General features: G+C 50.7%; 50 protein-coding genes and 1 non-coding gene across 51 annotated transcripts in view; 24 read left to right on the forward strand and 27 right to left on the reverse strand.

Annotated features, from left to right (window-relative positions):
• Positions 1-799: 799 nt before the first annotated feature.
• ASPSYDRAFT_886379 (uncharacterized protein) lies at positions 800-2,256 on the reverse strand. Its single transcript, XM_040852037.1, has one exon. The coding sequence runs from the start codon at positions 2,158-2,160 to the stop codon at positions 1,108-1,110; it is 1,053 nt and encodes a 350-aa protein (XP_040703453.1). The 5' UTR covers positions 2,161-2,256; the 3' UTR covers positions 800-1,107.
• Positions 2,257-3,253: 997 nt separating this feature from the next.
• On the reverse strand, positions 3,254-3,373 carry ASPSYDRAFT_t81. The gene has a single exon. It is a non-coding gene; the product is annotated as a tRNA-Leu (tRNA).
• A 2,097-nt stretch (positions 3,374-5,470) lies between these two features.
• Positions 5,471-8,352, forward strand: ASPSYDRAFT_67762 (uncharacterized protein). Its single transcript, XM_040850415.1, has 2 exons — positions 5,471-7,667; positions 7,730-8,352. Exons 1-2 carry the CDS (start codon positions 5,715-5,717, stop codon positions 8,255-8,257), a joined length of 2,481 nt encoding a protein of 826 aa, XP_040703454.1. The 5' UTR covers positions 5,471-5,714; the 3' UTR covers positions 8,258-8,352.
• ASPSYDRAFT_886591 (uncharacterized protein) lies at positions 8,201-10,616 on the reverse strand. Its single transcript, XM_040852038.1, has 2 exons — positions 10,006-10,616; positions 8,201-9,943 (listed from the first exon to the last, which is right to left on the reverse strand). The coding sequence occupies exons 1-2, from the start codon at positions 10,244-10,246 to the stop codon at positions 8,673-8,675; spliced, it is 1,512 nt and encodes a 503-aa protein (XP_040703455.1). The 5' UTR covers positions 10,247-10,616; the 3' UTR covers positions 8,201-8,672.
• A 370-nt stretch (positions 10,617-10,986) lies between these two features.
• Positions 10,987-12,414, reverse strand: ASPSYDRAFT_88562 (cytochrome and DOMON domain-containing protein; the record flags this gene model as incomplete). The annotated part of the gene is made up of 1 exon (XM_040852024.1): positions 10,987-12,414. The coding sequence occupies one exon, from the start codon at positions 12,412-12,414 to the stop codon at positions 10,987-10,989; it is 1,428 nt and encodes a 475-aa protein (XP_040703456.1).
• Positions 12,415-12,729: 315 nt separating this feature from the next.
• Positions 12,730-13,664, forward strand: ASPSYDRAFT_148408 (carbon-nitrogen hydrolase family protein; the record flags this gene model as incomplete). The annotated part of the gene is made up of 2 exons (XM_040841814.1): positions 12,730-12,784; positions 12,844-13,664. The coding sequence occupies 2 exons, from the start codon at positions 12,730-12,732 to the stop codon at positions 13,662-13,664; spliced, it is 876 nt and encodes a 291-aa protein (XP_040703457.1).
• Positions 13,665-14,591: 927 nt separating this feature from the next.
• On the forward strand, positions 14,592-15,549 carry ASPSYDRAFT_88564 (60S ribosomal protein eL31; the record flags this gene model as incomplete). The annotated part of the gene is made up of 3 exons (XM_040852025.1): positions 14,592-14,681; positions 15,168-15,242; positions 15,343-15,549. 3 exons carry the CDS (start codon positions 14,592-14,594, stop codon positions 15,547-15,549), a joined length of 372 nt encoding a protein of 123 aa, XP_040703458.1.
• Positions 15,550-16,328: 779 nt separating this feature from the next.
• Positions 16,329-20,628, reverse strand: ASPSYDRAFT_150499 (RanBP1 domain protein; the record flags this gene model as incomplete). Its single annotated transcript, XM_040842006.1, has 2 exons — positions 16,329-20,310; positions 20,567-20,628. The coding sequence occupies 2 exons, from the start codon at positions 20,626-20,628 to the stop codon at positions 16,329-16,331; spliced, it is 4,044 nt and encodes a 1,347-aa protein (XP_040703459.1).
• Positions 20,629-21,844: 1,216 nt separating this feature from the next.
• ASPSYDRAFT_44036 (SCP2 sterol-binding domain-containing protein) lies at positions 21,845-22,984 on the reverse strand. The gene is made up of 3 exons (XM_040846775.1): positions 22,694-22,984; positions 22,424-22,633; positions 21,845-22,353 (listed from the first exon to the last, which is right to left on the reverse strand). The coding sequence occupies exons 1-3, from the start codon at positions 22,707-22,709 to the stop codon at positions 22,190-22,192; spliced, it is 390 nt and encodes a 129-aa protein (XP_040703460.1). The 5' UTR covers positions 22,710-22,984; the 3' UTR covers positions 21,845-22,189.
• Positions 22,985-23,289: 305 nt separating this feature from the next.
• ASPSYDRAFT_57211 (uncharacterized protein) lies at positions 23,290-24,406 on the reverse strand (the record flags this gene model as incomplete). The annotated part of the gene is made up of 4 exons (XM_040849334.1): positions 23,290-23,493; positions 23,525-23,894; positions 23,997-24,104; positions 24,222-24,406. 4 exons carry the CDS (start codon positions 24,404-24,406, stop codon positions 23,290-23,292), a joined length of 867 nt encoding a protein of 288 aa, XP_040703461.1.
• Positions 24,407-25,094: 688 nt separating this feature from the next.
• Positions 25,095-29,449, forward strand: ASPSYDRAFT_44040 (uncharacterized protein). Its single transcript, XM_040846776.1, has 4 exons — positions 25,095-26,644; positions 26,715-27,492; positions 27,550-29,031; positions 29,090-29,449. The coding sequence occupies exons 1-4, from the start codon at positions 25,344-25,346 to the stop codon at positions 29,102-29,104; spliced, it is 3,576 nt and encodes a 1,191-aa protein (XP_040703462.1). The 5' UTR covers positions 25,095-25,343; the 3' UTR covers positions 29,105-29,449.
• Positions 29,450-30,306: 857 nt separating this feature from the next.
• Positions 30,307-31,764, reverse strand: ASPSYDRAFT_44042 (Ran family GTP-binding nuclear protein). The gene is made up of 5 exons (XM_040846777.1): positions 31,569-31,764; positions 31,267-31,359; positions 31,037-31,190; positions 30,773-30,978; positions 30,307-30,713 (listed from the first exon to the last, which is right to left on the reverse strand). The coding sequence occupies exons 1-5, from the start codon at positions 31,632-31,634 to the stop codon at positions 30,582-30,584; spliced, it is 651 nt and encodes a 216-aa protein (XP_040703463.1). The 5' UTR covers positions 31,635-31,764; the 3' UTR covers positions 30,307-30,581.
• Positions 31,765-31,930: 166 nt separating this feature from the next.
• ASPSYDRAFT_44044 (putative 26S proteasome non-ATPase regulatory subunit Nas2) lies at positions 31,931-33,232 on the reverse strand. Its single transcript, XM_040846778.1, has 4 exons — positions 32,968-33,232; positions 32,820-32,892; positions 32,418-32,770; positions 31,931-32,344 (listed from the first exon to the last, which is right to left on the reverse strand). Exons 1-4 carry the CDS (start codon positions 33,130-33,132, stop codon positions 32,213-32,215), a joined length of 723 nt encoding a protein of 240 aa, XP_040703464.1. The 5' UTR covers positions 33,133-33,232; the 3' UTR covers positions 31,931-32,212.
• Positions 33,233-33,774: 542 nt separating this feature from the next.
• Positions 33,775-36,573, forward strand: ASPSYDRAFT_57219 (putative Rho guanyl nucleotide exchange factor; the record flags this gene model as incomplete). Its single annotated transcript, XM_040849336.1, has 6 exons — positions 33,775-34,377; positions 34,441-34,731; positions 34,785-34,985; positions 35,111-35,283; positions 35,319-35,551; positions 35,609-36,573. 6 exons carry the CDS (start codon positions 33,775-33,777, stop codon positions 36,571-36,573), a joined length of 2,466 nt encoding a protein of 821 aa, XP_040703465.1.
• Positions 36,574-37,346: 773 nt separating this feature from the next.
• Positions 37,347-38,135, forward strand: ASPSYDRAFT_57216 (SBDS family protein; the record flags this gene model as incomplete). The annotated part of the gene is made up of 4 exons (XM_040849335.1): positions 37,347-37,507; positions 37,606-37,729; positions 37,852-37,905; positions 38,115-38,135. 4 exons carry the CDS (start codon positions 37,347-37,349, stop codon positions 38,133-38,135), a joined length of 360 nt encoding a protein of 119 aa, XP_040703466.1.
• Positions 38,063-39,522, reverse strand: ASPSYDRAFT_44050 (mismatch-specific DNA-glycosylase). The gene has a single exon (XM_040846779.1). It carries the CDS (start codon positions 39,223-39,225, stop codon positions 38,149-38,151), a length of 1,077 nt encoding a protein of 358 aa, XP_040703467.1. The 5' UTR covers positions 39,226-39,522; the 3' UTR covers positions 38,063-38,148.
• An 865-nt stretch (positions 39,523-40,387) lies between these two features.
• On the forward strand, positions 40,388-40,809 carry ASPSYDRAFT_44054 (uncharacterized protein). The gene is made up of 2 exons (XM_040846780.1): positions 40,388-40,599; positions 40,685-40,809. Exons 1-2 carry the CDS (start codon positions 40,413-40,415, stop codon positions 40,717-40,719), a joined length of 222 nt encoding a protein of 73 aa, XP_040703468.1. The 5' UTR covers positions 40,388-40,412; the 3' UTR covers positions 40,720-40,809.
• Positions 40,578-42,215, forward strand: ASPSYDRAFT_44056 (uncharacterized protein). The gene is made up of 2 exons (XM_040846781.1): positions 40,578-40,606; positions 40,685-42,215. Exon 2 carries the CDS (start codon positions 40,735-40,737, stop codon positions 41,776-41,778), a length of 1,044 nt encoding a protein of 347 aa, XP_040703469.1. The 5' UTR covers positions 40,578-40,606; positions 40,685-40,734; the 3' UTR covers positions 41,779-42,215.
• On the reverse strand, positions 42,117-42,676 carry ASPSYDRAFT_57220 (uncharacterized protein; the record flags this gene model as incomplete). The annotated part of the gene is made up of 3 exons (XM_040849337.1): positions 42,117-42,170; positions 42,233-42,549; positions 42,619-42,676. 3 exons carry the CDS (start codon positions 42,674-42,676, stop codon positions 42,117-42,119), a joined length of 429 nt encoding a protein of 142 aa, XP_040703470.1.
• A 2,735-nt stretch (positions 42,677-45,411) lies between these two features.
• ASPSYDRAFT_149507 (putative NADPH oxidase (NoxA)) lies at positions 45,412-47,214 on the forward strand (the record flags this gene model as incomplete). Its single annotated transcript, XM_040841913.1, has 4 exons — positions 45,412-45,509; positions 45,558-45,812; positions 45,862-46,271; positions 46,325-47,214. The coding sequence occupies 4 exons, from the start codon at positions 45,412-45,414 to the stop codon at positions 47,212-47,214; spliced, it is 1,653 nt and encodes a 550-aa protein (XP_040703471.1).
• A 360-nt stretch (positions 47,215-47,574) lies between these two features.
• On the reverse strand, positions 47,575-51,169 carry ASPSYDRAFT_88576 (uncharacterized protein; the record flags this gene model as incomplete). Its single annotated transcript, XM_040852026.1, has 3 exons — positions 47,575-48,570; positions 48,617-51,082; positions 51,137-51,169. 3 exons carry the CDS (start codon positions 51,167-51,169, stop codon positions 47,575-47,577), a joined length of 3,495 nt encoding a protein of 1,164 aa, XP_040703472.1.
• Positions 51,170-51,297: 128 nt separating this feature from the next.
• On the forward strand, positions 51,298-57,179 carry utp10 (snoRNA-binding rRNA-processing protein UTP10). Its single transcript, XM_040843781.1, has 4 exons — positions 51,298-51,788; positions 51,840-56,265; positions 56,326-56,470; positions 56,542-57,179. Exons 1-4 carry the CDS (start codon positions 51,412-51,414, stop codon positions 57,012-57,014), a joined length of 5,421 nt encoding a protein of 1,806 aa, XP_040703473.1. The 5' UTR covers positions 51,298-51,411; the 3' UTR covers positions 57,015-57,179.
• A 98-nt stretch (positions 57,180-57,277) lies between these two features.
• ASPSYDRAFT_175696 (glycoside hydrolase family 18 protein) lies at positions 57,278-59,062 on the reverse strand. The gene is made up of 6 exons (XM_040843459.1): positions 59,009-59,062; positions 58,539-58,919; positions 58,390-58,449; positions 58,236-58,305; positions 57,627-58,171; positions 57,278-57,505 (listed from the first exon to the last, which is right to left on the reverse strand). Exons 1-6 carry the CDS (start codon positions 59,027-59,029, stop codon positions 57,404-57,406), a joined length of 1,179 nt encoding a protein of 392 aa, XP_040703474.1. The 5' UTR covers positions 59,030-59,062; the 3' UTR covers positions 57,278-57,403.
• A 508-nt stretch (positions 59,063-59,570) lies between these two features.
• Positions 59,571-61,693, reverse strand: ASPSYDRAFT_44061 (arrestin (or S-antigen), N-terminal domain protein). The gene is made up of 2 exons (XM_040846782.1): positions 61,147-61,693; positions 59,571-61,094 (listed from the first exon to the last, which is right to left on the reverse strand). Exons 1-2 carry the CDS (start codon positions 61,346-61,348, stop codon positions 59,815-59,817), a joined length of 1,482 nt encoding a protein of 493 aa, XP_040703475.1. The 5' UTR covers positions 61,349-61,693; the 3' UTR covers positions 59,571-59,814.
• On the forward strand, positions 61,609-62,381 carry ASPSYDRAFT_888841 (uncharacterized protein). The gene is made up of 2 exons (XM_040852077.1): positions 61,609-62,014; positions 62,184-62,381. The coding sequence occupies exons 1-2, from the start codon at positions 61,781-61,783 to the stop codon at positions 62,259-62,261; spliced, it is 312 nt and encodes a 103-aa protein (XP_040703476.1). The 5' UTR covers positions 61,609-61,780; the 3' UTR covers positions 62,262-62,381.
• A 1,941-nt stretch (positions 62,382-64,322) lies between these two features.
• On the reverse strand, positions 64,323-68,366 carry ASPSYDRAFT_149175 (DDB1/RSE1 family protein; the record flags this gene model as incomplete). The annotated part of the gene is made up of 4 exons (XM_040841877.1): positions 64,323-64,349; positions 64,400-65,684; positions 65,875-67,948; positions 68,123-68,366. The coding sequence occupies 4 exons, from the start codon at positions 68,364-68,366 to the stop codon at positions 64,323-64,325; spliced, it is 3,630 nt and encodes a 1,209-aa protein (XP_040703477.1).
• A 430-nt stretch (positions 68,367-68,796) lies between these two features.
• On the forward strand, positions 68,797-70,704 carry ASPSYDRAFT_44065 (ubiquitin domain-containing protein DSK2). Its single transcript, XM_040846783.1, has 2 exons — positions 68,797-69,486; positions 69,552-70,704. The coding sequence occupies exons 1-2, from the start codon at positions 69,019-69,021 to the stop codon at positions 70,473-70,475; spliced, it is 1,392 nt and encodes a 463-aa protein (XP_040703478.1). The 5' UTR covers positions 68,797-69,018; the 3' UTR covers positions 70,476-70,704.
• A 745-nt stretch (positions 70,705-71,449) lies between these two features.
• On the forward strand, positions 71,450-73,755 carry ASPSYDRAFT_150548 (transmembrane 9 family protein; the record flags this gene model as incomplete). The annotated part of the gene is made up of 4 exons (XM_040842013.1): positions 71,450-71,534; positions 71,597-72,921; positions 72,974-73,426; positions 73,531-73,755. The coding sequence occupies 4 exons, from the start codon at positions 71,450-71,452 to the stop codon at positions 73,753-73,755; spliced, it is 2,088 nt and encodes a 695-aa protein (XP_040703479.1).
• A 754-nt stretch (positions 73,756-74,509) lies between these two features.
• On the forward strand, positions 74,510-75,214 carry ASPSYDRAFT_30526 (uncharacterized protein; the record flags this gene model as incomplete). The annotated part of the gene is made up of 5 exons (XM_040844787.1): positions 74,510-74,527; positions 74,586-74,591; positions 74,673-74,778; positions 74,853-74,943; positions 74,965-75,214. 5 exons carry the CDS (start codon positions 74,510-74,512, stop codon positions 75,212-75,214), a joined length of 471 nt encoding a protein of 156 aa, XP_040703480.1.
• Positions 75,215-75,631: 417 nt separating this feature from the next.
• Positions 75,632-76,834, reverse strand: ASPSYDRAFT_889522 (uncharacterized protein). Its single transcript, XM_040852090.1, has 2 exons — positions 76,465-76,834; positions 75,632-76,374 (listed from the first exon to the last, which is right to left on the reverse strand). Exons 1-2 carry the CDS (start codon positions 76,550-76,552, stop codon positions 75,818-75,820), a joined length of 645 nt encoding a protein of 214 aa, XP_040703481.1. The 5' UTR covers positions 76,553-76,834; the 3' UTR covers positions 75,632-75,817.
• On the forward strand, positions 76,612-78,442 carry ASPSYDRAFT_30527 (putative choline sulfatase; the record flags this gene model as incomplete). Its single annotated transcript, XM_040844788.1, has 2 exons — positions 76,612-77,022; positions 77,090-78,442. 2 exons carry the CDS (start codon positions 76,612-76,614, stop codon positions 78,440-78,442), a joined length of 1,764 nt encoding a protein of 587 aa, XP_040703482.1.
• A 1,242-nt stretch (positions 78,443-79,684) lies between these two features.
• Positions 79,685-81,072, reverse strand: ASPSYDRAFT_888993 (uncharacterized protein). The gene is made up of 2 exons (XM_040852079.1): positions 81,068-81,072; positions 79,685-81,015 (listed from the first exon to the last, which is right to left on the reverse strand). Exon 2 carries the CDS (start codon positions 80,733-80,735, stop codon positions 79,791-79,793), a length of 945 nt encoding a protein of 314 aa, XP_040703483.1. The 5' UTR covers positions 80,736-81,015; positions 81,068-81,072; the 3' UTR covers positions 79,685-79,790.
• ASPSYDRAFT_88584 (uncharacterized protein) lies at positions 80,983-81,379 on the reverse strand (the record flags this gene model as incomplete). Its single annotated transcript, XM_040852028.1, has 3 exons — positions 80,983-81,015; positions 81,068-81,143; positions 81,210-81,379. The coding sequence occupies 3 exons, from the start codon at positions 81,377-81,379 to the stop codon at positions 80,983-80,985; spliced, it is 279 nt and encodes a 92-aa protein (XP_040703484.1).
• Positions 81,380-82,072: 693 nt separating this feature from the next.
• ASPSYDRAFT_88585 (uncharacterized protein) lies at positions 82,073-84,575 on the reverse strand (the record flags this gene model as incomplete). The annotated part of the gene is made up of 2 exons (XM_040852029.1): positions 82,073-83,250; positions 83,306-84,575. The coding sequence occupies 2 exons, from the start codon at positions 84,573-84,575 to the stop codon at positions 82,073-82,075; spliced, it is 2,448 nt and encodes an 815-aa protein (XP_040703485.1).
• A 531-nt stretch (positions 84,576-85,106) lies between these two features.
• ASPSYDRAFT_149159 (glutamate decarboxylase) lies at positions 85,107-86,858 on the reverse strand (the record flags this gene model as incomplete). Its single annotated transcript, XM_040841875.1, has 4 exons — positions 85,107-85,221; positions 85,293-86,458; positions 86,529-86,556; positions 86,626-86,858. The coding sequence occupies 4 exons, from the start codon at positions 86,856-86,858 to the stop codon at positions 85,107-85,109; spliced, it is 1,542 nt and encodes a 513-aa protein (XP_040703486.1).
• Positions 86,859-87,772: 914 nt separating this feature from the next.
• Positions 87,773-90,288, reverse strand: ASPSYDRAFT_890228 (uncharacterized protein). Its single transcript, XM_040852101.1, has 5 exons — positions 90,069-90,288; positions 89,891-90,003; positions 89,530-89,768; positions 88,357-89,462; positions 87,773-88,251 (listed from the first exon to the last, which is right to left on the reverse strand). The coding sequence occupies exons 2-5, from the start codon at positions 89,983-89,985 to the stop codon at positions 87,973-87,975; spliced, it is 1,719 nt and encodes a 572-aa protein (XP_040703487.1). The 5' UTR covers positions 89,986-90,003; positions 90,069-90,288; the 3' UTR covers positions 87,773-87,972.
• Positions 90,289-93,200: 2,912 nt separating this feature from the next.
• On the forward strand, positions 93,201-93,892 carry ASPSYDRAFT_57232 (uncharacterized protein; the record flags this gene model as incomplete). The annotated part of the gene is made up of 2 exons (XM_040849338.1): positions 93,201-93,516; positions 93,603-93,892. 2 exons carry the CDS (start codon positions 93,201-93,203, stop codon positions 93,890-93,892), a joined length of 606 nt encoding a protein of 201 aa, XP_040703488.1.
• A 944-nt stretch (positions 93,893-94,836) lies between these two features.
• ASPSYDRAFT_57233 (uncharacterized protein) lies at positions 94,837-96,780 on the forward strand (the record flags this gene model as incomplete). The annotated part of the gene is made up of 8 exons (XM_040849339.1): positions 94,837-94,980; positions 95,039-95,152; positions 95,257-95,464; positions 95,500-95,597; positions 95,717-95,890; positions 96,008-96,163; positions 96,226-96,325; positions 96,770-96,780. 8 exons carry the CDS (start codon positions 94,837-94,839, stop codon positions 96,778-96,780), a joined length of 1,005 nt encoding a protein of 334 aa, XP_040703489.1.
• Positions 96,781-98,012: 1,232 nt separating this feature from the next.
• Positions 98,013-99,353, forward strand: ASPSYDRAFT_78048 (tryptophan synthase; the record flags this gene model as incomplete). The annotated part of the gene is made up of 1 exon (XM_040850924.1): positions 98,013-99,353. One exon carries the CDS (start codon positions 98,013-98,015, stop codon positions 99,351-99,353), a length of 1,341 nt encoding a protein of 446 aa, XP_040703490.1.
• A 251-nt stretch (positions 99,354-99,604) lies between these two features.
• ASPSYDRAFT_30532 (guanine nucleotide exchange factor SDO1) lies at positions 99,605-100,716 on the reverse strand (the record flags this gene model as incomplete). Its single annotated transcript, XM_040844789.1, has 2 exons — positions 99,605-100,572; positions 100,650-100,716. The coding sequence occupies 2 exons, from the start codon at positions 100,714-100,716 to the stop codon at positions 99,605-99,607; spliced, it is 1,035 nt and encodes a 344-aa protein (XP_040703491.1).
• Positions 100,717-101,023: 307 nt separating this feature from the next.
• On the forward strand, positions 101,024-103,163 carry cp3 (carboxypeptidase C PRC1). The gene is made up of 3 exons (XM_040846784.1): positions 101,024-101,134; positions 101,218-101,817; positions 101,873-103,163. Exons 2-3 carry the CDS (start codon positions 101,313-101,315, stop codon positions 103,036-103,038), a joined length of 1,671 nt encoding a protein of 556 aa, XP_040703492.1. The 5' UTR covers positions 101,024-101,134; positions 101,218-101,312; the 3' UTR covers positions 103,039-103,163.
• Positions 103,164-103,762: 599 nt separating this feature from the next.
• Positions 103,763-104,780, reverse strand: ASPSYDRAFT_175730 (40S ribosomal protein uS13). Its single transcript, XM_040843460.1, has 3 exons — positions 104,665-104,780; positions 104,277-104,442; positions 103,763-104,133 (listed from the first exon to the last, which is right to left on the reverse strand). The coding sequence occupies exons 1-3, from the start codon at positions 104,666-104,668 to the stop codon at positions 103,836-103,838; spliced, it is 468 nt and encodes a 155-aa protein (XP_040703493.1). The 5' UTR covers positions 104,669-104,780; the 3' UTR covers positions 103,763-103,835.
• Positions 104,781-105,978: 1,198 nt separating this feature from the next.
• Positions 105,979-107,387, reverse strand: ASPSYDRAFT_44076 (peroxidase). The gene is made up of 2 exons (XM_040846785.1): positions 107,020-107,387; positions 105,979-106,940 (listed from the first exon to the last, which is right to left on the reverse strand). The coding sequence occupies exons 1-2, from the start codon at positions 107,127-107,129 to the stop codon at positions 106,115-106,117; spliced, it is 936 nt and encodes a 311-aa protein (XP_040703494.1). The 5' UTR covers positions 107,130-107,387; the 3' UTR covers positions 105,979-106,114.
• Positions 107,388-107,776: 389 nt separating this feature from the next.
• On the reverse strand, positions 107,777-108,085 carry ASPSYDRAFT_103874 (uncharacterized protein; the record flags this gene model as incomplete). The annotated part of the gene is made up of 1 exon (XM_040839788.1): positions 107,777-108,085. A coding segment is annotated over one exon (309 nt), but the record flags the coding sequence as incomplete, so codon positions are not given.
• Positions 108,086-108,535: 450 nt separating this feature from the next.
• Positions 108,536-109,982, forward strand: ASPSYDRAFT_30537 (HSP70/90 family co-chaperone CNS1; the record flags this gene model as incomplete). Its single annotated transcript, XM_040844790.1, has 3 exons — positions 108,536-108,821; positions 108,918-109,166; positions 109,267-109,982. 3 exons carry the CDS (start codon positions 108,536-108,538, stop codon positions 109,980-109,982), a joined length of 1,251 nt encoding a protein of 416 aa, XP_040703496.1.
• Positions 109,983-110,894: 912 nt separating this feature from the next.
• ASPSYDRAFT_67795 (uncharacterized protein) lies at positions 110,895-111,820 on the forward strand (the record flags this gene model as incomplete). Its single annotated transcript, XM_040850417.1, has 3 exons — positions 110,895-110,951; positions 111,016-111,426; positions 111,557-111,820. The coding sequence occupies 3 exons, from the start codon at positions 110,895-110,897 to the stop codon at positions 111,752-111,754; spliced, it is 666 nt and encodes a 221-aa protein (XP_040703497.1). The 3' UTR covers positions 111,755-111,820.
• A 135-nt stretch (positions 111,821-111,955) lies between these two features.
• On the reverse strand, positions 111,956-113,977 carry ASPSYDRAFT_1174888 (DUF2841 domain-containing protein; the record flags this gene model as incomplete). The annotated part of the gene is made up of 6 exons (XM_040840295.1): positions 111,956-112,886; positions 112,939-113,124; positions 113,175-113,518; positions 113,572-113,665; positions 113,715-113,919; positions 113,975-113,977. 6 exons carry the CDS (start codon positions 113,975-113,977, stop codon positions 112,282-112,284), a joined length of 1,437 nt encoding a protein of 478 aa, XP_040703498.1. The 3' UTR covers positions 111,956-112,281.
• Positions 113,978-116,997: 3,020 nt separating this feature from the next.
• Positions 116,998-118,089, forward strand: ASPSYDRAFT_30540 (uncharacterized protein; the record flags this gene model as incomplete). Its single annotated transcript, XM_040844791.1, has 2 exons — positions 116,998-117,202; positions 117,416-118,089. 2 exons carry the CDS (start codon positions 116,998-117,000, stop codon positions 118,087-118,089), a joined length of 879 nt encoding a protein of 292 aa, XP_040703499.1.
• Positions 118,090-119,266: 1,177 nt separating this feature from the next.
• ASPSYDRAFT_88600 (putative nuclear serine protease HtrA2/Nma111) lies at positions 119,267-122,526 on the forward strand (the record flags this gene model as incomplete). Its single annotated transcript, XM_040852031.1, has 4 exons — positions 119,267-119,674; positions 119,739-122,039; positions 122,107-122,304; positions 122,356-122,526. The coding sequence occupies 4 exons, from the start codon at positions 119,267-119,269 to the stop codon at positions 122,524-122,526; spliced, it is 3,078 nt and encodes a 1,025-aa protein (XP_040703500.1).
• Positions 122,527-123,289: 763 nt separating this feature from the next.
• ASPSYDRAFT_890928 (uncharacterized protein) lies at positions 123,290-124,642 on the forward strand. The gene is made up of 2 exons (XM_040852107.1): positions 123,290-123,795; positions 123,865-124,642. The coding sequence occupies exons 1-2, from the start codon at positions 123,507-123,509 to the stop codon at positions 124,428-124,430; spliced, it is 855 nt and encodes a 284-aa protein (XP_040703501.1). The 5' UTR covers positions 123,290-123,506; the 3' UTR covers positions 124,431-124,642.
• ASPSYDRAFT_149375 (NAD(P)-dependent alcohol dehydrogenase) overlaps positions 124,556-125,988 on the reverse strand; it is a gene marked incomplete at both ends in the record, with an annotated part of 1,462 nt that continues 29 nt past the window's right edge. Inside the window, 6 exons of the mRNA XM_040841901.1 lie at positions 124,556-124,636; positions 124,706-124,777; positions 124,829-124,879; positions 124,928-125,227; positions 125,284-125,741; positions 125,807-125,988. The exon at positions 125,807-125,988 is cut by the window's right edge and continues 29 nt beyond it. Coding sequence (XP_040703502.1) covers positions 124,556-124,636; positions 124,706-124,777; positions 124,829-124,879; positions 124,928-125,227; positions 125,284-125,741; positions 125,807-125,988 — 1,144 coding nt within the window. The remainder of the gene's footprint in view (positions 124,637-124,705; positions 124,778-124,828; positions 124,880-124,927; positions 125,228-125,283; positions 125,742-125,806) is intronic.

Consider the following 125,988-nt stretch of genomic DNA (forward strand, 5'->3'; position numbering starts at 1 on the left):
GACAAGGACTACTGCGCCCCATCACAATACGAAATACACACACATCATTTCACCTTCACTCACCGCTACACCACCATACCCCAGATCCTAAATTCTATCCCATAAATAGTTTCCTTCAGTTTCCATGGGGAGCCCGTTCGTCGAAGCCTGCTTAGCTTCGCGCCCACTCACTCACCTCTAACTTCCGTCTTTTTACCTAGCAACACCCGATTAATCAAGGCAAGCACAGTAAGTAAGTAAATAACCTCAAAGTACGTAAGTAGCCTCGTCCACGTCAGCATAACATTGGCGATACTATGCATCCTATCCCTGCAATGTACGGTGTACGTTGTACGCTGTACGCTGTACAGTTATGGAGATACCACCACTAAGGTTATGTACCTCCTTACTTGTCTGGCTCTTCGGATCGTAGATCCAGCACGATCGTAATTACCTACCTACACTCGGCAGGAATGCAGAATGTAAGGGATGGAGGGCGAAGTTGGAAATGGGAAATGGGACTGGGAAGTGGGTGAAGGACGACTAAATGAAGGTTGGTTATTCGGTCGGGTAATGCTCAACGTTCGACTTGCCACTGCCAGCGTAGTCGCGTTGAGGTGCAGATGGCGGCTGGTGACGGGCCGTGCCATGCGTTGGTGTATGTATGTATGTATGTACGGTGCCAACGGTGTGTCCATATTCTATGGTGACTTTTTATGCGGAGGTCGGCCATAGTCACTGGGTTGAGGAATAACTATAATATACTATAAAACCAATGTCGTCGAATACGATTGTCTTGGAATGCATGGCAAATTGATTCCTTTTGCTTTTTTTTCGTTCAGACTCAACTCTAGACGAGACAAGTAGTGTATATACTGGTTTTTATATGTCGATTTCATATCTACCTAAGTATATACTATTTTCAATCAAGTAACCAACCCGGCCAGCCCGACCGAAACGATTCTATATACAACAGGGCCAGCCGGGACGGTACTCATTTCCCCTCGCAGGATAAGATTTATATATACAAGAATGCAACGGGAAGAAAACCTCAAAAGAAAAAACTCCCCCGTATCCAAATGCAATGCAAACAATAAACAAAGATAAGCGAGTCAAGATCACCCGGCTTTACTCCTCGTTCTCAATCATCGACGCCAAAGCCGCACTAACCAGGCTCTTCCGCCTCAACCCTGCCTCACTCTTCTTCCGCCCGCGATCTCGATCGCTCGAAGACTGATAGTTCTTCTCGATCCGGCTAGTCGAGCTGGGGAGTAAAGATCCTGCTCCGCTTCCTGGCCCGGCTCCACTTCCTGGTATACACATGCTCTTCCTGCGCAACAGGTGGGCATCCCCGACCCCGGACCCTGACACGGGTTCTGGGCTAACAGGGGACCGCACGCGAGAGCGGTGAAGGCTACCTGTTCTTCGCCGTCGGGGACTCTGGGTAGGTGGGAGTGAGGACGGGTGGCACGCTTCCGTTAGGAGCGGGTTGTGTCTGCGGACTTCGTCGTCGGCGGAGGCGAGGAGGGAGCGGCGGATGGCGTCGAGGTCTGTTGGGGTGTATTGGCCTTGGAGCCGGGAGATGTGTTGGCGGCGGGAGCGGACGGAGGTATGGGGGTCTGATGGCGAGACTGAGGCCGATGCTGATGAGAAGGTCGGAAGGTCGGGATCGAAAGGGTCAAGCGGGGCGGAGGTAGGCTGCGGCATGAGCGATGGGGATTGCGGTGTTGGTGAGAGGCTTTGAGAAGGGGATATCGGGGATCCGTAGCCCTCGTCGTCGTGGTCGGTGTCTGGCGGGGTAAGGACGTAGCCTGGGAAGCGGGAATAGGATGATAGAGACGGGGATGTTGGCGACGGGCATTCACGGTGCGAGGGTTTCTCAGCGCTAGACGGGTTCTGAATTGTGTGCTCGTGGAGTTTCTTGGTGAGGGTGCCGATGGAGAGACGGCGGTGGTGGTCGTAGGGGACGGAGGTGGGTGGCGGTTGTTGCTGTTGGGGCGAGCGGAAGTACAGCGATCGCGAGCGAGGGAAACGCGATGCAGAGAATGACCGAGGCGAGGGACATCGCGAGGACATCGGCGAGATCATGGAGTCGCAGTCCGTCATGAGTCTGTCGTCGTCCGGGGCGAGGCGGGGTGCCCTGGCCGACGAGGGGGACGAGAACGAGAAGTCTTCAAACATGGTGGCTCTCTCGACTCTCGCGATTTCCTTGCAAGGCGACCGTTCAGATAACTCTCCAAGCGTAGCTGCCTGGGATTGTGTAGGAACAGGAAGCCGAGAAGTTGAGAACTGGCGAGGTCGCTAGTCGGCGAAGTCGTTCCCAAAGCGGTTATATTGGATTTCTTGCACGATGCAGGCGAGAGGTCACCAAAGTCAAAAAAGACACGTCCACCGGGGAGAAAACCCCTTCCTGTTCCTTAGAGCCGCAGTTCTTTTAAATGAGAGGGGCGAAACCAGGGGTCCGTGGCGAGAGAGAGAAAAAAAAGAGTTTTCCAGAGCCAAACAGTGAGCGAAGAGGCGACAGGAGGGACTGCAACTGTGGCTCTGGATTCTGGAACCCGCTGGCCGGTCGAACAACGGACGTGGGGAGTAAATCCGCAAACCACTATGCAGGGAAACTTCAAGGATACTAATATCGTCTTCGGAATAAATGAGAAATATCGCCGGGTTATAATTACGACAATGACGGCCCCTTTTCATCTCCGGTTTCGTTTCTTTTGCCAGAACAAGCCAGGAAGCAAACCGTGCGCTCTGCCATCATTTCCCAGGGCTCAGGGGCTCTAGACTCAGCCTCGGCAGTGCAGAAAGGTTGCAGTTGCAGTGTTCTTTGACTTTCAAAACTGTCTCGCGGGGTCTTCCTTTCCTTCAATCAATAGCCAACATGGTTGGATCCTTGTGTCTGGGATAGACTCGCGGAGAAACCCGTTGGGAGCGAAGAGGCGCCCCAGTGGCGATGTCAATGGACCACGACCGATGAGGCTTTCTGGACTAAACCGTGAAGGATTTGGCGGCGGCTAATGGAACCGAAAATTAAGACCGTAGTCAAGGGTGTATAAACTTATGCAGTCTATGGTTTGAGGGCGAAAGGGTCGAGAACGGACGATCGGACAGGGATTGTGTATACCTGAGGCAGTCCCATGACCACGTGCATAATATAAATTAATAACAGTGTACATAAAGTTTATCATGACACTACTGCATACAAATGCTAAATTTACTGTGGGACAAGAACACGGGCCGGACGGTAAAAGAGGCAAAAAGGAAATGAAAAAATTGACAAGGGTGGGATTCGAACCCACGCCAAATTAATGACGCGGAAACTTGATGAGATCAAGAGAGGGATCCGAGTTAGGAAGCCTTAACCGCGCGCCTTAGACCGCTCGGCCACCTTGCCTATTTGATGAGAATATGGTCATTTTAGTGTTACATACGCCTAATCGATATCAGCATCCCACCGTAAACACCGATACTCACCATATGATGAGAACATGCGCTTTCGATATTAACTACGTCAATGGTGGTTTTAAGAAGCATATTAAGTTTTGCATCCTCTGTTAGTGTATGACCGTTTATTCGACCCAAATTGTTAAATTAGTACTGGAGTTCAATCTTCATTTTGTGGTAGTGCTGCCTCTTATATATAGTTGCACATTCCCGCGCAGCCGATGCATGGCCCACGAGTCCAACAAGGCATCGACAAACCGTGCGACAATTCTACTCTGCATATCCGAAAGCCATCGATCGCATCTTGCATGAAAAGCCAAATCCAGGAGCCAATCCTCGACACTCTGCTACACCCAATACCAAGCCACATCATCGCACCGCATCATGCAGCACAGTCATGATGCGCAGGAATGCCTACCCAAAACTGCAAAGTGACATAATACCGACCCCAGGCAGCAGCTGTGGCTGGTAGGGGAGATTAAGCAATGAATCGATTGGGATCGCGATCTGATGAGACTGGCGCCTGATGCCCTAAAAGATTCAAGGACTGACGTCAGACTCGGCCGATGCTGGTGGAACAGGATTATGATTCTGTGGATGGAGCCAGTAATTTGTCCTGACAATGGGTCGGCTGCATTGTTTTGTGATTGGCGGTAAATTCTCCGTGAGATTAATCAGGGACCGTCAGACAACGTCTTTCCTTTCCAGCTTTCCACCCTGCTGCCGAGGCTAGACTCCATGCCCGACACCGTATACTACTACAGTATAGATCGAGCAATCGAAGCTAACGCAGCCCACCACTAGTATACTGTATATTCAGGGAATTTACAACAAACATAGAATCAATTAAACAAATATTATATAAATATATGTACCAGCACTCACAAGAATACGTATACCTCGAACTCTCATAATCCCATGGTTGAGACATTGCAAATCTCCGCCGGTACGTCATCCCCAGGCACTCTTTTGTCCCCTTCACTCCAACACACCGAGTCAGGTCTGGAATCTGGGCCATTCACCTCCAAGAACCCAGACACACCTCAATACTGGCACTGATGTGAACAGACTAAGCTCTTACCCCTTATGTGCTAGCCCAACCCTGGAGACGACTGGAGACGAGGGTGCAGTGGCGGGGATGATCTCATTCTAGGCGATCAAGTCCCACCCTTTTACACCGAGCAGCGGAAGCACAGCCCCTAGAAAAGAAACATGCAACTTAATATGTGTGGAGGGTGGAGCTGAAAACCGTTATGGTGTCAATCGATCGAAATCTTGGACAGACCTAGTAGTAGATACGTACACTTAGTCGCTCTTCCGACTGCCGAGTCTCCATGATGGATCCATCTTTCGGCTCGATGCGACTAATTGGCAACTGCACAGTAGTGCACGATATTAGTATACGATGGCTTGTGCATGTGGAGTCCTTCTAATATATTTCCATGGGTTTAATTAATTTGCTATGCTCCAACCCAGACAACCGACAACCAACCCCCTGCACATTGACGCAATGTCCGCCCATGATCCCTGATTTCTGACTTTCGCTGGCTACGTACCTCGCGGCCTCGCGCCATGGTTAGGTATAGGCTGGGGCCTATCTATTTCTATTTCCAGCTGAGCTGACTGGATCTGGATTGAAAATTGGGCGTGGGTATTGCGCTCTCCCCTCCCTCCCCATCTCCCTGAGGTACTGATTGGGTGAGCGTTGATGCTTAGATACTTAGACAGTAGGTGATTGCTCCACCTATACATACGGCTGATGCAACCGAGCTGGAGCCCAGTCGTCGTCTGTGGCTTGCAACGTGCAGGGATGCGAGGAAGATCTGATGCTGATGGGTCCCTGGCCAGGACTAGCTGGGGAAGATCTGAGCTGGATGTGATGTCGTTGTGACATAACCGGGCTTGCTTTTTTTCTTTTCTTCTTTTTTCAATACTATCTGGTTCTTTTCTTCTATGATGTTGTATAGACTGGTTGGTGGTGTAGATTGTGGTATATATAGGGTGGTCGATTCTGTCTAGCTTCTGGGATTTAGATTTCCTTTCATACTTTTCTACTTCACTCTACTATACTCTTAACTATATCACTACCATCTTAGTATTATTGTATCATATTTTATTCTACATTACGAATACCTGATACCCTACACTACTTTACGCTTACTTGACGAAGGCGACGACGAACGAACGAACGAACAAGCAAACAAACATCCTTATCTATCAACGACTTCTAAACAAACCACTTGTAATTAACATTGGATTTAATCGACAAACTCCTGTACGCACTATCTAAAATGTGGTCCCCTCTCGCCAAGTCAGATCAGAGATCCAACGCCTCCGAGCGCAGGGTGTCTGGATCCAGCGGAGCCCCCAACCAGGAACAGAACACCGACTTCAACCCTAAGGAAGCCACTTCAAACCTGCAGGAACAGGCACCAGAGGCCCTCAACCAGAACCAGGACCAAGACCAGGACCAGGAGGAGCAACCTTCTACTCCCACCCCTGACCAGAAGGTCCCTGATACATCAGAGCAGCGCGATGAGGTCGGGTCCCAGGCGTCCGGCGCCGCTGGAAGCAGTGGTAGCGGTGTTTTTGGGAAGTTGAAGTCTCTTGGCGGTGGTCTTGGGCAGCAAGTTACTCAGACTGTCAAGAGTGTTCCTGGGCTTGCGAGCAAGCCGCTTGGGATGCTGAAGGGACTTACGGTCAGCGAGGGTGGTGAGATTCCTGGCCCTGAGGGTAACATTGTCGGCCGGGTTGTTGAAGGTGGTGAGGAGGCTGTTGGTGGAATGGTGCAGGAGGGAGGAAAGATCGTGAACGAGGCAGGCGAGACTATTGGTCAGGCTGAACTTACCGATGAGGTAAAGGGTACTGTTGACGAAGTGAAAGGTGACGCACCTGAAGAAGTACAAGAGGGTGTTGATGATACCTCCGAAGCCGCTGAGAAGGCAGCCGAAGACCCTGAAAAGGCAGTTGAAGACACAGCCGACAATGCCGAGCAGACGGCCGAAGACGCAGGTGAAGACGTCGAAAAGACAGCCCAAGAGGCAGAAGAGAACCTGCCACCAATCTCCTCCCTCGAAGGCCTGACATGCAACAAGGCCGGTAAGATCATCGACTCCTCGTCGGGAAAGCCCATCGGCGAGTTGGTGGAGGGCGACCCCAAGAAGCTCTCCAGGCTTGGAAGCAAGCTCGACGACAAGGGTCAATTCTGGGACAGCCGCGGCAACGTTATCGGGAAAGCCCAGACGATCAAGGCCGAGGATTACGGAGACGAGCCTCCCTTCACGGGTCTTGAAGGCCTTCACGTTGTCAAGGACGGTTTTGTTGAGGATGAGGGCGGCAACCGGGTTGGGAAGCTCACCGAAGGCGATGCTAAGAAACTCATCGGTCGTCCTGTCGATGAGGACGGCGACGTCACCGACCAGCACGGCAGCGTTAAGGGACACGCAGAGCCCTACGAAGAGCCTGACGAGGAGGAGCCTGAAGAAGAGGATCTGTCAACCCTAGAGGGCAAGACAGTCAACAAGGCCGGCAATGTTGTCGATGAGCAAGGCAAGGTTTATGGTCGCATCACCTCTGGCGACGGTAAGCGTCTTGCGGGGCGAAAAGTCGACGGCAAAGGTCAGATCTGGGGCGATGATGGCAAGGTCATCGGTAAGGCCGAGCTCATCCCAGGTGCCGAGCAGGAGAAGCCTGAAGGTGCATTCTATGGATTTGAGAACCTCAGCGTCGGCAAGGATGGCGTGGTCCAGGATGGATCCGGCCGCATTGTTGGCCGCGTCGTTGAGGGAGACGCCATGAAGCTTTCTGGCCGCCAAGTCGATGAAGATGGTGACATCCTTGACAAGAATGGCAACACTATTGGTCGTGCCGAGCGCTGGGAGCCGGAGGAGAAGAAGCGTAATGTCAGCCCCATGGCAGGCCGCAAGGTTACGCGTGACGGCGAAGTGCGCGACACGGATGGAAACCTCATCGGCAAGCTGACCTCCGGTAACCTGAGTAGCCTTGTCGGAAAGGAGATCGACGACAATGGATACGTCGTCGACAATGATGGGAACAAGATTGGCGAGTGTACCTTGCTAGAAAACATCCCCGAACCCGAGCCCGAGGAGCCCGAGGGCCCATCCCCCGAAGAGCTCGAGACCCAGAAGAAGGAACAGGAGGACAAGGAGCTGGCCAAGAAGATGTCAAGCATTGTCTCAGGAACTCTGGACCGTGTCCTGCCCATCTGCAAAATGATCACTGATGTGAGTTTCCATTCTACTCAGACCAATTAAGCTTCTAGGACAATTTACTGACCCTTATATAGCATGTCGACAAAGCAGAGAAAACACCAAAGGAGGAGCTCGACGAGGAGCAAGTGGTTAAGAACGTGAAGCCATTGCTCGAGGAGGCCGGCAGCATTATGCAAGAATGCAACGGCGCAATTCGTGCTCTTGATCCTGATGGACGTATTGCCGCCAACGCGAAGGCCAGAGCTGCCTCCCATGAGGCATCGCCCGAAGAACACACGCTGGCCGAGAAGCTGAAGGAGCTTACGGATTCGGTTCTCAGGACCATTGAAAACGGAAAGAAGAAGATCGAGGGCATGCCGCATGCAAAGAAGGCACTAAACCCTCTCTGGGGTCTGCTCAGCGAACCGCTCTTCCAAATCATCGCTGCCGTGGGTCTCCTCTTGACTGGTGTGCTCGGCCTAGTCGGGCGATTGCTTGACGGCCTTGGGCTGGGTCCCTTGGTAAACGGCTTGCTCGGTGGCCTGGGACTTGACAAGCTGCTTGGGAATCTGGGGCTGACATCCTTGACGGACTCCCTTGGCTTGACCAACAACAAGAAATAGGAGGATGATCGAAAGAATTTCATTGTGTTCTCACTTGAATAATAAAGTCAACATATTAGGTAGTTTAATAATCCGATTCTAATTCAAAAGCAAAGACACGCAGCGTAAGCATTGGCTAATTTCCTAAGCGCCTCTGGGAATGCTGCAACATGCAACGGAAATACCATGTTCACTGTAGCAAGTTGACGCAATTTGATATGATTCATGAATAGTTAGCTTGCTTCAACTAAGCGAATGACTATCAGGAAGCCACAAGAGACGGGAATCGTACAGCAAGCTGTAGAGACCAACAAAATACAATATCTGGAAGAACAGCAATACCAATAACCGGAAGCGACGCAAGGTAAGCTTGTAACATTCACTAGCAGTTTCTCCTAATGTCTTTGATGGTGATTTATGTCGCAGCAAATATGTGCTACACCAAGGTGTAGCCACGGTCAATGAGATGGTCGGCCGCAAAAGTCAGACACCAATCTTGAAAGCGCCCGGATTGAGGTGCATATCGAAAGAAACCATGGACCTTATTGTTGTCGCCCCATATAACAGACCCGCATGCACCAGCAGGCAGCTGCGAGCTGGATCCTTGACCCATATAATTCCAGTGGCACCGAGTCCAGGCTTGCCCAGGTTCATCTAGGTCGTTATTCGGGACACGCATAAGTGCATGGATGCCTATAGTGCCTTCCGCGAACCCTGAAAATGGGCTGTCCATATAAACGTTGCTACCAATGCGCGTTTCGCCAGCTCTGGCAAACTGTCTCAGCGTAAATGGCCCCCCAGGGATGATAGTGTTCTCAAATGGCTCGTTAACGAAAGTGACATTCTCGTTCAGCTTCACGAGAGCGACATCGCTATGGCTTAACTCGAAGCCAACTTCACCGATTTCCTTACCGCGAGAGTTGGGGTGATACACCTTATTTGTGAACGGATAACCGGGGAAGCCATGAGCTGCAACAGTCATGTATGTCTGCCCTAGGGCGTCTCTCACCATAACCCCTGATGATGTCGTGAAATTATACCCTTCAGCGGGGTGCTCTCCGGAGTTGATCATCACTCCTGGGCGCAATGGCTTATACTCACTGGTGTCAAATGCGTCCCCGTCTGGCTGTGAAGCTGGAAGGGCAGGCAATTCGGCCGGCCGGCCCATATCCGATTCTTCTAGGTAAAAGCAGGGACAGCCCCCTACAGACTTGGGTACATTTTCTAGAACTTCATGCTCCGCAGATACCAGGACAATGATTATGACACTGCGCCAATATTGGATTTCAGTGACCTGGACCAGAGACTGATCGAAAAATTTTCGGAGGATGTCAAACACTTGATCCACTAGATACTCGGCGTCTCGAAGATATAGGCCATCGCCCAAGGTAATACGAGAGCGGCTTCTATGCACAAGGGGTATCATAGGACCACTGTCTTTGCGGTCTGTGGTGATATAGCAGGGGACGTTGGCGACCTTGAGAGGCCAGGGTTTCGGCGGCAATTTTTCCAGAACAAAGACAAGTGCCCATTCATCGAAGTCTACTCTTAGAGTAGATGGAAATACTTGTTTGAGCAGGTCTAAATTACCTCTTTCGAAAAAGCCTTTTGGGTCTTGATGAAGGTCGAAAGGCAGGACGATGTGCTTGGCGGATGGGAGGGTTTGACCATGTCCGGGGTGAGGAATTTGGAATTTTTCCCGTGATTCTAAAGCCCATTAGGATCCCTGAACTTATAGTCACTTTTTTTGGGAAATGCAGTTTGCTTACCGATGCGCAGCTCAGAGCCGGGGAAAGTGCCCTGCGGGAAAAGAGGTGGTGAGGGTTCATTAAAGACGATTTGTGGAGGGATGGAACCGGCTGGAGAAATGATGACCTTACATTTGGGGGTAAAAAGTTCGTGAGATGGGGTGATCTTTCTCTTATTGGGGGTCTGTCCGTCGGTGAGCGCCTTGGGTTGTGGTGACACAACAACGACCTCACCCTGAAAAGGGCTTTTTGGTGCAGCCATGTGGTGTAGTTATCGCAGAAGATATGACAGAGAGTGACAAAGATGTGAGAAAGTAGGTGAGTGTTGGGGATATCAAATGGTACTGAGGTGGAGAATGGGATGGAGTAGGTAGTGTTATGATGGAGGCGTAGATGAGCATATAAGAGGTGCGTCAGGTGACATTGACTCAAAAACTGAGCCTCAGCTAAGTTTTTTCTGAAATTGTCAGGAAGGTCATGACACCGGTTGCCTTTAAATGCGTGGAATTTAAGTTAGGCACAGGAACTCGGCTTCGCAGGGCTGCTGGCTCGCGCGATTATCAATATAGTGCGGACATGGTCTAACTTATAAGGTTATATCCCGGTTTGTCATTTTTTAGACAGAGAGTAGCTATCGACAACAAAACCCATTGGCGAGGCCTTTCAACAGCCGTTGGCAAGCCTGGTGTTGCTCGGAAACCAGGATGTTTTGATAACGACTGCAACTTAGCCTGCCAAGTAATCACCCAATACTTATACGTAATGGAGAACGACCGACCCTAGGCTCGTCGGGATTTCCAAAAAAAGGCCTCGTTGGTTTAGATCCTGTTGCTTTTTGGTTGGTGAACGCCGTTGCCTGATTTGAGGATACCGGTTCAGGACTAGAGGGTTATACCGTGGACCCATCTCCAAGATTCTGTGATTCTCCCGAATCATATTATAGAGTGCAAACACAACGGAGTACGCTGCCGAATGGGATAATCCGTATACGACGAATGATGTTCACTCCACATCAGACTTGCGTACCTTAACGGTTTCCGAATCTTCGCCACTAGTTTGCGACTCGTTATCATCGTCATCATCCATAGCCACAGCAAAGTAGTCGTCCCTTGTTGCCTGTAGAGGGTGCAGAGGGTTTTCCTCTTCCCAATCCGGTTGGCGCTCACGCTGCTTATGCTGGCGTGTAACAAACCAGACCCAACCTACCAAGGCCAAAGCAACAACAGAAATAAAACTAGCAGCAAGAGAAACCAACGACCATCCATGGCCAGTTAGAAGCAATCCGATAATGATGTTTGCCCAGCCTAGCAATAGGAACAGACGTCCCAGCCATATATGACCGTGCGAGGCCCACTGGCGTGTTTGTATACGAACGAAAACAATGTGATGACGCCAGCCTAGTCCTATTTGGACAATACTGCAGAATGCCACAATAATCCCAATATAATGATGGACCGAGTCGATCTTATGCGCTCGAATAAGCCCTATAGCTGTGCCGATCAAGACGAAGATTGAGGCGAGGAGCTGCAGGATCCAATGATACCGGAATGATTTAGGCGACCCTGACCGCATCGCAATTACACCGGCCGGGAAGAAAATCATAAAGGCAGCACTCATGAGAAATCCGTGAATGTAAACAGCCGGATTCATCCAATTCCATCCACCGGGGATATCCGAGGCGCCGAGTGCAGTGACACCAGGCCGAATTGGAGGCGACGATGGTGTGGATGTGTCATTGTTGATAGAGCGCGCCATGTCAACGTAGAAACGACCCCAGCCGCCACTTGATGCATGGTGCCCGTGCACCTTTAGATGTACGTCGTCTGAGTAGTCGTCAAATTCCTGCTTATCATTCCACGCCCAAATCCAGGGTTGGGCGCTAGCATCTGCAGTTATTGGAGCACCAGGCCACTTTCCGCATGAATAGCATACAAGAGCTACCTTCGCAGTAGAGACCGAGGCTATGTCTGAAGAAGTGGTATGCGAATCATCAACGTCTGAGACATTAACAGGAACCCAATCGGTCTGTAGGAGACGGATACTCGCCCCTCCAGTATCGGCTTGAGTGAGGACTCGGGGTTGATGATGACCGTCAATTGTTCGGATGCTCACTGTCGGGGCCTCGTGGCCAGTAGAAAAGGGATCGCCGTAGACAATAAACATTAGCGAACCTGCCATCATGGACCCTGTCCCGAGTGCAGTCCATCCCAGCGCCGAGCTTCTAGTAACATGCATACTCATGTACATGTCATAGTCGTTTGAAGAGACATTGTTGTATGTGGTAATTCCCACGCAAAAGTCGACGGAAGCATCGGGGCCATTCTCATGGCCGAATCGGCAGTACTGCACGGGCTCACTCACTGCCCGAGCGACGAGTACGAGGACCGCAATCAATGTACTCAGACATGGTATAGATAATGGTCGTTTCATGGCAATTAGCCTGTAATCTGGAGGTATTATGAGAGGAAAATATGCGAAAAGACGAAAAAAAGAAGCGTGATAGAAGTCAATAAGCACAGCATGCATGCACGTGATCTTCATATCGTACAGTATTGGTTGTTGTGTCAGCAAGGGGGCCGTCAATCTGATTGGATATGACACAGCAGATCCAAAGAATACCAATCAGGTGACCTTTTAATTGATATAGGTAATGATCGGCGGTGGCATCTTCTCCAACTCCGACTTCATCCCCGCATTCCTCCAACAACAACGTCCATAGACTCCCGCTTTTACAAACCAGTCGATATGACCGCATTGCTGAAAAAGCCCCTGAAACTCGCCTTGGTGCAGTTGGCGTCAGGTTAGCCTTTCCCCCGTAAACATACCTATTGTACCGAGCTAATCGATATGAGAGTATAGGCGCGGATAAGGCTGCTAACCTTGCCCACGCCCGTACTAAAGTCCTCGAAGCTGCAAAGGCTGGCGCTTCACTCATCGTACTTCCAGAATGTTTCAACTCTCCATATGGGACGTCGTATTTCCCTAAATATGCTGAAACCCTTCTTCCGTCTCCTCCAACAAAAGAGCAGTCTCCGTCTTATCACGCTCTATCAGCCATCGCCGCCGAGGCAAAGGCATATCTCGTAGGGGGCAGCATTCCTGAACTCGAGACAACATCGAACAAATATTATAATACATCGCTCGTATTTGCACCATCGGGCGCGCTTATCGGAACACACCGCAAGACGCACCTATTTGACATTGATATCCCAGGAAAGATCAAATTCAAAGAGAGTGAGGTCTTGTCGCCCGGTAATCAATTGACGATTGTCGATCTGCCCGATTACGGTAAAATCGGCCTTGCTATCTGCTACGATATCCGTTTCCCCGAGCCAGGTATGATGGCAGCGCGCAAGGGTGCATTTGCACTTATCTACCCTGGTGCTTTCAATACGACTACTGGGCCCCTACACTGGCAATTACTCGCTCGTGCTCGAGCCGTCGACAACCAGACATATGTGGCCTTGTGCAGCCCTGCACGGGACATGAATGCCACCTACCATGCGTACGGTCATAGTCTGGTGGCGGATCCTAGCGCGACGATTCTGTCAGAGGCAGAAGAATCTGAGAACATCGTTTACGCCGATCTGGACAACGAGACGATTGAAAGCACACGAAAGGGCATTCCGATTTATACACAACGGCGGTTTGACCTGTACTCGGACGTGAGCAAGAATTAACGGTTGTCATTGAACGCCAGAGTAAACGCGACCACTAGATACATATTGTATTGAATGTCGCCCGAACTGGCTATCAAGACGCGGTGATCTCACGCCTAGCCCCACGGCTTCATAAGCTGTAAAAGGTGCCACTTAGAGCAACAATTTGTGCAACCTTCAGTTCTAGTATAGTAAATAATAATGACTTGTGTCTGTCCGTGAGAAGATCACTAGCTGTCCAACCAAGATCCAAAGGGTTGTAAAGCGAAGCCGATTGTCGTAGTTCAGCTGAATTAGGGTAGCCCAACTAGATGTGGCTCGTGCGTCCGCCGTCGTCTCAAATGTGCCCTAACCTATCCGTATGCAGTCTGCACTGGACGCATGATTGAGCTCTTGGCATAGAGTAATGAAGTTCTGTCGGGCCGTTCAAGTTGTGGTGTATTTCCCTGATACCGTATCCGTACATAGAACGAGCCGCTTTATTGGTGAAGCTACTGTAGGGCAAATCACAAGGCGGTCATGCGACACGATATTATTGAAGCTCCGCCCCTAATTGAGCCTTTAAATTCCTTCAAAGTAGAAATTCGGATAACATACGACTACAATAAATAAATAAAAATTAAATTCGAGTCTCATTTTCTTCTCGGTTGTTAATGAAGTTCAAATTCTACAGGGCTGATGGATATCGCCCTGGTCGGGTAATAATCACATGACTTTAAATTGGCCAATCAGCGTGACCCCACAACAAGCGAGCCGGCACTTGGAATTTCGACCACCACGAAAAAAAGGCCATCTCGAAATCCTCATTCTCTCGACAGTCGACACTTTCAGCCAACCACAGCCGAACACCCTTCAGTGAGTTTGTTGCGCCCATTCCCAGCTTTTCATCGAGAATCTTCCTCCGCGACGAATTTTAATTCTAACAATTTGCCTTTTCTCTCCACAGAAATGTCCAACGTCCAGCAGACCGGCAAGAAGCAGCGTTCGGCCATCGCCGACGTGGTGACCCGCGAGTACACCATCAACCTGCACAAGAGGGTATGTTGAAGCGCAAAATCCGTTGTTACCTCTCCTTTATCTTCATTCTTGCGGTCGACACTCAATCGACCGAAACCTGCGAAATGTTGCGGAAGATAAGGATGAAATACACCTTCTCTTTTGGTAAAAACCGTGAGGCATGGACGGAGAACACATAACACAGTCGACATGAAGCAAACAACTTCCCTTCACATGAGAAAGGTGGAACAACCTATTACCTTGCCGGGGGGAAGTAAAAGCAAAGTCGCACAACAGCCCATACATATGACCAGCGCTGGAGCATCTCAATCTAAGAAATTGGAGCGAGATGCAACGGCACAGCTCGGCAAATTGGGTACACACCATGAACGAAAAAAAGAAAATGAATTAGTTTTATGAAGTCCACCTCATGGCCGCAAACGCAGCAAGAAAAAAAAAAAAAATTCCTCTTCTCAAGATGGCATTCGGGCGGAAGACTGATTCTTACTTTTTTTTGTTATTCAATAGACGCACGGTGTTTCCTTCAAGAAGCGTGCTCCTCGCGCTATCAAGGAGATCCGCGCCTTCGCTACCCACTCCATGGTAGGTCAAGTCTAAACTCCCCTCCCACTCACCTTGGATGGATGAGGTGGGAAAATAGAGAAGAACACAACTAACCATTCTTTTTCTCCCACCGCAACAGGGTACCACCGATGTCCGCCTCGACCCCCAGCTGAACAAGAAGGTCTGGGAATCCGGTATCAAGGGCGTTCCTTTCCGCCTCCGTGTCCGCATCTCCCGCAAGCGTAACGACGAGGAGGGTGCCAAGGAGAAGCTCTACTCCTACGTCCAGGCCGTCAACGTCAAGGAGCCCAAGGGTCTCCACACCACCGTTGTCGATGAGGAGTAAACGGGTGTCTTTTCTACCGGTTGAGTTGGTTGATACAAAAATGAATTCAAAAATACCTCTTCTGTGATGGCAACTTGTTTTCGTCGTTGCTCCTGATTTTGTTTTTGTACTCCCGTAGAAACTCGCTCTTGTGATCCATTGTACTTTGTCCAGGGGATTGCGTAGATGGATTTTGTAACGGAAGCTTTCAGGACGCCCGTTCGTTGGCATCTAGTAATATGGAAGTGGTTCAAGTAATTCCGTGTTTTACGTCAGTAACAGCGAGAACTACTGCATGAAATATCACACCCTCAGTAGATGCAAGTGGTCAATTAACTACAGCCCTTATGTATGACCACTACATACAAAAAGCAATTAAAGCTTGCTGAGCTTCATGCTCTAAGAACAGGGTGAGAAACTAGAACATGTGTGTATTTAAAAAGCAGAACTCCCAACGTATGCATATGGGCCATGGCCTGGGTCACAGAAGACAAGGGGGAAGAAGAGAAAATGAGACGAAAACATGCAATTTTAGATCAAGCAGCAAAGCGGTAAGGCGAAATGGTGACAGATAATACATCACAAGTTTTCGAAATTCGAAGCTTGCGAGTTCCCATTAAACCCGGAATGAAGGGACAATCCGGGGGTCGGGATGGGAAGGGTAGGGGGTTAAGTAGGGGTAGTGTAGTAGGTAAGAAGCTGTTGAAATTCACATAATGCAACGTTGCAATGTCCGTGTCTGTTCGTTCGATTTTAATAAAACAATCTTCCAACTCTCAGATGAGGTGGCAGTCAATCGGTTATGATTTGTTCTCTTCCATTGCGGTTCCAAGTTTGGATGCATCCTCCTTCTTGCAACGGATAGCCCACATTGCGGCAGCCCCGTCGGGTTGAGGAACGACAAACTGGATGTTTGTCCCGTTAATGCTGTATTTGATTTCCTTCATCAATCTTGCGTTCAAGACCACGTTCCCACTGGGTTGAGCTCTGAGCAGAACACGGCAGCGGGATGTGGTTCGATTCTTCAATATGCGGACGGAACCCACGCCTTGACTAGCCCAGGCGCCGTTGACCATTTTCAGACCACGTGCTCGGACCTCAACAACAACGTCTTCGTCCTCTTCGCCAGCGCCACTTCGAGAAAGATCAACCTGGGGCAAAGTCTCTGCAGCATCGCCATCGCCAGACTCAGCTCCAGTGTCGGAAGTCATCCCAGGTGTCGATGCACGGCTTGGAGTTTCGGAGGTGAGCGCTGACGGAGCCAGAAAGGACGAACCGGTCTGCGACGGGCCACCGAACGAGAAGCCGGGAGTTCCTTGAGCACCGTTGGAACCAGATTTAGATCCCGCAGAAGAAGCTCCAAAGAGCGTCGAGAAGGGGTTTGCAGGTCCAGACGCTGAACCTGCCGGTTTTTCAGAATCGGACTTTTCTGCTGAGGCCGGAGCCGTTGTTGTAGAGTCGGACGCGAACTTTATGGGCGTGTTGAGTTTCCACGTGTTATCACTGCCAGGCTTTGTCGGGCTGGTTCCGGTAGCGAAGACTGAAGGAGTGCTTGTGCCCGACGCTGCTACCGAACCTCCGAAGATATTTGTCGAGGCAGGCTTAGGCGTGCTTTCACCAGGCTTCTCCGTCTGGGGCTGAGATGGGGCACCGAATGGGTTTGGAGTGGATACCGAGCTATTGAAGGACGACGCATACTTAGAGGAGCCGAGAAGTGAAGAGACCTTATCATCCTCACCCTGGCGCTTCGGCTTTCCTTCTTGGTCATACTCAACACGATCGAACAAGCTGCGACCACCCGAGCTTTGTTCTTTCGAGGCTGGCTCATCAGAACTGTCCGCCGGCTTCGACTTCTTCAGGGCCTTTGTGAAATCACCTTCGTCACTGCTTTCAAGGGCAGAGGAGTCACGGGTGCCATTAATCTTCGAATTAGGTTTGTCTGCCTCGAGGTCCTCAGTTGGCGCGAAGGACGATTCTCTGGCGGCATCATCACCTGAAGCGGAGGCTTCCTCGGTGTCATCGGCGTCGTCATCATTCTCATTCTCTCCGCTTTCAGATGGAGTTGCTGATAAATGACCGAAAATGTTGCTAGGCTTTCCTAAGGAGCTCGGCTTGATATCCAGGATCGACGAGGCCGGGCTCGCATCCGACTTCTCCTCTTCCGTAGCGCTGCTCTCTTCATCGAAAGAGAAGCCTTGACCGGGAATGAATCTAGCACGTTTGTTCTTTTGCTCTTCGATTTCCTCACGCTTCTTGCGCTGATTTTCTGCATCTTTTCGTTCCCATTCTGCCTCATCATCTTCGTCGGAGTCAAAATCTTCGGCTTTGCGCTTTGCCTTCTCCTTCTCAGCCTCCTTATCAGACTTAGACTTGAACTGGGCGAAAAAGTTGGTGTTGCCGCCAGAGCCAAATTTAGGAATGGCCACAGGAGCCGCCGAAGAGCTAGCACCAGCATCGCCCGATGGTTTCAAAACAAACGGGTTTGCTGGTGGGGTGGCACTTGCGGGTGCAGTGGACGCAGAGAACATCGGCTTAGGAGGTGATGCCGTTGGTGTTGTGGAGAACAGAGCAGGCTTGGTAGACTCCGGGGTGGACGGCTTGAAAGACGGAGCATCAATTTTCTTGGGCGAAGGGGCACCCGCGGGCTCGTTGGTTTCAGAGGTCTTAGACCGTGAAAAGGAGTTTGCAAAGATGCTCGCCGTCGTGGAGTCTCCACCGGTACGTTTGGCAGGGTGTGGTGAGGATACGTCATTATTGCCGTCCTCAGTTGCTTTTCGTTTGTTACTTGTTGCAGGAGTAGATTGGCTGGCGCCGAAAAGTTGGGGTGAGGTGGTCTTGCTTGGAGACGCTGTGGCAGCAGTAGAATCTTCAACATCGCCGAATTGTCCTTTAGAAGGCTGGACAGCAGTTGTTCCATCGCGGTCGTTAGAGGCTTTACGCTTGGTACTCGCGCCTTCAACCGGGGCACCAATCGTCTCACGAGTGCGCAGGAAAAACTGAACAATGGCGTCGAAACTATCAGTGGCCGGGTTCAACTTCGCAACTTCGCGCTGGAAAGATTCATTCAGTAGGCGAACGCGGTAGGCCATTTGCACATCCTCCTTTGTGCTCTTGTCTAGACCAGCCGGCATCTTGGCAGGTTGCAATTTGCCAAATCCTGGCGCCTGCGCGGTAAAAGTAGATGATGAGGACGGCAATTCTGCTGCTGGTTTAGTGTCATTGGTCTTGAACGGAGTTTGAGGAGTCGTCAGGGGAGCAAATGCCGAAGCCGGAGATGCAGCCTGCGGTTTTGAGATCGAGAATGCAGGAGACTGAGGTGCAGGTGCTGAAGGCTGGCTAAGGGTTGAAGCGGAGAAAGGTGAAGCCGCAGTAGATGCTTTTGAGAGCTCACTCGTCTTTGTTTCTTCTTTGGACACTGGCTTCGGAGCAAATAAATTTGGTGGTGTTGATGGTTTCTGCTCGGACTTGGGCGCTTCTGCAGCTGCTGGATTTGGAACAAATAGGCTGCTGAACGGGTTGCCTCCGGTAGGCTGGGGCTTCTCTTGTTCCGAAGAAGCAGTCTTCGGCGCAAACAAACTTCCCGTTGATGGAGGTTGCGATGGGCCACTAAACGGGGTGGGGACTGCTGTTGTACTTTGAGAGAATGACGGTGCTCCAGTTGAACCAGAGAAGCTGAATGATGGTTGAGATGGTGTAGGTTGGCTGGCTTTTGTTTCTTCCTTAGCTTTCTCCTCGGAGGGCTTCTGCGACGTCGAGGGAGGAGCACCGAAAATATTCGTAGACTGGAACGGACTTTGTGCTGTTGTTGCAGGTTTAGGTGTTGATGTGCTGAAGAGCGAAGGCGTTGCAGTACCAGTCGTAGATGCGGCACCACTAAAGGATGGCGCTGCAGGGGCTGATGATGTAGGTTGAGTTGTAGCGCCGAAGAGAGACGGCGACGAAGTCGCGGGCTGCTCTGTTGACTTAGCTCCAAACAGTGGCTTTGATGGCGACGCCGGAGTAGTGCCGCCGAAAAGATTTCCACCTCCAGAACCACCAAAGTTTGTCGAAACCCCGAATCCACCACTTCCACTTCCAAACGCTGGTTTCTGAGCGGCAGACTTCGCATCAGGGGAAGTTTGCATCGAGTCATTTCCGAATGCTGTAGACTGCCCGAAGGCGTTCGGTTTGTCTTGCCCAGATTGGGCGAAAACACCTGTTGAGGGAGCAGCAGTAGTAGACTGGCCGAAGATGTTTCCACTCGTGGGAGCAGCAGTACTCGGTTGAAATGAAGGTCCACTGCTGGCAGTGTTGCCGAACAGGGCCCCCGTGGAACCACTTTGTTGAGATCCAGCTCCGAACAGTCCTCCGGAAGGAAGAGGTTGTTGGGCAGATTGGCTTGGAGTGGAAGGAATGTTGAACATACTTCCCTTGAATCCAGAGAAACTGCCTCCGGCCGGCTGTTGACTAGAACCGCCAGTGTTTATAGAGGCGAAAGGATTGTTCGCAGGTGTCGACGATGACCCACCAAACGAGGTAGAGAAATTGAAATCTGATGATCCACCTCCAGAGCCGAAGGCAAATTGTGAGCCCCCGTTCTGTGCTGGAGGCTTGGGGGCTGGGCTAGCCGGAGGAAAGCTTTGTGACTGTCCAAAACTAAAGCCATTCGACATTGGCTGCTGGCCTGCCGATGGAGAAGAGACTGTGTTAGGGTCGATAGAACTGAACGGTCCGCCAAACGACGCACTCGGGGTAGCAGCAGGTGTGCCAGGAGCACGCGGCCGCCTTCGGACATCCTTGATTCTAGGTATGCTGTTAGTCAATGCACATACTATGATATGATATGTCATGAAGAGGTATATGTAGGGCTAATGGACGCAAGGGAAGAAGGGCAAGAGTAGCACCAAAATTGAATAACACCAAAATTAAAAATATACACAAGGGCAGAAACCAAGACAAGCATGCGTTCGACATGCTGCTAAAATTCTAGCTGCTGCAGGGTGGATGTGCAGGAAAAGGAAATAGAGTTGTTCGCAAAGGTCGGTCAGGTAACACTCACCTTCTTGCCGCCATTTGCGCAGCTGTGGCCCGCTGGGGCTTGTCATCTGGCGTACTCGACATGTTGAATTGGAATAGATCGCTGTCCTTGTCCCCCTGAGGGCCTTGGGCTGCTCTCTTAGACATTTACCAACACAAAAGTGCAGCGCCCGCAGCGTTCACCCCTTCTTAAAATGCAATTCAAGTGGCCCAGGGCGCGGTTGTCATTCACAGTTCTGCGCAGTTTCCAACGCCCAGAAATTATATTCCACTCTCAGGAGACTTTCAGGTCGTTGGCGACTCGTTACCACGACAACTACCAAGGAGCTTCGCGGTGCAAGTCGGAGAGCCGGGAAAAAAAAATTATGTGCGGACAAGTTCACGAACGGCGCACGACGGGGAAACCACGATATTAGCGTTTGGAAACGATGTCAATGATAAAAGACAAAACTGAAAATCTCCGGTTTTCGGTTGCCGCGAATCGTGGATCGAAATGCGCACGCGCTGGATCCGTTCTTCGGGGTGGATAGGTTCGCGATTCGCGAAGCAACACAAGGAGTAAGGAGGATGCGGCGGGAAGATGAAAGGAAAAAGAGAAAGGACAGAGCTAGAAAAGAAATTTGTTCATCGAAACCAGAGGAGAGGGCGCCTCTTTCCGATGTGCTCTGCCTGGGAGTGATGGGATAATGCTGGCTGGAGCTACTCTTTTTTAGCCGTTGCTCGTTCCGCTCGCGATTTTGGCTGGGGAGGAGGGACTGGAGCCAGCTGAGGTAAAAAAAAAAATAGTCACGTGAGACCTGCAAGGCCGGGTCTTGGCATGTGAGCAGACAATGCAACCCACCTCTGCCATTCTACATTCTGTTGAGAGTATTGACAGTCAAGCGAAATTTAATCCCAGTCTAACACATCTATTATGTGCGCCATTTTTATATCTATGGCCTACCAATGTTTCTGTTGTATACAATAGACTGCACCCTGTATAGTCTTGTGTTACCAGTATTATCTAGTCACGGGATTCCATGCTTACACCGCACCATCAGACAATAACTAGTTAACAGTGGTTCCATAGCATGAGGGAAGAATGCAAATGGAAAGCATGGGTATGGCATCCCACGCCTTCACCGCAGATTGATACGCAATCGCTGCCTAGTACTCATTAGGGAACACTCAGTTTTCTCGCGGGACAGTTTCTCGATGTGCCGCGCCGCCTCTTTTTTACCCCGTCACTATCTTAGTCATACGCGCGTCGGCCGAAATGTCCGATGACGACAGGATAGGCGACCAAGCTTGAAGACTTTGTATGGAGTTGACCACATGGTAGAACTCGACGGGTGTGAGAAAGCTTAACTATCTTTCTCCTACTTCACAATATATTGGGTTTACTGTACTGCTTGGAACTCTTGGGAAACAACCTGGGCGGCTCTGTCCCAGCGGGTTAAGGAGTAGATGTCAGCTTGCTCTAACCAATTGCACTCACCAAAACCAGCCCATCTGGCATAGTGAACATACTATTCGGAGAAATCTGTCTCGTTTGGAAATATACAAGTGAAATTGGAAATCTTCACAGGGTCTTATTCTTTCAAAAACTCAATAGATCACCATACAGCTAGCAAATACATCGATGAAAATATATAAAACAGGGTATCTATAGCTTGGCCTTGCCCTGGGCCTTTTTAAGAACGGGCTCCATCTTAGTAGCCTTCATGATGTTGCCCTTGATCTTGAGCTTGCCGCCCATGAAGAGCTTCTGGGCATTGGCCTTGCCGGAAACAAGGGAACCGAAGTCAGCATCGGAAAGCTGAAGGGTCACTGTTGATCGAATAATGTCAGCACTCTCTCTTCATGAGAAATAAAGCTGGTATAGATGGGTAAAACTGACCATCAGCCTTCTTGCCAGCAGGAGCAGCACCCTTGCCAACAACACCTTTCTCCTTGAGGTCAAGGTGCCAGCTTTCTTCCTTGCCGTCCTTGTTCTTCAGAGTGAAAGCGACAACTGTCTGGGCCTTGCTGATGGCATCCTTGCGCTCGGCCTCATCTCCCTGGAGAGTAGAGTTGATCACGTCGAACGCAGCGGAGGACTCGAAACCGTCTTAACGAGAAAGGTCTGGTTAGCAGGGAATGTAAGGGTGCCGGGCTGAGGTAAACTCACCAACTTTGAGAGACATTGTGGATATAAGTGGTGGAATTAATTGTACAGTTGTTATGAAGAATTATGTGTAACGACAAAGCAAACAGGAGACGAGCGAGGGGGAACAAATATTAATAGTGATCGCATCGATCTGACCCCGGGATTTCGGGGCATGTGAACCAGGCGGTCGCGGGCCCGCTGTACCGAGGCTTGTTGCTCTTTTTGGTGCTGGCCGTGGCTCTCTTGTGCTTTCCACCAATCGAGTAAGCCAGCACACGATCCACAGCGATGGATCGAGCTCAACGAGGGTTTCCGTTCTCTTCAATTCTTGCGAGCTGTTGAGTGGAGTCGACGAGAAGCTCGGATCTTGATGTTCATGGTGGGATAGACTACGTACTGTGGTCCTCCAATTTCCATCCACTCGCCCACATGCAAGCCATGGCGTGCCTCGCTCCCCGGACTTGGGGTTTCCCTTCATATGACGATATATCCCTGGATTTTGTTGGCGTTTTGATGAGAAAGAGGTTTAGTGTCTCCTGTCATTGTGTATGTCTTTATCTTCAAACTTCTCAATTACTCCAGCTGCCGTCTAATCCTCCAAGTCCCAAAACCGAAATCTAACCCAACGCCTTATCCCAGCCTCGAACGCTTTGCGCCTCTTGCTCCATCAACGTAATATCGAAATAATATTTGAAAGCCTGCATTCTGCCTTCTTCCGAACCAAAGGAATGCATGATACTTGTCTTTCCTCCCAGGTTGACTTTGACCACGCTGCCCACCAGCATGACTTTTCCGACGATCTTGATGTCATCGTTGTCAGGCTGGATGTTGGGTTGTCAGAGAACCGAACACCTTCACCCTCCCGCAGGGCCGCAAGAATCGAACAACAAGGACAGTCCACGGGTGCAGGGTCTTTGCGGAACCCCACAAATTCAGCACTTCAAAATCCTCCTGAAAGAACTCGAGTTCTGCAAAGCTATAGAATGAGTTCCAATCATTCTCCGGCGCATTCAAGTACTGGTATATCCAGAGCTTGTTATCCTTGATTCTCTGTTTCGGAATATTATCATGGATAAGCCGGACTTCTTGACGGCCAAGGTTATGCACGGCTAGTCCCTGCTCATCAAGGGGAAGCGGGCTTGTTGGCCCATCGCCGCCGAACCCAACGTCGATAGAGAAACGTTGACCGGAAGGCAGATGTACAATGTTGTTTATATGAGTGCTATCTCATATCAACATTTGAGTCAGAAAAATACTTTACGGAGCATGGTCTGGCGCGATTCGTCCGAACCGCTGGTGAACTACTAACGCCATTAGTACTTACAGTCCCTGATATTCTCCTTTCTGCACCCCGTTCATTCTCGAACGGTTTCTGACTCTGGTCATATACGCGCGAAACCCCAAGGCACGAAGCATATGGTAGAAGAAGATGCTAAGCTACATGCAATAGCCTCCTCTTCCGTTGGCTCCATCTCTTCCTGGACCCGTCAGCTTCTCATAGAGGACTTCCGGGCGAATGTCCACTTAAATGCGTCGGCGAGTAAAGGACAGAAAGGTTCTCATGGGAAATCTCGAGATCTGACGTCTCATCAACGTCCTGAGGGCCTCGTACGTTTTCGTGAAGGTGCTAGGATTCACAGTATACTCGAGTAAGACGTTGGAAGACGTTGGAAGACGTATATGTTGGAGCCATGCCGTGGCTTGGTCCGTAGAATAAGCGGGTTCCTCCACCATGGCGCCTGTGTTCATTTTCTAAGAAACAATAAGAATAAGATAGGTATTGATAGCTGAAGCACTCGTTGATCCCGGGATTTCTCGTAGTCTAATTGCCAAGACACTGCTACTTGACTCACTTGGTTAATTCGAACTCAACCTGCCGCTACCATTGCAGTATCTATTGTTTTGTCTTCGTTGCTAACCCACTAGGCTAGATCGGGATACTCAGCCCCAATCCATGGATCAAAACGGCTATGAGATCAGCTCATTCATTGTTACTATGAGGAATAATGGTTAAGGCAAGGCTATGACAAAGATTCCAAAATAGGAGCCAACAATAGAATTAATGGACGGGTGTCTTCATTGATCTATAAGGCGCTACTTCGCTTTTCATCTACTGAATGGGTATAATACCATACATTATAGATTTAATATGCGGGTGTCAATGTATATACTGCCTTATAGGGTAACATTACTTTGGCCTGGACCTGACTCGGCGTTCTTGAAAGTTTGGAAACTTTTTTTTGCCACCCTGAGCTCAAAGATTTTGTAAACTTTTTCGAACACAGCCAGTGGAGTGAGAGTTCTCGAATATTCCAAGCAGCATTGACTCACCGTAAGGCAAACATTCACTAAATCCGCCTTGGGGCGCATTTTGTTATCGTTATCGAAGCGCAACACGCCAAGAACGAATGATCGCCCGCCGCGATTCTCGAGCCTCACAGAAAGTCACCCCCCCGTATCTGTCACTTCTCATCAGTAATTCTGCCTCAATTTCGCTTACCCTTTCCTCGCATCTGACTTAACGCCCGCTTATCGTCTGGGATCACCTCCTCCTGCTCACCCATGGACCCGCCGTTTGCCCGGAACCTCGTTCGCGGCCTTTCTACCTGCCCATAAAGGTTGCCCTTCCACACGCTTTTCACGCCATTGCATCTGCCGCTGGGTTTCAAACATGGCGTCATCAGCCGATCAGACAGTTGCTGAGATCCAGGAGGAACTGGAATTACATCGAGTTATTTTGCAGAGCCTGGACGACTCGCACTGCTCGCGCCCTGATGCCGCCGAACAAAGACAAGAAACACTGGGTGTGATTAAAGAACTCGAAACAAAGCTCGCTGAACTACGCAGCAGCAGATCGCCCAGTCGTTCTTTTCGTCACCCCATAAATTCAGCAAGTCCAGTGCCACCGCCAGCACAACTTGATGGCCCGAGTTCTACAAGACCTACCATTCCCTCGAGTCCACCACAGTTTGGCCGTCCTGCGTTTTCCTCGTTACCCTCCCGGCCTCGAAACTCGCAATCAGATATGCCCTCAGGAAATGCCTACGCTCGAAAACGCCGATTTGCCGATGATGACGAAGACGATGTAGGTCAGGAATCGTCCAAGCGAGCGGCCATGTTCAGGACTGCTCCTATTTTCAGCCATTCCGGCTCGTCAACCTCGCGCGACCCTAGCAGTCCAAGTGATAAATCAATCAGCGAAGATGATGGCGATGATCTTTTAGAGTTTTTGGGACTCGATTCCCATGATATGCGTGCTCTAAAGGAGGAACAAAGACAAGCAGAGAGGTGGTTGGAAGAGCGGAAGGAGCAAGAACGTCGCGACGAGGAATTTGCTCGTACTTTGCTGGCGCGTGATGAGCCATCACCTCCACGACAAGCCCCTTCATCGCCGATTCGTCCACAGCCGTCTTTCCCTGGACGCTCATTTCTTCCACCAGATTTACAGCCCGAGCCTCAGGAAGGTGCACTTCATCAATCAACTTTGCCGACCAGCCATGAAAATCTACCGTTGCCGGTGGACACAAGGCCAACAGATTATGGCCTTGCTCCATCTTTCGGCATGAATAATAATTATATTGGCCCGCAATTTGATTCGCCAAGGATCCTCTCAGATAGCGATGAGGATAGCGATCTCGCCGAAATTACACCGGGGGACTTCCACCTCCATACAGGCATAAGACCGACCCAAAAGCCCTCACTTTCGAGCAGGGGGATTTTTGTTGGCCCAGACAGTGGCGCCCGACCCTATTATGGTGCCGTACCTGGACCGAGTGGTCCTGGCAATCATCGATCTATTCCGTGGGCAGATTCCATGCAATCGGCTATGGCGACATTAAGGGCAACCAGGGATCATTTTATGGGAGATCCGAGCAATTTCAACCTTCTCCCATCCCACGGGTCTATCAAGAGTGCGTTTAATGGCCTTATGGACAATGAATTCCCTACTCCCCTTTCAAGATACGATTTACAGTTAGTTGCCCCATTGATTGCTATTTCGTTTCCCCAGTCTCCCCAGTTTCGCTAACATAAGTACGTGCAGGGATCTATACGATCATGGAACCGACTCGAAGCAACTCAATGAGGAAATCAAGCAGCTACTGGAGACTATCCGGCCTGATGCTGATATTGCGGAGCAAGACCGCGAAGGAACTCCGGAGGCTCTGAAGTACTCGCTACTGGATCACCAAAAGCTTGGATTAGCCTGGATGAAATCTAAGGAAGAATGTGAACAGAAAGGTGGTATCTTAGCCGACGACATGGGCCTCGGAAAGACTCTTCAAGCGATTGCACTTATGGTGTCTCGTCCGGCAACTGATTCCGAGCGGAAAACAACGCTGATCATTGCACCTGTTGCTTTGATGCAGCAATGGAAGCGAGAAATCCAGAAGATGCTTCGGCCAGGTCATCAACTATCGGTGTACATTTTGCATGGTGACAAGCGAGCTGCGAGTTTCAGGGACTTGAAAAAATATGATGTTGTTCTCACCACGTTTGGCACCTTGTCCTCGGAGTTGAACCGCGTTGAGAAATACGAAGAGCTACTCAGGTCAGGTGCAGAGGAGCCAACGCTGACCAGGCAGTACTTGAAGACCTTACCCTGTCTTGGACCCAGCAGCAAATGGTATCGAGTGATAATCGATGAAGCTCAGTGCATCAAGAACCGAAACACCAAGGGTGCCCTTTCGTGTTGCCGTCTTAATGCGACCTATCGATGGTGCATGAGCGGGACTCCCATGATGAACAATGTTGGAGAGTTGCACTCATTGCTAAAATTCTTGCGCAATCGTCCGTATGGGGATCTAGAGAAATTTCAAAGAGTACGTATCCTAAGTTACGCGGATATTCTACGAAATCTTACTAACTGCTGAAATCAGGATTTTGGCCGACCATTGAAAAGCAACAGCCAGAGTTTACAGAACAAGGCAATGACGCAGCTTCGTGTTCTGCTGAAGGCTGTTCTCCTACGGCGGACAAAGGACTCTAAAATAAACGGCAAGCCCATCCTCAACCTAAAACCTCGAATTTCAGAAAGAGTGCATGCCGCGTTTAGTGAAGACGAGCTGGAATTCTACAGGTCGTTGGAAAACCGAACTCAACTCCAATTCAACAGATACCTTGAGGCAGGCACGGTTGGGCGAAACTACTCCAATATTCTAGTTCTTCTCCTTCGCCTCCGACAGGCTTGCTGCCACCCTCACTTGATAAGCGATTTTAGCGTCAAGCTCAACGAGACTACCGAGGGGGTAGATTTTATCGCGAATGCAAAGGAGTTCAGTGGCGAAGTTGTCATTCGTTTGAGGGATAATGAAGACCTTGAGTGTCCCATCTGTATTGATGCAGTGGACAACCCTATAATCTTTTTCCCTTGTGGACATGGAACATGCTCTGAATGTTTCTCCAGAATATCAGACCCATCACTCTCCCTACAGCAGGGCGTTGATGGAGCAATGGCAGTGAAATGTCCAAATTGCCGTGGTGTTGTCGACCCCAAGAAAATCACGGACCATGCGTCCTTCCGCAAAGTTCATTTCCCCGATTCATCTGGAGATGTGGCTGGGTTGGATGACTTGGACTCCGTGGTCAAACCTAACGGTGATGATAATGATGACGATGACGACGTAACTGATGATAGTGATAATGATGAGCAAGGCACGCTTTCTAAGTTCATTGTGAATGACAGTGACACTGATTCGACCCCTGCTCGGAGATCGAAAGGAAAGGGCAAAGGAAAAATGGCCGATAAGCCTAAAAAGACACTCGCGGAGCTCAAAAAAGAAGCAGCGAAAAACCAAGCGTCGAAACGCAAGTATTTGCGTCGACTGGAAAAGACCTGGATCACCAGCGCGAAAATTGAGAAGACCATGGAGATAGTACGCGACATTCAGAACCGGGAGGATAATGAAAAAACCATTATTTTCAGCCAGTTCACATCTCTTCTGGACTTACTCGAGGTTCCAATTGCACGCGAAGGGCATCACTATCGTCGATACGATGGAAGCATGAAACCAGCTGATCGTAATTCGGCCGTGATGGAGTTTACTGATAATCCTGACTGCAAGGTCATGTTGGTATCCTTGAAGGCAGGCAATTCTGGGTTGAATCTTGTCGCCGCAAACCACGTTGTGATTTTTGATCCATTCTGGAACCCTTACATCGAAGAGCAGGCGATTGACCGTGCCCATCGGATCGGGCAGATGCGCGAGGTGTTTATCCATCGAATCCTCGTCCCGGAGACTGTTGAAGACCGCATTATCGAACTTCAGGATAAAAAAAGAGCCCTCATTGATGGCGCCCTGGACGAGAAGGAATCGAAGAACATCGCCAGGCTGAGCACTAGGGAGCTTGCATACTTATTTGTACGTGTTCCCAGAAGACCTATTGCAGACTTACAAGTGACTAACATTCCTGCTTTAGGGAATCAACAATTAGGCATTTTATATTATCTACGGACGGCGTTGGGGTATCTGGGCTATCTTCTATTAGTTTTTTCAATATACCCACCGCAATCCGTCAAGTGTTTTTCGAAATTTAATTTTGTTCATGTTGCTTATCAACATATTCTCGGGTTCCGCTTTCTGTCGTCACAGCAATTTTCTAGACGCGAGGTGCATATACCTTCTTTGTTTCTCTTGCTAGGGCTTCCGTTTCTGTAATTATAGTATGGTTGCGTAAGTGGATTTCTTTTTTCAACCCCCCCAGTTGAGATATCTGGATTCTTTATTTGAATAGCACGCAGCCCTTCAAGCCCATCACACCAACAAGCTCTGTCCTTCCCGCGCAGAACTTAGGCTCCAGTAGGCACCTATTCCTCACCTCGTCCTCGGTCCTTCCAGACGAGGGCCAGACTGTAAAGGGCACAGCCCAATGGATGGACAGGTACTTTCCAGGCGTCACATTGGAAGGCAGAGACAGGCGCTGCTAGGCTCAAATCCCTCGCCCACTGCTGCCTAACATTTCACCTCGATGCACCCATCAGGGGTACATGTATAGCTGCCCAATAACAGACACCTACCGCATCAGACCGACCGCATAGTTAAGCCCTGAAGGAATTAATAATCACAGCCCTGGCATCGTCAGATAACCTGGAACAGCCCAGTGTTTACTGTCGATATACCAGACAGGGTCCGTGCACACGATTGTCGCCCAACGCTGATGTCATTTCTCGCTAAACTTGCATTGGCTTCACCGTTTTTGCGCGTGTCACGTGGGTCTTACTTGGGGCATTTGTGGGAAGAGGCTCTTGCTCAGTAGTTCTGCAGTGGCTCTGGAATCTGGATTACGTGCCTGGATTTGGGTCATGGCAGGTCAATGGTTGATACCTACTTGACTGGGTAGATACTGTTTCCTGGTCCTGGTATGCCTGTTCTTGGTACCCTAGACGTGTGCCTTGTCGGAATAATTTTAGGTGTTTGTTCAGTTCCTGCAGGCAAGTCATTGACTGCGGCTTTTATAGTCCTTGCGCGTAAATTGACCGATTGCATCTATATACACTCTTTTTTTTCACCCCTGCTTCCACGGTGACATAGCGGCGTGCGAATGAGCAAAGAAAACCTTTTGAGTTTCCCGCAAGCCGAGCAGCAAGATAAAGAGTAATAAATGAGGAAACTTTTCTTCCCGACAACTGAAATAGCTGCGATTTTTTTTCTCATATAAACTTTCGGTGTAGGGATGGAGTCTAGACTACTAGTGGTAAATATTGAATGGTGGGAAAAAGAAAAGGAAAATCAAAGCAAATATCATGCCAGCCCTGCTCAGACCAATTCCACCGACCGCTTATCATTGTATCATGATTCGAGACTTTGCGTGCATAAACGTTCCAAGTTGTGTTCGTTCTATTGGAATTGGACGACGAATATAGGGGTATGACCCGTGGTCCGATCCAAAACCCTCATCAATCATCACTGATCTAGAGGTCGGGGTCCTCCTCATCGGGGAGAGGCTGAGCGGCAGCCGCTTGCATCTCCGCCTCGTACGTTGCGACGAGTTGGGTATCGACCTGCACCTCAGGAGGAGCAAGGGCGGGAGCAGCAACGAATTCCTAAAGAACTTCTGTCAATAACATTCTTGAGACGGCGGGGGTTCGGAATTTCCACTAACCAAAGCGGCATTGCCGACCAATTTCCTGGCGAGCCACAGGAAGGGCTTCTCGAAGTTGTAGTTGGACTTGGCGGAGATGTCGTAGTATTGGAGGTTCTTCTTGCGGTGGAAGGTGATGGTCTTAGCCTTCACCTTACGCTCCTTGACATCGACCTTGTTACCAGTGAGAACGATGGGGATGTTCTCACAGACACGGACGAGGTCACCTGCAGGCTGTGGTAAGTGATTGGGTTCTGCTAGGAAATGTATATCTTTGTCACATACGGTGCCAGTTGGGGACGTTCTTGTAGGTGATACGGGAGGTAACATCGAACATGATGATACCGCACTGTCCGTTGATATAGTATCCATCTCTCAGACCACCAAACTTCTCCTGACCAGCGGTATCCCAGACATCGAACTGGATCGCACCCAGGTTCTGGTGAAAACGTTAGTTCAAGCAACAGTAGAAACGGCGAAAGGCCGAAGCGGGGTTACCAGCGGGCGGGGCATACAGTGGTGAAACCGATAGGGTGAACCTCTACACCGAGAGTAGCGATGTACTTCTTTTCGAATTCACCAGTAAGGTGACGCTTGACGAAGGTGGTCTGCGAAGTGAGAAATTTTCAGGTTAGTTGACGTTCTTGTTGACGATCAGGAAGCGGCGGGAGGCCGGATTCTGCCTCAATTGTTGATGGTCGCTTGCGAAGGAGCAAAACGAGAGCGCACGACGGAAGGACATCAGAAGATCGAAGATGTTGAAAATAGAATAATAACTATAGGGGCTGTAAAAACTGCGGGATATGGATAAACTTGCCTTTCCTGTGCCACCGTCACCGACAAGGACGAGCTTGAAGGTTGGGGTTGTCTGCTGCTCAGCCATTTTGTTGTTTATGTGAAAATCAGGAGGGGAAAATAGAAGATTTCAGATCGGAACCCGACGCAAGACAAGAAGGGTCAGAAATCGACGGTCGAAGACGCGACAGACGACGGGGATAGAAGGGGTGGGGAATTGACAGGGAGAAAATAGAGTGAGCAAAGAGACGAGCAACTCAAGTTTTGGTGATGGAATTTTTGCCTCCAGTCGGTCACTGTCTTTGTGGTCACGTGCCGATCGCCTTAGGCAACATGCCCCGCGTGTTTGAACTCTCTTTTTATTCTTTGAGGAAGTCTCTTACTGTAGATGCCACTACTGCTGAGTATAAATAGGATTGACTCATGTCTCATTGTTATGCCCGGACCCCCGAGTTTTAATACATAGCTAACAACCTGTAAATGAGTAACGCCGTCCATGCCACTTCATACAAAACTGATCATCAAATCATGTCACATTCCTGTTTTGGCTCTCATTCTTTCCTCATTGTTGATAAACCGTTGTACATGAAAGACGCTCATGACGGAATTCCTCATGTATAGAGCTCACATGATGCAATTGAGGTGCCCGAAACCAATTTTCGGTTGCTAGATAGGCAGAAGATGGCAACCCAACAACCCACGACCGCCCCAATCGCGACGTGGCACAAGTTCCAGATCCAACTGTGTGGTATTTCCGGGGGTTGCATCGTTTCGGGAAATTTTGACTATGATTGTGCGCTGAGCGATATCAGTCAGTTGGGTCTATACTTATTGGCTATGGCAAGCCCATCGCAGGGAGACAGTGACATACTCCTTCGTTCTGTTGAACCACCTCTGCCACCTTGGAAAGGCGCTCATGATTGAGCCAGTTAACGTTGCCAAAGCTGCAGATAGAATCACCGGCTTGCAATCCGGCCTGGCTAGCAGGACTTCCGGCCATGACAGTGTTTACCTTCGCAAATGGTGTTAACCCGCCCGTATCGGCCGCTGACGAAGTAGCTTCGGAAGGCAAAGGAAGGGAGCCATTTGTGTTTCTGGTGGGGAGTGCGTTGTTCGTTGCGCTCTGAAGCCCAGCGAAATGAGAGTGAATGCCTTTCTCAATCTCGGTCATGACCTCTTTATGATCGTAACGAAGTCGAATTATTTGCGCTCGGATGGTACGAACTAAACCAATCTCAGCGCCGACTGTATTGGCAAGGAGGAAATTTCTTACTTTGTGCAACATCGATATCATCGCGCGGAAAGCCGTCAAACGTTGTTAGCGAGGTGTTCATATTAACACCATGCTAGTAGACGAAAGATAAGTCAGTCACTATGGACATGGAAGACGAAAAAAAGGTCCGACAACGTCTTGTACTCACAGAGCCAAGTACACTGCTAAGAGCTGATAGTTCTTCTTCGATTCGTTCCTTGTGTTTCATCAGGTCGTTCATGGATAGCTTCGAGAGATCGCGGGGAACCCCTCCGGACATAGACCCGGAGGATATAGTCGGGGCATGCAGATTGTTGGCCATGGGTATACCCATTATAGGGGGTCTAGAACATGATTCAGGTAGTCGAAGCGATGGTTATGGGTGTTCTTGAATAGTGAGTGATTTGGTGGCGGGCGGGGAAGTCTGTCGGAGTTTGGAGAGAATCTGAAAGATGATCTGGGGTGCGACGCTTGGCATGCCCGCTGTGTCTTCAAACCAGACACTATATTCACCTTCTACCCTTCATTCCACCAAATATCTTATTCATTTAGAGACTGAATACGATGTAAAGTCGTAAGGCAGGATCCAGCATATTTTTATAGCCAATTGAATCTGTATGTGTTTCTACTTGAGGAGACCGCAAAATGTTGCTGGAGGGCATCTAAGGGTTAGTAGTCTATCATTCAATTTTTGGTGATATTGTAGGGCCGCAAATAATTCTATAATAGAATCCAGTACGTAGTAGTCGGTGCTATCATGTTTGATTGAGGATACTTTTTCAATGCCTTTGCAAGAGTTTAGGAGTAGGCACCCAGACGCGCCTCTCTCACTCCTTCCCGTTCTACTCTGTTGATCGTGACTTCCGACCTGTTATGTGAGCCTAACCTCAAGAAGAAATCAATTTTCTTACACCGAGTACTAAAGCTTCTGCCTAGTGGCTTTGACTGTGTTTGACCAAACGCAGCTCTACTTAGTATGGAGTTGTCCATCGATCCGCTCGTTATCTTGGATCCAAATTCCAGGGAGGCGATCCCTGAGTCCGATATCGTTCAAACTAATTCGACAGAACCGGATGATGGGAAGCTTCAGTTTCAAGACTGCATGGAAACCACCAGTAGTATCGATCGAGTTCCTTCTGACAGAAGTCCGATTTCCTCACCCTTCAAACGATGGGTGAACAGTCTACGACCTAGGAAGACGGCTGAGCCACAGCCATATATTGAAGGCTGGCAGTGCACATCCCAGGAAAATGGCACGCCAAAATACCTCTCACCTCATCAAGGTTCTTTGGAACAACAATGGGAGAAAGGCTCTGGCAAATCTTCCCACCTAGGCACCATCAAGACCGCAACAATGAGCATTACAAGTCAGAGTGTTATCAGATCAAGGAGAAATACACAGAGCACCACGAATCAAAGCAAATCTGACATCCGGAACTCAATTGATAGCCTGAGACCGACCTTGACCACTTCAATTGACGAGGAGGCTCAAACCCGTGCTACCAAACGAAGACAGGTGCTCCAAGAGATCATCACAACGGAATCTGATTATATTTTCGACCTGAAGGCTCTTTCGAATGTACGTACCATAGATCTTTCTCATCTGTGCGCTTTGCAAGTTAATGTCCGTCTGCCCCTGTAGTTGCTCTTGATGGTATCAGCACGCCCCGAAATATACTACAACGTCCAAAGCATTCGCGAAGCCCATGAGAAGTTCCTCAGTCGGGTTAGAAACCTGATACCGACGTATAATCTTTCCCGGATGCAGATCGAGCGAGTAATGCGCCCACACGCCTTTGATTTGAGTGCTAGGGCTTTCCCTGGCCGGTCCCTGAGAACGCAAAATCTAAAGGTGTTAGTTGATCGTCGCCTGAAGGAACTAGCTTCAGAGGCAAATGAAGCTCTCATAGTTGCCCGAGAGATTGGATGCCTGGTACGTCGCTTGCTCATTTTCTTTCCCATTATAACACTGAGCTTCGACTGTAGTCAAAGTCCTTCATACGCTACAAAGAGTTCTGTGAGAACTATGAACTCCTAGCTAAGGATGCCTCCATTTTACGCAAGTCAGTTAGGAATTGGCAAGGATTTGAGCAAGGTTTAGAGGCTTTAATGAGATCAGCCGCGTCAATCGAGACACGTTCGCTTTACGACAACAAATCATTATTTTTGAATGATATTCTTATCAAGGCTCGTGTCTTGTGTCTATCTGTTAATTATAAGCCCTGGTCGCACTAACCAAAATTTAGCCCGCCCAGCGGCTCTGCAAATACCCACTTCTGCTTCAAGAGCTGTTAAGATGGACTCATATTCAGGATGATCCATCTGCGCATGACGAAATCCGACGGGTTTTGGGGGGTGTCCGCGACCTCCTTGCGGAGATCAACGAGGCCACCTCGACCACATTAAACAGAAATCTTATTGAGAAGACCTTCTTCCTCGAGGAAATGCTCGATTTCAAACCTGTAAATATGCTGCCCATGTTTACGTAGGTAAGGTGCGGCTAACACTGTACTGATAGAGCTCCACCATCGATATCTATAAACAGCTAGGACCTATGACCCTCTGTGGTGTATTGCACGTTACTTACCGAGCGTCTACCCAGCCCAGACAAGTAACTGGATCCTTCATGGTATGCGTCTTATTTAAACATCATTTCTTCCTCGCCAGAATGAACGACGAATACCGAAAACTTCATCCACTTGCCTGTTTATACATTTCCGACATGAGGATAGATAGCTTAACGAATGGAAAAGGTATGTCGTATATGAACATATACCAGGTGGTCTTCTCGTTCACTAACGCTCTCATAGGTTATGATTATTACTGTATATTTTCCTGGAAGTTATTGTTCCAGCTTCGTGACGAGAAATTTGAACTTGTCCTGAGTGCTTCGTCTGCAGCAGAAGAGAAGCAATGGAAGACGGGCATTCTCAAGTCTGTGGCAGCATCAGTTGATGTTCCGAATGCGATATCGTCTGAACAGCGGAGGTGCTTATTCCTAGCCCTAGATGTTGTGCCAGAAGAGGACGTTCCAGAGTTTGTACCTCAACTATCACGCCGACCTTCACTACAAACCCTGGGCGCCATAGGCATGCAACGAGCCCGTTCCAATTTACAAGCAATAATCATCCGAAAGACACATTGCCCGCACAAGCACGGCCAACCTCAACAGGTTGATGGTGAACTAGAACGTTATAAAATCCCTTCTTTCGTCTCGCAGCCCTTGACATTCATGGCTAGAAGACAGGATAGGATCCGTCTAGAGCGCGTCATTCCGCACATTTACACTCGGGATGCGCTTCCATACCCCGGTATGTTTCTAGCAACGGGGGAACTTTTGTTTGGTTCGAGTTCGATAATGAGGCATCTAAGCCTCCGGTCAAAGCGATATAACCGGTCCAGCTCCATAAACTTACCAGCCACTTTGCAGAATATAACTGAATCACAAGGCATCGACGAGGCTGACGAAAAAACACAAAAACCGAACAAGCGAAAGAGACGAGATGCGTCAGATTTCAGCCATAGTCTGGACCATGAGAAAGGTTGGACCTTGCACAAAGATAGCACCCTACTCTTGGGCCGTTCCAAGACGATGCGGGTTAAAAATAGCCCTAGGGCCAGTTATAACCCTAGCTCTCAGCCAGCAGTTACGATAGATAAGAGCCCCGAAAATCCAGGAGTTCCTCTTCCGCGAAAGAGTATTTGGTGGATATTCAACTCCATGTCATTGCGACGATCAAAGAAGAATGCCAGCTCGAATCTTGGTGGTGCGTGATGATGCAACACGCCTGTGGATTGGAAGAGTCGGCGGCGGAGCGTCAGAGTGGGCTATATGGATTATGGAATGATGTTTTACAGTACTCCTCCTAACGGAGCCTCCAATACTACTTCGTATGGATGTAATCGTACATTGTTGTGGGGACGAGAAGGGGCAGCTGGATATTATTAGACTTGGCGAGACGTAATGGAGCATTGAGACCACCACCAAGACCGAATAAGACGAGGATAACTGAAAGTCCCCACACGAAGACACATAACAAGGCAACCAGAAAATGGAAAGAATGACATACTGCAGAGCTTGGATCAGTGTCTGTCAACGACGAGAACCTTCGGAGGATACCGATGACGTCGAAGGTGCTGATGGCACTGCGAGCTGTATTGAAGCACCACAGGCACCGATACAGGGAGGTAATGGAAAGAATGGAACCAAATAGCCCAATTATCGGTAGAGAAATAAACCCCTGAACATCAAAAGCTCCGGTCTATCGTCAACTGCTGTTTAGCCTTAGTCAAACAAGTTGAACTCACCGAAGCTCAAGTCCCGACACACCTGGTGACGTCACTAATACTCATCACGCCAGCAGCTCGAGACCTCCACCCCCAGCTCTTTATATACCTCACGCGACACCCCTCTTCGCTAAATTCTTCATACTCTCTCTTGATCATCTATCCTTCTCCATTGCATATACATCTCGACATATCTTCAACTAAGCTCCAACCAAGCTCCAAACTTGATACACTACAAATACACCTCATACACTCACCACAATGCGCGCCAACGATCCCACCAACAAGATCTTCTACAAGGGCAAGTCTGACGACTTCATCGTATTCGTTAATGATGCCGCTACACTGCAAAACTGGAAGAATGACTCCTCAATCCCCCTTGCCGAAGTTGTGAACGGGTGGAAGATCTTCGTCACTCACAAGTACGTCTCCTCAACCCTCACTCACTCTGCACGCAGCACACTGCAGGGACAAGAAAAGAGATCGGAAGGAGAATAGTACAGTACTAACAGAAATACAGGCACGGCTCTCAAGGGGTCCTCGACGGCGCGAGCAAGGCTAGTCTTGAGAATGAATTCGGCACTCACAATGACGAGGAGTGCGTGAGGAAGATTCTCGAGGGCGGGGATCTGCAAGGGTATACTGTATGTGTCATATTCCCCGCTTCTGATGAATCCTCCTCCTTTGTCTGAATTGGATTTTGATTGTCTTGACATGCATTGGCGATAATACGTACGTACATGATGCTGACCATGGCTGCTTACAGCAACGGGAACGAGGCGGTAACACCAACGTCCAGAACGGACCTCGTGGTGCTGGTGTTCAAACCTATTAAGTGTTAGCGGAGCGGCTCTTGTTTTTTTGACCCTTTTATTGCATGATAATGGACGAATGGGATGGCTTTTGATGCCGTGGGATTGTACTACCATACTTTATCTAAGGCGTTAATATGGGCCTTAGCTTGACAGAAATGTGAAATGAAATGATACGAAAATTTGCCTTAAAGTATAATATATCTCTATAACGTAGGTATCTCTGGCTATAAATTAGGTTGTGAAGTAATCTAATTTGGAGCCTGAGCCTGATCTTGAGCTTCGGCTTGACTCTGAAGGGCATTACTACCCCGAGCATTTCGCCTACTCACAACCCAACTTCCCAACTCATTCCACACAGCCTGCTTCTCCGGAATCGACATCGTCGCAGCGAGCCCGCTCGTCGTCGTAGCCACAAACACAGGCGCCCCATTCCACTCTTCACTCTTTCCCATATTCTCCGACTCATCCTGCCAACCGTACCGAAACTCCTCTTTCCGAATCGCCCTCCCCTTCCGCGCTCGCCACACAGACTCCCATATACTCTTACCCACCAAACAAACCGCCTCGGGTCTCTTCGCAGCAACCTTGGCCTCGAGCACGGGCACACCGGCGTCCATCTCCGCTTTGCTGAGCATGCTCGCGTCGCGCGTGGCTCGCTCGACGATGTTCGTGTTGCCCACGTTGTATAGCTCTGGGAGCTTGTAGGTATCCGAAGGTGGGTGTCGGATGGTGGTTATGCCGGACCAGTGGAGGAGTTTCCAGAAGAGGTTTGAGGGGTGTGCGTATGCGAAGCCGGTCGTGCCGGTCATTATGCCTGGATTCACGCCCACCAGGAGTAGGGTGAGGTTCTCGGGGATTGTGTCTCTGAGGAGGGAGGTCGGGAGAGAGGAGGGGGAGGATGTCTTGCGCTGGAGAGTGCGGGAGCTCGAGCCCGGTCGTCGTTCGGGTGTACTTGGGAGGGCTGGGGTTGAGGTAGATTCGGAGCTAGATGTGTGAGAGGGTGAAGCTGAGGTTGGTGTTGTTGTTGATGAGCGGGACTTGGAGCGGGTGATGCGGCCGGGGGTTGCCACGTCTGATGAAGACGATGATGCTGTAACCGTTGAGGATATAGGTTCCCTTCTCCTTCGCTTAGGTGTCGTTTGAGTATCGATAATAGTCGTATCTAACTGGCGCTTCGTCTCCTGGACTGAGGAGCTCGTCGTCTCCGAAACGTGTACATACTTATTTAGGACACCGTTGAAGCTTGTAATTTGGTTAACAGGGATATCGTCGTCGTTGAAATTGGAGCCGTTGTCCTTTATCGCCTCAGAAATTTGTGCCTCCATGCTTGCTGCCTTACTTGATGATTTGGATGGCGGTTTCCGGGACCTGTGATAGACTGTTGGAAAGGTTAGCAGTCACGAAACGGTCATTTGTTTGTTTTGCCGGACTTTCTGCCACGTCTCATGAGAAGGCCTTCGACTAGAAATCTCGGAATCAAAAAGCTCTGGACTTTGGTTACTGAAAGAATTTTCAACCAAAATTTGGGATCAACACGATGGCAAATCACGTGAATTTAGGCACCAAGGCAGAAATGTCACTACTAACGAGCATTTACTATTGCGCTCCAGCGCAGTTTGAGGGGAATGATTCATTTGATCGTGGGCTAATAAATCAGTAACCTAATTGATAGGAATTGTCAGTTGCCAAGACTCATGCGCCAGCTGTGGAGGCTGGATTGCGGTGCATACTCAAAGATACGTCAATTCTTTGCTCGTCGATCTCCAAACGCCCGTCAATAGTAGAGGGTGAGACACGGAAATAGAGCTGACTATTGGAATCTAGACCGGGAACTAGAACATCTGCGAACTGGCTGTTTTTCTCGATGAGGAATTAGGCTGTTTGCGCTGTTCATCATTCATCATTCATCATTCATAGACATGGGCCATCTTAGCCCTAATGACCCAACGCTTCAGTTATATGGAGCATGCTCGGCACCACCGGTAAAACTTAAAATGGCCATAAACTGGACTCGTGCATACATACTTGTGAATTCACCGGCTTGGAGTCCTTGTTCACTCGTCAGTCGCTATGGTCACTCCGTTTGCTAGATGTCCCTGATACTGAAGGGCGTCAAACTACACGGCGTCAAACGAAGGTTTAAAAGGCCTACAATGCCCAGCCCATTCATCAACTCTGCCACAAGTCGTGCTCTGACTTTCAGTTGAGTCTACTTTTCACAAGAAAGATGGCTCTGCTATTTTCTGGACAGACTCCTAGATCCGGCACAGGAATCACTATTCATACCACCACGGACCCCGAGAAAGGCCTCACAGATGGCGGGTTTTCAAGCGGATACTCTACGCCCACGTCCAGCTTGAACAGTTCCTCCAAAGAGAGGCTAGACCAGGATATCGTCGATTGGGATGGCCCCTATGACCCAGAAAACCCCGTTAACTTCAGCGGCCTGGCTAAGTTCACCAATGTTGGGATTGTCAGTACACTGACATTCATCACCCAATTGGCATCTTCAATGCTCGCCGCTGGTGTGCCGGCGCTCATGGCAGAATTTGGAAGCTCAAGCACCCTGCTGGCCTCGTTTGTGGTGTCGGTGTATGTGCTAGGGTTTGCCGTTGGACCTCTGGTTCTGGCCCCTGGTTCAGAGCTGGTGGGAAGGAAGGTCATCTATGATATTTGCAATCTCGGATTTACAGTCTTCTCTGCGGCCTGTGCTGTCAGTACGAATCTGGGCATGCTTATTGTTTTTCGGTTTTTGCAAGGCTGTTTTGGCTCTGCGCCACTCACCAATGGTCAGTCTTTCCTTCTATTGTCTTCCTTAACTGCGCTGTGTCCATATGCTAATACTGCAAATCACAGGGGGCGGTACAATTGCAGACCTCATCATCCAGGAGAAGCGCGGAGGAGTCCTGGCTCTGTATTCGCTGGGTATCTTCCTAGGCCCCGTCATCGGTCCTCTAGCAGGAGGTTACCTCGTAGCTGCACAGGGCTGGCGCTGGGTATTCTGGGTCCTCACCATCATCGAGGGGACACTTACTGTCCTCTCCTTCCTCTTCCTCAGCGAGACATACCCCCCGGTACTCCTCGAGCGCAAAACCCAGCATCTCATCAAAATGACGCGGAACACAAACCTACGCCCAAAATGCGGCGACATCAACAGCACCAGCCGCTCCCCCTCGCAGCTCTTCATCCAGGCAATTGCTCGTCCCACCAAGATGCTTCTCTTTTCACCCATCGTATCTGCCCTCTCCATCTACGCAGGCATCTTGTATGGCTACCAATACCTCATGTTCACAACATTCACCTCCGTCTTCCAAACCCAGTACCGCTTCCCAACCAAGTCATCCGGACTAAGCTTCCTCGGAATCGGGATAGGGGCACTCTTCGGCCTCCTCATAATCGGCATCATCTCCGACCGGATCGTCAAGGCAAAATCAAAATCAGACCCGTCTTCCCCATCTGGAGGAACCATGAAGCCCGAGTATCGTCTCCCTCCGCTGCTCATCGGCGCCCTTTTCACCCCAGTCGGCTTGTTCCTGTATGGCTGGGCGGCCGAGTACAAAATGCATTGGATTGTCCCGGAGATCGGGACCGCGCTGGTGGGCGTGGGCAATGTCGCTGCGTTTGTGTGTGTTCTGGGTTATATTATTGATGCGTTTGCGGTGTATGCGGCCAGTGCGCTGGCGGCGATTATGGTCGTGAGGAGTATTATGGGCGCGTTGTTGCCGCTGGCTGGACAGAGGATGTATGATGTGTTGGGACTGGGGTGGGGGAATAGTTTGTTAGGGTTTATTGCGGTTGCTTGCATTCCGGTGCCGTGGGCGTTGTTGAGGTATGGCGAGAGAATGAGGATGAGCTTTGATGTGAGGAGGTTGGAGTGATCCATGGCAGAGGGTGTTGGGAAGCGTTTCATAGGGTGTTGCATAAAAATACCTGTTCTCTCCTATAACCTATAAAGAGTCTTGGACGACACACCTGCGCTAGATTTTAACTGTGCATTTGCTATTGTCCAGCCATAAGGCGTCAGGGCTAGGGTAAGGCATGTCCGTCTTTGAATACTTGATTCGGGACGAGGAGATATCTCCGGTAAAGTTGGTAGTGGTCATTAGCTTCATCGTGGGTATTATGTCTAATTATGTAGGTCGATGTATATGCAAGAAGCGCTACCAGAGCACAGGTCCCAGAGCCATATCAAAACGCCGCCTAATATCATGCAATGCTATACTTTCGAAGGTATCCGCCTGGGTAACGTCCAAGGTTCGGCACATATAACCTAGAACAAGGATCTGTCAGCCAAAAAATCCCTCGATGCCAAAGTCCGAAACACCAACTCACCTCGCCTTCACTATACGCCCAGAAGTAAACCACGATCCCAACGAGATAGTATATTGCGGCATTCGTGCCTTGGTATATAAGCGCCGCCAGAATCGAGCTGAGGGGATAGAGTAGGAGGCGGAATTCGATGCTGCGATGTGGCATTGTGCCCGCGAAATACTTCAATGGCCATTCCCATGCGACGCCGAGCAGGCCCATTAGGAGATTGAGTATCTGCAGGACGGGTACTGGTTTGACGGCGCCGTCGAGGTTCTTTGTCCAGGTGTCCCAAAATATTTTCGGCCAGATGAAGGCTTCGATTGCGCTACCTACTTGGTCTGGGTTTGATTCTAAGCGTTAGTCTTCTGGTTTGGCTGGAAGCGGGACACTGGGGATGTTGTACGTACAGACTGACGCTGTGAGGACTATGAGGCGAGCCCAGTGGTTTTTGATGAGCCTGCCCATTTTGGGTGGAAGTGAGGTTGTTGGTGAGGAGGACGGTTTGCCTTTCGTCCAGCGAAAGCACGTGTCGCAGAAGTCGGGCTTGTTTGAGAAGTAATAATTACGGATTGAGTGAGAGCTTGTATTTCAGTCGTCTGCTTCGTTGAAGAATTTCGTTCGCAAAATCGTCCAATGTGACATTGCAGGTGGAGTCGCCAGCTTTTGCTCCCGTTGAATTTCGTCTATCTTCGTGGCTTGCAAGACAGAATCAATGGGATTCAGTTTCGCCAATATCACATTCCGGCCGAGACCAAACGGAGAGGGATCGTGCGAAGATGGCGTCTGGTATCATGCCATACTGAGGCAGATATTTCCGAGGAAATGATTGTGGGAGGAGAGCGAGTTACATAGTTTGCATGGCAACGAGGCATGGCGCCTTGTCTTTTGTCATCCATAACACGCTTGGGAAAGGTTGGACGCTCTTTGCGCACAAGAATCAGAAGCTACAAACCAATTGGGTGCGAGGAACTGGTCGACGACCGGCGACCCCGCTTGGCTTCTTCAGAGTACGAAGGCCAAAGATCAATGATTGGGGAGGGACAGCGGCATATGAACGAGGGTCTCCCCAGCCCGGCGCTTAGAGAAGTGACGAGAGCCAGAAGCAGAGGCAAATAGGAATCGAGGACAGGGGGGACAGAAAGATTGACTGCATTAGTGCCATGCACGAGTGTGACGAGTGGAGAGATTCTCCAGCAGATTCGCGGGAAGACGATCCAGCGGCCCGCTGGGGTCTGGCCGTTTAGGCCCTCTGATTGATCAGTCGCAAATGCGACGAGAGCAAACTTCTGAAGCCTGAAGAATCAGACTCAGTGCTCTTGAAGCGGGGAAAGCCTGTCGTTCAGGCGCATGTCCGCACGGGTTTCTATTTGTGTCTTTGGGCAATTTCTATATGCCGGGCGATCTTGCAATAATGTGAAGTTAGGCTGATAACAACAATAAGGGGGTCAGGTACGTGGTAACTGCCTATTGTAGCTCCGTCTTTCACACCTGGAGAGGGTTCCTTAGTCAATCCAATTGTTCTCTGCCCGAGAAATCAGATCTTATCATCTTGCTTGCGTTCACCGTCTTTTCAACGTCGTCCGTGGCTGACCCATCTATGGAGTCATGCTTCACGGGATCAATGCCCACTTCGGCAACCATGGATTGATTGTGACGAGATTGCAGAGCCAAGGTGATGCCTTTCTTTTTTTGAAGATTTTCGAACCCCTCACACTAAGGGCGACCTCGCAATGTAGCTTTAACTAAATGATATACGCGAGTTCGGAGATGATTTCTGCTTAGGTCTAGTCCCTGAAGCTGCGAGCTATATTTGGCAGCAACCAAGACCCGCAAGCCTGAGCTCGGTACGTCGTCGTCGTGCCTTTTCAGAACTTCTCCTGTTTGTGGGGAGAACGAGAACTTGGCAACACCATGGCTGGGTTTTGGGTGGGAACGGCGCTTGCAGGATTCCGCTCATAGGACAACGCCCGGACAAGTCGCAGAGGCTCTAGCAAATCACCGAGCTGAAAGCGTGAATGGGTGACATGACAAAGATGCAAATATCCTCAGTATACCAATCATTGTCGTTCCCAAATTCGTAAATTCTTCTCGAGCCACATGGCGTCTTCGCTTTAGTCTCACAAGGATAGGAGAAACACGCCGAAGGTTGACAGAAAGCAACACCAGCCTGGTTTTGCGTCATGTCCAATCGTTAGATATGACGAAAGTGCCTGACTCGATCAAGGTTCGTGGCTGGTTGTGATAGCATCCATCGGGCATTTTCCCTTCGCTTAGTCGGACAAGTAGGGTAATAGTTACAAAACAGCCATCGAATGATGTCGTCTGTCTCCGACGGGAAACACCGCATTGACTCTGGGGAGGGTCATATCATATGAAGACATTGAAACTTTTATTCAATCATCATCGCCAGATCGAGGGATCCGCTCGGCAGGAGAGTTGGATGGACTTGCAGAGACCGTTGATTCGCTCTGTCCAATAAATGTGCACGATCGCAATAAACCCTTGTCAACAATAAAATGCCTTAGCGCCGTTGGCTTACCAGGTTGCCAGTTCCTTAAACTCGCCAAAGTGTTGCAGAGTTGCAGACGCTGAACCTCATCTCGCAACCGGCGCCTTTCCCTTTTCTTCCCCTCCTCCTCATCTCGCCTCATCTCTCCATCTCCCCTGCAAATCACTACGTACCACATCGCTGGGTTCGCAACTCCACAGACTTCCATCATTCGATTTCTATATCCTATTTTCGCTCTGGGAACTGTCTCGATAACATGGTGCTAAGGGCGCTCGCCCTTGTTTGTCAACTACCCGACAATCTGTGCTAAGCAAACAAACTCGCTGTCTTGGTCTGACAACAAGACTACCACGCCACCTCTGATTAATTAAAAAGTCTTGTCAAGCGATCCGGAATTAATAGGAGAGAGGGGGAGCTCGAGTTCACGAAACTTCCGCCCCTCGGGGTTCTGGCTTCGAGCACAGTGCTTTCCGGTATCTCATCGTGCCTCTAGAACGATATAAGGATCCCGTTTACAAGTCAACGCCCCAGAACCGTGGCCGACCTTGAACTCGCCTACCCTCTTTTTCGCACATCTAATCGATAATCAGTATCACCCATCGCAGGTCGATGGCCTAGTTTCCTGTCAAAAGATTCCGTTCCCGCTCTTGTTTGCTGCGTCGACGAATTTCGGCGCCGCAAGCTCGTCGCAATGGGTCGCTATCCGTTGAAATCCTACTTTGCTCCTTCAAAGCTATTCTTTTACTTTTGGTTTTGGGGCCTACATTTCGCTGTGTTCGGAATTGGATGGTCTGTATTCCGGTATTAACTGTCAGGTTGATTGCTAACATCTTCCAGGAACTATCAAGCAACGAGCAAACCATTGGCACCTCTGAATGCGCTTTCTTATTCAGTATATATTTCTCGAGGCTCTGGACTGGTATTGACTTTTGACGGGACACTCATATTGCTACCCATGTGCAGAAATATCATGAAATTTTTACGGCCGAAGTTAAGATGGCTACCCCTGGACGAAACGATATGGTTTCATCGCCAAGTGGCATATGCGATCCTGGTGTTCACCATTCTTCATGTTGCAGGCCACTACGTCAAGTACGCCACTTCCTCAAACTAAACAAAAACATGGTCTAACCTTTTGAAGTTTCTACCATATCGAACTGACGCAGCTGCGTCCCCAGTCGGCTTTACAAATACATTATACCCAAGCTGGTGGAGTGACCGGGCATGTGATGCTTTTCTGCATGATGCTCATGTACACTACCTCACACCATCGAATTCGCCAGCAGTCGTTTGAGACCTTCTGGTACACACACCATTTGTTTATCCCATTTCTGTTGGCGCTCTACACCCATGCTACAGGCTGTTTTGTCCGGGACAGCACAGAGCCATATTCCCCATTTGCTGGCGAACGTTTCTGGAATCATTGTATAGGTTATCAGGGATGGCGGTGGGAGCTTGTGGCCGGGGGTCTCTACTTATGCGAACGTCTTTGGCGCGAGATTCGGGCGTTACGTGAAACAGAAATCGTCAAGGTGATTCGTCACCCATACGGTATGCTTGCCATTGACATAAGTATATCAAATTTCACTGACCCTGAACTCTAGATGCCATGGAGATCCAATTCCGCAAGCCAAGCTTCAAATACAAGGCCGGACAATGGCTTTTCATACAAGTCCCCGAGGTGTCCAACACTCAATGGCATCCCTTCACCATTACTTCTTGCCCGTTTGACGAATACATCAGTATCCACGTACGTCAAGTCGGTGATTTCACGCGTGCACTCGGTGACGCCTTGGGATGTGGTCCTGCACAAGCAAGGGATTTAGAAGGACTCGACCCTATGGGGATGTACGAAGTCGCACTCGAAAACGGACAGCAGATGCCAAAGCTCCGAGTTGACGGGCCTTATGGTGCTCCGGCTGAAGATGTTTTTGAAAACGAAATCGCCGTCCTAATCGGAACTGGCATCGGCGTGACACCCTGGGCCTCAATCCTCAAAAATATTTGGCATCAGCGTGCCAGTCCCAACCCTCCCAGACGCCTTCGCCGTGTCGAGTTTATATGGGTCTGCAAAGACACAACCTCCTTCGAGTGGTTTCAAGCGCTCCTCTCATCTCTAGAAGCACAATCCGCAACCGACGCCGCTTATGCAGGAATTACAGAGTTCTTGCGCATCCATATCTACCTCACGCAGCGTCTAGACCAAGACGAAACCGCCAACATCTACCTCAACTCCGTCGGCCGAGACCTCGACCCCTTGACTGAACTCAAAAGCAGAACCAATTTCGGCCGCCCTGACTTCAAGCGCCTCTTTACAGCCATGCGGGATGGACTGCAGGATCAGTCCTACCTAAGAGGACTAAATACGCAGTCGAAGACCCGTATCGGTGTTTACTTTTGTGGGCCTAATCTTGCTGCAAGGCAGATTAAAGCCGCAGCAAAGGCCGCGTCTACAAGCGAAGTCAAGTTTAAGTTCTGGAAAGAACACTTCTAATGCCTTTTCCTCTTACGCTCCCCGCCCTCTCCCCCAACGTTTCCATTTGATTTTAAAAGCCTTATTATACATATTTTGGAAAACACCTAGGTACCTGTCCTATATATCTTTGATATCCCCCGATGAAGTCACGACCTGATTGAAGCATATCGTTTGGATTTTGGCTGTGCATCTCTGTATTTGTTTCACGATGCTTGCATTATCCGCTGTACTTNACATTACGCACAGTATATAGCCTTAGATCTTTTTGGCTGAGCGCAAAGCAAAAGAGATATTAATTGACTTTGATAATATTTTATCTTGGTCCTCACTTGCCTTGATGTAAAGTAATACATACAATCACCTAGTATCCAGACCAATTTACATCTGCATCACCTCATCCTCATCCCCACTATCAGCGTCATCCGGCATGGTTATAGGGATTCCCAGTGCGACACTCTTCTGCTCCATCTTTGCACCAAGCTCATCCAGGCCACGTTCAATATCAATATGGATACGCAGCTCCTTCTCAACAAGGACATTATAAACATGGCGCAGTTCAAAGAAATTCATTCCCTCGCCCTTCGTCGACCCTGGCTCATAGTGTGCGCGGATGGCATCTTCGCGGAGATGGGTAAATGCAAGCATGAGGATATCCTTTGACCATGGACATGCGCGCATAGCGCGGTAAAATACACTCTTGGCGCGCGCGATGTCGTTGCGTGAGAGCTCGAAGAGGATGTAGAGCTTCCAGAGGGAGATACTGGAGCGACCCGTGGTGGTGGATGTAGTATGTGACGACGATGAACCCTTCTGGTCACCAATGGCTTTTTCGAAAGCTGCACGGACAGAGTGGAGCGTTGAGCCGGCGTACGTTGGGCGGTTGAGCTCGGTATAAATGGAGAATAGGTGGGATGTTATCGGGATTGGGTTGTAATGGGACTGGGATACTGTGGAGGCGGTGCTCGTGGTGATGTCTCTCATAATGTCGCGAACGCGCTCTTCGATACGGAAACGGGATTCGTTCCAGGCAAATAGAAAGAGGGTGATTGTATTGTGTGGGAATGAGGTTACGCTTTCTGTTAGGACGGTGCGGATGTGAGATGGTTTATAAATGGTGCTCGTTCGGATGTGGTAGTAGAGGAGTCGTGCTCGGGCCTGATGGAGGAGTTCGATGGTGTAAGATTTGAAGGTCTCTGTGGAATCCGAGCTGGGGAGAGTAGATAGTCTGTCAATTGTGGAGGTGTATGCTTCAAGCGATTTATCGAGGTCTTGCGCATGAGTCAGATAGGTTAAAATGGCCCGGCAGTCCGTACACGCCTTGATAATACTGGGCTTTCGGTTTGCAATTGCGCTTTCCTGGGACTCGGATATATACTGGACGAGTTAGTATATGCGTCGAAAACGAGAGAGGTTCACTTACACTACGTATTCTCAGCAGGTTTGCTGCGGTGAACGACGGGAGACTCGATATATCAGGAAACGCTTTTAGATTGACGTTGTTCTGCGGCATAGAAACTAGGAGATGGGCCGCATGGGCTATGTTTCGAGCCTCCAGAAGTTCCCAAACCCAAGTATTCCATAAAAGAACGCTATCAACCCTTTGTTCACTAGATAATGATTTGCTCATGGAAATGGCCGTTGCCCACACATGGTCAGCGGCTGCGTCATTGTCGGCTCGGCGTTCCATGAGCGCGTATGCATTATACAGCCGAAGACTAGACGGCCGCTTTTTAAGGAGCGATTTAGCATACTTCTTAGCCTCTTTAGCATTGCAGATAAACTCAACCGCGACTGTATACTCCGCAAGGTCTTCGTTTGACGGTGTTACATCAACCAGCTGTCTAAGAGTTCTCCGAACCCAGTCACGGATGACGTTGGATGTTGGGTCAGAGGTCGCTTTGAGCCAGGAGCCAAAGGAAAAGAACCAAACTTCGGGGTTCCCGAAAAAGGTGTCGAAATTGTGGATGAAATATTGTGGCGAAAACGTATTTGGAGGCGATATGCTGGACTCAGTTTTGCCGCTGGATGTTGGAAACCAGTCATCAAGGCTCGCATAAGACATAGCTGACAAGTCGTTTTGCAGGAAACCATCCCCCATCCAGATTCCCGTACTCCTAAAGTTGTTCAAGGTGATAATAGGAGGAAGTCGGCAGAAATAAAGGAAGCTATCAACAAGATCAGATGTCGAGTCTGGTAGTAATACTAGAGGAAGAAACTCCCTCAGGTCGGCAGGTAGTATCACGCGGTATGGATCGTCCTCGGGCTCATCCAAACTTCGCGCTGGAAGTTGAGCGTTGAGCATACGTTCTTGCTCACAAGCTGTCCACGATGCCAGCATCGTCTTCTGTGTGAGTTGACACCTTGGCTCGAATACTTTTGGACCGAGTGGTGGTGCGTTGCTATTTTTCCAGCCCTTAGCCCCCAGTTCGCCGATCCGCGGGACCTCCGATTCCCAGAAATCCGTGAAAGCGGCAAGCACTTCATCTGCGTTGGTGTTGACGTCTAAACTCTGCGGCAGGAAGAACGCCAATTCAAGGATGCCCTGCCAAAGACCTGTTGCCTGCTCCATATAACCCGCTTCCCGCAAGAATAGAGTCAGACGGAGGAATAGGTACATCTGCACACGGGTTTTATCGGGGCCGTCAGGAGAGGTCTTATTCAGTCGCAGGCATTCAGCAAATGTCGCAAGACATCGGGCATGGGTAAAATTTAGGAACTCGGTTTGGCGGAAGTCTAGATATCTAACCCAGAGATTGATGTATTGGGAATTATTTTTCAGTGTGAAATGCCACTGTGACAGCAGCTTTTGTGTATCCCAAAGCTTCGAACCCTCTTCCAAGAATCCAACGAGAAGGCGGTCTCGGCCAAGACTATGTCCAACCTTCTTTAGTGCCTTTTCGTACAGGGAGATCCTGATATCAGCCAGACTATTCCGCTCGGCATTTGTCAAGGAGCCTGTTTGCTTTGCGGAGCCTCTAAGCACGGTTTCTTGATGGTCAATGAGCCTTAGCCAGGCCTCAAAACTTCCTGGATGTTGTTCCACAGCTCGAGATAGTTTCACATTGCGTTGTTTAATATCTGAATCTGGGTCTTGTCGAGTAGTCTCTTCGCCACTCAACTCAGAATCTGACACAGCTTCCAAGTCGCTAGGGAGGCCCTCGTCCGATTTTAGCTTGCCATGGATTGATCGATACCCATGTTTATCATCCTCTGCATCTGACGCCTCGGAATTGTCCTCATTCTGCCTTTGACGGATCTCCCGCAAGGGTACAAAGTCTCTCGACGAAGCGATTGGATCGCTTGCGAACGATGTTGGTCGGACTCGTAGTAATCTTTGCGGCGACCTTTCGGGCTTATTTAATAACCTCTTTGACCTAGGTTTCGCAGAATCTGTGCGGTTTGCGTCGGCCCTCACAACTATCTCGTTCTCGCCGATCGTTTCACGGTCGATCCTGTAGTTCGGGGGAAGTCCTAGTACACGGCCACGGCCAATGCGATAGTAGCGAGGCACACTATATCGGTGTATCGTTCCGTATATCAAGTTGTATTTGTCCCCCTTCCGATCGACAACGTAGAGGTCTGACAAATCCTTTGTCTGTTCCTTCAGGGCGTCCCTTGACGGCGGCGTGGTTTCGCGAACAAGCTCCCTGTCGCGACGGCCGGTTTCCCTCCGGCTACGATGGGTTTCTCTGCGCTCGCCTCGCCGCTCCCTTGACCGTGAGCGGTAGTCATGGTGGCTTCTATGTCTCGAGCGATGTTTCGATCGATGTTTAGATTTGTCTTCACTTTCAACTCGTTCACGGTTGGGGAGCTCGGGAGGCCGATCGTTATCGGGCGGAGCTGGTCGGGGTTTGAAGCTGGCGAACCGCGGGATGGCCTTCTTTTCCTGCGACGGAAAGTCAATGAGAAGAACGGTAGATTTTGGTCTTTATAGGCGTACCTGTGAGCCAGACGAATCCATGCTCCCGGACATGCGACATTGTTGATGTCAGAGAGGGCGTGTAGATAAGAAGGTGGTGCAGGCTGGAAAAACTCCGCTCCCGCTTTCCGCCTTTCCTGTTGAGGAGTAAAAAAAAAGTTGCGGAGCTTTGAAGATTTCCGCTCGAGCATTCCTCTCAACCCACCCAGTCTTCTCTGGAGTGCTGCTATCTTAATTATCGCCAGGGAATGGACAGAGTGCTCGCATCTCAATAAGGATCCTTCTTCCCTTCGAAAATGGCGTCGTCCCTCGCCGCGCAGTTGTCGCAAATTGCGGCCAACTCCACCAACCAGTTAAATCTGAAGGCACAGAGAGTCGCGCATTCGCAATCTCTGATTTTTGACAAAAAGGTTGCTGGATCCCAGGACTTTGATACGATTTACGACATTTGCTTTGATGGTTTCCGGGAAATATGTGAGCTAGATCGCCGTTTTGCACAGTTCGAGCGCTCGATCTTCAGCGAGCGAAGCAAGGCCCAGGATCGGACGGAGATGACTGCGGCAGAAAATAAGGAGCTGGATTCGGTATTGGAGGCCTTTCTGGCACTAATTGGTGGGAGATTGTTACTGCAACCCGCCGTAAAGGCTGTGGAATGGCTCATCAGACGCTTCCGGTACGTATCCGACCCGAAGGCTCCTTTTCTTGATGGCTAACAGTCGTGTAGGGTACATGAGTATAACACTGAATTCACCATCCTTACGTTTTTACCGTATTATCCGACACCTCTATTTCTCAACCTTCTTTCGATACTTCCCGAAGACCTTCCGTCGGCGCTCAAGGTGCTCATCCCGTATAAGAGAAGTGCGATGAACCCTGTACGACAAGCCCTGGTGCAGAACGCCATCTCCAACCGCGACGTTATAACAACCCTCAACAACCATGTTCTTCAGGTTAGTCGACAACGGGCCCACCACCACGCACTGCTGTCTTTTTGGGCGGGGATTATCACCGAGGGTGTTTCTGGGATGCTGGATTCAGCACGCTCAGGCCGACGAAATGTGGAAAAGCAGAAACACGACGATGTTATACTTCATATCCTTCCAGTCCTCAATGACGGCTTGTCATTGAAGGATGTTTCAGAGCTGGTGATCGGGTGTTACATGGTTTGCGTTGTGCTCGCACAGAAGGCTGAACTTCAAGATCAGGTCCTGGATGGCCTCATGGAAGCTGTCGCAGGGTCATGGACGGAGGAAACACTGAGTTCCGCCCTTATATGTATCGCGGTTCTGGCACAACAGAAGCCGGAGCCCGTATTGCCAAAACGGGTTTTCAAGGCTCTGCTTCGCTTGGATGACCCATTGAAGCAAATAGCTGAAATATCAACAGAATACAAAACATCACAGCTGCTTCTTGGGCTTGTGGCTGGCTGCGTTAGCGACCTGTCAAGCCAAAAAGACTCGACACGCTTGGATTTATTGTCCTTGATGTTCGAGGGTCAGCTTTTGGGTGATGCCGAACTGGGAGAGGCCATGGCCCTGGTTCTCCGAGCTGCAGGCAACATTGATGGGTCAATCACCTTGGATGTTCAAACGCACCTTGCAGATCTTGTCCAGCACTTCAGCCGGTCAAAGTCGCTCCAGCCAACTTTCCAGAAACTAATTGAAGAGTCGTCGTTTGACCTCGGCGTATTAGAGCACAACTTGCAAACAGCCATCGAATCTATTCCTATCAGCAAAGCAATTGAAGATGTGGAAATGGAGGATGCAGACAAGGAAGAACCACGGACAGACGCTTACACGTCAGCCCTAGAATCTATGGCGAAGGAGAGCGCTTTCAAAACCTCATTCCTCGGTGCGCAGTCCATTCCGATGTTCGATAAACTTGTCCAAGTTTTCGCACTGTCTGTTGGCTCTCAAGAACGAATTAGTTCTTTCACCGAATTGCCTGTTTTATGCAAGGCGACTGCAACGAAATCCCCTCAATTTCTTTCGTTTTTCATCCGAGTCTTCACTGGCCCGTACCCAGCGGGCACCAAAGCCGCCGCTTTGAAGATTATTTCCTCCGTCCTCAGTTCCACAGCCTGGGCTGACTTCGATCTTCAAGCGGTGTTGCCTTTCATGCTCATTGCCCTATCAGACCCCGTCGAAAGGGTGCGCTCCGGGGCTGCTGATGCCGTGGCAGTCATTGGAAAGTCGGCTGAAAAGAAAAAGAAAGGCACTGTCTGGGCCCGCGACTCTCTTTATGGCCAGGACAAGCAATCAAAGGACATTCCTTGGCTTACCACCGGCGATTTCCAGAAGGTCTTGGACCGGGCTGTGCTTCCTGAATTGGAAGAGTGTCGATCTGATGGTGAACATATTGGTCGGGCTCTCGAGAACACCTTACGAGGGTCAGCAACCGATTCTGCCTCTGCGCTCAAGAAGCCCCTACGACTTGCTTTATTCTCGTTGCTCTGTTCACACGCTGTGAAGATTCCTCTCTTCGCCCCCAAAGCCGGCTTGCTGAGCCTGCTCAATCGGGTTGACAAGGCTGGCGGCACAACTCGGACTAAGGAACTCGAACCGTTGCTAAAGTCATGGCGAGGTATGAGTGACCAAGAGCTCAAGGAAATCCACGAAAGGGAGCATGTTTCTTTGTCCGATTTCGAGGACCAAGTACTCAAGACAGTTACGCCGAAAGAGAAGGATTCTGTCCATCTCCTTCTGTCTACCGTCAACCCTTATTCAGCTTCACTAAGACCGTCTTTCGTATCCGCTGTATTCAACCGCATGCGCGACATCTGGGCTAAGGTCGCAGAGGACCGTCAGATCGTTGCCGCGGAGGAGCTATTTAATATCTCTATCCAAGATTCGGAATCTCCTCTCGTCCTTCACTGTCGGGATATTCTCCGTACCGTAGAGCTTCCTGGCTCTGTGCTCCTAAACTATCTCCAGCAAATTCCTGTTTCGATTACAGATGTCGACTCCCTGGGCCCTGCGCCGAAGCGGAGACGTACCAGCCAGAATAACATGGTGGCGATGACAACCAAGGACGAGGCCAAGCTCAGCAAGCTCATGGACAAGATGACATTCATCCTGGAACTCGTGGACGGCTCCAACCCGGAAGCTCACCCTGAACTCACAGAAGGCCTGTTCCAAGTTTTGGCCGCTCTCCACCATTTCAAGTCTCAAATCCAATCTGGCATGAGCTACCTACTCAGCCTGACGCTTGGTAGCCTCCTTGCTATCGTCAACCGGTCGAAAGGAAGTGCCAAGGCGCAATTCGATACGTCGGTTGTGCGGGCTGACATGGTTGTTGATTGTGTCCGCACCACGGAGAGCCCTCAAGTCCAGAACACAGCTCTTCTACTAGTTGCTGGTCTGTCTGTTATCGCGCCAGAATTGGTTCTCCACAGCGTAATGCCAATCTTCACATTCATGGGCTCTAGCGTTCTAAGGAAGGATGATGATTATTCGGTCTCCGTTATCGACCAGACAATCGATCAGGTTGTCCCGGCTCTAATTCAGTCGCTACGACACCAAAAGCGCGATGTTGTTTCCGGGACATCAGAGCTTCTACTTAGCTTTACTGCGGCTTTTGAACACATTCCTTCTCATCGCCGTCTACGACTATTCCATGCGCTGATCACGAAGCTAGGAACGGAGGAGTTCTTATTCGCGGTTTTGGCAATGCTCGCAAACAGATATTCCATGGACAAGGCGGTTCTGGTCCTCATGACGGGGTTGGTTTCTGATGCCGGTGCAGCTGTGGAATTAACATCCTACAGCAAATTCCTCAACTTGGTGAGCGACTCGCTCAAACCCAAGCCCGGAATCTCACAGGTCCTCCTCGGTATCGGAAGCGATGATGGCCGCGAGCCTCACAAGGTGGCTGTAGATCTACTGCGCGCATTGGCTTACCTTTTCAAGCATTCATCCTTGAAGGTCAAGATCGCCAGAGTGCTCACAGCTGAAACCAGTGACGCAGACCAGATCCGCGCACTGTTCTCCAAGATCCTCGAACAGATCCTCGCCATTGGAGAAGTCATGCAAAGCGTCAAGCCTGTCCATCAGGCTGCCGGTGACGTGCTTAGTGGACTATTCAGCACCCTCACCACTGTGGACTTCCTCGACACGGTCGAAGCCTTGCTTAAGCGACCTGATGACGCTCTCCGCCGGAAGGTTCTCAGTCTTCTTGCCACCCGCCTGCAACAAACTCCCGAGCGGGACGGTGACTCCCAGATGCGCATGCTCGACTTCGTGGCTGTTTTGGTTGATATCGTGCAATCGTCTCCCGATATTTTACTCAAACACGCCGCAGTGACTTGTATCGACCGTATCACGGAGAAGTATGGCAAGAAGGAGCCATCCAAGGTTACGCACGCCGCACAGGTGGTTGCCAGTGCTTCGTGCATCGGCCAGGAGGACGATCGCATCCGCATCAATGGTGTGTTGTGTCTCGCCTCGATGGTGGAGGTGCTTGGACAAGCAATGATCCCTGCGCTCCCAGAGGTTCTCAACCGCTCGCTGTCCTTGCTTGAGATTAGCATGGAGAGCAACAAGCTCAACCCAAGACTCCACGATGCAGTGTTCACCCTCTTCTCTTCCCTCTTCGTCCACCTCCCTTACATGGTCTCCGCGTCCCACCTGGACCGCCTGCTTGTTCTTTCCTTCAAGTCAGCCGCCACTGAAGAGCTCGACAACGACAGCCGACAAGAAGCGCTCCGCTTCATGGCCCGAAAGGTCGACATGGCCTCAACGTTTGCTTCTATTGACCGCAACTGGGAACAGGCCGTGAAGGCCGGGCCCGCAGCTACCAGTGAGGTCCTAGAAGCCGTTAGCCTCAGCATCGAGAAGCACCCCAAGTCTGCGACGATGAAGAACCTTTCCGTCCTGACAAGCATCCTCTTCCGCGTGTTTGACCTCCGCCGGGAGCAAGTCGCGCTCTCTACGAAATCCATGTTCGATACCTCGGACCTCGAGGAGGTCGAGGACCTTGTCAACGATGTCACGATCAAGATGATCTACAAGCTCAACGACACGACGTTCCGACCTATTTTTGCCAAGTTGGTCGAATGGGCAACGGCCCTCCCGAAGAAGGATACTCAAGGCAGCTTGGCCAGATTAACTACCTTATACCGCTTCCTGCAGGTCTTCTTCAGCACTCTCCAGGTAAGTTTCTAAACCCTATTGAACCCTTACTCTAGCAGCAAAAGCTAACATTCTCGTTAGTCTATCGTCACCGGCTACGCCAGCTATATAATCGAAAGCGTCGTCTCTGTCCTCACAACTGCCAGCCCGTCAAACCCCAACACAAAATCGCTCTGGCTCGCAACCATGCGCATGCTCCAAAGCGCCTTTGAGCACGACCAAGACGGTAAGTCCCCACTCCCACTCATCCTCAACCCACACCCCAAAATAAACTAATTGAGAGCTAACACCCCACAGAATTCTGGCAATCGCCGTCACACATAACCAAGATCTCCACACCGCTAATCTCGCAACTCCGCCACGCCACAAACGCCCCCACCGCAGCTCTCATCACCGACGAAGCAATCCCCACAATCACGGAGCTGGCCGTTGCCGCAGACTCCACGGATAACCACAAGGAGCTGAACTCGGTGCTTATGCGGTTCTTGAGGCCTTCTTCTGCTGCCCTTACTAGCGGTAGTGGTGGTGCTAGCAAGAAGAGTTCTATTGGCGGTGGAGACAACCCACACACGCGGATCGCGGCTCTCAAGGCTGAACAGGCGCTTACTGATCATCTTGGTGAGGATTGGCTTGCTCTATTACCGGAGATGTTGCCGTATATCAGTGAGTTGATGGAGGATGAAGATGAGGGAGTGGAGAGGGAAGTGAGGAAGTGGGTTAAGCAGATTGAGGGAGTTCTCGGGGAGAGGCTGGATGATATGTTGACTTGAAGAAGGATATCTTGCCTAGATTACATGCCTTGTTTTTCGTCTCCTGCCAGGGCGTTTTGAGGTGTTTCGTGTTGTGTGTGTATATAGGTGTTTTCATCTACCTACCAAGTGTTGTATGTATTCAAAAGTTGGATGTTGTATAGACTTTGAGTCTTTCCTTTCAGGAGTTGGATTCCATTTCCGTAATTTCCGTTGGATTCCCTAGTTATGATCTACGTTGCATCTTTCCAGCCAGCCGGCCGTTAGGTATGCATGCCAGATATCTTGGTAAATAATTTGTATAGTCCAGCTATATTGGAGGGGACAAGAGGATGATCGACTAGGTCCTGCTAGTAGGGTATCACCCATTCTGTCCTCAAATTCTCTACCTCATCGTTCATCCCAGAACCTCACGTAAATCTCTTCCGCAAATTCTCGTATCGCGAAGCCGGATAGTCAAGGTGGTTCTCGGATTTGTCGAGGCCGTCTACGCCGCCAAAGGTGTCGACAAGCTACAACAACCCTCATCAGTCCCACATCCACCCAAACACCCACACCCCTCAAAAATAAAAAACCACAACAGGAAACAGCAGAGGTGGAATTAGAAAAGAGGAGAAATGAAACTAAACGTACCGTCTCAATCAAACTGCCCCCTTCCCCCACCTTCCGATCCCCACTACTCTCCCACCACATCCCACCTCCCAGTCCAGTATCCTTCACATAGTCACCTTTCCTCCTCGTAACCCCCACAGAATCAAAGCTAATGACTTCTCTCTTTGCGGGATCATAACTAAAACTCGCACCCACATCCCCAGCATCCACAACATCCGCCCCCGCCTTCGGGAGGGCCTTATAATCCCAAACCCCAGGTTCGAAGGACCCTTCATAGTCCACGCTCTCAAAGGCCGTTCCAGGCCCATCGGTGCCGAGAAACGAGCGGCCGTAGAGCGGCATTCCGAGATTTATTTTTGATCGCGGAATTCCGGCCGCGATGTATGCGCTTATAGCGATGTCCGTGTTGAAGGGTGTAGACGGGGGGTTGGAAGTGGAGGGGAACAGGTTGGCGTTGTGTCCTGTTATTGTGTCCCAGCTGCCGCTGTAGTCGTAGGCCATGAGGTTCCAGAAAGAGAGGTATTTGTCCATTGCCTGCAGGTGGAGGATTGTGTATTTTGCTGGGCCTGTTCTGCCTTATCAGTATAGATAGCATTGAGTGGATAGGATTGGCGGGGTGGGAAGGCTGACCAGCTGGAGAGGCGACGCTGAGGAGGAAGGGCCTCCCTTGTGCGTGGGCCGCGCTGTAGCGGTCTAATTCCTTTTGATGGTAACTTGCTTTAGTATAACTGGGTTATCTTGAATGGAAGGGCGCCAGGTGCAGATATTTATACAGTCAACATACCTCTCTCGTCTCATGCAAAAGCTCCACAAAGTTGCTCGCTTGTGCGTCGTCCTCTGGATACTATATAAACCGTCAGGTTAGCCCTCTCTCCGTCAGGATTTTTACCCAGAGAGGTGCCATGGAAAATGCCAATAATCCCCAGAACTAACCTCCCAATCAACATCCACCCCATCCATCCCAAGGTCCCCCATAAGTTTCACGGCAGAGCTCGCAAAAGCCTTCCGTCCCGACTCTGTCTGCGCCGGGGCTGCAAAATTCTTCGAATAAGTCCAGCCACCAATACTAAGGAGCACCTTGAGGTGTCGATTGTTCTTCTTAAGCAGAAATAGTTGCTTGACGCAGCCGTAGACATTGTTGGTTGCACCCGGCTCGTCCCGCGAGTCATTCGGGTAGTGTTTCTCTAAGTCAGAGTATGTGTCGGAAAGATACACCTCGCCTGTTTCGGGGCGGATGTTGGCGAAGGCGTATAGGATGTGGGTTAGGTGAGACGTTGGGAGGTCTGAGGGGTTGTGGTTTCTGGCGTAGATGGCCTTTTTATGTAGAGATTGGTCGTTAGTTATCGATTGGTTGGTTGGAAGAAGGGGCCTAGTAAGTGGATGGGCTGAAGGAGAAGACATACCCAATTCACGAAATAGGCCATTGAGCGGTAGTTCCCACCGGAAGGTTTGGGAACTGGGTTGGGAAATATGTCGGTGACATTGTCTGGTGCGTGGTTGGTGGCATTGGTATTGGTGCCATTGCTAAAGCCGGTGGTAGGGGTACAGCCAGCTCTGGAACGAAAGTTTTCGAAATCAGAGTGCGAGGGAAGGGCAGCTACTTGGAAGCTGAGAAACAGAGTCGGCAGAAAAACCATAAGGAGCCTCATGATGAAGATGTGGGCAGCAAGTTAATTGTTGGAGAGGATAAGAGAGGGAAAAAGAGCGAGGAGTGAGAGCGAAATCCTTATGGTGGGATGGAAGATTTGTATAGGCAGAGTAGAGTGAAGTATAACTCCAATTCTCGTTGAGATGCAGTGGAAGCAAACATTCATGCTGTGACACTGAAGCTGATTCAGATCAGCGGGCGTCGTATTCAAACAATAGCCCTTATCCCTAGAAGTTTAACTAGTATGAATCAAAGCAAGATCTATAGTGATTATTCAATAATCCTTTTTTCTTTAGATCATACATCGTGTTGATCAAGTCAAGACGGTCGACACAAAGGTGAGTGAAGAGTGAGGCTGTAAAGCCTCACAAGTACAATCTAGGTAGGACAATCGGAAGCAATGCATAACATAGACATTATCAGAGTTATTATGTAGGACCAATTCTAATCTAGAACTCTATAAACAAAGCATTGCTCATTATATGACCACGAGATTTCCGGATATCAGTTCCAAACGCCGTAAAAAAAAAAAAAAAAAAAACCACTTTTTCTGAATCTCAATCATGAACATCGCACCTGTTGAGGCCGCGTGCTAGGTAATGGTGACACCAGGTCTGAATAGTTTGGTGGAGCAACTGTAATGTCCATTGGAGGAGGCCCGACACCACGCGGGCTGAAAAACTCGGCATCGACCTCCTCCTGCGTGATTTCTGCTGATGCCCGTCTCGACAGAGACACTGGCTGACCAAATGTCAACTGAATGGGCAGTTTCAAGGATACCGTCGGTGTGAGAATGTTCATGTTCGGGGTGTGGTATGACAAGCATAACTCAATGGTATATGCGCGGGATATCAAGCACGAGTGAAAGGTTGGAAGGAAAGCTTTGCTTGTTGGAAGCGATATAGGGACGACAAGCGAAGCTGTATAGTATGTCTCACCCGAGAAAGATGCCGACGGCCCAGTGATGGACTCTGCAGAAGAAGTCGACTGGAGCGAATCGCGGCGAGTGGTATCTGAGCAATTTTTGACCCATTTGGCAGAGGCGACACACAGGTTGGATAAGGGCACGGAGTCCTGGTAGAGGCCCCTCCCCGACATGTCAGTCGTAGAAACAATACCCGAAGTCGGGGAATCTTCCCAAGGGTTTACGGAGTAGTAAGTCGAAACACAAAGCTTGCTCCAGACGGTGCCCAGGCTGGGCGGTTCCTCATTGCCGACGGGGTCGAAGCGCAAATGGACCGTCGCGGCTGTACTCGCCGACTCGGCGCTTTTATCTGGAGGACTGATCTGTAACGGCCTGGGTTGTGCCGCAGCCATGACGAGCCGTCCCTGCTTCGGGCGCATTGTACCGCGCCTAACATCTTTCTCCCTCCGTAAGCGGTAAACCGGATGATTGTCGAGAACAGTCAGGGGCGGCTCCTCCTCGACAGCTGGGATGACGCGAATCTTCTTCTTGACTTCCCTCAGGGATTTTGTAGGGCCCACAACGGGTTTCTGTAACACTTCGGCGCGGATGTAGTATGTGACACGCGCCATGTCAGGCGACATATCGTCCAATACGGATTTGCCGTCACTGGCGAGCGTGGGTTCACCCAGAGAGGGTACCAGAAGAGTGTGGGAGTCCTGGATGTGGGCATTTGTCTTGCGGTGGCTGCAGACGTGCGGCAAGAGACGCTGGGGTACGACAAAGGTGAAGGGAAACTGATAGCTGAGACCAGGCTCAATGACCCGGGGAGTTGGATAGAGAGTTTCTTCAATGGGTTGGCGCAGTCGCAAAAATGTTTGTGTTGCGCCTGTACGGCCTGGGACTGCCCCTCGATCCACAGTAACGGTCTGGTTTCCTGCTGGCCGTTAGTATGCTGTATACTGTGCGCATTTAATGACGGAGCATACCCTCTAGTTGGATATCTATCGCGTCGAAACTGATAAGATGGGAAGCGGTGATGGTAATGGTGCCTTCTATGGAGTCTCCCGTGGTATATGACTTAATGAGGTTGTCGACCTGGCCGTTGAGCTCTATTTTGACCTGGGGTCGGGCGTACGGATACAGCACATCAACGGCGCCTGAGCCACGGGAGAGGATCGAGGCAGCCATAGCAAAGGGAAAGTATAAATTTTTAGACAAAAGTTTCCAATTGCTCGTCGAGTATATCTGTCAAGTAGCCAGGAGGGGCGAGGATTAAATCCCCGGCGGAATGCCGCGAAGAAAGGGATGAGGAGAGGGATATATGGAGTGCTGGTCAAGTCATGCGCCGATTGTATACACTGGAATTCCCCGGAGTTGGACAGTCATCTGGAGAAATCCCACGATGTTGCGGGGAGAGACTTTCTATATAGTACCAAAACTGAGACCGTGAGTCACTACTGCTGAGAAATGGCATTTTTTCTTTTCTTTTTTTTTTTTACCCTGAGCATGTTTACCAGAGTGGAACTGGTAGCGCGCCCTTGGGTTGACAGGATGGATCATCGACTCGATGGAGATGACAAATGGGGCCGATGACGCCCTGCAGCTTCAGTTAATTGCAGAATGACGCCAGCAAGGATGATAAATCAACCTGCTCAAGCTCGTATCAACTCAGTATCAACTCAGCCTCAAGTGAAAAGAGTGAATATGGTGGCTGCTCGTATCCTGTTCCGCATCCTGACTAATTGTTCTTTGCGTGATCCTTCAGCCCATGGACCACACCGACTCCAACCTCATCAAAGGCCTGGACTGTCTAAACCTCTAAAGGTGATTCGTGCGATCGCTAGGCCTCTAAAGGTGAGTCGTGTCTTCCTCTAAAGGTGAACCGGAACGAAGCGCACTCTCTAGCTGCGTCTAGTCTCCCCCACTGCAGGAGGTGGGCCCGATGACCCCGTTCCCATTGTTTGTCCCGCTTGATTGCACGCCCTTTCGCAGCGCTAACTCCCTGGAGTCTCTGATTTGCCAGTTTCGCGACAAGAAAGCCTTGAACGCCCTTTTGACAACATCCTTGATCCATCGTCGCCGCATCGGACGCCCTTTCTGATGCGCTTGTCAGCAATAACCCGACTCTTAGCATATCCGATTACGTCCGCTCGTGAATCGCCAAGGTCCTTCTCCCGCATTTCCACGGAACGTGCTTCTCATTAATATGCGTCCTGCTCCGGAGTTGCTTCTCTTCGCCGGGAGCACATGCCGCCTTCTGTTACCGAAAGCCAACGGAGAAGGCAGCTGAAGAATCCTTTGAAACCCCAAACAATCACTCAGCTACTTGGACTATACCGTCTAACTGATTCCGCCAGGTGACACTTCTTCCCAGGCCATCATATAAAATGAATAGCTACAACGTCCAGATTGGAAGGTTAGCAATATGACAATGCAGTATTGTGAACCTTCTCTCCTAGTGCCAGCCCTACCATCCATCGAGGCTGGAACGCTTGCCCAGCAAAACCAATGGGCCAGTGATGGGATGTGTTGACCGCGGCATTGACGGCAATCTTCTTCATTCATCTGAATCAAGAGACGTCATGTCATGCCTTTATGTCTCCCTAGTCCTGTATATCTATTTTGAGAAGGTCTTCCTATGGTTGGTTCGGGATTGACGGATTGGTTCGCTCTCCAAGCTCAATCAATTTCGGCTATCTCGGCATGCCTCCATTTTCCCACCATTCATTGGTAGCGACCAAGTATAGGTCGGCACAATAGACAGCCATCAATGCCACTACAAAGGTCAAGGAATATGATGAATGGGCGACAGGTAGGTAACCGAGGTGGCATATCTGATACGACTGGCCTTGATATTTACTTAGTGTCACTTACGACCACGAACAGTCTCTCCGGACTTGCGACCTAGAATCCAGAGGACATCTAGTAGGAAAGATGGTTTGACATAAGGTTTCAACGGCAAGTCTTGATTGAGCAACCACTTATTTCCATTTCCATACAGTAACTAGTATTGTTTACAGAATAAGTATAGTAGCCATACTTTCGGCAAGTAATAGGAAACCAGTCGAGTTGGGCTGATGAACCTGTCACAGGCGCTCGCTCCATGGTTCACATCCTGTTCTCGACAGGTAGTCTACATACCATCTAGTATGCTAGAGGCCTCAAACAAAGCAGCCTTTTCCATGTCTAGACTGTTTCCATTTGCTATCAAGAGAAGGCTGAGCCAGGGGAACTTCGTCGCCTTGGAGAAATCGATGGACAAGAAGCTTGAACGATTCGCACGCGATATGAGTGCACTGAGTGGCTTGCCAAACAGTTTCTTCAGCCCTGCTCGGTGCTCCGTTGTTAATTGGACCACTCGGAAGAAGTATCCGCTCCATCATTCCTGGGAAGCACCTTTGGTCGTCGGGAAATTATAGTACACTAGCATCGTGGCTGCATCTCTAGGGGTAAGCCCTAACTAAACCTCTCCAATTACGGCACCAACGACTCGCTTTTTTATTCTACTCAGACTTTACCTAACGGCATGCGGCCCAAACCGCTTTCAAATAGGGCTATTGATACTGGTATCAGCTTCGTGCTGGCCGCAGGCCCAATCCACTAGACTAGGCCCAGTGGAAACAAGAAGAGTATCTAGGAAGGGTAACCGGGTGCGTCCAGAGAATAAGATTAAGAGATAAACAGTCAAGGATGGCAAGACTACGGGTTTGTTGGCGGAATTGAGACGGTAGAAATTCCCATCGAGCCAGCAGTAAACAGATAGTATGTTATTTTCAATTAGATTATATTACTTATAAGTGAGTGTCCCAACTATAAATTACGATCATACCCGTAGCAGGCGGGTAAAACCGTACTCAAAAATCGTTGACGGCGAGAAGCCTCGTTCTTGTCTCGTACAGGGCCCAGTACTTGAAAAGTGTTTGGGTGCTGCATCCAGCTCAAGATCAACCGAGGGGTTGCAGAAGACCGAGCGAGGCAGGAGACATCGACATCCACTAGGGCAGTGGCTACATCCAGGCTCAGCTGTGATAGGCGGCTGCGCTGTTGGTATACTGGAACAGGACCGGGGAGAGAAATGGTATACAATTAGATTGAATAGGCTATAAAATTCACGCAAGATTCTTGGTGATCATGCGCCCGCCAACGCCGCATTCGCTTGAAATCAGTACGCCACTCTGGTTCGCATGTCCTGAATGGGATTAGTATGTAATTCGAATAGAAAAAATTAAGAAAACGTACCGAGATCTTTCGCTCTATCTCCCTGACTGAGCGATCCAGTTCCGCAGCAATCATCATCTTCGTATCATTAGACAGGAGGAAGTACATTTCACATAGGTCTCCGTCGATAACCCCCTTCACAGGTGCATAGTAGCTCCGGTAGATGAGGTGATCTCGTCCAGCAAGCGGCGGGCACTGTGAGGCAAGTTGCATTTCCAGACTCTGGAAAAAGTCGACATCCTCTCGGCTAACAAATGGCACCAGCATTCCAATCGTACCCTGGAAACCTGTCCACACAAGGATATCACGACCACCAACTACTAGCTGGGTTTTGTGCAGGCTAATGGGGATGTCTTGCGTGTAGACGTGGATCATCAACTCCAGACGGTTGGGCGTGCCCTGAAGATATCCGCGGTCGTGGATGAGATGAGCTCCGGAGCCCTCCTCATCGGCCTCCTCAGAAATCTTCTTAGGACATCGCATCAACCATAGGTTTCCGAACTTGTCACCTCCCGCGGTCGTCTCATAATCCACCATGGTCGTCGCCGTCGTCCAACGAGGAATCGCGTCATCCACGAACGGGATCAGGACATTTTCTTGATACTTGTACACAACATACGTGATACTCTCACGGACATCGCTAACAACAATCCGACTGCCCTGCGTTTGAAGACCCACGATGGCCTTTGGGACCACGATTGCCTGACATTTCCGAAGCAGCTGCTTCATTCCCAAATCGTATATTCGGAGTACAGGCCCGACTCCGGCAACTAGACGACCTTGGAAACCAAGGAGCGCGAGAGGAGGTTCCTCGACTTTGGTCTTGTGAATAAATTCGAGCTCTTTCCCGTCCTCTTGGAACCGATAGATGTGGATGAATCCTCCCGCAGAGGAAGGTGGATTGACAGTCATATCTTTGGCAGTTCCCACAACTAAGAACGTTTCATCATCCTGGCTAGTGAACGGCACTGCGGCAATGCTAACAGCTGCTTCATTCTCCTCGAGCTCTATCGTCGCAATCACCGAATTCGCCTCCACTGGGTCGATCACTTGGATGCATGAAGCCCAATGGCCTGTACCACGAGGATATCCAAAATCTTCCGGTGGTAGGACCGTTGTGTCACCGTTACGGGACTTGGAATCCTCGAGCAACCGGTTCCGCGTTGTTGGTGACAAAACATTATTGTCAGCCTCAATAACATAGAACAAAGGCTGGTCGGGGTGCTTTAAGAAACGGCGAGGTGTATATGAGAGAGGTATCGACTGCTGCAGCATGTTGTTGTCCAATTTCTCAATGGAGAAGATTCTGATCGCCAATGTCAGCGAGTGGTCACGACAAAAGTTTCATAATGCATGCAAAAGGGTGTTGCGATCTCAGTAGGAACAATTGGAGTATATAATAAGAATGATAATCCACATGGGCATTCAGGGATGATTCCTTTCTCATCATACGATCACATAATCAAGGCAAAGAGGAAGAAATGAAAGCCGCATACCTTAGGTTCTGTCCTTGAATACCCACCATACCCTCGACACATTGTTCGCTTGAAAAGTTCCAGCCCCATTCGAGCCCGACATAATCCAATGGTGTAAGCATGAATCCTTTAGTTTGGGTATCGGAATAACCAAGCCAGGGGCGCGAGCTCAGTGCAAGCACCGCGGTCTGTCCTGTTACGGAAACTTGGAATAATTTCACAGCCTTGGATCCTAGGAACCGGGTTCGCGTGTCAGACAGTTCGCCAGTTACTTCATCAAGAGCTGTTCGCAGATAAACACCGGAATGAAGGCCGATATGAAGATAAAGAGTGGTTCCCCCCGAGCTAGAGTCCGCCATGGGAATAATGTTCAAGGCAGACGGCGCAGCGGTCAAGGCTTGGACAGATTTGTTCTCTAAAGTGGTTTCCGGGTCTAAACTCAGAATACGAACTGTCGAATCATCGCAGCCAACAGCCAAGAATGAGCTTCTGATACGGCCTTCTGGTACCTCGCCCAGACTAAGACATGTCACCGTCCCAGTCATTTGACGTCGTTCGTCATATTCAGCAAGAGACCCATCGGCGTCCAGTTCAAAGTAAACAATTTCACCAGAGCTGAGCGCAACGGCAACTTGACGCTCGTTTGTCGCGGCAGCCACGATAGACCGATGTTGCGGGGCAGGCCACTCGTTCACTCGTCGATCTGCGAGAATGTGGCGGATACCTCGAGGGTGAATCTGGATAAGCGAATCTTCACCAAGCTGTTGAACAGCCAGGGTGGGAGCTGATGAAAGAAAACCAGTATCGGTCACTTCTTCTACAGTCTCTCCAATGCTTAGAACAAGGGTTCCGTTCGCGAAGGACAGCACAATATACGCATCGTATTCGTCAGCCCTTGTCAGTTTCGTAGTCCAGACCGCAGACGGTACGCTGGGGAGCTCTGACTCGACAATTTCGGAAACCTCCAGCCCATGCTTCAGCGTTCGGAAAGTGCTTCGGGCGCCCGTGCCAGAGACAGTGAAGATCTGAGGAGCGTCATCTTCGGCGAGACTCACAATCTTACTATCAATCAACGGATTAAGCGAGTTGATTGAATCCACAAGGTTGAGATTCTCCGCACCCCTGGGCCGGAAATAGATAGGTTCGTACGAGGCTGTAGGGTCAGCGGAGAAGTCATCGCTAGTGAACTCAGTCTCCTCATCATCATCGCCAAGTTTCTCGAATTGGTAAAAATGATGGTTTCCACCCTCCCCAGCGACGTAAAGGAAACCGCTCTTAAGGATCAACAGGCTTGAAGCCAAAGGCACCGTGTCAAAGTACTTGATCTTCAGGCCTTTGACTTCACCAGTAAGCTGGCCGTTGTCGTCCTCAGCCATATCGAGTGTGAGTTTGAAAAGATCCCCATCCTCGGTCTGCAGGAGAAAGAAGAAAGCACCTCGCATCTTGTGCATTACACCGGCTGTAATGCAGCGTTTGCGCTCAGGGTTTTCCATTGCACCTTGCCGACGAGGAATGGGCACTCTGAAAGCATCTTGATTCGAGTGTCGGTAGGTAATGTTGTCTTCTGCACAGACCAGGACACCGCTTGGACCATCAGCCCCCCCGGGTACCTGGAAAAGCATGGATGCTGTGCGGTCAACCGGGTCCGCCCACTTCCGGACAACGTGGTTAAGGCCCAGATCGAGCTCGTAATACACTAGAAGTTTTTCAACCTCTTCGTAGGCCCGACCCGTTGGGTCCTGGTCAGACTCGGAGTAGTCTACTTCAAGGGCTGCAAAGACAGGGTTCTCATACCCAGCATCTAGCGCAACTATAGCAAACACCAAAGTCTGTGGCTTGTGCGCTTCTAGTGGAGATGATATCGTAAGCTCGGCCTGCGAGTTTCGATTCAAGACATAAACAAGTTTGTTCTTCTCCACTGACGCAATAAGACATGCTCTGCCCTTGGGATCAACCGCCAGATACTGGCCAGGTATAACACGACGCACGCCCGACTTGCCAAATGTCTCAAGGTGGATCCGGTTGAATCGATTCTGTGAGGGAACATACTCAATGATAGTGATGCGCCCCGAGTCCGAGCCAATAATTATATAATCTATAAGCAGATCTCAGCACTGTTTGAGCCAAAGAGCGTCCACGTCGCCGACCGGGGCACGTCCAACCTCCAAGAGGAGCTCGTTCGGCAGTGAAGGATCATGTTGCCCGGGAAGCTTAACAAATCACTAAAATGATCTTGGAATTGCGCTGAGAGGGAAACTCAAAAACATACCTTTGTTGCTTCCAGCCAGTCTAAAGGCAGCCAGTGATCTAATGATGCCAAAGACATCTTGTGTGTACAACGGCGTGACCTTGCCCTGGGTGGGATCGGGACGATGGATGGTCAGCTTCGACCCGGAGGCTGTGACGATCTGCTGCTCTTTGGTTCCCGCGAATTGACCTAGAATGGCCTGGGTGATCGCAGTGGGCGGCTGGATCGTGAGGGAGTACATAAACATATGCGAAGTAGTAGCCATGCTGGGCGACGGAGCCGTCGACGCTCGATCGGTCTAGGGGAAACAAGCTGTTGTTTTACGACGCAGTTGCAGTCAAAATTGGGTGACTCTATAGCGAGAGTACTCCCATTGCTGCAGAAAAAGGCAGCGACGTAGAGGATACTCGAGCACGAGATATCCTCGCGAAAGAGGGGGGATTGAGAGCTGTTAGTTTTGTCTTGCTGAAGAACGCGAAGGTGAAAAATTGCTGTGTGGAGCTCTGGCTGAGGTCAAGCGCATGTTTGTCATGTTTGACATACCACGTGATTTTGCTGTATCAAATAATACGGATATGACAATACGTCGGAGTGTTAATGTGGCGGAAAGCAATTATACGCGAATTCCCAATACAGCCGCAGCCTCCTCTGTTCCTTTATGACGATGGGTTTCTGCCCGCTTCTGTCTGGCTCAACGAACAATTGGCGCCAATTCGTTGCAGTGACTTGACACTGTTAGGTTACAAACTTTCTCCTTAAACATCCCATTCAGCCTTCCTCCCCTGAGACTTTCGTCTGATTTCTTCGTTTCCGTTTCTTTGGAGCAAGACGCCTCTTTCTCTTGTTCAAGCTTGTGACGTTGTTACCTCGGACCCCTCAACTCGCCCCTCTCTCCAACGGCGACTTCACGTATCATCATGGCTGATGATACCGCCACAGCGGAGGATTCTCCGATCACTTTCAACATCAAAGCATCTAATGATGCTAAGTTCACACTCACATTACGTCTCTCGACGCCAGTGTCAGAGTTGAAGGAGAAGCTCTCGTCATCCGAATATGCCGATACCCCAGCAGAGCGCCAGCGCCTGATCTATTCAGGAAGGGTGTTGAAAGACAGTGACACCTTGGCGACATACAAGATAAAAGATGGACATACTATTCACCTCGTTAAAAGCGCCGCCAGTAATCAACGTCAGGCTGCTGCCCCTGCACAGAGTGCTTCCACATCCACGCCAACGAGCGGTGCCGCGAATCCAGCGGCCGCCGGAGTCCCGACAAACCTCGCCGCCGGTACAGGCAACAACCCTCTTGCTGGCTTAACTGGCGCGCGGTATGCTGGGTTCGCCCAGCTTCCAGGTGCCGGTATGTTCGGCCCAGATGGCGGGGTAAGTGGCCGTCGATCGGTCTCCTATTCATTCTTCAACTATGCTAACACAATGGATTTTTCCAGATGGGCCCTCCACCCGACGCAGATTCGATGCTTCAGATGCTTGAGAATCCGCAATTCCAGTCCACCATCAACGAAGCTCTACAGAATCCTGCCATGATCGACATGATGATGCAACAAAACCCCATGCTGCGTGATATGCCCGGCGCCCGTCAAATGATGCAAAGTCCAGAATTCCGTCGTATGTTAACCGATCCTAACTCGCTTCGTCACATGATGCAATTTCAACGAGCAATGGGAGGTCTTGGTGCCGGTGGTGCCGGTGGCGGCGGTGGTGCTTTCCCTGCCCCCGGCGTTACAGACACGACACCTGAAGAGAATAGAGGCGCACAAAACGACAGTAACGGCGCCAACACTACGGCCGGCGCACCACCTTTCAACCCTTTCATGCCTCAGGGTCTAGGCGCTGGCAATCCGTTTGCTGCTCTTTTCGGAGGTAATCAAGGCATGGGCTTCAACCCAACGGGCGCTGGCCAGACTGGAGCAGGGCAGACAGAATCGGGCGGGACACCTGGTGGTGATGCTGCTGCCGAAGGTCAAGCTGCGCAAAATGCACAGAACCCCTTCCGCGGGTTGAATCCGTCTCTGTTTGGCGGTCAAGGGGGCATAAACCCGTTCAACCCTGACCAAAATCCCCTGCTCCGCAACCCTGCGCTGCTGGAACAGTTGATGCAATCAATGGGAGGCCAAGGAGGAGAAGGCGGTGCTGCTGCTAACCCTTTCGCGTCATTGTTCGGGGGTGGAGGTCCCGGCTTCGGTAGCCCGGCTCCCGCAGACAACAGGCCACCAGAAGAGCGATATGCGGACCAGCTGCGCCAGCTCAATGATATGGGGTTCTTCGAATTTGAACGGAACATTGAAGCTCTTCGCCGAGCAGGAGGCAGTGTACAAGGCGCGGTGGAGTATCTGCTGAGCCACCCCTCCTAATCACCATTTCCTATTTCGTTGGCGGCTTGAGATATTTGGCGGGATTCTAGCGGTTCCAATGGCTCTTTCGCGTTCATCTTGGGTTTGAAGCATGCAGCTGAATGAAGAAACCTTCCTGTAATATTTGTCTCCTTTGTAGTTTCGTAGAATGGGGCATTACAATGTACCTAGTTCCATCGACATATTACGTGAGAAATAAATGATCGAACAATACAATAATCTCATGGTGTTCTGTGTTCTTTTCTTTCTTTTCTTTCTTTTTGCCAAAAAGATATGACGGTTAAATTTCGGAATATATATAGTTGATTGTCGGCCGTTCTATACTGCGCAGCGCTTTTAAGAGCAGCGCGTAACCCACCATAGATAACAACTGACTTCGTCCCATGACCCGGTAATCGAGATCGAATCTCAATAATCAGGCATCTACAAATCAATAGTAAAGTAAGAGCATTGATCTGGCGGTGGAGTTCAGGGACAGGGTGTCAGTTGTCGGTCTTTGGCGGGTCTGGAATGTTCAGTTAAGACCCGCCAAGTCTCCGTTTCGGGACCGACGAGCGGCCAGCAAGCAACATCCCTTCATCTTTCGCGCTGACCAACGCCTTCATTTGTACAGCCAATATTTCGCTGTCAGTTCCGGTCGTTGTAAATTGGGGACTACACGTATACAATCTTCATTCATCCTTTTCATTGTCACTCGGCGCCTCGAGGAGACTTTTGGTCGACCCCTTATCTACACTCCGTGTCGCTGAATTCTGGAGACGACTTTCGACCACCTCTCTTTGCCTAACGCTTCCTGTCGAGCTCACCGTTTAGGGAGGTCTTAAATTACCCTCACAATTATTTTGCTTGTCACGCACTTCGGCTAAAGGCAACGTTTGTCTTGGAATCACCTATACCCGCCACCTTGGCAGATACTCGACCTTTTGAGCTCTGGACCTTTGGCCTGAGTCCGGCCTTGGGTCTCGTCAATGATGATGGGGCCGCGATGGCTTAGCTGTCATCAAATATGGTCGCTATGGCTGTTGCTTATATCCTGTTCCTACGCGTTCTACTTGCCCGGTTCGGACCCCCGGCAGTTTGTACCACTTCGAATATATACTGACCTATTTCATTCTACATAGGCTATTCGATTAAGCGGTATAATGACGATGAGTCGATCCCACTCCTTGTGAACAAGATATTCTCGGACAACACACAGCTCCAATATGCTTATTACGACCTACCTTTCGTATGTCCCGCTAGCGGACGAACGCACGGCGGATCACCGTTTGGTTCTGGACAAAGCGTATCGCAGAATCTGGGAGAAATCCTGCGCGGTGACCGAATCATGACCTCGGATTTCGAGCTCCATATGGGCCAAAACGCCGAATGCCGAGCGCTGTGCACACGGGAGATCGACCGCAAAGATGTAAAATGGGGCCGCCAGCTTATTCGGGAGGGCTATGTGGCAGAATGGATCGCGGACAATTTGCCTGGTGCAACAAGTTTCGTGACCGTTGATCGAACCCGGAAATATTACGCATCCGGCTTCAAGTTAGGGTACCAAGAGTTCTCACCCGTCGATGGCAAACTGCGCTATTTCATCAACAATCATTTTACCATTGTTATCCGCTGGCGCGCCGCACAGGAAGGGGGTAAAACTGTTGTTGGGTTCGAAGTATACCCGAAAAGTATTTCCGCCAAGGATCATGGAGAAAATGGATGCCCTGAGCACGTTCACGAGGAGCATGAAGCTCTTGAGCTATACATCCCGCCAAACATTGAGCGTCTCCGGGAGAAGTATCCTGGTTCATCCTATCTTCCAGAAGACGACGATTATGATGACGGGGCCGTACTGAAGGTTCCAATCACTTATTCCGTTTATTTCAAGGAGGAGAACGGAGTTGACTGGTGGAGCCGCTGGGACCTCTACTTCAGCAAGCAAGATGACAGTACAATGACACACTGGCTAGCTGTTCTTAACTCCTTGACGATTTCTGGTGTTTTGGGGGTCGCAGTGTACGTCATCTGGAATAGGACTGTCCAGGGAGATATCAAGGGCCGAGGCGACGGGGCGATGGATGAGGGGAAAGCAAGGAGAAGCGGATCGAAGAAAGAGGGGCTTTTGGACCAATCCACAGACGTCGAGAGGGAGGGAGATCTCTCCTCTGACGACGAAGGCATGGAGGACGTGAGCGGTTGGAAACTCCTGCACGGTGATGTATTCCGGGTGCCAGAGTTCAGCGGACTCCTTGCGCCTCTTGTTGGCTCAGGAATGCAGCTCTTCTTCATGGCTTCCGGACTACTGATTCTCAGCTGCTTGGGTATTCTAAACCCAAGCTTCCGCGGTGGTTTCGTTAGCGTCGGTATGGGTTTGTTTGTTTTCGCCGGAGTCTTCTCTGGATACTTCTCTGGAAGTCTATACAAAACATTCGGCGGAGTGAGCTGGCGGAAAAACACACTGATTGTAGGTTGCATATGGCCCCGCGCTGCCTTGTTCTTGGCTAACATTCAGTTAGACTGCGCTTTTCTTCCCTGGTTTGACATTCTGCCTCATTTTCATACTGAATCTTTTTGTCTGGGCACAGGCATCCAGCACAGCGATCCCATTCGGTACGCTAATCGGAATTTTGGTTCTTTGGCTGTTGATTCAGGTTCCTCTGGTGTATGCTGGTAGCTGGTACGGTTTTATGCGAGCCAAGCCTTGGGAGCATCCTACCAAGACCTCCTCGATTCCGCGCCAGATCCCGCCACAACCGTGGTACTTGCATAGTGTCCAAGGGACCATCCTTACGGGTTTGGCTCCATTCGCAGTCTTGTTTATTGAGCTTCTCTTCGTATTCAAGAATTTATGGCAGGACAAGAGTGGATACTATTACGTGTTCGGTTTCCTGAGTGCCGTGACAACGATCTTGATGATCACGGTCAGCGAAGTGACGATCATTGCAACGTACAGTCAACTTTGTGCCGAGGTAAGTTCTCCTGAAAATCGAGACTTCGAGACATCGAGATCTCGGACGCAAGGGCGGGAACAAACAAGGAGAAAAAAAAGAAAGAAGACTGACTCCCAAAATAGAATTACCACTGGTGGTGGCAGAGTTTCCTTACGGGTGGAAGCAGCGCATTCTGGGTCTTCGCTTATTGCATTTGGTACTACTATTTCCACCTGCACATCACGGGATTCGTATCAAGCCTGCTCTTTTTCAGCTATAGCTTCCTTGCTTGCGCTGTGTACGGCCTGTTAACAGGAACAGTTGGGTTCCTGACTGCGTACGCGTTCATCCGTCGCATTTATAGGTAAGCCACTTGGACGACGACTAAGATTCGCAGGTTGTTACACAACACAGAGCCGTCGATGCTAACCTGGAACAGCTCGGTCAAGGTAGATTAATGCGAGCTTCAGCTTCAAACCTCGGACGCCATACAAATACTGTGTGCTTCCTCTCCTGAATGCAGGCTGTTTTCGGGGAAATCACTTACCCTCTCACGAATTTCGTTTCATCTCGAATAATCGGTCGTTGTTTTAATGAGCCGACTCATGCCAAGATCTACAGTGCTAGCCTTGCAGTAGTGATTTAAATTGATTAGGGTGGATTGGAGTACTTGTACTTAGTATATAGCTTTGATACTTAGCGGGAGTCAAGCAAGCGATCTTATAAATAAATAAATATACTTTATCTTTCCGTTGAGTTTTGGTTTACCTACATACATCATCTTTTATGGAAAAAGTTGGAAAGAAAGCTGGGAAACTCCGCGCGGGTACTAAATTAGAGCGAAGCCAACCAACTTTAAATACCACGTGAAGAAGCAGAATCCAATCCAATCCAGATCATCATCCATCCAATCCATGGAATTGGCTGGGCCTTGGGTGGAATCCGCAAACGGTGGAATCGAACATGCGGTCTAGCCAGAACCGCCCCTGTTGACGTCAGACCGTAGAATGCTCATTTCCTGCCTGGACAGAGTACGTATTCATTATACCTTGGCGAGCAGAGGGAGAAGAGGAGACTGGTTACTGGAAAGGAATGAAGGAGAGAGGAAGATCAGGAGACAGGATGTGGCTCGGCTGGTCAGTACGTAGGTAGTTGTCGTCGGTCGAGTCAGAGATCGACTGTACGTATCCGTGTGTAGGTAATTGTACGTTCTACAGAGGACATCTCCTCACTGCACGCAAGCCAAGAGAGAGGTTGTGTGATATGCCCTGTTGTAGAATTGTAGATTGGATACGCCCTGCCTCTTTCCAATTTCTGCAAAATTGGACAAGTCACCGGCTCAGAAGTCACAGGAGACTGGAATCACGGATACGTATCCAGCGCGGCGAACAGTGGGTGGCATCCACACACCCCTACCTTCAATCATATCAATGATCAATGATTGACATTGACGTCCAACGGGAAGGATCCCGCTCTGATCCAGACATTGAAAATGAAAATGAAACAGAGCTGCAGAAGATCAAGCGGGGGCGGGACGGAAGCCTGAAACCGTCGACGTGAGTTCAAAGCGATGTCAGTCGCCGTCAGCCCGTCATTGCCAGTGCCACAGATGGTGCAATTACGGAGCCCGTCGAGGCCATCAAGCATCAATCAGTCGCCAACCCGAAGATCTGGCGGAAGGAAAACGATTCGCAAGATCTGACGTTGCCCGCAATTTCCCCTTACGGAGTGATGACTGGCAACCCGACCAGGTTCAATGAGTCGCAATGCGTGCATCTGCGTCTGCGTCTGCGTGTGCGGCCTTTGCAGGATGGACGTGATTGGTAATGGTGGCGGATTTGCATGGCTCTGGTAGGCATTCGATTGCGTGCTCAGGAGAGAAGATGGTGCCAAATTGCGCTCGTTGCTTTTCTCGGAACGGAGCCGGCGGTGCTTAGGGGCAACTTAATAACAACCTTGACAGACTATCAGTGGAGGACGGACTCTGTCCAGATAGCGGAGTGAGGGTTGAGGCTGTCTTTGAAGTATGGCACGATGGTGAGTGGGAGGGAACATCCATTCGTCATCTGCGACCGCGCGCCGGCAACTCGGGACCACCCAAAGCTCTCCGCAGAAGGCGATCTGGACAGGAGCCTGAAGCACGAGTTGCATGGACAAAATGACGCCGCCGCCATCGCAGTCAAGAGATGATTTGCCGGTGATCCTCCACGATCTTCAGGAGAGGTGAGGTTAAGAGAAGCCGGAGAAGCCGTGCTTAAATCTTAGCGGGGATGGTGCAATCGACCCGCAGAATTGGGTGGTCGGGGACTCGGGATGAGGCAGATGGCACAACTGCCCGACTCGCTGGACAGTGACGGCCGTGCGCCCAGCAGTACGCGAATTCCTGTTTCACTAGCAGGAACCGTGTGCGGGAATCAACGCCCGCCAAGCTTACAAGCGGGAGACGGCGATGGTTAGTGGCAAACTTAGGCAGGGATGAATCCAACGACACCACGACAGCCTCAGCGTCCGATTCCTGGTTGCTAAGTGTACAGGAACACGCGGACTAGCCCTACAGGACCCAACGGACGCAGGGGAGCACCTTGCAGAGGCCAAATCTCGCGGTTTGACGGCCATTTCAACGCCAGCGCGCGGCAGCGAAACAGCAGGCGGGCGTAAATACATGTATTCGACACCCCTGATCCCCTCCACCCACGCTAGGCTGCCACTACCACCACGGCCAGTCGACCAGACTCCTCCGTCATCTCGTCTGTCTGCGCGCTTCGCCAGCGTTCCATCTGCTTCAGCCGTCACAGCACATTCACCGCTCGCCAGCAGGATCCCCGCGAGTGACGAGCATGGGGAATGCCAGACCCTGGTGGAGCTGAGATCCTCAATTGCAAAGCATTTCTTACAATCACACCATCGCCTCCGCCAATGGTTCCATTGTTGCGGTGACATAAAATCCGTAGATCTGGGTCGGCAAAACTTTTTTTTCCTTTTTCTTTCTTCGTCTCTTATCAGAAGATCTTGTGACTTTCCAGGGTGATTTTCCTGCTCGCTGCCACTGCAACTTCTCCACATAGGGGCCGACTTACTTATAGCTGCGTGTTCGCCTCTTTCTCCCGCTTTTCCTCCTCTTCCCTTTCTTCCTATAACCGTTTCTGCCCACACCCCGTACATCATAGTTTATACTTTCCATACCCCTCTGGACCCGAGAAACGCAACCCAAAGAAACAAGCGTCATGGCGGCCAAGAAGCCTAACATCCTCTACATCATGGCAGACCAGATGGCTGCCCCCCTTCTGGCCTTCCATGACAAGAACTCCCCCATCAAGACCCCCAACCTCGACCGCCTGGCGGAGGAGGGCGTTGTCTTCGACTCGGCCTACTGTAACTCTCCGCTATGCGCCCCATCCCGGTTCGTCATGGTCACTGGCCAATTGCCCTCCAAGATTGGTGCCTACGACAACGCCGCCGACCTGCCCGCGGACACCCCAACCTATGCGCACTATCTGCGCCGTGAGGGCTACCACACTGCACTTGCTGGCAAGATGCACTTCTGTGGGCCTGACCAGCTGCACGGCTATGAGCAACGTCTGACTTCTGACATCTACCCCGGCGACTACGGCTGGTCAGTCAACTGGGATGAGCCCGTGAGTAATTACCCAAAGCAGCTAAGAGGAAAAAAAAAGTCTGGTGGGGAAATATTGACTCGATTAGGACATCCGCCTAGACTTTTACCACAACATGTCTTCGGTCTTGGAGGCTGGCCCTGTTGTGCGTACCAACCAGCTCGACTTTGACGAGGAGGTCATCTACAAGTCGAAGCAGTACCTCTTCGACCATATCCGCCAGCGCACTGAGCAACCATTCTGCTTGACCGTCTCCATGACTCACCCTCATGACCCTTACGCCATGACCAAGGAGTTCTGGGACCTGTATGAGGACGTTGAGATTCCTCTGCCCAAGCATGGTGCTATCCCACACGACCAGCAGGACCCTCACTCCCAGCGCATTCTCAAGTGCATTGACCTCTTTGGCAAGGAGATGCCCGATGAGCGCATCAAGGCNGCGCGTCGTGCCTACTACGCTGCTTGCACGTACGTCGACACCAATGTTGGGAAGCTCCTGAAGGTTCTTGACGACACCGGCATGCGTGATGACACCATCATCGTGTTCACTGGTGACCACGGTGACATGCTTGGCGAGCGTGGCCTCTGGTACAAGATGGCCTGGTATGAGAACTCGGCTCGCGTGCCCTTCATCGTCAACGCACCCAAGCGTTTCACCCCGAAGCGCATCTCTGAGAACGTGTCGACTATGGACATCTTGCCGACATTTGCCGACCTGGTTGGTGCGCCGCTCATCAAGGAGCTACCCCTGGACGGTGTCTCCCTGCTGCCCTACCTGACTGGAGAGGATGGTGTCAAGACCGACACCGTGCTTGGCGAGTACATGGGCGAAGGCACTCAGTCTCCTGTCGTCATGATCCGCCGTGGCCGCTGGAAGTTTGTGTACTCCTTGATCGACCCGCCGATGCTCTTCGATGTCCAGAACGACCCGCTGGAGAAGGTGAACCTGGTAGCTGGCCTACCAGACCCTGCGCGCGCAGTTCCAGCGGACCCCAAGGCCGCTGCGTTCGCCAAAACTCTGGGACCCGCAGCCCTGCCCACTCCTGTGGAATCGCCTCGTGCGACTCCACTGGCCCGCAACACGCGCGACTATGCCTTCCCAACTCCCCCGCGGACCCCAAGCCCTGGCAAGCAATCGAACGCTGTTCCCGAAACCACCGACCCAACGAAGCTGTTGGCCTACTTCTCTGAAGAGGTCCACAGTCTCTGGGATCTGGAGAGCATCAAAGAAGATGTTCTGCGCTCGCAGCGCCGCCGCCGTCTCGTCTACTCCGCCCTTATCCAGGGTACCCCTCAGTTCTGGGACTGGGAGCCCCGTGTCGACCCCAGTACCCAGTACGTCCGCAACCAGGGTAAGGGAGTTCTTGACGATGTCGAGTTGATCTCTCGCTGGCCTCGTGTCTTGCAACAAGCCGCTCAAGCTCAGGGTGTGAAGATCTAATTATTTACATAATTTGTTTCTGGTTGTTTCCCGGAAAAAAACAACTTTTTATTCTTCCTTTCCATTTGGCGTTTACAGCGAGGCGCTATACCCTGCATTGTCACGACATCATAGCATTCACTTGATTTCAATGAACTTCCAAAACTGTTTTTGGTCACGCTTAGCGTTAGCGTTGCTTGTGAATGCTTTTTTCTTTTTGAGAGTGAATTGTACATAGAACTAGGGTTGAAAATTCTGGGACTTTTGTACGTATGTGTTGTATTATCAAGTGTTACATGACTTTACTTCCTTCACAGTTTACAGTTTACTATTTACTACTTAGTTATCAGATTGCACTAAGTTTGTACTATGTATGAACTCTGAAATTGACCTATGAACTTGAACTATCATCAGTATGACTATCAGAAACCATTGGCCCTCCCTCGTATTACGTAAATGCCCTACTTTCTCTGACGATCTCGCCCCGTGATCCCTGCATCTTCCATAGTTCCTCGGCCATCACGTGGGGTTTCTGCAGTGTTTTTTGCCCTTTTTTGGAAGGTGCTCCCAAGGTCCACTACGTTGATTGTCCCAAGGAATCTCGGGATGGACTTTCTATGTCAGTCAGTCAGTCTGTCTGTCTGTCCACCTCTCGAGTCTCGAGTCTCGACCTTTGCCCAGTGTGTTACGTCAACTTGTAACGTGCAGTAACTTAACCTAAACCATGCATGGCAGCATGAAGACAGCACTTAAAAAAGCGGGATTACGGGTAGGCCGGCGGGCTTACATACACTGTACAAGTGCACATAGTACAGTACTCCACGCTCTTCATCTTATCCCATGAACAGCACCATGCAATTCCATTGGCTCAATTCATTGCCAAGTGAAACCCGGTGTACACACAAGGCAATTAAGTACCTAGTACGTACTAAGTAGTACCAAACAACCTCGAAGATTCTGTTTGATACTGTACCAGGAAGAGACCTAAGGAATGGCGTTGATGCAACCCTCCTGACTTCGCTAAAGATATGGTCTTGGGACACTAAAATTGACGCGCTATTGAAAATCAAGGACAGAAATCTCTGAGTCACATCCTTGTCAAGATGACGATATTGAATGCTAAACCTAGTCTCTCCACATACCAGGTTAAGCCGCATTCATAACTGACGGGAGATGGCACGTCTTTATTTCACAAATGGGCCGCCACTTCTGATGCATAACAGAGGAGGACTTAGTGCCTCTTATTCAACATACCCTTATCTCACTCAGGCAAAAAAAAGGCACCTGCCTTTCTGTTAAATTTGCTTTCACTCTGTGTATGAACAGCATCAGCTTATGAACATGATCTTCTCAACATATTGGACACCGATTAGGATGCCGTCAGAATCCTCAAACTCGCTCTGATTTCTAAACTCTTCATTCTTCGCATCCATACAAGATAAACAGTACACACAACTACTCGGACGTATATCCCGCCCATCCGGATCGGGAGTCGTTCCTTCATTAGTGTCATAAAGTGATCCTTAAGCGAGAGGCTGTCTGCAGCAAATACTACCGAAGGACAACATCCACAGTTGTTGTATCCCACCAGCAAGGCGCTTGCATACCCATGGCTACTCATCAGAGACCTCCGCAAAGTCCAATCCCGAGCAGACATACTCCCGAGGCTGTATAAAATATCATGCTGTGTGATATGCTCTGCTTTCGGATTGCTTCCTTGGCGATCAGGATGCTCGTAGATATTTTCAGACCCAACAGAGTTCCCTCGTCGTCGTAGTTTTTTTTTTTTTTTTTTGTAAGCCAAGCGGAATACTCGGAATCCTAGCAGAAACAATGTACCTAAATTACGAGAGAAGGAGTGATTGCTTATACTTCTGGGGCCAGATTGAAGGAGGATTGCTTCAGCCATTTCTCTTCGAGAGGCATCATCCCTGGCGGACAATCTCACTGTTGCATATGCAGCCAAGAGACCTTTCAAAAGACTTTGGCCCGTTTTCATTGAAGCATACGCACGAACGGAAAGTGGGGAGCCTGAACATATAACGAGAGGCGCTTGCGGTTCAGGAATGGATATTCGTGGCAAAGGAGATAGAACAATACCGTGCACGCCCTGTGACCAGATGTCGGAGGATGCGATTGATGTAGAAATTGAGGATTCGGCGGCTTCCGGCCACGACGGTCTATTCCAAGTATCTTGGCACAATGTAAAGCCCAATGCCTGCCTTCGTTTGCAAAGCAGCAGCGCTTTTGCTGTATCGTTTGGTGACGCCGAGATCGCCGATTTGAGGTGCCATCTAGGCCTTTTGGATTTCATAAAGATGTTCTTATATAGTTAGCGGGGTTGCATCCTCATCTGATACTGCCAGCTCCGGGTGACATAACTGGAGCTTGAGATCTCGGCGGACAAATTTATGGTCGTGTCAACATTCAACTCCCCGTAGGAGCTGGGAAGAGATATACTGTGCTTTGGTTCCCGGTAGTGGGCCCGTTAGTTGTCTTTGAGGATTCCTTAAATCAGTATGTCTCATTTGTAATGAAGATGGATTCTCTGAGTTCTCGAATCATCCGAGCGACTTCATAAAGAAATGGGAGTACTAATCGATATCAGCATTCACACAGCGAATTGGTTTGAAGTATAGCGCTTACCTTTAGCTGAGAAAACTTCGCAGCAGCTTCGAGCTCTTGTTCGCAGTAGTCCTTCTTGGAAGGGTTAAGTTCCTCCCTGATCATATTCACAGCTCAGTCTAGCGAGGTCTTGACTTGATACACATTGTTCTACCCAGACTACCCCGAATTCGCCTTGCCCCAGCATCTCGCCTCTCTCCAGACTTCTGCCCTTTCTCTCCTGCCAGTGCTTCCTTGGGCATCGCCGGGCTGAAAGGCATAGTGTGAGGTGCTGCCATCGGCGTGAACCTTGCCATTTAGTTCCATATCAATCACAAGTTCTGTTTTTGCCATGGTTGAATGTTAACCTGGCCGGGGCAGAAAATGACAGCGTTTGTCCAGAGTGACATGGCATAATCCCGGCGCCACCATGGCTTCGTATGTCTCCAATAGCCACTGCTTACCAGCATGAAACGTACCAAGTCGAGATCGTTATTGCTCGAGTCACCCTTTTTCCGAATATCGTAGCACATGATACAACTCTATCTACTAACGAAGGTAAAACATCGCGGGTGGTATGCATGAACTGTACGCTTCTCTAAAGCAGGCATGAAGAAAGGAAGAAGGGGGTAACAATAAACATGAATTGACAATTCAATCAGATCAGATCATTCATCGTCACGTCACAGTGCCTAGCTAGAGAGCTAGCTTCCAATAAGCCGCAAGCCCAATACTCAATATTCAACATCCCCCACTCCATCCTGTTCCATCCCATGTACATACATCCCAACCAATTCAATTCCTTTCCGGTTCCAACCCACTGCTGATACAACCCGCTAGAAGAAAAGTAAAAAGACAGAAAGAAAAGAAAAGGATGCCAGGAACTCGTGAGAAGAGAAATATCTTGAATAGTTACCCATATGTACCATATACGACATTCCATATACTCGCTGCGGCCATAGTCACAGCACCAGCATCAACCTTTGGGAATTAATCAGACTGGACCAGGCCGTACCAGTTAAAAATAAAATAAAATGAACCATCCGTTCACTCCACCGGATAAGCAGGAGCTTTTACCAGGACATTGATTGGTCCGCGTCCACGCACTTCAGCCGTCACAAACGCCGCCAGTCGGATACGGGTTGGTCCTGAGGCAGGAGTCGTAACGGAGCCGCGACGGACGGCGTCGCCGCCATTACCAGCTATAGGCGCAGGTCCAGGACCGGGCCCTGCAGAACCTGGTCCCTGTCCCGGTTTCCGCTCCCGACCCATAAAATTACTAAAGACTGAGCGCATGCGCTGTTCGCGGGCTGCCGGAGGCCCCTCGGGACCACCGGGGTTCGTTGAATTGGGAGGCGACTCGCGGCCATTCTCGGCGTTATTTCCGGCGCCGGCACCAGTGCCATCCTCGTCAGGGTTGTTGTTGTCGGAGGATTCTTCAGCGGAGTGGCGGGGGTTAGGGGGGTTAGCGACGTTGGTGAGCGGCGGGAGAACACCTGGTTCGATTTTCATTGTTGCATCGTGGATGGTTGAGCCTGGAAGGATGTACTCGACGCAGATGTCGCGGGACTCGAGAGGGATCTTTTCGGCGATGCCGACGGCATTCTCTATGATCATGCGTGCGCCGTTGTCGATACCTGGGGGAGGAGGGTTGTTGAGGTTACTGACAAGGGCTGCGACGAGGCTCTCGACGAGAGAGTCGATGAGTTTGGTGCGGTGTTCGTCTGCTGCAGGCCCTTGGAGCGTGTTTCCGAGGCCGTCGAGGGTGGTGCGACGCCAGTTGGAGATACGGGCAACGGCGTTCTCTTTGTCTTCTTCTGTAGCGGTGTTTATTTGTTGTCGGCGCAGCGTCATTTCAATCGATTTCAGCTGCTGGCTGAAGCCTCGTTCGAGGGAGGGATGGAAATACCGCTCGAAGAGCTCGTCCACGAGCCAGCGGCTCATCACGGTCCGGCCGATTGCGGTCATCTCCTTTGTTCCTGTGGTGGCGGCATCTTCGTTAACAAATCCAGCGAGCCAGTTGGGAAGCGTCTTCCAGTCTTTGCGAATGGAGAAGGCGAGGTCCTTGATGGCACCGTCGAGACGGCCAAACCGGTTGGCGTACTCATTATCGTCGAGGACCGTTCGGGAAACAGCCATCCGCTGGTGAGCAACAGTGTTTTGCAGATGCTGAACCTGCGCATCTCGTTCAAAGTAGTATCGTTTCACCTTGGAATATTTGGCCTCTGTACAGATCGGTCAGAAGAAGACACTCTATAATTCTGTGACAAATTGACTTACGCAGTTCCTCATGTTTCTGAAGCAAGGCACGGAAGTCGTTTTCATCATCGCGACTCCGGTTGTCTTTAGAAGTAGGCGTGGAACGCCCGGTGTCAAGGGCACCTTGCTGTTGGCCAGCATTGTTCCCTTGGCTCGAACCTGGGGGTTGAGATTGGTTTTGTTGATTTCCGCCGGTGGGTCGGTCGGACATCGCCCCGAGCTGCGACACTGAAGATGTTTCGCTCTTAGTATAAGGGAACGGCGATGGGGGTCCGAGGGATTGACGGGAAGGCGGGCGAGGGTCCAATTGGTGACTATAGTGAGCCAGGTCTGAAGCTTGTCTAGGAGTTTCGGCGGGCTGCTGCCGATAGACCTGGTCGGAAAGATGGGGGTCGGTGTTGGACCGCGGAATGGGTGAGGGGTGAGGCGAGCGGGTATGAGGGGCGAGACCGGGATCAGGAACACGACCGGTACTCTGCTGCGGCATGGACAATTGTTGTTCAAATCCCGGGGAGTCTACCACATAGTCTTTGGACAACCCCTCCAATGACGAACGTGATTGTTGCAGCAACTGCGGCGACTGTTGCTGGCGGAGTTGCTGCTGTTGCGGTTGCTGCTGGTGCTGCACCTGCCCCGATTGGCGTCGGCCAGTTAACTTCACAGATCGATTGCGCTCCAACAAACTGGGCTGGTCTCGGACGGACGACGAAGAAGTCGAGGAATGGAACGAAAACAGACTTCGTTTAGACCGGCGGGGTTCCTGGTCGTCTGGCTTGTCAGTAGGGGATGAGGGCCACGACTGGTCGGAGACGTCAGCATCGAAGGACTGAGGTGGCGCAAGCTGGGAGGGAGAAGAAGGGTTGTTGTTGACTACCGTGACAGTGGAGTTCGAGTTTGAGAGAGTCGAAGCGTCTGGCGGTGTACGGAGACGCTGGGTGTGCGAGCGCTGCAGGCCTGACGAGCGGGCAGGATTACGAGGTGGAGGTAGACGGGGGTCGGAAGAGTGAAATTGCGACTGCGAGTGCGAGTGAGCGTGGGAGTAAGGGTGAGTCTGAGCCTGAGGCTGGGTTTGGGGCGGAAACTGCTGCGGAGTGGAGACGGTGTAGTTATTTTGGTGTTGGTGTTGGTGTTGGTAGTTATTGTTGTTGCTACTATCGTCGCTGTCGAAATGAGGGGCGGCAGAGGAGCCCCTGGAGGGAGGATTACCGGTATGGGGCAGGTGCTCGACCGATCGGAACGCAGAAGACGAGAAGGACGGCTTGGACTTGTCTTTCCTGCGGAAGAGGGGCATGGAGATGGGAGGGCCCGGGTTCGGGGCAGCAGGAGGAGGGGGATAAGGGGATGGGGAGATGAGGATGAAAGAAAAGCGCGAGATCTGTCTCCCGTCCGTTTGAACTTCGTGCTGTCGTGTTCTCGAGTCCGGGATGATAACAAGAGTGGACTCCAAGTGGGACAGCAACCGGTGATTGGGCGCGAACACGAGGCTGTGCGAATAAAAGGGAAGACAAGAGGGGAATCACCGTCGAGCAGACGCAGACACGATGATAGCAATCATCCTCCAGCAGAGGAGGAGACGCGGCTGAACGAGGAGGGGAAATGGCGCTCAGGACTGTGGCGGACGAAGGATCATCCTGCTAATAATAGCGTCGAGCTACACCAGAGTAAGAATTTGGACTAAGAATGTCAAGTCAGAACTAAATACAGCGTCCATAAAGGCCGAGGGATATCAGATAAAGAACTCCTCGGCCTAATATCCAACTGGCTTACGGCCAACTACGGTCGCTGCAAATGCTCATTGGAACAGCCTAAAAGTACAAACAATCTAACAAACACCGTGCGTCTTGCCCGTCTTGCCCTGCAGCGAATGCGTCTCCTGCTTATAGTGCGGGTGCGTGTGCTTCGCCTGGTGCGACTTGGTCGTGTGTGTGCGCACATGCCTGTCATCATTTAAGTTAGCTTTAGCTCGCCTCCTACCAGGTCCCTTCCAACTTAGGGAGGGGTCACGTACAGGGTGTACTTATCCAGCATCGCCTTGTCCATATCACTCAAGCTCTTCAGCGCAAGCTTGACGTCATTCAGAAGCGTATCGCAGCGGCTCATGGTGAAGTCTTCCCGAACCACCACACGCATCAGCTTCAGCGAGTTGCTGTTCGGCGCCATCGTGTAAGCCGGCACAATCCAGCCTCGCTCGCGCAGCTGATGCGCCAGCGCAAACTCATCAAAGTGCTCCTCGCGGTCCTCACGGAGCCGGAACGCAACGAGGGGCAGTCCCCGACCGCGGCGCTGGCTCATGATAATGAAGCCTAGTTTCTCGAGCTGGTCCGCAAGATAGTCCGCAATGCGGGTGATGTTTACCATCACCGAGCGGTATCCGCGCTTGCCCAGGCGAATCATCTGGTAGTACTGGCCGATGACATGAGAGGCGCCCTTGGAGAAGTTCAGCGTGAAGCTGGCTTGCTCCGCGCCGAGGTAGTTGATGTTGAAGATCAGTTCCTTGGGGAGGTACTCGGGGGCCCGCCAGACAATCCATCCGACGCCGGGGTAGACCAGGCCGTACTTGTGGCCGGATGCGTTGATCGAAACGACCTTCTCCAGACGGAAGTCCCATTCCAGGGTAGGGTGGATGAAGGGGGCGACAAAGCCACCACTCGCGGCATCAACGTGGATGGGGCAGTCGATGTTGCGCTCAATGAGGAGATCGTTGATTGCCTTGATGTCCTCGTACTCGCCGGTGTAGGTTGTGCCCAGGATGGCGCAGATACCGATGGTGTTCTCATCGACAAGATCCACGGCCTGCTGGGGGTCAATCACGTAGCGGTCTTCCGTACAGTAAATAAAACGCTCTTCAACATCGAAATAGCGGGCAGCCTTCTCCCAGCAAACCTGCACAGCACTGTTCATGACAATGTTAGGCCGGGAGAAGTCCTTTCCCTCAGCCTTGCGCTTATTCTGCCACCGTTTCTTCATCGCCAAAGTGCCCAGCATGATTGCCTCGGAGGAACCAACAGTGGAGGTACCCATGGGGTGATCATTCTCGCTGTCTGTAGGAGCATTGAACAATCGAGCAATCATGTTGACGCATCTGTTCTGGATCTCAGCGGACTGGGGGTACTCTTCGTAGTCGATGAAGTTCTTGCTGAACGATTCGGTCATGAGCTTTTCAGCTTCATCTTCCTGTGGTAATTGCAGTGAGCTTCGCTACATATAGTTCCTGGCCCAAGATCGCGGATAACGTGCAACATACCATGTAGGTCGTGACGAAACTCGCCAAGCTAAAAATCATAAAATCAGCACCCTAGCAAGTACAGGACGTCAAATAGCAAGAAAAGAAAAGCCCATACTTCAGCATCGGGTTTCCATCCAAGCTCAAATCATCCTTGATCATACGGTATGCCACCTCACGGGGCATCTCGCGCTCAGGCATCTCCGTGTGCGGCAGCTGCTGAGTAGCAAAGCGCGTGCCGTAAACGGTAGTAGAGAACTCATCCTCGGTGTCCTCAAGCTGAATAGAGTCGACGCGCTTGGTGATGGGCTCGAAGCCCGCGTCTTTCTTAATGGTTGCGAGGTGGACCATTGTCGGCAATTGTTTTAAGTCAATTCAAAGAATCTACAAATAAAAATAGAAAAGTGGACGAATAGCAATGATAGAGAGGAAGAAAGTGTTGTATTTATAGATAAGACCGGTCGCAAGATGCAAAGGTGCAGATGGGAAACTGGCAGCCTGTGTCCACGATCAACCAAGCCGAGCCGAGCTGTTATAGCGGTCTCACTCCTTCCCTCGACCCCTGGCAAGTAGGCAAGCTGGCACCAACCAGCTACGTGACTACATCATAAGTCGGACACGAGAGGGGTAGCTGGAACAAAGTGGCGGCCGTCCCCTCGCTAGCAGCCTAGAAGGGAGCGAATCGCCCATTTGGACCTCGCAGCGTGGCTCCAGGATCGGGCTAGAACTGTTTCAGAGCGCGATCAACGCGGGCATGCGCAAGAATTTGGACAAATGGCGGACCATCTCGGTGGCAGAGGGTGCCTGTGGGCAGCGAATCACTGGGAGAAAGCTTGGAGAAAGCTTGGCTGGCACGGTGGATTGGCGAGACCCACGAGAGTCGCGATGTTTTTATTGGGAATCGGGAGTCGCAGCTGGCTGGTGTTGCCAGGATGGGAAGACTCCGCAATGGAGACCGGTGGAGGGGCACGTCCAATACTTGAGATGCGAGAACCCCTCTTTACTTAATAAGAATCACCGTTGTGGCGCGGTGCACGTCCAAGGCAGCACTCGACGCCTACCCTAGTGCAGCAAGTAACTGGACCGTACTCTGTATAATTGATATCTTAAAAGAAAGAAATAGTCAACTACAGACTGGGACAGACTCTCAAACAGCATTAATCCAACAAATCAGAGCAAGTCCTGTGGTATCCCCATTATCCGTCATATCATACAGTCGATCTAAAGGCGTCCTGCCGGCCTGCTCTGTTTTCTTTTATCTTTTTCAGCGTTTTCTCATGCCTGGCCTTTCTGCGGCGTAATCGGGTATCAGCAATGCGGGGTCTGGTAAATCCATTCATGTTCCCCCGCCAAACACCCTCCCAAGACCCAAATACACCGTCCTCTCGACTAGTGAGATGGAGCAGTCTGAAATCAACAAACCAAAAGTAATAGCAAATTAAAAATAGAAATTGGGACTGCGCGCTCAACCCTTGACCTTGCGCTTGAGCCAGCCCCACAAACCACCACTCTTTCGCTTCTCAGCCTTGGAGGCCTCCTGAGCAGCAGACTGGGCCTGCTCTGTAGTGGTCTTTCCCTCTGCGGGCTTTGCACTGGCGGCAGCACCTCCAGTCTCTGCTCCCTGGGCGGTTTGAGCAGTCTCACCAGCCTGACCGGTCTGACCGGTCTGCGCCGCCTCAGCAGCTTGACTAGCCTGGCCAGTCTGAGCCGTTTGGCCAGTCTCAGCTGTACCAGTCTGGGCAGCCTGGCCGGTTTGCGCAGTCTGAGCGCTCTTAGCGGCCTGGGAAGTCTGGGTGGTCTGAGCCGCAGGTTCAGCAGTCTTCGCCTGTTGCGATTTCTGGGTGGCAGCGCGCGCCGCGGCGGTGCTCTCGGAGAGACCAGCAGGCTTCTCAGTTTGAGCCTGGACGTTGGAAGGCAGGCCGGCCGATTTAGCTTGCTCCGTGGTCGATTTGCCAGTAGCGCCAGTGGCGACGCCAGCGGGTTGGCTGACAGCTGGTGCTGCGTGAGCCTTCTCCAGTGGCGTAACTGCAGCCGGAGGCTTGGTCACAGTAGCTGCCTCATCCTTCACCTTGGGAATTTCCTTGGCCTTCTCTTTACTGTCGACAGCGGACGTTCCAGATGCACCGAGAGCTGCGGCGGTCGCAGCGGAAGTAGGCTTCGTCGTCTCAGATTCCTTCTGGACTGGAACAGCGGTTTTGGCGTCTTCCTTGGCGGTACCGACGGTGGCTGCTGGACCAGTTGTGGCATCCGAGGGACCCTTAGCGACTACAGATGGTTCCTTCTGAGCTGCTGGGGCGGCCTCGGCCTTTTCTTCCGCCGCGGGAACGGCAGCGGTGCCGGTTCCTAAGGCTGCAGCTGCGGATGTAGGTTGGGTCACCGCTGGCTCCTCAGTCTTTGGGAGGGTCTTTGATTCTTCTTTAGCGGCCGTAGTAGTTGGGGCGGCCGTAGTAGCCAGAGGCTTCTCCTCAGCAGATGTGCGCGAAACACTGGCGAGTCCCGGTACCGTCGTCTTGGGCGCCTCCTCCTTAGAGGTAGAGGCGCCAGTTGGGACAGCATTCTCGGTGGTCTGAGCCTTCTTAACCGCTTCGGGGGTGGCTTCCAGCTCATTCAAGGGCTTGTCACCAGGATCCGAGCCAAGGCCGGGGACCATCTGAGGCTGCAGCACGCCTGCCTCGTTCGGAAGCGCGGCTGCGCTGGTAACAGTCTCCTTTGTAGCTGGTGTCTCCGCGGCAGTACCCTTGGCGATGGGCTCGTTATCGATCTTGGGAATCTTTGCGGGGATCTCCTCCTTCTCGGTCGCCGCAGGGCCATTTTCATGAGGACGCTTGACGTGGGTATCTTCGTGACTCTCCGACTCCTTGAGCCTTTCGGGGAGGGATGTGGTCGCAGCAACAACCTCCGGGGTACTAAGGGGCGCGGTTGCGGTCTCTTTCGCAGCTGTCTCCGGCACCGCTACTATTATAAGAAAGACAAGACGTCAGTAAGTGATGCGACAAGTGTGGTGGTCGTAGGTTACTCATACCAGCAGCCTCCGTTGGCTCAACCTTCGACTTTTGTACCTTTTCCACGGCCTCCTCTACCGGGGGCTCCTCCGCCGCAGGAATTGCAACTTCATCAGCGTTCGATGCGGCTGCAATTGGCGGGGCAGCGACAGCGGGAGTCTCAGTGGCAGTCTCCGGGACAGGGGTAGCAGCAGTGGAGGTCTCAGCAGGAGTCCGCTCGGTTTCACTCACGGTTTCCTCAACGGTGGTGTCGGGAGCGCTATATTGTGGGAAGAAATGCGAAGGTTAGCCAATTTTCGATCCCGGCGCAACGACAGCCTCGCGATGACGCAAAGGCAACAACACACAATGCCGGCGCAAATTGGAATGTGTGCGACTTACGCGGCGGCGACGGGCTCAGCGGCCTTGTTGCTCGTAGCAGCAGCGGAAGAACCGCCCTTCTTGCCTCCCTTCTTCTTGCCTCCCTTCTTGGCCATTGTGATGAATCAATCGGACTGTTTGTGTGCGCTGTGCGTTAGACACGGGCCACCTAGCGACGGACGGGAAAGGACGCGGCAACTTAGAGAAGCAGGTCGGAGCATTGAACTTACCGCGAATACTAGTTTTTCGTAGGTGAGAAAAGCGCTCAAACGCTGAGGAGGAGGACAAATTGATGGAAGGTCGATGGAAGTTAGGGGCGGGTGCTAGTATGGGCCTGATCTGGTTCTTTCCGACGCCCAAAGAGGTAATTCACTCGGCGAACGTTAATCCGGGACTGTGCAAGCTGGCCACTTGGTCTGACACAGCAGCTGCAATTGAACCAGCAAACACGAGGCGATTTCGCTCTAAATACTCGTAGCGCTGGGATGGCTTCGTAGGTCTGGATATGCAGGGAAAGTTGAGTCGCAGAGTCCGTGCGAAGAAAGCGATGCTGTCGGGTTGTATTCAAGGGAGTTGCTCATTTCAGGAAGAGGAAGGGGAGACGAGGGAGAAAGGAGAGAAAGGAGATATGAGTTCTCATATTACGGATTTCCTGCTTTCAGGATGCCATCCCCTTCAGGGCGAGCTGAATGCGTTCGATGTCTTTGTTCAGCTTGCAAAGCGCAATGTTTGATGTTTCCGGCGATCGGTCGCGTGCCTCAAAAGTAAACGAACTACATACCTCTATTATCGGATTTATTGGGATGGCGAGGTTGTCTACGAGGGCCATATAGAATAATGTACCTGATTATTTGGGGCTCCAGCAAATGTATGGCGGTAATCTATTCTGCGAATTATTGACCTTGCATACTGTAACTCGCAGGCAACATCTCGTTTATGGCATTAGGACGATTTCGTGCAGCCCTAGCTTGACCCCAGCCAAGCCACGTCCGGATCGGGCAGCCCAGCATCTGACATGGCCTCACTGCAGACTAAGGAATGTCTGACTCGTCTGGCATGGGAAATTGAATGAGGATTTACCCGACTAAAATTAGTAGCAATGAAATCATTCAGATGGTGTTTTTAACACGATGTTTTTTATTATTGTTCGAATCGGTTGTCGGCCCTGCCAAGCTCCTGATGACATCATTACTGGAGGGAACAATGGACTTCAAACAAAGGTGCATCAGAGACCAGAACAATAGGAGATTGTGGAGCAGTGTTGCGAGAATACTTATCGAGAATAGGTAGTTGCTTTTGGAAAAGCGTCATCCATGAATAATTCCCCATTTCCATCAAAAGCCAGGCGGGTGCTCATTGGTTTGTATAGATTTACTTGTCTCGGTTGTTTCTCGGAATACTTTTTGTTACAACTCCCTCAAACAGTCAACTCGGAGCTGCATGTAGAGGAAACTTGTAGTCGAAGAGGCCAGCATCCCCTGGTCAGGCTGGTCTAGATTAGATACCAAGTATCACTCGGTAGTCGGTATACATCGTAATCCCCGTCTTGTTATCCACAATGCAGCACCGAGTTTAGCCTAGCCGAGACGCTCTCCGAGTGTGTACGGCTAGCCGAGATGCAAAAGAAAAAGAAGTCTGGAACCTGAATAATCTGGGAAGTATGAAGGTATGAAGGGAAAGAGACAGACGTCACTGAGGGGCGGTGTCGTGGTGGTGATGACGAAGTTGCCGCTGACTCGGGCATACCGGAACGAGCGTTCCGGGCGGGTTGGCTCGAAAGTCGAAACCCGACAAGAGAACACTTCACGGTGTGGCAAACGCCATCGATTGTATCGCACATGGAATTCATAATCTGGAGTTGCATCCTGATATCGAAGAGTCACGGAGTAAAGAGTTTGGGTTAGTCTAATAACAACAAGGTTCACTTGGCAGCTGATGCTTTGGCCATCTGCTACCTTGATCTCATCTTGGTGTTCCTGGCGACAATCTCGTTAATCAGCATCGCCAAGAGAGCCAGGCTCTTTTCGGATCCTTCGACGACTGGAGGAGGGGTCAAAGTGGCTCGCCGATCGAGAGGCTTAGGGCCTTCTGGAATCGTTCGCTGCAGAATACGCCTTGAGGCTTTTGCCCCCATTTTCCAATTCAGGCTGTATTCTGGATGTAACGGCACTGTCGCCATTTCCGGCAAAAGTTGTGCTGCTCAGGAACCGTAGAACCAGCAGGCGTCAACCACGGTGGTGCGACTCGAGCGAGGTGGAAGGGTCGGGCTGCCTCTCTCCCTGGCCGTGTGGGCTCGGATGTAACCCGTAAGCGGCGCTGCTATTCGCTGGACGAGAGCCCCAGCGTCGTCCTTGAGAAATTGGGACCGGCCACTGCGACTGCACCAGAGGGAAATCCCCCAAGCAAGTGGGAGGCAAAAGACGGGGGCATGGGGATGCAACTGGGATTAAATCTCTTCATCCCCAGCAATCTGCATGAACAATTGAATATTGCTTTTGCCGTGTTGGACAGAGAGCGAAACTCGCTCCGCCTCACCGAGTGGATAAATCGCGCATTATTCGTTTATTACTCCATATTATTCAAATCTTCCTCCACGTCGCACTGTCCCAATTCGCCCTCAGGCTCTCACCGGATTCGTTCGGACAATCGCGGGCTTCCCGACTGGGTCTTGAGTCTTGACTCGCGACCACAGACCACCCAGTCCGCCTGGAAAAATAATAGATGACGATGATAAGTGACTCGCCTGGCGTCTGTGTTAAATCCACTTAAGACAACAAGTGGTCCAACGGGTCCAACGGCACTCGCTCAATGCCAATCATCTGCTCGCCTGCCCTCGTTCTCCATCCAGCACAAGCGCCCTGATCCTGTATAATTACACGGCCCATCCCCAACAGACCTGGGCCTGATTCTGCCTTATTACTACCGCTGCTGTGTATTGATTGCAGTGTGGGGGTGCCAATACGATAATAATACCGATTATTGCACACGACTGTGCCCTCGCATCAACTCTTGCACCGACTTCACTTCCCTTGTCCATTCTTCTCTTCTCTTTCTTCCTTCCTCTCCTTCCCTCACTTCTTCAACTTTCCTCTTCCATCCCTCCCGCCATCCTGCTTTCCAGCTTCAGCGAACGATGATCCTAAGGTCTCTCCGGGTTCTCGATTGTCGTCTGTGCTTGCACATCGCCTGCCTCAATCCCCTTGCTGGGACGGCTCTCCCGCTGTGACATATTGCTCAACGACGTTCCATCTCCACTCTATTCCTTTATTTTTTTTTGCTGAACTATCAACCCCTGTCAACACCCTGTTAAATCCGTTCCGACATCGCCAAGATGAGTTTTCGAGAGAAAGTGCGGAAAGTGTTTCGAGGGCACAAATCGAAGCAATCTGTGTCGGGAATCAAGATCGAATACTATAGACGTGGCGAAGTCCCGCCATCGAAGTTCAAGGGCCCCTTCGATAAGGAACACCAAAAGCGACTGGCTGCATGGTCCTTTGAGGAAGCCCAAAAGGATCGTCGACGATCTCTCGATCTGTCCCTGTCACCTTGTACGACATTACCGGACTATGTCGATTCCCGGGGAGTTGCCCACACGGCTCTAGACCAGGCTCGGCCCCGGATACCGAAGAGGAATTTGTCTCATGGAGGTTTGTATCCCCGTCACCCATGTTCGTGTGAATGGATGTTGTATCTCAACGCTTTGACTGGGTTCGTCCAAACTAACCATCCCCAGCGTCTCCAGCAGCCTATCATGACGAATTTATCCAAGATCGACAGGCAACCGAAGGGTCGCTCTCTTCAACCACCGCGGTTGATCCAGAGAGTTTTAGCGACTCTACCATGACCCTTTTCCTTGACCCTCTCGATGAAGACCCGGTGATGAAGGGCAAAAATGCTGTCCGCAACACCTCGCCGATTATTCGATCAGTCCCCACGCCACCCCATCCCACCAAGGGAGTATCCATGCCATTCGCCGCCGATGATCTAACACGAGCGTTGAACGCTGTTCAGATCTGTTCGTAGATTTATTATACCATTTTCAAGACTGCCTTCTGAGAAGATTTGTCTATACACATTTTATGCCCGTCACGGCTGACATATCGACCATACTCATCAACATCCTTTTTATACCCCGCTTTCGGGGCGTTCCGTTCGCCATCGCCAGTGCGAGGGACTTTCGATATCGGTCTTCCTCAATGTACGATTTGACGAAACAACCGACTTCCCAAAAGCAGTGCTTATGGGTGATATATTATACCTTTTGGTGCCTTTTTTCTTTTTTCCCCATCGCTCCTTGTTCTGTTGCAGCGAATAATACCCATCCATTCAGCATTCGAGATTACAAGATCGCAATGATCGCTTCATGAATAGAACTTCCTTGAGCCGCTCGATCAGAGCACCCTGGGAACCAGGTTGTCATGTACTGTATACAACTAACAGGCTAGACAAAATAGAAGACATTCGAGGAATTCCAGTATGACAATGCGTAGTCAAAAGTGGGCTAACTGTACACATGCCAAGTCCACGGCGCTGCAGCCTTTGCTCTTACCTGTATCTGCCCAGTCATGAGGATATATTAAGTCTGTCGACTCAGCTCCGTAGCTGAGCGGTGCCATCTACAGCTAGCACAGACAGCATGTCGTACTTATAATAACTCCACTCACTAACTTTCCAAGCAGACTATTAAGCTCAAAAGCTCCTTTCTGTGTCGACAAATAGCATGGCACGACTTCTTTATCGGCTCCATATAACCCCAGGGCGTAGTATACCTCTTCGGTAGGGATGTACAGCCTGGAGAATTCCGGACCCCGCACAGTTTGGTTGATCTGCTGCGTCCCCTCCAAATTTCCAATTACTTGGACCAACATCATCCATTCTCTTTGTACTGGTGTCTAGCTTGACTTGTTTCCCGCATAGATCCTACGAAGTTTGACCCAGTCGCCACCAGCACCGTTATACCCATCAAAATGGCCATCGACTCACTCGTCTCCGGCTCCCACGTCCTCCACCGCTCCTCCACGTCGCGCCTCACCAAATTCGTCGCCGGCAACGGTACAGACCTGGTCCTGGAAGACGGCACGATGGTCATCGACGCAAGCTGCGGCCCCTCGGTCTCCTGTTTAGGCCACACCCAGCCCGAAACCAACGGAGATTAGAACCCACCTATAGATTGACACCGCATACGTCTACTCCATCTCACCGTATACTAACGAAGTAACGGGGGAGCTGGCGTCTATTTTGCTCTCGCGTAAACCAGGTGGGGCCCTGGCAAAGGCTATCTTCGTGAGCTTGGGCAGCGAAGCAACCAATGCAGCGCCGAAGCTTGCTATTCAATACTGGCATGAGAATGGGCAACCGGCACGCGCGCATTTATTGCACGGAAGCAGAGTTGTCATGGGGATACCATTGCGGCGCTCTTTGTTTCGGGGCATGAGGAGAGGAGAGGGTTTTATAGGGATTTTATGGCGCCGAATGTTTCCTTTCTGGATCCTTGCTATGCGTGCCGTATGGAAGAGAGCGAGGAAATGGATGCAGAGCTTTCTGAGCGACTGGCAAGTCAGTATGACGACCAGATACTAAGGTTTGGACCCGGGCGTGTGGCAGGGTTTGTTGCTGAGACTGTTAGCGAGACAACCTAACGCTCGGGCGTTCTCCTGCCGTGGAAGGGTATTTTGGGAGGATCCGAGATATCTGTGATCAGTATGATGTGTTGTTAATCTTGGACGAGGTAAGGAACAACCGCATGAAGGACGGGAAAGATGCCCTTACCTACTTTCTTGGTATTGACTTGGTCTAGATTATCTGCGGCATGGGCAAAACGGGCACCATGCATGCCTTGGAACAGAGGAAATTCGCGGGCCGGGCATCCAGACCACCAGCAAAATTTTTCAGGCAGGTTTCGTTCCTCTATCCGGGGTCTTTCTGTACCAGAATATCCTTGATGCATTGTTTGCTGGTTCTGGTAGGCTGGCGCATGGCCACACATTCCAGGCATCTAGATTCTTCACCCGAAGAGCATCGGTTTAGCTAAAGTAGGTGGCTAATCGCAGTCCAGGCCAACCCCTTACCTGGGTAGCCACCATAGCTGCCCAGGGAATCATCAAGCGCGCCAACAGCCTAATCGAGCGGGCCGCTTAGATGGGCCAGAAGCTTGAAATGCTGCTGCGGAGAGAAATTGGGCCTCTCCCTCTGGTTGGTGATATCCGGGGTCGAGGCCTGTTTTGGGCTGCGGAGCTCCTGCTTGACAAGAGGCTGAAAACAGAGACTGGGCTGGAGGTAGACTTCTGTGGACAGGTTGGAAGGAATAGTTGCATATGGGTTTGAACATCCTGAGCAATTTGGGACGGATCAGGAAGTTCCAGGTTGACCACGTTCTGGTTTGTCCACCGTATATTGTTACGGACGAGGGACTAGAGGAAATTATTTCCCCCCTCAAGAGCGCCATCGTGAAAACGAGTCGGCCTTTCGTCGATTCAGGGGTGGCGAAGTGCTCGATCTCACGACTACTAAGGCTAACCAATATCTCGACCGCAGTTCCTTGTTCTGCGCACGGGCACCTGTATATCCTTCGACAAAGGTCCCAGTCCCCGGGGACCCGAAGCAGCGGTATCAGTCTTGTTCTCGGAAAGTCATGCAGCCCAAGTGGGATGATCAGCACTATCTCTTCCGGAGAACAGCTGTTCATGCATGGCAGCAAGGTTTGGGCCATGCCCGGTGGTGTCTGCACGGACTCAGTTCATCTAACAGAGCGGTACGGAGCACTTCGTGCTCGATAGTCGCCCTACTATGCCTTGCTCTCGAACCTTGACCTCGATGATCGCCAAATCTCCATGCTTTGAAAATTCGATCCATCTCGTGATCAAGTTGCGGTGTTAGGAAACGGATATCAATCTGCAATAGACCCGTCTTGAGCACAAAATGCGATGCATCGCTGAGTAACTCATATGCAACAAAGTACCTGGAACATATTTCCTTCCAATGAGTCTGGATGATGGCCATTATCAGTGCCCGTTTACGCGAGCTTCCAAGATTTGAAATCATTCTTCAATAAAAATTAATGATCTCCCCCACTTGCTCAATGGTGCTTTCTTTGCTTTTTTTTCCTTCTTGTCTCTCCACCATCCACGCCTCAAAAAGCGCCTCCACCTCCTGTTGGTACTTTTGCTCTTTTTGGCTGTTTCCCTGTTGAGATTGCTGGCATTTTTGGTCTGCTATCTGGTTGGTCTCCCTTTGCTCCCATGGCCTGTGGTCTCGCTGCGCAACCCAACTCGAACGCACGAGTCAGGAACCTTTCAGGAACGACCGCGCGAAGAGTAACACTGACAGGCATCCGCCACCGATGTTTGGGAAAATGACCAGTCAATCGTCAACATTTACATCGGGAAACGTCCCTTCAGGGATATCCCTGCCAGAAAAGCTTGGAAATGTCTAAAGTACCATCCACACCGTCCCTCGGCTTTGTATCAATCGTGCAGCCACCACGATCTGCTTACGATCGGATCGACGTCCAGGGTTGATCCCTACCCGAGTACCTGGATAGTTTGATACGGTAGTTATCGAGTGCTACTGCCGTCGGCCGCTCCCTCTCCCAAAGGACCGTGCGATGGAGGCTGCATCCACAATTCCATTGATCCTGAGCCCTTTGCACCAATGAACAGGCGCCTCGATCGTCGCCTCAACTGCAATTCGGGACCCTCGTTCCTCGTCCCGTTTCCCCGTCCGGCATGCTTGGTAAGGGCAATGAGGCGTTCTTGAACTTTGTTGGATCCGCTAGTTTTTCAGCTCGTGGCCATGCAGCTAAAACAATTGGACCATCTGCCACGATCGCCTGGGAGGGGCGTGCGTGAGTTAGGTAAATTAAGTTGTTGAGTTCGTGCTGGGCTCGGACGTTCCTTGCTCGGTGGGTTGAGAGAGCTTGGAATAGGTGCTTCCCCGTTCCTGTAGGTCTGATAATGGCTGGCGAGTGGGCGAAAAGAAGGTGAGGATTGAGGTATATAAACCATCCCACGGCTGGGCCAGATATAAGACTTGGTTTATTCTCGCCGCATGTGCCCTATAGTAGGTGCTCCTGTTCCTCTTCATACTAGCCAAAATCTTGTCTCTCCGCTGCCCAACTATACTCGAATCGCTTCACATTATCACAATGCTTGTGTCCGTTAGATCACACCCTTGTCCTCGCCATTCTCCCTATCAAAATCGATGGAGAAGGGCAAAGAAGGACAGGCAAATACTCCCTCGCGTGCCTGAAGAGAAGTACCTCAACCCGCTCATCAAGAGCCTCAGCTTAGACATCGCGGATCTCCTCCATACCCCAGTATGGTCCAGACATCACATTTCCATCCCCGCAGTTGATGCTCCTACACGATTCGGTCAATTCGGCGGACAGTTTGCTCCAGAGCTCCAGATGGGCCTCCTCCTCGACCTTCCCAGCGTATTCCACAGTATCCTTTCAGATGATATCTTCTGGGAGGACTTCCTCGCCTGTCCCCTCATTCGCCCCAGCCCTCTTCATTTCGCCCATAACTTAACGCAGGCCGTTGGCGGCGCCAATATCTGGCTTAAACGCGAAGACCTCAATCCGTTCGGCAGCTACCAATCTCGCAACATCGTTGGTCAGATCCTCTTTGCCTATCACATTGGAAAAACAGAGATCGCCTTGGACTGCGGGTTTGCAGGACACGGCCTCGTTTGCGCCACCATGTGTGCACGCATGAAGATGAAATGTACAATCTTAATGGGCGTCTCCGACATCGCCGCACAGCCCGATGCCGTTGAGAAAATGGAAAGACTCGGTGCGACCGTTATCTGCGCGCAAAACCCCGGCCCATGTAACAGCATGGACAAGGGCAGTCTCCGAGCCGCCACCAACGAAGCCCTTCGTTACTCTCTCTCCCATCTCGACTCTACCTACCACATCACCAGCGGCACCACCGGCCCGCATCCAATCCCAAGTATCACACGCACTTTTCAATCCCTGCTTGGTCAGGAGATCAAGAACTGCCTCCCCAGACTGACAGGCGGAGAAGACAACGGGGCCCCAGCAGACGCGCTCATCTCCCCCATGGGTTCATCCGGCTCTGCAGCGCTCGGCATGTTCGCGCCTTTCGTCGACGATCCAAATGTACGTCTCATCGGCGTCGAGGCTACAGATGCTGCTCCACTGACCCATGGCTCTGTGGGTGTTATGTACGGCTGTAAGACCCTCCTCTTGCAGGACGACAACGGCCAGATCCTATCGTCGCACTCCATAGCTCCGGATCTGAATTTCCCTTGTGCCGGGCCGGAACTGGCGCATTGGAAAGATATTGGGCGTTTGGAGACGGTTACGGTTTCTAACGAGGAGGCAGTACAGGGTCTGCGTGTGTTGTGTGAGCAGGAGGGAATTGTGTCTAGTTTGGCAACGGGCCATGCGGTTTTAGAGACGGTGAGGGTTGCTAGGGAGCTGGGGGTGGGCAAGGATGTTGTTTTGCTCGTTTCGGGCTGATTGTCTTTTTTTGCTGGTTCTGTATTCTGGTATGGAGTTTTCGGTTACATGTTGGCTTGTTTATTGATTCGCGTTTGGTGCTTTGTGTGTCTCTTTGGTGTTGGTGGGTTGGTTGGCTGGCGCCGGGCTGGGCAGTATGAGTTTCATTATATATATACACGGTTATTTCATAATTGATGCAGTTTATGCAGCATATTTCTATCATCAATCGTCCAAATCGAGTTATCCATAACATTCATTGCGCAGCAAATTTAATCTTCATGAGTCACGGCCATATCCAATACCTCGACTCGTCCTCTGCCTCGAGTCTCGTTGCCGACGAACTCGTTCAGTCCTTTGAAAGCACCTGGTTCCGCAAACCCTACTACTTCCCACTCATCGCTGGCAATTTCCTGGGACTCGACAGATTCAATATAACTTAAAATCTTATCCTTGACGTTGCTAGGTCCTTTCGCCGGTGGGGGTGTGGCCTCTCCTTCGGATTCAGAGTCATCGCCGCGTCGTTTCGACTTCCCCTTTCCGCCCTTCTTGTTGTTCTTCGAACCACCGCCAGATGGAGCCTCCTTCTCCTTATTCGCAGCCGCGGGCGCCGCAGATTTGACGCTCTGCTTTAGCATCGATACAGGACATGACACTCTGAGTCGCATGCGCGCTCGCATGACTGGAATAGGTTGCCACGCAATCAACGCCTTCATCGCCTCAAGAGCCAAACTCTTCGCCGACTTATTCGGGTTTACACCCGTCCACAGCGGTTTTCGCGGCTGTGCAGGTTGCCCCGCCCCCGCATCGTCACCACCCGCACCGTCCTCGCCAGCCTGCCCCTGCTGCTGCTGTTGTTGCTGCAACTGCCCACTCGCCGAGCTCAGCTGATCCAAGGCCTTAGAAATCATACCGGGCGTATAAACTCTCTTTGTTGTCGGGTCGATCAACCGTCCAGAAACAATATCTAGCACCTCCTTTTCCACACGCTCGGCGATCTCCTTGCGCTCGCGCTCTCCAACTTGCACTTCTCCCTTGCGGAGGATCTCTTGTCTGATTTCATCGCCGGTGACGTCGGATCCAAAAGCCTTGGTTAGTTCCGCGGACGGCGCGGTTTGCGCTTTTGAGACGGAGAGGAAGACAGTGGGGACCTGGAGGACATTGTCGAGGTCCTTTTCGGCGCCGGAGCGGTATTCGAGGAGTTTATTTTTGTAGCATGCTAGTTCGAAGCGCTTTTTGCCTGCGGTTGTGAAAGTTGCATGTTAGAGGGGTTGTTGGCATAAATAGGATAAATAAGCGTGTTTGGTTTGGACGGACCTTTTTTCAGCCTGACGACAGAGACGTTTGTGAATTTTATTTGGTTGGAGGGTTGATTGATAGGCATTTTAGATGATGCCTGGTGTACCTGAAATCGACTCTAGGTTCTATCGTATGACAAAACTGGTGAAAAATAACAGAAGAAGACTGTCTTATATCTCTCTGCTCGGCTGAGGATAAAATCGTGCCCAGCCTTGGTATCGATAATCGACGTCACATGCTGCGGGTCCGTCCCGCATGATGACTCAGCCGGTGACTCAGGTCTCGTGACTGTCCTGTCCTCCCCTCGGGAGGCACCGAGCTCTGATTGGCCGCCCTCATCGCTGCTATCGGCGTCATCGCCTGCCACCGCCTCGTCACGCTGCGCCTATCCGGCTCTCGCCATCCTCTCCTCACCTGCTTCCTCTTTCTCCTCATCTTGTACTTCGTCAGTAAGTAGCCGGTCTTCTAGCTACTTCTTTCAGTGTACGGACCATAACCTTATAGTAAGTCGTTCTTTTACCGTAGCTGTCCTGTTGGCGTTTGCCTTTCTTGCCCTGCATTGCTGATAAGCTGCCTGCCTACGAAGGTCCTCTGGGTGCGAGGTACCATCATCTTACACCTCTCCATCATTTCATCAATCCTTCGCTATTGCCATCATTTCATATACTCATCATCACCGCAATGAGAGTTTTACCAGCTACATTGCTGGTCGGCGCTGCCACCGCAGCCGCCCCTGCCCAGCAGGTCCTTGGCGGCTTCCAGGACTTCCAGGACTTCGGAAGCAACCTCCAAGAAACCCTGAAGGAAAGCCTGCCTAAGGTGAACAAACCACTTCAGAATTTCCGGGAGCAGCTCAAGTCTCTGTCTGATGAGGCCCGTGGGCTGTGGGAGGAGGTTGCTAATGCTTTCCCCGACAACCTCGACCACAACCCTGTCTTCTCTCTGCCAAAGAAGCACACTCGTCGCCCTGACTCCCACTGGGACCACATCGTCCGTGGATCTGATGTCCAGAGCGTCTGGGTCACTAACGAGGATGGCGAGAAGGAGAGGGATGTGGAGGGTAAGCTTGAGGCCTACGACCTTAGGATCAAGAAGACGGACCCGGCTTCCCTCGGGATTGACCCGAATGTGAAACAGTTCACGGGTTATTTGGATGATAACGAGAATGATAAGCATTTGTTTTACTGTAAGTGGCTGCTTTATTGATGGATGCTGTGATGTGTTGTGCTGACTGCTTCAAGGGTTCTTCGAGTCGCGAAATGACCCTGAGAACGACCCCGTTGTTTTGTGGCTGAACGGTGGCCCTGGTTGCTCCTCTCTGACTGGTCTCTTTATGGAGCTTGGCCCTAGCAGCATCGATGAGAACATTAAGCCGGTCTACAACGACTTCTCATGGAACTCCAACGCTTCCGTGATCTTCTTGGACCAGCCTGTCAACGTTGGCTACTCTTACAGCAACAACGCTGTTAGCGACACGGTTGCTGCTGGCAAGGATATTTACGCCTTGCTCACTCTCTTCTTCAAGCAGTTCCCTGAGTATGCGAAGCAGGACTTCCATATTGCTGGAGAATCTTATGCTGGCCACTACATTCCGGTTTTCGCTTCTGAAATTCTTGCTCATGAGAAGCGTAACATCAACCTGAAGTCTGTTTTGATTGGCAACGGGTTGACTGATCCTCTCACTCAATATGAATACTACCGCCCCATGGCCTGTGGTGATGGTGGTTACCCTGCTGTGTTGGATGAGAGCGCTTGTCGGTCCATGGATAACTCCCTTGGCCGCTGCCAGTCCATGATTGAGTCTTGCTACAGCAGCGAAAGTGCATGGGTCTGTGTCCCTGCCTCCATCTATTGTAACAATGCTCTCCTTGCTCCTTACCAGCAAACCGGACAGAACGTGTACGATGTTCGCGGCAAGTGTGAGGACGAGAGCAACCTTTGCTACAAGGGCATGGGCTACGTATCTGAATACCTGAACAAGCACGAAGTCCGCAACGCTGTCGGTGCCGAAGTTGATGGCTATGACTCCTGCAACTTTGACATCAACCGGAACTTCCTCTTCCATGGTGACTGGATGAAGCCCTACCACCGTCTTGTCCCGGGCATCCTTGAACAGATCCCTGTCCTCGTCTACGCTGGTGACGCCGACTTCATCTGCAACTGGCTCGGAAACAAGGCCTGGGCTGACGCCCTCGAATGGTCCGGCAAGGAAGAGTACGCTGCCCTTCCTTTGGAAGATATCAAAATCGTCGACAACGAGCACAAGGGCAAGAAGATTGGCCAAGTCAAGAGCCACGGCAACTTCACCTTCATGCGTCTCTACGGCGGTGGTCACATGGTTCCCATGGACCAGCCTGAGTCGTCCCTTGAGTTCTTCAACCGCTGGCTAGGTGGTGAATGGTTCTAGATGAGACACGACCAGACAAGTCCGGTCTTTAGACATTGATTGCATGTGTGATGTGTTATAATCCTTGCCCGTTTTAGTCCCTCCGAACACGAATTGTTTGCTATAGTTTTTGTGAATTCTTTGACAATGCAACTTGTTCCCTTCTGAAATTCGAATGTCGTGTTCCTAGTTTAGATCGTATTACTACCTAAATGGGTCTTCATCGTTTTTTATAGACTTTCCGAGACAAAATGATCCGGAACTGTAGCATGTGTATCATAGATGTATCTCGTAAGCTTGTAAAGCACTTAAATTTAATTTGTGGTTCCCGGAAGTCCCTTCTTAGTGCTGTTGGGTACACCTAGACAATGTGGGAGTGTTGAGCGTAGCTGGCTATGGAGGGGGGGATATGTGGGCATAAATATAAGATTATGGCGTGTTAGTTGACGGCAACGGCTTTGGGAACGGGGATCATGGTTACATAGCAGGTCGAGGCAGGAAGCCGTGTCTTACGATGAGCATTCTGGTGTACGGGCTGGGCAAGTCGATGTGTAATCATGAACGAGGGGAGGGCAAGTCCGCCTAGATATGTATATCCAATACGAAGCCGAGGGATAGGAGTTGATCTAATTTTTTCATTTCAATTGGTATGATTCTTTTCATTTTCCGAGCCCGTAAGTGTCCATGGTTTTTCCTATTCATCGGACACCAGAAACCCGTTCCCGTAAAGGTAAGGTATTCGTTAAAAAACACACCAACATGCAACAAGGAAAACCCCCAATTCCCAGCAACAAAAAGAAGACGATTTGCGCAAAGGTTTAGCCCTTCTTCTTGCTGACACCGACGGTGCGGCCACGGCGGCCGGTGGTCTTGGTGTGCTGACCACGGACACGGAGACCCCAGTAGTGACGGAGACCGCGGTGAGAGCGGATCTTCTTCAGGCGCTCGAGATCCTCACGGTACTTGCTGTCAAGACCGTTGGAGAGGGTGTGGGAGTCCTTGCCGTCGACGATGTCGCGCTGTCTGTTGAGGAACCAGGTGGGGATCTTGTACTGGGTAGGGTTCTGGAGGATGGTGACAATGCGCTCGAGCTCTTCGGTGGTAAGTTCACCAGCACTATTGAGACAATTTCGTTAGATTCTGGATGGACATTTTTTGCCGGTGATGGATTTGATTTGTGGGGTTGTGGTGGAATTCATTGTTCGCTTCTTCGGTAGTGCTGGAAGAGACACACGGGGAGGAAAAAAAGGCCAACATACCGCTTGTTGAGGTCAACATCGGCCTTCTTGCAGACCAAGTTGGAGTAACGGCGACCGACACCCTTGACTTGGGTCAAGGCGTACATGATCTTCTCCTTGCCGTCAACATTGGTGTTGAGCAGACGCAGGATGTACTGGAAGTTCGTCTTCTCGCCGGACACGAGCGCTGCAGGTGAAAAAAAAAATCCAGTCAGCCATATTTTCTTGCCATCGAGAAGCGTTGAACGGAGGTGAAAAATCGAATATCATCTCGCTGTCTGTTCTGCTGCATTTTGAAAATCGTCCTCCAGCTTCACCAGCTTCACCAAATTCACCGAACAGAACAAATCGAGCAGAGCAGCAGGTGTGCAGAATAGATCAGGAAAGGGATGCCAGAGGTAGCACGTACACATGATGGGCGATGGGCGCGAACGGGATCGCGATGGATTGTCGACAGCGAGAGGTGTGAGAAAGAGAAGTCGAGGGCTCTGGCGGCTTCAACTTTGCTCGCCCGTTGTGGGATCGGGAAGAGTGTGGTCTAACCAAAATGGGAAAGGTCGCTTGAAGGGCTCGCTTGTCTATCCATTAAAGTAAACCAGGTTAGTGTGATTCATTCAATCACGTGATTTAGACACGTAGATGATGACTAACGTGCCTTCCTTCCTTTTGTGAACAATACCAACAGATACTTAGCTGCACCTTCCCATGAGTTTGAAGCGTTCTAGTCCCCAATTACGACGGCTTTCTTGACCTACCTTTGCATTCTGAAGGTCTAAATACTGGATAGTCCTCAGTGCGAATTTGCCCTTCGAATGAGGTATATATGCATGGATAATGTGTACTTCATTGACTTGGCTCCCCTCTTGCGCTTCGTTGCCAGGAGGTGAATTTCTTGTGTTCTTTGCTCTCCCTTCCAACCTACGGAGATGGCTCTACATACCAATGGCCAGATCTTGAACTTGGCCATTAAAACGGCTGCTTACTAGTTGTTTAACGTAGAGCTATGGATTTGCTTGTGTTGCTCCTAACCTCGACCAGCCTGGGTCCCATGCACAGGACTTTTTTTGCTGAATGTGTACTAGCTCTGAATCCAATGAACTTTGTTCAAGGGCAACCAACCTCACCGGCAATTCAGCCATGAACTTCACCATCTACCGTGTATTTCCACATGCACGGAACGCTCCTGCTAAAGGGTACTGCGCTTTTTTGCCATGTACGGATGTCAGGAGCCCTACGATACAGGACCGCCATGATCTTTACTTACGGAAGCGACCCTTAATCCTGGCTCTCATGTATAATTTTGCATCATCAAAACAGGAAACAAAGTACTCGCTTTTAATTTAATTGCTTCGAACGATGGCACTGCTGGTTCTAATCTATATGTGCTTGGACTCTGGCTGTTTTCTCGCCTAGCCAAATGTATGTAAAGCAAGTGAAAGCCGAATTTGCCTCTAGTCATCGTGATCAGGATGGATCTACGCGACTATGTATTATTCTTATTAATTTGTGCGTGAAAGAGTTGGAGATGGTTTTGCTTCTAAGTCTGTCTGGTGAGTGATTTATTGGAGTGGATGGGGCCACGGCCAATGATGGGCGGCATATTTGAAAAGTCGCCGAGGGATGCTACAACAACCCCGGACAGGAGCCTTTCCCCGCATTTCGACGGGGTCTGACCACATTTCCTCTCCTTTTTATTAACGCCAGGGGCCCCAAGGGAAAATTCGGTGTCTTCAAAAGGTGGTCTATTATCTATCCGTACCAGGTCTTATCCTTCTGGCATCTAAGAATCTAACTGACAAACGAAACTAATGCAGAACAAGAGGTATATACAAGAAATTCAACAACACTCCTGCTTTGGTTTACAGCCGGGCCTGCTGAGAGCGGTCCTTGCGTGGTGGCCCAGTGGGCGTATCGCTCTTCTTCGGTGCAGAGATATAACCGCCCTTGACATTGTCTGTGTTGACAACAGTGCCGCTCACATCCCGCTGGATTCCGAGCTCAATCAACTTGGCGAACACCTTCGAGAAGTGATCGAAGAACAAGTCCTTATCCTTCGCATACTTCTCCACCCAGGGTCGGAACTTGGGGTCCTCCCGCAACGCAATATCAGTCGGCAGCATCATGAGCGGCTCGTCACCCTCCTCCGCATCGGGATCAACATACTGGAACTGAGTGATTCCATTCTTCAATGTCGTCTGCTTCCACTCCAAGTTCAGTAGCAACTTGAAGAACTGGTTCGAGAACCTCGTCGGGTTGTTCACCCACGGACCCTGGAATCCACTCCGGTCCGCATGGCCTCGGCCAAGGTTATGTCCGCCCGACAACGCCACGATCTCCTGGTCATTGAAACCCATACGGTAGAAGATGAAGCGCAGGTGATCTGCGCCCTGGGCACCGTCCGGTAACCGACCGCGCGGCGGAACCTTTGAGTCGTCGGCATGATCGGTGCGCCCTGGTTGCCAAGAGATTTCCGGTCCGCCCATCTGTTTGATCGCGACTACACCTGCGAGCGTCCACAGGTCGCTATATGTGATCCAGGGGTGTCTCTCTTTTACGGGTTCGAGGAAGGCACGACCGTGCTGGAGGCCAGCGTTTGCTGGGTCGCCACCTTCGGCTTCGTAGCGCATGCCAGCGCCGTTGGAGCCGCCTGTGTCGCTTTCAACGTCGTAGGTACCAGAGGAGTGCCTATTTTTGTTTCCTTGTTAGAACTACTCTTTCGGGGAAAGTCTGATATCATCGATGAGATATAGGAAAGAAGACGAACCATGCTAGTCGGACGAAGAGAGGACCTGTGCTGCCGTCATCATAGTCGGGCTTCTTGAGTTGGGCGATGATGTCGCGGCGAACAGCGTCGTAATCTCCGGGCTTGCTCATTGTGAATGGGTGGTAAGGATGTTATTAGGTGAATAGTGATGAGAGAAGAAGAAGAAGGAAAAGGCAGGAGGGAAACGAGAAAAGAATGATGGTATTCAGCGTGATGGCGACCACCACATGCACTCCAGGGACAGCAGTGGAGCCTCGGCCTTCCGAAAATCAATTCGAATTTCGCAGCCAGAAAACCCGCCAAGAACCGAGGTTATCCTCGCCTTTTCTACAAGACTGTTGGATGGACCCAAACTTCTGATTCTCCGGTTAAGGGGCAAGAAGGCAAAAAAAAAAAAAGAAAAAAAAAAAAAAAAAAAGGNAAAAAAAAAAAAAAGAAAAGGTTCGTGACTTCATTTCTCATGGTTTCTAACTGCTCCGTAGGCGGCTTTCCAATGATCGCAGTCACCGACGGACAATAGCCGACACACCACCCACTCGGCCGGAAACCACTGCGACACTTCAATCAACTGAATATGACGGGGTATTATTTTAGCAACCTCGGAATTTCCCCTTCAAGCGGACGGAAGACTGGGTCTCCATCTCACGGACCAGTCTCGATTGCCGCCAAATTACTGTCCCGGCGATGATTCGCCACAGCCCGATACCGACTCCGAACATAAACCCTTCTCCAGAGATACCAGCGAACCTCCCGTATGCCGCTTCATCTCCGCAATTTTGTTACGTATACGCCGTCGCTCCGCACGCCATTCCCTTGCTCGACACTTATATCTTGCGATTTTCCGCTCTAGCTTTCCCAGCTGGGCTCTCTCGTGTCGCTGGATGGTGCGAATGAAGTTGTGCATAGGCGCGGTATTGTCTGGGTCAAGAGTTCCGCGGTTGATTTCTTTGGATATTCTGATCATCGCAGTGGTCATGTTTTTGGCAATGGCCTCTACGACGGCAGTTTTCTGGTCTGAGGTAAGGGTGGAGAGGTTTCGGATGGCGGATAGAGTGAATTTGTTCATTTTGAGGTAAGTGATAGCAACTGCTCGACCTGTAAAAGCTTGTAGGTTTGTAAGAGCTCTTGGTTATTTCTATAATCATGGCAAATGTAGAGGATATATATCTGTCGCCGTACAAAGAATTCCGACGTTTATTCTATGCAAACGCAGCCTACAGGAAAATCCATTATACTATGCAGTATGCTCAGTTCTCACTATTTGAACTACAAAGACAACTCAAACCGCAGCCTATTAGCATCTCTCGTAAAAAAAAAAGCCCTGGGCTCAGCCTAGGGGCGCCGCCCACGGCGCTTCTTCCATTACCCCTTTAAGACATCGAGAAAGGGCTAGCCCTCCCCCTCATGTTTGCACCGTTTGTCTCAAAATTTCTCCCAAGAGCATGATGCCAACGGCCAAACCACCAAAAGAAACGTCCACTACAGCCTCAATACCCCTGCCAAACATCATAAAAATATGGCGTCCACACACCCCCGGATAGAGGAACTTCCCGACGACTTCGATGAGTCGATGGACCTCAACGCGCCTCCGCCCAAGCCAACAACAACCCCGCCTGCCGCAGGCCCCGAGCTCCCCGTCCCCGGTAATGAGGAACGAATGAAGGAGTCGGCAAAGGATGCCCCCAAGCCGGACCTCCCGCCTGCGATGGCGGCTGTGGACTCCCATACGACGGATGAGTTGGCGGATATACTGAACAAGACGCCGCTATTTATGACGGATATTAGCAAGGCGGGGGATGAGAGTGAGTTTTTCTTTCTTCTACTTGGTTTCCGCAGAAGATCCGCTGGAGGAAGTTATATGAAAACGGAAGGGCGTTGCTAACAAGCGTGCGCCACAGATGGCGAGAACATCATGTTGGATGCGCTGCGCGCGTTGCAGAACGAGGGGACGCGGGGCGACGTTGCGCAGAACTTCCGTGAGCAAGGGAATGAGGCCGCGCGGGAGAAGAGGTGGATTGATGCAAAGGAGTATTACACCAAGGGAATTGCGGTGCTGAAGTCAAACGAGCAGAAGTGGGATAAGCCCGAGGATGAGGAGGAGGAGCAGAGGCTTCGGCGGGAGGTTGAGGAGGCATCGTACATCAACCGTGCGTTGTGTAATTTGGAGCTGAGTATGCAATCCCTTTCTTACTACCGGCGGTTGGCGGTACATTGTGGGAGGGATGGGGCTAATGTGTGGATGACCAGAGAACTACCGATCTACGACGCTCGACTGTGCTTCTGTCTTACAGCTCAACCCGCGCAATGTCAAGGCTTATTACCGCTCCGCGATGGCGTTGTACGCGCTTGATAAGATAGCCGAGGCAGAGGATGTCGCCACACGTGGTTTAGCGCTCGACCCGAAGAACAAGCCACTGCAGCAGGTTTCGTCGAAGATCACGGAGCGGAAAGCGTCTCTTGAACGGCTAGCCGCTAAGCGGAAGGCCGACGACGAGCAGACGCTCAAGAAGAAACAGCTTCTGAGCACTGCCCTCCGCGCTCGACAGATTAGAACCCGCAAAACCAACCAGCCTCCTGAGATGGAGGACGCGAATATCAAACTTACTCCTGACCCGTTGTCGCCGGAGAGTACTCTCGAGTTCCCGACGGTGCTACTCTACCCGATGGACGCGCAGTCGGATTTCATTAAGGGGTTTCCAGAGGCCACTTCAATTGAGGATCACCTCGACTATATCTTCCCGCTGCCATGGGATACGAAGAAGGAATATACAATCCAGAACGTGGACTGCTATATGGACACGCATACGGGAGGCCTGATAAAGGCCGGAAAGAAGCTTCCGCTGTTGCAGATTCTGAGTGGGAGCAAAGTCGAAGTTGTTGACGAGCTGGTTCGTATCTACGTCGTGCCAGCCGCAAAGAGTAAGGACTTCATTGCTGCAGTCAAAGCGCGCAAAGAGGGTTGAAGCGACGGCCACCCTTTCAGTCAGTTCCGGGACATAACAAATACTGGACTGAGTCGCTCGGTCGACACACTTAGCGGGCACCAGTTCACCGCTTGCTTGCAAGTGCCGCTGCGTCTTGAGAACTGCCTTGAGCTGCATGCGGATCTGAACCTGCCTCTGCACCGAGAGCGGAGATATTCTCACATACCCACCATGCACCGAGAGGCTACGGATGCCTGGACTTCGATCCCCGGTGACCATCAGGCACGGGGCACCACGATTTCAGGAACTAGCTAGTAGAATAGATAGAATCGACTCCAAACCAGCCCAATCCGGATTGGCCCCATAGCCCAAACAATTCCGACCAACCAACAGATATAGTTCTGTATGTTGAATACCCAACGTTGCGGTTTCCGAAGTGGCTGGGCGACTGTACCTGATCCAATCCGCCACATGCATACAAAGGGACCGGACAGTCTTTGTTGATAGGATGATATCAGCGACTGTGCCACCAACGTGGCTGCCCATATTCCTTTATCTCCATGCCTCTAGCCGCATGCAAGATATAAATGGCTCGCCCCCTGTAATCGGACAGAGAGATCTACATATTGTTCTGTGCACTGCTAATATACAGAGAATGTATGCGATGCATGTGCAATAATTCCGGATGTAGTATGATGCGCTTTGTTAACAATCTCAAGAGTCAGGCGCAGTGCATGCAAAAAGAAAATACATTCTATCTAATGTTTGTTCTTGCAAGTCCTGAATTCTGTAACATGAATTTACCCCTACAACAATAGGTATCCCGTAGCTATTATTCTTGGCCGCCATAAATATACCCGTACCCTTGCGGCTCTCTAATGTTTACCATATCATACTTTTCTTTCTTGAAACATCAAACATACATCGGATATTCGAGATTTGTTATTCAAAATGTACCGCTTTATTGTGACTACCTTTCTTGCCCTACTTGCCTTGACGGCATCGGCTGTATGAACACCAGCCCCGCCCTTTTCAGCTTAAAAACATACTAACCCTAATAACTCATACAAAGTTCCCTGCATTCCCCGGCTCTAATCCTGGAGACACCGTATCAACCTTCAGAACAAAGGCTTACCCAGAGGGGCCCGATCTCATCCTCAACGGCACGACCGCTGAGGTCTACGTCCAGCTGAAGGAAATCAACCCCAACTACGACGAAGACTTCAAAGACATCCCAAAGGTGATGGATGAAATCTCCAACATGGGCACCTATGACCCGGTCTCGGAGCTTGGAACCCATATCCTTTCCAAGCGGCACACGCTCAGCTGTGTTACGCACGATAACGCCGATGACGCCACGATTTACCATATCAGAGGGGGGATTTCGCATCTTCGTGGAGTTAAGGGGAAGCCTACCCTTACTGCGGGGAAATGTGAGCGCGTTAGTTGTGAATGGGGAGACGCGATTATCTGGTGTAATGATGTGAGTACTTATTTAAGTTACTATGAATCTAGTAACCCTAACTTCCCGGGCCCTGCTTTATTTTTACCAATATTTCATAGTGAAAAAAAAAGAAAAAGAAAAAACCAATCTAACTCTGAATCAAAAATAGGATACCAAAACTCGATCACTCCCGTCGTACAACAACATCGCCGATGGCGCGCAGACCATCATGGATGGCTGCTACAAGGAAGGAGAAACCATGAGGGGGTTCGGTGGCTCACTCAACCACCCGGACAAATGGAGGGTTATTGTCGATGGCTACAAATACAGAATTAACCAGGACTGGCAAATGAGATATGATTGTTAGATACAATGGTGCGGATGGTCGAGTTCCAATGTGACGGGAAAAGGCACGGGTCATGTGTGTTTCTGGGGATATGGTTGTGCCAGGAGATATGGGCTGGAATTTATGGGCTGGAATTTACCTATACATAACTATACGCGCAATACATGGTACAGAGCAGGATGGACTATGGGGATTACGTGTTGATAGCATATGATTTCATTCTTTCTATTTGCGTATTTTCGGCAAGATAAAATGTTCCAAGTCCACAAATTTCGAATCGCGACTGTGGTGAGGTGTATCATTAGAAATTAGCGATTATAATGATTATCTTGATCTATAGGGTTAAACACAACTTTTCCTCCACAATTATAGAATATGCTCCCATACAACTCCCCCCAGAACCCGAAACGCTATACGCAGAAACGACATAAAAGACAAACAAACAAAAAGAATATATGAAGACTCCCGGAAATGCTCGAATTCACGCTCGAAACCAAGATTTGCATAAGAAAAGGCAGTATAGGTATTGTACATGCGAAAGAGAGATTTCAGTAGTCAAAGTAGTAAGGAGAACAGCCGCTCAAGTTAGGCCCTGGAGTGCGCACAAGGGGCATGACCGTGGCGTGAGTTTGCGGCGGGTTTTGGTGCTCACTGCTCTGGTTGGGAATATGAGAGGCCATATGTGGGTGAAGGTTCGCGTACGGCTCCATGGGAAATGATTGCATGGCGAAGGCTGGTATGGGTTCGGGATGCGGAAAGATCGATGTAGCGAAGTCAAGGCCGTAATGGGCTGCGGCGGAGTCTGATTGGGAATGCTTCATGGCGGGATTTATTGGAGGCAGTGACGTTGAGACTGGTATTGAGGCATGGCACGCGTCCCATGTAGTTGGGGCCCCTGAAATGGCGCTCGGGGGAAAGGATACCGGGGTGACAGCGTTTGAAGTTGCATCAACTTGCTGTCGATTGAATGAGGTGCTGCTAGCGGAAATGTTTGAGGTCGGGAACACAGAGGTGTGAGACTCCAGGTCGGGTACATTATCGCGAGACGTGTTGTCGGATTCGAGAGTAGACCCAGCAGGCGAATAAAGCGATGCTTGAGAATCTGCCATATCAGGAAGATGTACGCGAGAGACGCTTACAACCGCTTGCCCATCTTTCAAAAGATCAGTCGACGCTTCCGCAATAGGACCGTAGGGCAGACATACCGGAGTTACCATTGAGATATCGTTCCTCTTCTCCACGGACCCGATAGATTTCGTCTAGCACTTGGAGACGCTCAGTGGGTGCGATCTGGCGACGGATGGACTGGTCTGCTTCTTTGAGATTCTCGACACAGATCGAGTGACTCTCACGCAGTTCACACAAAATGTGCACAAGGAGGCGAATTCTCTCTGGCAAAATCAGTACCACGTTTGGACAGGACATCACTGGAATAACATACCTGGCTTCCGGAGGTGATCTGGCTCGCGATGGATAACGCCAGCTGGCCACCAGCCCGGTTTTGTCTCTTCAGGGTCAAATTGGTTGGGGACACCGGCGATGTTCTTGCGGCCGTTGTACGGGTAGTTAACTTGCTTTCGTGGCTCCACAATCTTGATATAGGCCTTTGCTAAAATGCGACAGTTGGTCTGCTGTAGACTATCAAACGCCTTTTCATAGTACTTTCGGAGAAGACTTTGGTTTCTAATCGGAAGAAGTGTTTGCGGGTAACATGTTATGCTCATCGGTAGCACGTACTCGTGCGATGCCCGCTTTCGTTTCTGGTTGTTGTCAATAAGTTGGGAACTAAGCTTCGTTAGAGGCCTCTTCGGACAGACTCGACGGAGTTGACAACTTACATAGAGGATCTGCGACTAAAGTTAGGAGTTCCCGGCGAATCTGGGGACGACGCGCTTCTCCCACTCTGGGATTCATAGTTGGCTTCGGAAGAATCTGTTACAATCAGCTACCATCCAAAGAGATTTGATACCGAAATGCTTACTGGAAAGCTTCATCCCATCTTCAGACACAGCAACTGCCTTCAAGAATGAGTGAGTTACCTCGGGTGACAGTATGCTGTGGCAGTCATTCGCAACTGATGAAGAGGCCTCAAAGCGCAGTTTGCCGCTTTCATCGATGTAGAGCATTGCGAAATGGTGGGACCCTAAGTTATCCAAGGGCCCATCCATCGAGGCTGCGGTGCCGGACTAAACATTGAGTTAGATTATGTTGTTATTTTACGGTGTAATTGTGAGGGCATACCATAGAGGGTATCTAGATGGTCCTGGACAAATAGACAGTGACACACTGCGCAGAGTAGATTTCCTCAATTCCGCAGTTGTTGGCGATAATATGCCTGCGAGCTCCTGGAGGGGTTATGAATGGGGGACAGGGAGAGAGGATATGGGAGCCTCCGTCTTAAGAGGCCGCAGAAACCAACCTTCAGGGTAGGATATAAAAAGCAAAAACAAATGTTGGATCCTATGGTCCACTATTGGTGCTTTGTATCCGCACGTTATCGGATATTCAAGCATGCATCCCAGCACTGATTGACAGCTGTATGCAGCCCATGCAGGTGGATTATTTTTACGTTGGTCCTTTCCAAAATGGTTCGTACAAATTGCTATTACCGATGATGAGAACTACAACTGGAGGATATTCTCACTACGACATGAAAACTTCGGTGGGGGAGGCGGTTTTTTTCAATAGCGTGGCTTCGGGGCAGGCGACATTGACCAGGATCATGGAACTTCGATGCGTCCTATGCTCCAGTCTAACGCACCTCTGTATCCTTATTCTTGTATCTGCAGTGATGATCTACCGGAGTTGACATCTGTGGAGAGCTGGCTTTATTTCGGCCTGTTATAGTTCGTTAATCTTGTCAACTTACTAACCTCCACAGTGGGTTGGTTTCAAGCGCATGTTATCTCGGCTGCGGTTTGAAATATGGGATGGCATGTTTCCCATAGGACACCCACATGTATTAATGGGAACCTTATACTTGCACGCTCTAAGCGACCTCGAGCAAGACGGACTCGTTCCTGTACCTTGGTCGGCGCCGAAGAGCATACGAGTCTAGTCTCAAGAGACCATTTGTGACAAATAAACCGCGATTACCGCCGGAATTGAACCATTTTAGAGGACGATTTTCTCTCAATGGTCCTCTGAGCAAATAATTTGTAGATTAAAGTTTCCCATACCTGATGTGTCGGGCTCGAGGCGTCGACTTGTGCTTCGTATGTGGGTCATGCCATTGATCCATGTTTGTTTTGCCCCGATCCGAAAGTACTACATAGCTCATGAGCATGAGAGGAATCGAGAATGACAACGGAATCTTCAGCCGACCCTCCCCAGAATATTCGCGAACTCTGGGTTAGGGTCCAGACCGTCTCCTTTGGGCTTCCGGCATCCAGCTAGTGGTTCGGAAGAAGAAGCGACATATCCGCGAGGCCGGCCATCCACATGGTTGAGGGTAGAGAAAATAATTGTGAAGACAGAGTACGGTGGCTCTCAGTCAAGAAAGCTCGGTATGTTGGAAGAGGCGTCCATTCGTCCACCGATAAACGGTGCAAAGCTTGATCCTTACAGTAAGGACGAAAGGCCCCATGAGCAGCGACTTTCGTTAGCCTGCTTACTGTTCGTTATTTCGTCCCACTTGACCGGCTGATAACTGGAACTGAAAGGAAGTTCATTTGAGAAACGGAGGCCCCGGTGACCTTGTGTGGGTTTGTTGCGCCTCTCGCCAGCCAAAAGAAACGCATTCGCGTACCGCAAAGGGACAACCCAGCGGCACATTCATTGTTTCAGCGTTCATGGCAGGGCCTGATCTGTCGATATTGGATGTATGAGAATTTATATAGGCCCACTGGGGCAACATCTGACTGGTCATGCTAATCAGTGCGTGACAGGATCAGCGATTCAACAGAACGACGCCACTTCCCCGCGAAAAGCAAAGCAAAACAAAAAACAAAAGAATCAGAAGCTCCAGTGACAGATATGCCTTATCAATCGAATCAGAAGCCGTATGTTCTCGATTCTCGGGGTGAAAGCTACCCAATTCCGAGGGACAAGAACTGCATCCCGGGGGAAAAGCGAACAGGGCTGTGTAATTTGCAGCCTATTACCAAGGAGTCATGGGTAAACTCTTGAGACAGGAAACGTCCCGGTAAATGATTGGCACGCGATTGATCGGAGGTATAGCTTGCTCCCCGGCGCCACGGCCATGGATGCGGCTTCTCGAATTGTATACCTGTCATACTAAGTGGACCAGCCGGATCAATGCCGGTTGGGCAAAAGTACTCGCCCGCCTCCGTGGAACCATTTCCCTTGAACAGGGCTCCGTTTGGAGTAAATTGTTCGGAATTGGGTGGACGGAGTACCTCGTACTGTGGCGTGGCGGGCTGAACCAAGTGCAGCGATGTCTACCGATATGGGAATTGTGTTGAGCGTCGTCTGAAAGCCGTGAGAGTGGAGAATACCCAATGAATGCGGAATTGGAGATCTACCTATGATTTGTATATGGCTGCAGGGAGCGAAGAGGCCGGAGAAGATATCCCGAGGCTGGAAGAAGAGTCGAACTTCCAGTTGAGGTTGAGGACGAGATCCATATAAGTCGCCGGCGAGACCGTCTGTTGATGAACGTATGATACGTAAACTAATCGTTTTGTTTGCGTAATATTACCATTTTTCTGAGGGTTTACGTATAAAGGTCAAATATCCTACTGGTAATGACACCCAAAAATACAAGACGAGCACCTGATCTTGGCTCCCCGTCAGCATCTCTTCTTAGTTCTTCCTCTTCTCGACTTCATCCTCATTGCTCAGGGAGTCGGGCTAGCTTGTACATTATTATCAATAACATGCCGCGAATCTCGTCTTGATCATCCAATCTCCCATCCTCCACTGCTCAAGAAAATCCATTGCATTAGCCTCTCCGCCCAAACGGCCGAAGACTGATCGACCAGCAAATCTCTTTTGCCCCGATCTCCTTGTATCAACCCGATTCATTCTTTTCGACACCACCGCTCCTTGTAGCAGCCAATCACCTTTTTTGCTTCGTTGGGGCTCGACTTTGTTTTTCCTGCAATCTTAACTTGAAACCATCCAGCGAAACGGTTTTGCTGTCCTTGCGATTGCTTGGCCGCCTGCGCGTGGACGTTGAGTTGGATTTGGCTCATCGCAAGGGAAACTGGGAACTCCTAAATTAACCTCCCTGTCATTTACCATTAAAAGCGCTATTATTATTATTGTATTGCGTCTCCAAGTCCCCTGAACGCGAAACGGCAATGGACCCCAACGCTTCCGGCTTTCCAATGCAGCACAATCCGGGTTACCCTGTCCCTGCGCAGGGCAACCCGCAGCAGTTTCCATACTATCCGAACCAGGTCCCCTCCTTTCAGTCAAATGCTCCGTCTCAACCCTCGTTCGGTGCTGTACCACTGCAACCTAGTGGAGCTATGATGCCGCCAAATTTTCCTCAGCAATCTCCAGGTACGCTTGCTTTGTTATTACTTGCTTGCTTTCTTCACTTTTTCTCGTTCCTCGTGCGCGGGTAGCCTTCCCTGTCAGGGCGCTGGTCGGCGAGTCGAAAGCGCGTGCTGTCTTTTTCTATCGAATAAGCTCCAGCTCCAGCTTTCGTGCCAACGTCATATTCGAAGTTAACTATAGGCAACTTACTGACTTGTTGGTCTTTCGACTTTCTAGGACCTCAGGCGAATTTCTCTGCCCCATTCACCCAGCCCCCCGTGACCGCCGCTTTCTCCCAGCCAACGTCCTCGTCTGCGAACATTCCGGCGACGCAAGCACAGTCCTTCGCCCAAAATATGTCTTCAGGTATAGCGAAGAGTATGGCTCCTGCTCAACAACCGATCCCTGCTCAACAAGGCCCGTCTCAGAGCACTGCCCCGGCAGTTCAATCACCGGCAGTGACCGCGCGTGACAAAGAACGCGTTTCTGTTCTTTTGGAAATCAACTCTATGCTGCTGCAGGAGGCGATAAACCTTCAAACATCAGGCAAGGCGGGCGGCCCACCCGCCCAGCAGGCCTCGCAGGATTCGAACCCGTCGCCGACATCAGAATCGACTTCTGACAAGAACGTCCAACGGAGTCCCGAATATGTTAATTGTATGCGGCGCTTGCAGGTCAACCTCGCATACCTAGCTACGGTAGCAGATAAAGGCAAAAAATCTGGGGGTGTTGTTCCTCCCGCACCTGCTATTATGACACCACCTCCCAACTTACCAGCTATCAATGATCTCTACACCAAACTCAACGAGTTGTTTCCGCGAGGCGCGCAAGGGGCGCCGAATGCTAATCAAGGGGCCCAAGGAAATGGAGGACCTCCGGGCTTGTCGCCCACTACTGAGAACACCGTGTGAGCACGCTGAGTGGGTAGCGTTGCTACGCGCTTATGGATCATAACTGGAAGGATCTAAAAAAAGGCACAGTCGAAGATTCGAGTCCCTAAACCACCTTGGAAAATCGGTGGTCATTCCACTCTGAAGTCTCTTCGGCCATACCCTGCTAGAACCTCGCATCTTGGCGAGAGAGTCGAAACGCAATGCTGAAGCTTGTTTTGCGGACGACTTGTCCTCCCTCCTACGGATTTGACGTTATACTCTGGTCTGGCTTGGATACCGTGCGTCGAAGCGTCGCGTCAATGATTGTCGGGGTATAGACGAAATATTTGACCGTCCGGGTAAATTGGCACCTGATGGGACACAGGAAGGCTCTTGAATACTGGGTACTGTTTTTATTCTTACCTAGAGTAGCCTAGATTTGTACATGTAGCTTGGTATAACTACTGTGATTAGTACAGCACCCGTCAGCTGTTGATGCTTGGGGACCGTGCGCCGAAACAGCAGGCTTGAATGTTACACTGAATCTCCAACCACAGAGCGGCTAGGAATATAAATATAGAGAATTTTGGAGACCATGCTTGTCCCTAACCCTGAATCTCGGTCATCCGACTGACGGGCATTGCACGCGGAGGGAGGGGGATGGCCCAATCAGTGAGGCTTGTGCGGCGCCTGTCCGGCTCTCCGCCCAGATTCATGCCCATCACCTCACGGATCGCTGACTTTTTTCTTGTCAGCCTCGTCCTCGACCACCCCATTACCCTCCTTTAGCCTTTTCCCGTCGCTCCTCGCTCTTTGTCCTCTCTCTGGAGCCTTGTGAATGTCTTGTTGGCTTCTGGCCAACAGAAGGTGTCCAAGTGTTGCTCTCAACTCCACTGCCATTGCCGCTGCTTCGCCTTTAGTTTCGGCAACATCGTTGCCCACCTGGTCCTCTTCTCTCCTTCCTCGCTTTCGACCCGGTATAAATATCCACTGGCCTCTTCCCGGTAAACCCCCATCATTTTCCACCTTAGTGTTCAGCCGCAGCCTCTTCGCGCGTTGGCGACCAACTCCGTCCTTGCTCCGCCGGACATCAGCCGCCGCTGTAACCCACGATTCTTGTGTTACCAATCAGACTTCTAGCGCGTCGACCCTCTCACGACTCCCATCCAAAACCGATCTTAAATCCAGTGCGACCGCTTACTCTACAACCACGAACATGAATGGAGACGGCGTCGTGAAGCGCAAGCGAAATTCCATCTCCGCAACGGCGGAGCGGCCAGTGAAGCACCTGAAGCCCGAAAACTCGACGCTCACGCCAGGAGATTCCACCCCGGCCAATGGAACTGTCTATGATGTTCAAGATGAGGAGGATCTGGGGCCTTTGATGGCCGTTGGGCCTACGCAGGCAGATTCGCCAGAGTGGCAGGCTACGATTGAGGAGGTAGTGAAGAGTGTCGTCTCTATCCATTTCTGCCAGACTTGCTCGTTCGACACGGAGTTGTCAATGAGCAGTCAAGCTACAGGATTTGTGGTCGATGCTGAGCGCGGATATATCCTTACCAACCGGCATGTGGTCTGTCCAGGTCCGTTCTGGGGTTATGTTATCTTTGATAATCACGAAGAGGTAAGTTGGTTGTCCCGGTAATGGGGCACGAAAAAAGAGAACATGATTTTGACGGTATAACTAGTGCGATGTCTCTCCGGTATATCGAGACCCTGTCCACGATTTCGGATTACTGAAATTCGACCCTAAAGCGATTCGACACATGAAACTCAGAGAACTCAAGCTCCAGCCGGATGGAGCTCGTGTGGGTTCAGAGATCCGGGTGGTTGGTAACGACGCAGGGGAGAAACTGAGCATTCTATCAGGTGTCATCAGTCGACTTGATCGAAACGCCCCTGAATATGGCGAAGGCTATAGTGACTTCAACACCAATTACATCCAGGCTGCCGCTGCGGCTAGTGGTGGTAGCTCCGGGAGTCCTGTGGTCAACCTTGCTGGAAACGCCATCGCACTGCAGGCTGGCGGTCGTGCAGATGGCGCTGCAACCGATTATTTCCTGCCGCTGGACAGACCGCAACGTGCTCTGGAATGCATTCGTCGAGGAGAGCCTGTCACCAGAGGAACTATCCAGACCCAGTGGATCCTCAAACCTTTTGATGAGTGTCGGCGCCTGGGATTAACTCCCGAATGGGAAACGAAGGTGCGCAAGGCAGCTCCCAACGAAACGAGTATGTTGGTTGCGGAGATTATTCTTCCCGAAGGTCCTGCAGATGGAAAGATTCTGGAGGGCGATGTACTCCTGCAGGTGAATGGAGAACTCCTCACCCGTTTTGTTCGATTGGACGACATTCTAGATTCCAGTGTTGGGAAGTCGGTGCGATTGCTGGTGCAGAGAGGCGGTCAAGACATGGAGGTTGAATGCGACGTTGGCGACCTTCATGCCATCACGCCCGATCGGTTTGTAACGGTTGCTGGCGGAACGTTCCACGACCTATCCTATCAGCAGGCTCGACTCTATGCCATTGCCACAAAGGGTGTTTACGTGTGTGAAGCAGCGGGCTCCTTCAAACTCGAGAATACCCTTTCAGGATGGCTGATTGATTCTGTGGACAAACGAAAAACGAGGAATCTGGATGAATTTGTGGAAGTAATGAAATCAATTCCGGATCGCTCTCGAGTTGTCATTTCATATCGCCACATTCGCGACTTGCACACACGGGGCACGAGCATTGTTTATATTGACCGACATTGGCACCCAAAGATGCGGCTGGCCGTCCGAAATGATGACAGCGGTCTTTGGGATTTCTCTGACCTCGCGGAACCCGTCAAGGCCGTGACACCGGTTCCAAGGAAGGCTGATTTCATCCAACTGGACGGCGTGAGCCAACCAGCTGCCGCCGAGATCGTACGCAGCTTTGTACGCGTCTCTTGCACGATGCCCTTGAAGCTGGATGGGTTTCCTCAAGCAAAGAAGACTGGGTTTGGTCTTGTTGTGGATGCTGATAAGGGTTTGGTTGTGGTTTCGCGTGCCATTGTGCCCTACAACCTGTGTGACATCAACGTGACAGTTGCAGATTCGATAATTGTTGCGGCCAAGGTTGTCTTCCTCCACCCACTGCAAAACTATTGTGTCATTCAATATGACCCTTCCCTGGTGCAAGCCCCAGTCCAAAGCGCGAAGCTGAGCACGGAATACATCAAACAGGGCCAAGATACAATTTTTGTCGGCTTCAACCAGAATTTCCGTATCGTGGTTGCCAAGACCGCCGTTACTGATATCACGACAGTTTCGATCCCGGCTAATGCTTCTGCGCCGCGGTACCGTGCTATAAATCTGGATGCAGTGACTGTCGATACGGGGCTGAGTGGGCAGTGTTCGAACGGTGTCTTGGTCGGCGAAGATGGTGTTGTCCAGGCCTTGTGGTTGAACTATCTCGGTGAACGTACACCTAACTCCCACAAGGACGTCGAATACCACTTGGGATTCGCGACACCCGCATTGCTGCCTGTTGTGAGCAAGATCCAGCAAGGAGTCTTGCCGAAACTGCGGATCCTAAACATGGAAAGCTATGTGGTGCAGATGAGCCAGGCGCGCATCATGGGAGTCTCAGAGGAGTGGATTGAAAGGGTTGCCAAGGCGAACCCCTCCCGACATCAACTGTTTATGGTGCGGAAGGTCGACTGCCCGCCGCCGGATTTCAACTCGTCGGCAGACAGCTTCCAGGAGGGCGATGTTATTCTCACTCTGGATGGACAGTTGATCACGCGCGTGTCTGAACTAGACATTATGTACGAGAAGGAAGTGCTTGAGGCGCTTATTGTGCGTAACGGGGAAGAAATGCGGATCCAGGTGCCTACCGTGTCGACGGAGGATCTGGAGACCGATCGAGCGGTTGTCTTCTGCGGTGCGGTGCTGCAGAAGCCACACCACGCCGTACGCCAGCAGATTTCCAAGCTGCATAGCGAGATCTATGTCAGCGCACGGGTGCGTCTGCCGAACTTTGTCTCTTTTTTTTTTTTTTGCTGTCTGTATATGCTAATAATGGTCGCAGAGTCGTGGATCTCCTGCCTACCAATATGGCCTTTCGCCCACCAACTTCGTCACAGCAGTGAACGGGGTGCCGACACCAGATCTTGATCGTTTCGTCGAGGAAGTGAAGAAGATTCCAGACAACACATACTTCCGGATCCGCGCAGTGACATTCGATAACGTACCCTGGGTAGTTACCATGAAGAAGAACGACCATTACGTATGTTCCTCATAACTTCTGCTTGCTACAGCGAACTAACTGGCGGAATAGTTCCCCATGTCCGAATACATCAAGGACGACACCCAGGAGCTAGGATGGAAGTCAATCTCACACGACAGGAAAGACAAGGACGGCGTTGACGCGGATGTGGCGAACCTGAACCCTGACGCCATGGACGAGGGATTTGACGGCGGGAGCGATATAGAGCCGGAAACTGTATAATATAGATACAACACTCCATCTGGTTCATAGACCGTGTACATTCGGCATGGTAAATACATACATAATGACAGTGTGACTACTCTGAGTTCTGCTCCAGGTTGTAGTTCCAGACGATCATGACAGCGCTGAGGACGTGGCCTTGAATTGACTGGAGGGGACTAGCTGAGTGTTTCACTGGCGGAAGCACTTGACAGATTCCAGCCCTTTCTTATTCTTGATTCGCTTCCAGAATGTTGGAACGATATCTTGACCCAATGATGTTGATCAGTTAGGGTTGGGACTTGGGAGTCTGGGACGTGGAGGCCCATGCATTCTCAGTAGATAACTGCCAGCGAAATAACTAATCTCAGATCAACATTGAATGAATTATGAAACCAATGCTCTACGCGCCGCCAAGCCTAGAGTTGCTTTTTGTTCCCAAAATAACGTGCATGCGCTTAACCAACGGCGCGATGTTGTGGGGTTTTGGTCGGCGCTTAGAGCGACGTCCGTTCAAGACAGGACGGACCTTGAGCAGACGCCCGGGGCAGATGTACGGATATTGACGGCCATCACCGTTCTCTTTCACAGGTAAAGAAGAGATTTTAATTCCCTGTTAAACTGTAGTTAAATACCTGGCTCCCTAATTACCCTTGTGCTATTGTTAGGAGTTGGCGCCTAGCAGAAATAACCTTGCACGGAGAACAGACTAAAATGTGCCCAGCTGCAGGGGACCAGATAGACCCTGTTTCAGGTCCGCAGTGGACCTGTCATAGTTATAGAAGCAAAAAACGCTGCTGCGAGCCTCTTTCCAAGCACGAATCAGCTTGAATTACTAGAATTGCAGCGCAGGGTTTCCAGGGCAGAGCGGCTACACCGTACATGCCTACATTAATTACATAGTAGTACATAGTGGTGCATCCCCGTCCAGGCGCGCTGTGTTTTCTCTCTTTTTTTTTTTCCCTTCTTGACTTCACCTTAACATACCAATCCACAGCACCATGAGTGGGACAATGGTTCAAACAACGACGACGACGGAAGATTCCTTCAAAGAGGCCGTGCAGAATCGACATACCCAGCCTGGTCTGGAAGCTGTATTCCTGCAGGGTCCTGGGTTCGGATACCCTGTGCAAGGTGGATATGGACACGGTCATGGGCATTCTCAACCGCTTGTGCAGCAGGGAATCGGGAAGAAGAAGTTGTTCTGGCTGTGGGTTGCACTGGGGGTGCTTGTTGCGGCGGTCATTGGGCTTTCGGTTGGATTGGGGGTTGGTTTGGCGAAGATGAATGGTTTGTTTGTCTTTTTCCTTTTCAATACTGTTGAGATACAAGATACGAGATTGCTGATTGATTGAAAAGGGTCAGGATCAGAGTCAGAGGCAGCATCATCCCAACCCTCACCTACAGACACAGACAACGACACCTCACCGAATGACGCAACATCACCTGCAACACCATCTACATCTTCATCATCTTCATCTTCATCTTCATCATCCTCACCAACAACAACCCCAACAGCAACATACGCCTCTCCCTTCGACACAGACTCCGGCCCAGACGCCACAATAACGCTATCGGGAGTCCACGAAACACCCAACCCCTCTCCAACCTCCATCTGCCCCACAGCCAACAACACGGTCGTAGTCCAGCTCCCGGGCCCAAAGCGGTACCGCATATTCTGCGACTCGGATTTCGGGAGTAGTGGGGGCAAGAAGAAGGACCTTGCGTCGGTCGTGCTCGGCTCGTTTGACGCGTGTCTGGAGCTGTGCAATACGATGAATTACTTCCAGGAGCGCGAGGATGTGGGCTGTACGTATAATGTGGAGGGTACGGGGGAGCAGACGCCTGGGACTTGTTGGTGTCTTGGGGGCTCGTTGGATGTTGTGACGAATGTGGGGAATGAGGTTGCGGTGCCGATTGATTAGTTTTTGTTTTTATTTTTATTTTTATTATTTGGTCTGGCTTATTTGTCGTTTGTATTATAGCGATTGGCGTCAGGTCTTCTGCGTAATGACATCCATATCTGATTGTATATATGTACATCGTTTGATTATACGTTATTCCAATTCAGCACGGCCTTGACTACGGATCCGTCGTCTAGTCCGGCGAGCGCTTGTTTGAACTCGTGTGCCTGTTCGTGTCAGTGTCAGTGTCAGTGTCAGTTTGTCAGTTCATGTATGTCCTTCTAGTGCCAACGCACCTCAAAGTATGTGATTAGTTTCTCAATCGGAAAGCGGCCTTCTCGGTACCACTGAACCAAGGTCGCAATTGCCTAGACGAATTGTCAGTTGGAGACCCGATATCCTACTAGGACGAGACGTACCTCTTCAGGAACACAGTCCCCCTCGAGACACCCGATCACGGTTCGGCCAGTCTGCACCATTAGCCCAAGTCCATTCGTAGTCGAGATAGCTAGACATACATTTATATGCTCTATCGCGTTTAAACTCAACTCGTACTGCATGGGCGGAACGCCAATCAGGACGAGTTTCCCCCTCTGCCGGAGAGCCCTGAGCCCATCCTCAATAATGACCGGCGCGCCCGTTGTGTCGATAACGCAGTCCACGCCGTTCGGAAACATGTCGCGGATCGCCTTGTGCATATTGGATCCCACCGGCGAGACATCAATGGTATGTGTGGCGCCGAGTTGTTTCGCAAGCTGTAGCCGGCTGGGGATTCGGTCGACGCCGATAATCGCCTTGCATTTGCGGATGTTTGCAGTCTGTATACACAGAATTAGCCTCCGAATGAATGATATATAGATTTGTGAATACGTACCATCAGAGCAGCCAACCCTACACTCCCCAGCCCGGAAACAACAAGCATGCTGTTCTCGCCCACCTGGGCAGTATTGTCAATCGCGCCCATCCCCGTCTGGAACCCACAGCCCAGCGGCGCAAAAAGCTTCATCTCCTCTTCATTCCGCACCAGGTCCTTTGCATTCACGACGCTCGCCTTATCGACGATACTATACCGCGAGAAACTCGACTGCCCGAAGAAGCGCGAGTAGATCTCCTGCTCCTCCTTCCTGTCCTTCCCGTCCTCCCCCGCAGCCGGCGCAGAATTCACATGGCCCTTCCGCCCGACGTAGTTCTCCATCGCAAACGAGTGACAGTACGACGGGTGCTTCTCGGCGCATTGGTCGCACGCACCGCAGGAGTAAAAAGAAAGAAGGACAGGGTCGCCGCTTTGCACGGTTGTTACATTTTTGCCGACCTTGCGCGCGTATCCGGAGCCTGATTGATTTGTATTCCAACATTAGCACTGGATTACGATCCGGTGGTCGGCAGAGTTTTTATACCCTCATGCCCCATAACCTTGGGATAGTGAATGCCAAACTGCCCGCTGGGAACAGCAGAGAGCACGATATCGGTGTGGCAGACGCCCGAGGCGACCATCTCCACCAGCACCTCGTCGTCGCCGGGCTCTTCGCACACGGCGACATCCTCTAGGGCCCAGCTGAGCGCGGTGAACCGGGGCTCG

Source organism: Aspergillus sydowii, assembly GCF_001890705.1.
Source record: "Aspergillus sydowii CBS 593.65 unplaced genomic scaffold ASPSYscaffold_4, whole genome shotgun sequence".
In the NCBI taxonomy this organism is placed as follows: domain Eukaryota; kingdom Fungi; phylum Ascomycota; class Eurotiomycetes; order Eurotiales; family Aspergillaceae; genus Aspergillus; species Aspergillus sydowii.

Bases quoted from the DNA above. Each gene is read 5' to 3' on its own strand.
- ASPSYDRAFT_886379 (XM_040852037.1), bottom strand. From the start codon at position 2,160: ATGTTTGAAGACTTCTCGTTCTCGTCCCCCTCGTCGGCCAGGGCACCC.
- ASPSYDRAFT_67762 (XM_040850415.1), top strand. From the start codon at position 5,715: ATGTGGTCCCCTCTCGCCAAGTCAGATCAGAGATCCAACGCCTCCGAG. The intron at 7,668-7,729 runs GTGAGTTTCCAT...ACCCTTATATAG, and splicing joins TCTGCAAAATGATCACTGAT to CATGTCGACAAAGCAGAGAA.
- ASPSYDRAFT_886591 (XM_040852038.1), bottom strand. From the start codon at position 10,246: ATGGCTGCACCAAAAAGCCCTTTTCAGGGTGAGGTCGTTGTTGTGTCA. The intron at 9,944-10,005 runs GTAAGCAAACTG...AATGGGCTTTAG, and splicing joins CGGCTCTGAGCTGCGCATCG to AATCACGGGAAAAATTCCAA.
- ASPSYDRAFT_44036 (XM_040846775.1), bottom strand. The intron at 22,354-22,423 runs GTCAGTTTTACC...TTCGATCAACAG, and splicing joins TGCTGGCAAGAAGGCTGATG to TGACCCTTCAGCTTTCCGAT.
- ASPSYDRAFT_44040 (XM_040846776.1), top strand. From the start codon at position 25,344: ATGGCGTCATCAGCCGATCAGACAGTTGCTGAGATCCAGGAGGAACTG. The intron at 26,645-26,714 runs GTTAGTTGCCCC...AAGTACGTGCAG, and splicing joins CTTTCAAGATACGATTTACA to GGATCTATACGATCATGGAA. The intron at 27,493-27,549 runs GTACGTATCCTA...TGCTGAAATCAG, and splicing joins ATCTAGAGAAATTTCAAAGA to GATTTTGGCCGACCATTGAA.
- ASPSYDRAFT_44042 (XM_040846777.1), bottom strand. From the start codon at position 31,634: ATGGCTGAGCAGCAGACAACCCCAACCTTCAAGCTCGTCCTTGTCGGT. The intron at 31,191-31,266 runs GTATGCCCCGCC...CGTTTTCACCAG, and splicing joins ACCCTATCGGTTTCACCACT to AACCTGGGTGCGATCCAGTT. The intron at 30,714-30,772 runs GTTAGTGGAAAT...GAAGTTCTTTAG, and splicing joins TGGTCGGCAATGCCGCTTTG to GAATTCGTTGCTGCTCCCGC.
- ASPSYDRAFT_44044 (XM_040846778.1), bottom strand. From the start codon at position 33,132: ATGGGTATACCCATGGCCAACAATCTGCATGCCCCGACTATATCCTCC. The intron at 32,771-32,819 runs GTAAGAAATTTC...AGATTGGTTTAG, and splicing joins TGATATCGATGTTGCACAAA to TTCGTACCATCCGAGCGCAA. The intron at 32,345-32,417 runs GTATGTCACTGT...GATATCGCTCAG, and splicing joins TGGTTCAACAGAACGAAGGA to CGCACAATCATAGTCAAAAT.
- ASPSYDRAFT_44050 (XM_040846779.1), bottom strand. From the start codon at position 39,225: ATGGAGGCACAAATTTCTGAGGCGATAAAGGACAACGGCTCCAATTTC.
- ASPSYDRAFT_44054 (XM_040846780.1), top strand. From the start codon at position 40,413: ATGCTCGCCGCTGGTGTGCCGGCGCTCATGGCAGAATTTGGAAGCTCA. The intron at 40,600-40,684 runs CTGCGGCCTGTG...TGCGCCACTCAC, and splicing joins TCTCGGATTTACAGTCTTCT to CAATGGTCAGTCTTTCCTTC.
- ASPSYDRAFT_44056 (XM_040846781.1), top strand. From the start codon at position 40,735: ATGCTAATACTGCAAATCACAGGGGGCGGTACAATTGCAGACCTCATC.
- utp10 (XM_040843781.1), top strand. From the start codon at position 51,412: ATGGCGTCGTCCCTCGCCGCGCAGTTGTCGCAAATTGCGGCCAACTCC. The intron at 51,789-51,839 runs GTACGTATCCGA...ACAGTCGTGTAG, and splicing joins TGGCTCATCAGACGCTTCCG to GGTACATGAGTATAACACTG. The intron at 56,471-56,541 runs GTAAGTCCCCAC...AACACCCCACAG, and splicing joins CTTTGAGCACGACCAAGACG to AATTCTGGCAATCGCCGTCA.
- ASPSYDRAFT_175696 (XM_040843459.1), bottom strand. From the start codon at position 59,029: ATGGCCTATTTCGTGAATTGG. The intron at 58,450-58,538 runs GTTAGTTCTGGG...CGGTTTATATAG, and splicing joins GGGTGGATGTTGATTGGGAG to TATCCAGAGGACGACGCACA. The intron at 57,506-57,626 runs GTACGTTTAGTT...GGGTTGTTGTAG, and splicing joins GGGGCAGTTTGATTGAGACG to CTTGTCGACACCTTTGGCGG.
- ASPSYDRAFT_44061 (XM_040846782.1), bottom strand. From the start codon at position 61,348: ATGGCTGCCTCGATCCTCTCCCGTGGCTCAGGCGCCGTTGATGTGCTG. The intron at 61,095-61,146 runs GTATGCTCCGTC...AACGGCCAGCAG, and splicing joins GATAGATATCCAACTAGAGG to GAAACCAGACCGTTACTGTG.
- ASPSYDRAFT_888841 (XM_040852077.1), top strand. From the start codon at position 61,781: ATGACGCCAGCAAGGATGATAAATCAACCTGCTCAAGCTCGTATCAAC. The intron at 62,015-62,183 runs GTGAGTCGTGTC...CTGATTTGCCAG, and splicing joins CGATCGCTAGGCCTCTAAAG to TTTCGCGACAAGAAAGCCTT.
- ASPSYDRAFT_44065 (XM_040846783.1), top strand. From the start codon at position 69,019: ATGGCTGATGATACCGCCACAGCGGAGGATTCTCCGATCACTTTCAAC. The intron at 69,487-69,551 runs GTAAGTGGCCGT...GGATTTTTCCAG, and splicing joins TGTTCGGCCCAGATGGCGGG to ATGGGCCCTCCACCCGACGC.
- ASPSYDRAFT_889522 (XM_040852090.1), bottom strand. From the start codon at position 76,552: ATGATGTACGGGGTGTGGGCAGAAACGGTTATAGGAAGAAAGGGAAGA. The intron at 76,375-76,464 runs GTAAGTCGGCCC...TAAGAGACGAAG, and splicing joins AGGCGAACACGCAGCTATAA to AAAGAAAAAGGAAAAAAAAG.
- ASPSYDRAFT_888993 (XM_040852079.1), bottom strand. From the start codon at position 80,735: ATGAAATCCAAAAGGCCTAGATGGCACCTCAAATCGGCGATCTCGGCG.
- ASPSYDRAFT_890228 (XM_040852101.1), bottom strand. From the start codon at position 89,985: ATGGCCAAGAAGGGAGGCAAGAAGAAGGGAGGCAAGAAGGGCGGTTCT. The intron at 89,463-89,529 runs GTATGAGTAACC...TTCTTATAATAG, and splicing joins TGAGCCAACGGAGGCTGCTG to TAGCGGTGCCGGAGACAGCT. The intron at 88,252-88,356 runs GCTGCCACCCAG...CAAACCGGCCAG, and splicing joins AGAGCACCGCCGCGGCGCGC to GCTGCCCAGACTGGTACAGC.
- cp3 (XM_040846784.1), top strand. From the start codon at position 101,313: ATGAGAGTTTTACCAGCTACATTGCTGGTCGGCGCTGCCACCGCAGCC. The intron at 101,818-101,872 runs GTAAGTGGCTGC...GACTGCTTCAAG, and splicing joins TGATAAGCATTTGTTTTACT to GGTTCTTCGAGTCGCGAAAT.
- ASPSYDRAFT_175730 (XM_040843460.1), bottom strand. The intron at 104,134-104,276 runs GTATGTTGGCCT...TTGTCTCAATAG, and splicing joins GATGTTGACCTCAACAAGCG to TGCTGGTGAACTTACCACCG.
- ASPSYDRAFT_44076 (XM_040846785.1), bottom strand. From the start codon at position 107,129: ATGAGCAAGCCCGGAGATTACGACGCTGTTCGCCGCGACATCATCGCC. The intron at 106,941-107,019 runs GTTCGTCTTCTT...AAACAAAAATAG, and splicing joins CTCTTCGTCCGACTAGCATG to GCACTCCTCTGGTACCTACG.
- ASPSYDRAFT_890928 (XM_040852107.1), top strand. From the start codon at position 123,507: ATGAGTGGGACAATGGTTCAAACAACGACGACGACGGAAGATTCCTTC. The intron at 123,796-123,864 runs GTTTGTTTGTCT...TTGATTGAAAAG, and splicing joins TGGTTTGGCGAAGATGAATG to GGTCAGGATCAGAGTCAGAG.